The 133,974-nt window shown below is 40.0% G+C and overlaps 3 protein-coding genes across 3 annotated transcripts; 2 read left to right on the forward strand and 1 right to left on the reverse strand.

Annotated features, from left to right (window-relative positions):
• Window positions 1–24,030: 24,030 nt before the first annotated feature.
• PGF (placental growth factor) lies at window positions 24,031–44,003 on the forward strand. The gene is made up of 7 exons (XM_003756223.4): window positions 24,031–24,744; window positions 26,382–26,424; window positions 35,684–35,880; window positions 36,735–36,811; window positions 41,354–41,383; window positions 41,493–41,555; window positions 42,334–44,003. Exons 1-7 carry the CDS (start codon window positions 24,670–24,672, stop codon window positions 42,359–42,361), a joined length of 513 nt encoding a protein of 170 aa, XP_003756271.1. The 5' UTR covers window positions 24,031–24,669; the 3' UTR covers window positions 42,362–44,003.
• A 15,162-nt stretch (window positions 44,004–59,165) lies between these two features.
• Window positions 59,166–94,496, forward strand: RPS6KL1 (ribosomal protein S6 kinase like 1; the record flags this gene model as incomplete). Its single annotated transcript, XM_003756245.4, has 10 exons — window positions 59,166–59,427; window positions 62,356–62,480; window positions 65,919–66,011; window positions 86,001–86,048; window positions 86,825–86,957; window positions 88,640–89,494; window positions 90,980–91,069; window positions 91,453–91,535; window positions 93,178–93,273; window positions 94,125–94,496. Coding segments are annotated over 10 exons (1,896 nt in total), but the record flags the coding sequence as incomplete, so codon positions are not given.
• A 1,229-nt stretch (window positions 94,497–95,725) lies between these two features.
• On the reverse strand, window positions 95,726–120,872 carry DLST (dihydrolipoamide S-succinyltransferase). Its single transcript, XM_031952513.1, has 15 exons — window positions 120,742–120,872; window positions 119,666–119,699; window positions 115,538–115,586; window positions 113,738–113,790; window positions 113,540–113,614; window positions 112,778–112,833; window positions 111,585–111,696; window positions 109,161–109,319; window positions 108,645–108,721; window positions 106,771–106,868; window positions 103,468–103,598; window positions 100,934–101,007; window positions 100,391–100,474; window positions 99,745–99,912; window positions 95,726–98,944 (listed from the first exon to the last, which is right to left on the reverse strand). Exons 1-15 carry the CDS (start codon window positions 120,802–120,804, stop codon window positions 98,810–98,812), a joined length of 1,368 nt encoding a protein of 455 aa, XP_031808373.1. The 5' UTR covers window positions 120,805–120,872; the 3' UTR covers window positions 95,726–98,809.
• Between the last annotated feature and the right edge of the window lie 13,102 nt (window positions 120,873–133,974).

A 133,974-nucleotide genomic window follows, 5' to 3' on the forward strand; every position in this document is an offset into this window, starting at 1 on the left:
GGTGGGGTTATGGGAAGATAGGCACACTAATGCATTGTTGGTAAAACTATAAATCAGTGTAACCATTTTGGGAAAAAAATTGGAATTATATATAAAAGTAACTAAAATGTTCATACTCTTTGACCCAGAAATTCCACTAGTAGGCTTATACTCTGAGAAAAAAAAAAAAAAAAGAAAGTCTCCACACAGTCTGAAGTATTTATAGCAGCATTTTATGTGTGTGTGATAGCAAAAATCTAGAAACAAAATTGATGTTCATCCATTAGAGAATGACTAAACATATTATACTATATGAATGTAATGAAAATATTATTGTTCTGTAAGAAATGAAATGAATCACATGTGGAAAGATTTATGTGAACTAATGTAAAATAAAGTAAGCAAAGACAAGAAAACAATATATACAGTTATTACAATAATGTAAATTACAATAATGTAAACAGGAAGGACAAACACAAAATAATATAAAGTAAATGTTGAAAAATCATAAACAACAAATATTAATCCAAAGAAGAGATATAAAAAGATATATTGTAGATATGGATATATTGCATATGTTTTCAGATTTTTTTTTGATGTACTGATAAGTTTTTTTTTTTCCTTTAAAATATTGTTATATGATTTGGCTCTCGGGAAGGGAAAGGGAAAAGTATACTGGAGAAAATTTTGCTGGTGTAAAAAAGTTATCAATTAAAAATTTATTTAAAAAAAAAGAATAAATATTAAGACTTCATAAGGGTTAAAAAAATTAAGTTTACAATACAATAATATAATACAATAATGAAGAAGGGAAAGACTGTATGATCATGTCATATGACCATTAATTGAAAGTATATGTTTTAGGTCAAACAAAAACTAAAACATAGGCTCATAGGTGAAGAGGCTGAAAAAGACTTTTTTGTTGTTATTCAGTTTTTCAGTCATATCTGATTCTTCATGACCCTATTTGGAGTTTTCTTAGCAAAAATAGTGGAATGATTTGCCATTTTCTTCTCCAGTTCATTTTACAAATGAGGAAACTAAGGCAAACAGGGTAAAGTGACTTGTCTAGGGTCACACAACTAGTAAATGTCTGAGGATTTGAACATGAACATAAATTTTCCTGAGGCTAGAACCCAATGCTTTTTCTAAAATATTATTTTTTAGTTATTATTTATTTTCTTTTTTGCTTCATTGATTTATTTGTTTGTTTATTTATTTGCTTTTTCCAATGTGCCACCAACTGCCCCAGGAAGGGGCCTTAGAAATCATTTAGATCTCTAGATTTAGAGATTCATTTCACAGTTGTGGATACTGAGACCCAGAGTAATTTAGTGATTTGTCCAAGGTGATAGCATAAGTATTAAGAGTTGGTTAATTCATTTTTTCTGACTCCAAATGCAGTTTACTTTCTACTATGCTCTTCCTGCTGCTTCACAGCTGTGAAATGAATCTCTAAATCTAGAGATCTAAATGGAGGACAGCAGGGACTTGTTTGAGCTCTCCTAAATTCAACCTTCAAACAACATTAAAATAATGCCTCAAAACAAATTCTGTAGTGGTAGACCCAACAAAAGGATGGTGTGAAACAATTTTCCAGTTCAAGACAATTTAGAAGGTCAGCAGGAAAGGTCTGTCTCATTGGTGTAAGAGTGGAGTGCAATCTAGCATAAACCACATCCCATTAAGTGAGCAGCCTTGGTGGCAGCTAAATTTGTGGAAGCAGATTCTGGAGCTTTCACCCAATAGATAATAAAGGAGTCAGACAACAGGTCAGAGGAGATGATGGGGTATTCTTCGCTGTCATTGGCCCTGCTGCGTTGCCCATACAATTCTGAGTTGAAGTGCAAGGAAAAGGAGGAATACTAGCAGGAACAGGACCTTAGTCACAATTCCAGAGTAGAAAAGAGTGCTTGTGATTGCTCATAGACCAGAGCACAGGCCAGAAGAGCAATGGTCATAATTCTCCTTAGATAATACTTCCTTGGAATAAGTGAAAGATTAGAGGCCCCCCAAGAACTAGCTTTGAAAACAGCAGTACAAAAAAACTTGAAGTTTGGGACAGTGTTCTCTGGGAACAAAGACCCAGGAATAGGGTTAAAAGTCAAGGAATAGGCAGGAATAAATGAGCCAAAAACAACAACAAAAAGAATCCAACTCTAGAAAGTTACTATAGTGACAGGGAAGATCAAAACACAAACTCAGGAAAACACAATCATGTCATAACAACTACATGCAAACCCTCGGAGAAATATGTAAATTGGTCTCAGGTCCAAAAAGAATTCCTAGAAGAGTTCAAAAAGGATTTTTAAAAACAAATGAAACATAAAGGGAAAATTGGGAAATAAATGAAAGAAAATCATGAAAAAAATCAAGAGTTTGGTAAATGCCTTCTGGTAAAGAAGGCACAAAAAATACTGTAGAAAATAATGCCTTAAAAAACAGAATAGATCAACTGGTTAAAATAAATAAATAAAAAATCCACTGACAAGAAGAACTCAATAAACATCAGAATTGGCCAAATGGAAAAGGAAGCACAAAAGCTCACTGAAGAGAATAATTCCTTGGAAATTAGAATTGAACAAGAACAAATTAATGACTCCACGAGACATCAAAAAACAACAAAACAAATTCAAAAGAATGAAAAAATAAAAGAAACTATGAAATATCTTCTTGGAAAAATAATTGACCTGGAAATGGATTCAGGAGAGACAATATAAGAGTTATTGGACTAACTGAAAGCCATGATAAAGAAAAAAAAAAGCCCTAAACATAATATTTCAAGAAATTATCAAGGAACACTACCCCAAATATCCTAAAATCAGAAGATAAGATAGAAATTGAAATAATTCACTGATCACTTCCTGAAAGAGATCTCAAAATTAAAAACTCCCAAGAATATCATAGCTAAATTCCAGAGCTCCAACATCAAGGAGAAATTTTTGCAAGAAATGACAGAAAAAAACAATTCAAATATCATGGAACCAATTAGGATAATACAAAATGTAGTTATTGCTAAAATAAAGGATTAAAGGGCTTCAATATGATGTGCCAGAAAGCAAAAGATCTGATATTACAACCAAGAATCAAAAAATACCCAGCAAAATAATAACAATCCTTCTGGGGAAAAAATAAATGTTTAATTGACTAGAGGACTTTCAAATGTTCCTGATGAAAAGACCAAAGTTGAATAGAAAATTTGACTTTCAAACAGAAGACTCTAATGAAGCATAAAAATGGAAGCAAGAAAAGGAAATCATAAGGGATTCAATAAAATTAAACTAGTTATATTGCTACATGGGAAGATGATATTTGTAACTCCTAAGAACTTTATTTTTATTAGAGCAATTATTAGTTATATAGGAGTATAGTCTATATGTTAGATAGAGGGCATGAATAGAGTTGACTGTGATGGAATGATATCCAAAAAGAAAAATTAAGGTGAGAAAGTGGAATGCATGGGAGGAAAAGGAGGGAGAAGTAGAATGGGGTAAATTATCTCACATAAAGGGGGTGCAAAAGAATTTTTACAGAGGAAGAAAGGATGGATATGTGTATGTATGAATGAATGTATGAATCTTACTCTCATCAGAATTGACTCAAAGAAGGAATAACATACATAGTCAGTTGTGAATAGAAATCTATTTTACCCTATAGGGAAGTAGAAGAAAAAGAAGAAAAGAGAAAAGGAGGAAGTAGGTGGATTTGGGGAGGCCATGGTCAAAGACAAAACACTTTTGAGGAAGTACAGGGTAAAAGGGGAGAGAGAGGATAAATGGGGTAGAGAGGAAAGTAAAATAAAGAAAAATATACAACAATCATAACCAAATGACCATTATGAGATATAAAATGGATAATTTTGATTATGTTATATTTAAAGGGTTTGCACAAATGTGAGTTCCAAATTTTTCTCTTTCCCTCCCTTTCCTCCCTTCTTCCTAAAAAGGTTAGCAATTTGATTATACGCTATATATGTCCAATCATGTAAAACATATTTCCATATTAGTCATAGTTGTGAAGAAAGTAATAGATCAAAAGGAAAAAACAAAAAACAAAATGAAAATAGTATATAAATAAAATATATAATAGTATATAATATATAAAATATATAATAGTATACAAATAAAATAAATATAAAATAAGAAACAATTTTTGTCAAATAACTAGAAAATAAACCCACAAAAATCAATAGCATTTTTATGTATCATTAACAAAACTATGTAAGAAAAGACAGTAAAAGATATTTCACTTAAAATAACCATAGACAATACAAAATACCTAGGAATATAACCACCAAGACAAATCCAGGAACTATATAAACATAATTATAATTAACAATTAAAAGAGATTTAAATAATTGGAGAAATATTCATTGTTTTGGGGGAAGGAGGAAGTATGGCACCAAACCAATAAAATAAAAATGACAATTCTATCTAATCTACTTAGTGCCATTACAATCAAATTATAAAAAATTATTTTGTTGAGCCAGAAAAAAATAATAAAACATTTCATTTGGAAGAACAAAAGGTCAAAAATGTCAAAGAAATTAATGAAAACAAATGTAAAGGAAGGAAGTTTAGCAGTACCAGCTTTTAAACTGCATTATAAGAAGGTATTTAACAAAACTGTCTGATACAGGCTAAGAAATAGAATGGTAGCTCAGTAGAATATAGTAGATATGTAATACACAGTAGTAAATTATTACAGTAGCCTTTTATTTGAAAAATGTAAGATTTTAGTTTTGGAGATAAGAATTCATTATTTGGTTAAAAAAAAATTATTGGGAAAGCTGGAAAGCAGTTTGGCAGAAATTAGCTATAGACCGATATATCATTTACCAAGTTAAAATTAATATGAATATATGACCTTGACATTGAGATATCATAAGTAAATTAGACAAACATGGAACATATTACCTATTAGACTTGTGGATTGGAGAAGAATTTAGGAATAAATAAGAAATTGAAAGCATTTATGAAATGCAAAAGTGATAATTTTCATCACATTAAATTTTAAAGTTTTTGTACAAATAAAATCAATGCAGCTAAGATTAGAGGGAAAGCAGGAAATTGGGAAGGAAATTTTTATTGACAGTTTCAAAGATGAAGGCCTCATCTCAAATATATTGAAAATTTTGGAAAATTTATAAGAATATGAGTCATTCCCCAAATGATAGTCAAAGGATATGAACAAACAGAAATCAAAGCCATATATATTCATATGGAAAAAAAATGTTCTAAATCATTTATGATTAGAGAAACTTAAATTTAAACATCTTTGTGATTCCATCTCACATCTATCAAATTGGCTAAAGTGATAGAAGGAGAAAATGACAAATGTTAGAGATGTAGAAAATTTGGGACACTGTTGGTAGAACCGATTCAACCATTTTGGAGAACAATCTATATAAAGAGTTATAAAACTTTGTCCTTTGACCCAGCAATACCATTATTAGTTAAGGTGATTAGGGCAAAAGGAATAGAACATATATATTCTAAAATATTTAAGTAGCTCTTTTTGTAGTGGCAAAGGACTGGAAATTGAGGGAATGCCCAAGTGGAGAATGGCTAATTAAGTTGTAATTATATGATTGTGATGGAATACTACCATGCAGTAAAAAATGATGAGCAGGTTCACTTTAGAAAAACGTGGAAAGATTTGTATGAAACAGTGGGGAGTGAAACAAGTAGAACTAAGATAATGTTGTATATAGTATGACAATAGTGTTTGAAGAATAATTGTACAAAGTACTAAGTTATTCTGAGTAATATGAATATTCAAATCAACTACAAAGAACTTATGGAGGAACTGAGAAAGTACTGAGATATGGATGTGTAGAAGAGTTTCATATATATGAATAAATATTTATACGTATGCACGTATGTGTGTGTGAAATGGTGATCACTCCCAGTAGCTTGAATTTAAGTGGTCTCATTCAGCTGGAGATCTCCACCAGATATTTCTATTGAGTGGATTAGCCCAGGACCTCTCCCAGTAGCTCAAACTCCCAGTAAATGAATGGCTTGAAACTCCCAAACTAAGTATTCTTTTTTCAACTGGAAATCTAGGCCTAGGGACTTCTCATAAAAAGATAATTTTAATCTCCAAATCTTTGCAGAAGTCCAAAGCAGGATTATGCTTTGCCAAGGAACCTATTGGCACAGCTGCTTGCCAGGACTTTTGCCTGAGAAGGCAAGAGTCTTGTGCTGAGAAGATACCCTCTTCTCAGTGATAATCTTTATTTCCCTAACAGCAAAGCTGGCTTCTCAGTGCCAATAAAAATCCCTTTCCTTGCCACATTGATTTAGGGTTTGTGAATTCTTTCACATTGGACCTGCGTAGACCAAAGGAAATTCTTACACCCTAGTTCTCACATCTCTAGAGACCACTAGCACCACATCAAAGGGATACAATAGACACCAGGAATGATAAATATGAAACAGAGTGGGAGAGCATATGAAGACAAGTTCTTCAGTGGAACCCACAATTACCCAGTACAAAGGGAACATCCCATGAGGTTGGGGCAAAGCTAAGGGCCATAAGTAGTTTTATAGGAAAAATTTAGTCTCAGGGTCTTGACATAACTTGGATTTTTGACTGGATTACCTTTAGAGGCTGGGACCAAGGAACTAACCAGATTTCCAATCAGAGCCTTCTTTCTGCTTGTCTAAGGGATTACTTTTTATCAATTCCTCTGCTAACCACACCTAACACTGAAGACCTCATCTGTGAGAGGGAGAACTCAGAACTCAAAATGTAATAAATAAATTTTTTAAAAAATTAATAACTGAGAGGTTAAGTGATTTGTCTAGCATCGCATAGTCATTATGTGTCAATCAATAAATATTTATGAAGTGTCTTCTATATGCCAGGCATTTTGCTAAGATACAAAGAAAGACAAAAGGCCATTCCTGCCCTCAAGGAGTTTACAATCTAATGAGAGAAATAACATACAAATTATTATGTACAAATAAAAAGTTTGCAGAAAGAGATAATCAATAGAGGGAAGGCATAAGAATTAAGGGGAAAAAGCTTCCTGCAGAATTGGATTTTAGCTGGGATTTGAAGGAAGCCAGAAGACAGAGATGAAGAGGTAGAGTATTTCCAGCATGGGATGTCATGTGTCAAAGGTAAGACTCAAAACCAGGTCTCACTGACTAAGCACTAGGTTCTTCTGTTTCTAACACATCCCTTGTAACTGAGTTTAAAATGAACAACAACAAAAAGGCAATTCCTCAAAACAAATCATTCACTGACTCTGTCTGACAGAGAATGCAATATCTCACACTTCTAATCCCACCCTCTATAAAGAAGGGTGGGAGATTTACTTTCTTAACTCTTTTCTGGGACCAAGCCTGGTCAATAGATTTGCACAATGTTGTGTTGTTTTTATTTTTCTTTCCCAACTATAATCTTAAAATAACAATGGATATAGTAAAAAGGGTGATCAACAATCTACATACACCCTCTCATTCAAAAGAACAAAATTTAGTCAGCTGGTCTCCCTCCATTGATGGAAGTTCAGCACCTGTGGAATGAGCTTTGTAGGAATCTCCATCTGCCCATCAGGAACCCCTTCAAAGACAATGAAAATGAAAAACACACCTGTTCTGAAACATTTGTTAGTGACAAGTCTTTTCCTGGGGAGATACAGTCAGTCTGCTAAGTCCCATAAATGGTATGACTAACAGTATTGTTTTTTGTGTATATTCACTAACAAGATCTGCAGGTACAGCTGTTGAGTTGTGGAGTCAGAGGAAGGAACTAGGATTATTTCGTCAGCATGGGGAACTCTTGTACCAGTGAGAAACCATGCAGCCAGTCTATGACATAATAATCCAAACCTGAGGACTTTTTAGAGATATAGAAAGACTTGAGAATGACCACTGGTTTAAGATATTAAGTATCAGAGGAGGTATTCTAGTCTAGGTCTTCCTAACTTCAAGTTGTAGAACTCTATCCATTATATATTCTTCAATATCACACTATCTTCTATTGATCTACAACTGTAAATGACTAATATTAAATATGAATAGCTAAGTGGCATAGTGAACTGGGCTTGAAATAAAAGAAATTCATTTTCCTTGTTCCTAAGTTGAAATCTGGCCTCAGATATTTATTAGCTATGTGATCCTGAGCAAGTCATTTAACCTTATTTGCCTCAATTTCTTGTTCTGTAGAATGAACTGGAGAAGGAATTGGCAAAATGCTCCAGTAACTTTACCAAGAAACCCCCAAATAGGGTCATGAACTGTCAGATATGATTGAAAAACCACTGAACAAAAATATTTAATTTTTTTTTTATTTTTGTTTACCGAAATCAAAACAAATCTGTGAGTTCTAGTGTACTTGAAGCTCAGTGTGCAGGGGGACATGTGGACAGCCAAAGAATTCATACTATTTTAACCTGCATTAAAATCTAAGTATAGTGGGAAGGATGAGGGAGATAGAAATTGCTCTAATATCTATATATCCTGGTTATACCTCATCTGGAGAATAGTGTCATGTAGATATCTCATTTAAGGAAGGACAATGACAACCTGAGCACCTTCAGGGTGACCAAGTGATGAAGAAGGTGAAGAGAGTGGAAAATGGGCCACAGTAATCTTATTTGTTAAGGACATTACAATGGGGGGTTGTGCTTCAGTAAAAGGATTTGCATTAGATAACCTGTAAAATTCTTTCCAGTGGTGGGACTCTATAATGCTAAGTTTCTAAGAATTCTAAAATTCTAAGTAGGACCCAACACTCAGAAAGAGGTTGGGATGACTCAGAATTAGTCCTAGAAAAGGACAAAAATCTAGAGAGCTAAGGTTCTAGTCTCTTCCCTGTTATTGTCTAGCAATGTGAGCTTGTTGTTCAGTACTTTTTCAGTTATGTTCAATGCTTCATGACCCCAATAGGGGTTTTCTTTGCAAAGATATTGGAGTGGTTTGCCATTTCCTTCTGCAGCTCATTTTACAGATGAGGAAACTGAGGTAAACCGGATTAAGTAACTTGCCCAGGGTCACACAGCTAGAAAGAGTCTGAGTCTAAATTTGAACTCAGGTCCTTCTGACTCCAGGCTCAGAACTGTATCCACTGCACCACTGAGCTGCCTCAGCTTAGGCAAGCCATAATTATAGATCATTAGAGGATGCTTGAAAATCCCTTCCTCTCAGAGCTTCAGTACGCTCATCAGCAAAAAGAAAATGTTGGACTAGAAAATTTCTACAGTGCTTTTCAGCTAAAACATATAGTTTTAAGACATGTTGGGGCTGCTGTCAAGAAGAGTGGATTCAACACTAGGATGAACTACATATAGTCTGTGGCGTCTGTCTCATAAGTGTTATTGTTCTTCTAGTACCCATGTTCTGGTTTCCTAATAAACCGATCACAATGTATTGAGTTCTCCTATACTCAAGAACTATACCAGGCATTAGAGGGGATATAGAAGATATCAGACATGGTGCATTTCTTGAAGGGACTCTTTTTCTTCCTCCTCTTCCTTTTATCCTCCTCCTCCTCCTCCTCCTCCTCCTCTTCTTCCTCCTTCTCTTCTCAATGTCCTATTCTTTGCCATCAAAAAAAGAACTACAAACATTTTTGCACATATGGATCCTTTCCCCTCTTTTACATTCTCTTTGGAATACAGACCCAATAGTGATACTCCTGGATCAAAGGCCATGCACAGTTTTATAGTCCTTTGGGCATAACAACTCAAAATGTTAAAATAAAAATGAATGTTAAAATTGTTTCTATATGTAATTGGGGAAAAACAAAATGGTAAATAAATATAATTTTTTAAAGGGGAAAAAAGAATTCCTGTTTAAAAAAAAAATAGACAGTAATCTTCTGAGTGGTTCAGTTATTCACCTGCCTGAAGGCAGGAGGCTAGAACAGATGCTTTCTTAATGTTCTTTCCAAAGGACAAATCACTACTTTAAAAAAGCAGTTCCTTTAAAAAAAAAAAAATCCCATACTAATTAATCAATGCTGCTGCAAGTCATGAAACCATCATTTTCCCTGCATCTGTGCTCAGGAACAATAAATGCATGACAATATTACTGATTCATCCCAGGCCATGAACATGTGGAACTAGCAGCCCCTCAGCAGGCCGAGTTCCAAAGAGTGACGTGAGAAGAGGATGCAGAAATCAGCAAGGATCATCAAGCTTCAGGTTGCTCTAGTTACAAGATGTTTAGTCTATACACTCTCTCATCTCTCATCACAGTTCATAACAAAGCAATGTAACTGCTAAAGGAAATTGATGACTCCCTGGGACCTCAGACTCAGAAGTGAGATGATGTCCAGCCATTCCCCAATTGTACTTCCTGCCTGAACCACCCAGCTGAGTTAGGATTTGGGCTCCTTCATCTACACTTGTTGATTTTAAGTTTCTTAAAGCAAAGATCTGTTTTGTTGGAGTAGAATGGGCAAATTCCTATGACTGAACCACAGCTCAGTGGTAACAACACTGAATGTTACTTGGCCAAGTCACTTAACCGCTACATAATTGCTCAATGAGCCTTAATTTCCTTATCCATAAAATGGTAATAGTACATACACTATCTACTACCACAAGGTTATGAGAAACGTACTTTGTAATCTTTTTAAATGTATCTATAATTCCTTTCATTTTCGAGGGGGTAAAGATGAGGAAGAAGGTGGAAAATCTACAATTTCATTGGTTTAATAAATTCCCAGTATGGAACTCTCTTCACTGATACATTTTGTATCTTGTTTGTAACTTAAGAGTTTTAGAAAATTGCTTGGGAGGTTAAGTGATTTTCTCATAGGTCATAAAGCTAGCTCTACCTTTCAGTGTGAAAAATCTCTTCACTGAGACTTATTGGAACTCCTCTATAATTTATAACTTTAGAGATTGCCTGGGGAACTGAAAGGCTAAAAAAATAACATGCCTGTAATCACACATCTAAAACGTGTCAGAGATAGGATCTGAACCCAGTCTTGATTCTTGGACTCTGTCCATTGTGATATGCTATCTTTCACACATGGCAAATATTAAATGTTTGTAAGAGTGAAAAGTAAGCTATATTTGCTTTTGGAAAAGGAGGCTACTTTTGTCTTTCAGAGATGTGTTAAAAATATAAATTGCTTTTTTCTCTACCTCATTCCCCTCACCTGTACAAATTCCTAGGCAAATAAGTGTTCATATGCTCAGAAAAACAGACCAATCTTTTCTATGTACATTTTTTTAAGTACATATATGTACAAGGCACCATGCTAGGGGTGGTGGAGAATCTAAATGGAGATGAGGTTTACAGTATCTGCCTTCAAAGAGCTAATACTTTAGTTGGATAAATATAATGCAAAATAATAAATATTGGGGATTTGATTAGAGGGTTTCCTCTCCAATCAATTGACTTCTGATGAGATTATAGGACTTGAGGGAAATTTTTCAAGTCAGCAAAAATTTATTAAGCATAAACTATATGCTTGGCACTGCGCTAAATACTGATGTGCTAACACCTTAAGGAGTTAAAAGAAGTATAAAGAAATATTTATATCTCACTGATCTTCAGGAGGCATAAAGAAAGTCTTCCAACAATGTGATGGAATTATACAGCTGCTACTTACTGGCTGGCTGAAGATTATAAAGAATGTATTATCCATTTGGTAATTAAGGGCAAGCACAGTGAGGGAACCTTCACTGATTTTTACAGTTTTTAATTCAAATTCTCATTCATGACTTGTTCATATAATGAAAAATACATTTAAAAGACCCAAGTATAATAAGAATTCTTGAGCAAATGATATCCACATAGATGTTCCCTACTTAGCACAATACCACCAATACAATAAGGTAAAATACAAATGACATAAAAGGTAATATTTTTCAGTTAGGTGCTTCAGTAGAAAGAAGACTGCGTTTGGAATCAGGAAGATTCATTTTCATGAGTTCAGATCTAGTCCCAGATATTAGTTGTGTGACCCTGAGCAAGTCAACCCTGATTGCCTCAGTTTTCTTATCTGTAATATGAGCTGGAAAAGGAAATGGCAAACCACTCTGTAACTTTGCCAAGAAAACCCCAACTGAGGTCATAAAGAGTTGAACACAACTGAAATGACTGAACAACAACAAAGTAGTATTTTCAGGGAAACAGGAGTTAAGTTCTTTATGTTTCTTCCAAGTCAGGGGTCCTCAAACTACGGCCTGCGGGCCAGATGGCAGCAGCTGAGGACATTTATCCCCCTCACCCAGGGCTATGAAGTTTCTTTATTTAAAGGCCCACAAAAAAAAGTTTTTGTTTTTACTATAATACGGTCCTCCAACAGTCTGAGGGACAGTGAACTGGCCCCCTATTTAAAAAGTTTGAGGCAATATATCATCATTTTTCCTAAATAGAACTAAGAATGGTTCCAAATTTAAGAGGGAGTCCAATCAAAACATCTTGCTCATCACTTGATATATATGGATGACATCAATTAGGGTTCCACCAACATTACTAATATACATTAATGGGCCCCTTTATCAATAAGAAATCTATAAATATTTATTATGTATCTAATAGGCACAAGGAAGTCTGCTAGATCTGGGAATACAAACACAAAAAATTAAAATAAAACAATCCCTACTTTCAAGGATTTCATATTCTATTAGGAGAAGTAATATGTACAGACACAAATAAGAAAAATGAGAATGGATTGTGCCACAGATAGAATCAAATTAGAAGGAAAAAAAGATTTTGGGGAAAGATGATAAGCTTAATTTTGGGTTGCTGAGTTTATTCAATCTTTCTTCAATGATATAAAAATGTTATTTAGCCTCAGTAAATGCCATTGTTTAATGTATATAGAAGAGAGACATAAACTAAAGCTTTCAAGCTGATCTGGAGGTCACATTAAAGAAAATGTATAAAAGTGATACCTACAGATATCTTCTTCTCCTCTGGGCAAAACATAACAACAAAGAGAAGATTGTAGATAAATATGTTAAGAGATTTATAAGCAACCTGAAATCAAACTTGAAAAGGAAGAATATATTTAAATTAATTAATAGCAATGCATTGTTTGTTTTAATGCATATTTTTAGGGCTATAAAATAGGCCACAACTGATTTTGAAAGTATCCTGACAAAAACCTACATAGTTAGACAACAGATGGACAAGAGTCTATCACTGATAATACAATTATACAAAGAGCCAGACTTCCTCATTGGAAAAGAGGAAAAAGCTTGTTTGGCATTTTTAGAGCCCATGGCAAATGAATCAAAAACCTGCAGAAATACTTTTGAAAGAAGTACATATCATTTCACTAAGCAATAGTAAAGGTTGACACTGGAATTGTCAAATGTAATCAAAAGTAATTTTCTTCTGGGTAGAGGATATGAAATGGCTAACATCCAAAAATGGTATTAAAAGGCCCTCCATAGAATATATCTACATAAACTAAGTCAACAATATGTCAACAAAGAAGTGAACAAATGTCTTAGTCGTGCATATTTGTTTGTGGAAATAGGGATTATGATGGCAATTTACAGTAGGCCATTGCTATCAGAAATTATAAAAGGGTTTTCTTTAAGGAGCCTGTTAGCAATTATGTCAAAATCAGATTATTCGTGCGAAATTGTAGATACTGTCCAACATGTTATATTCTTTGGATGATAAATTTTTAAAATGTAGAATACCTAGAAAAACATGACTTGGTGGCTACAATTAGAAAGAATTGTATCTTATACAGACTGACAGATGACAAATTGTCATATAACAAAGATCTTAAAATTTCTTTGGGAATTCCCCCAAACTGGTCTTGAACTATTATTATAAATCTAATTATTTCCTACAACTTCCTAGGCTTCATATTAATCCATCCTTAGTGAATGTTATCATACCACATACTCAGTTTCCAAGCTTTATGGTCAATAAAAATTTTTTAAGCACTTAACTATGTGTTAAGTTTAGTGGAACAGTGGATAGAGTATCTCCATAAGAGTTCTTCGACAAGAAAACACCTAGACATGAAAAAACATCAGACGTGACTAAAAACAGCAATTTTCCTAGGACAGTTAGGTGGCACAGTGGATAGAGTACTGGACCTAAAGTCAGTCATTTTCCTGAGTTCAGATCTGATCTCTGACACTTACTAGCTGTGTGATGAGCAAGTCACTTAACCCTGTTTGCCTCAGTTTCCTCACCTGTAAAATTAGTTGGGGAAGAAAATGGCAAACCTTTCCAGTATATTTGGTCAAAAAAAAAAAAAAAAACTCAAATGGGGTTACAAAGAATTGAGAAAGTCTGATTGATTCAATGGCAAACTATTCCAGCATACCTGGCAAGAAAATCTCAAATGAGGAAACAAAGAGTTGAGGAAGACTAAAAACAATTGAATAACAACAATGTGCTAACAACTAGAAATACAAATATAAGCAGAAAGACAGTCACTCTCCAAAAGGAGCTTACATTTTAATGGAGGAAGGTAACTTATAAAGGGAAGCTGAAGGGGAGTTGGTTGGAAGCTGAAGAGGAAGCCATGGTAGAGAAAATCTGGAGTATAGCCTGGAGGAGAATAAAAATATAGTTGATCTAGCCATCCTTTTTAATGGAAGTTCAAAGAGAAGTCATACAACCAGATGGAGGATCCCCAGGGGCAGAAGATGTTGAGGAGGTATGAATCCAAGAGCTGTGGTGACCTTTCAAAATAAAGTGGTTCTTTGGGTATGATGGAGAAGTCTGGAGGAGCACAAAGACCCTGTGAGATATATAATGCAAATATCAATGGCCCTTTTATAAATTAGGAAACTAAAGCTCAAGAGGTTGTGACTTGCTCATCATCATTTAGCTGTAAGGAGAACCAAGAGTAGAGACAAGGTTTTCTAACTCCAATATAAAATAGTCAATAGAACCCCAAAATAGAATAGTCAGTAGAATAGGATCAAATGAATACTCCCAGCACTTAGGCAGTCAAGCAAAGTTTTACATAAGAAATGTCATTTGACTTGGGTTTTGGGCAAATTGCTTAATATTTTGGGGTCTCAGTTTCTTCATCTGTAAAATGATTGGATAGGACGGACTTCCAATTTTCTTCTAAATTTTTATTTGTGATCATATAAAAGATCAATAGATCTTAGATAAGCAAGGAGGATAATAAGGCATTCCAACCGGAGGAGAATGCTTAAGTAAAAACAAGGGGTAAGAATTCATATAATAATTTGGGAAGGTAGTGAATGGATCGATTTTGCTGGAATGGATAGTTTCTGCAGTGAGAGATATGCAGGTAGTTGTGAGACACATGGCAAATGCTTGTTCTCTTTGTAGGTAGCCTTTGGGTGAATGGCAGGAAGAGAAGCCCACTTATCCTTTGCAAAGGACATAAGAAAATTCAAATGGAGTTTTCCCCAAGGAAAGTTTGCTAGGATCAGAGGTCTATTTCCAAGTTCTCAAACCTTATATTACCTTACAAACCTACACACACACACACACACACACACACACACACACACTGCTTTCAGAGTATTTCTTTTTCCATCTGAGATGCCATCAAGGCAGAACATTTGGACAGGCCCAGTTGGAACCTTCCACATACCTTTACGGCACTCCAACATCAGGGAGGAATTATCAATCTATAAATTCTCTGTCTGGTCTAATATGTGTGTGTGTGTGTGTGTGTGTGTGTGTGTGTGTGTGTGTAGAAAGAGATAGAGAGACAGGGACTGAGACAGAGACAGAGAATTCATTTAGCTCAACCTTCCTTTTCCTTCTCAACTTCCCTAATGGAACTCTCTTTAGTTGGTCTTTTTCCATCTCATGGCTTTCCCAGGAAGTAAGGAGAAAGGGGGAACAAGTAGTGATTGGTAATGGAGAGCCATCCATCCAATGGAGGAGACAGCCTCAAGCTATCTGCCTGTTTCTCCAATTAGCAGGATGGTGGTGGGGTGGATTGTAAGGGGGGCTATGTTGAGTAGTCACAGCCAATTAGTTACAAATATAGTTTCCTCCTCTAATGTATCAGTTACACAGCAAAGAGAATGGGATGATTGTTCTGAAGAAAAAGAAACCTTTCCCTGCTCTCTTCCCTCACCCCCTCCCTCTCCTACCCACAGCAGCTTCGATAGAGATACAACAGGGAGGGAGCTCTGGAGCTCTCAGAGGGAGAGAGATAGAGATGGGGGTGGAGGAATCACATTGGATGAAGGAAAAAAATAAATACAGGACAGAATGGAAAGGGGGAGGGAAGAATGAAGGATCAAAGGAGATATTAAATGAAAAGAGAATATATTGGAAGATCAGACCCATGGGATAGGAGAACCTGTATTGGGACTATAAGGGGAGATACTGGGGACAGAGAATTCAAAGAAAGGGAGATGTGAAATGAGCAGGCAATGAAAGAGAGCAAGGGGGGTGGGGGAGCTTAAGGGATCAGGGTGGGAGAGGAGATCTGCACAAACAGCCCCAATTCCTTAAGCAAGACCTTCCAGATGGCCCACAGCTGGGCTGGGATTGCCAGGCTATCGGGTAGCAGAAACACAGCAGGTGCTGTGCCTGTGTACTTCACAGAGGCCCTCTGGATACCTTGCTGACCCAAGTCACCACCCTCCCTCACGGCAACTATAATCAGCTTCTCCCAGCTTTCCCTGCACCACACAGATCCTGAAAAAAAAAATGACACACACAACCCAGAATCCTCAAGTTTTGGGGTTAAGTTGGGATATCCTAGAAGGTCCATGCACTAAAAGGATCCACTGCTCATTTTACAAATGAAGAACCTAAGTGTCAGAAAAGTGACTCAAACACATCTTTTAATTCCATTTCAGGCTTCCTTCCCAGTAAGGAGGCAGGGACAGAGGTTTGGAAGAGAAGCTAGAGCCTTTGGTTGGTATCAACCCTGCTTTAAGGGGTAACCTCTATCGAGTGGGAGATGGAGGACAGACCCAGAGAGCTGTGGACGGTCAGTAGCCCTGAAGTGTCTCAGTAAGGGAATGGGCATGTTGCACACAACAGAAACATACACATAGCCACATTCACCTTGGTCTATCTAACCGAGCCTTAAAAGCCCCAGCAAGTCAGAATTGGTGGAAATTGTTGAACTCTGAGGGATCAGGGATTCAGAACTCAGCCCCCAAACTAGACCTATTACAAAGCCCCGCTCAGCAGGCACTGTTCACTACGGGGCCCTCCCTCACAGGAAACAGAGCCAAGGGGAGACCAACGCTCTAGCAATGACTTCCTAATCACCCTGAGCTGCTCTTTAACTTCTATACAGCCTCTTATCCAGCATATGGAGGGGCTTCCCCTCCCCCATTCCAACCAAGACACAAGAGCCTTTATTCCCCTTTGCCACCTTAATGCATTTTCAGGAACTTCAAGTAGGTAATTCTTAGAAAAGTCAGAGTTAGTAAGATCTGTTTATATTGCCTATACATGAGTGTTTATCTTGCCTTATCCATTACAACATAAACTCCTCATATTTCTCCATCCATTCTTTAATCACAGAATAAATGTTTACTAACTACATTCTATGTTCAAGGTCTTAAGCACTGAGGATAGATACAGAAATAGATAAAATATTGCTTCTGTTTCTCAAGAAGCTTATAGTCTAATAGGAGAGATGAGATGTACACAGATAACTACAACATGACCTATGTACTAAGGAAAGATACAAATAATGAAATTTCCTAAGAAGGAAAGAATATTTCTGACTAGAGGAAACATGGAAGATGCTGTGAAGGAAAGGGCTGTTGAGTTAGAACTGAAAAGATAGGATACAATTTTCAGGAATAAAAGGACATCTCAGATAGAAATAGGTGTGGTCAAAGGCATATACAAGTAGGAAAATACAAGTAGTCCAGTGTGACTAGAACATAGAATAATGAGGAAGATAAAGAATGTGAAATAAGACCAAATAGGAAGATGAGAGTCAGAGGTTCTGAGCTAGTGTTCTTTGACTAAAGCTGTGAATGTGGATGGGGCCATTTTCTTGACCTATGTCTTGCCACTAGACTTTGGTATCTGTGGAAAAGAGGATGAGATTGATGATTCTGCACAAGTTCTGCCTCACTTAGGTCTAATTCACTTGCAAGTCAAGACATCCCTCCAGTGGGATCAGGGGAGAACGCTGGCAGGTATATAGTTGTAGAGGAAAGAGGGGACAGATAAGACAGATACTTATATCCTTTGTTTTTATCAAGCAATCAAACAAGTATTCAACCAGGTCATCATTCATTTACCTTGCCAGGTGTTATGCCTTCTAAGGGACACAAAAGAAACATGAAATATGTCCTGTCCTCAGGGAGCTTCAACTCTGGCTGGAGAGACAAGATGAGTAGAAAATATGAAGAAGCATGGAATAAAATACTAAATTGTGTAGCGCTACATTAATAGGTGAGCCATCTTAATTCTGCAAGTCCTCCATTACAATCAATCTTCACTAAATGCTGTTGCCTGACTATACTGTGGCAGCAATAATGACATAGCCCAATTTATGTTCACAAAGCTCCTTCCTGGCTTTTTTGCTGCTCTCTGCACAGGAGCCTTTCTTTGGTTGCCATGCTTTTTCACCGGTTGTCTGGAATGCTCTATATCCTTATCCTCACCTCTTGGTTTCCTCCAAGACCCAACTCAAACCCCACATTCGGCAAGAAAGCCTTTCTAGGTTTCCCTCCCGCAAACATATCACCCCTCCCCCTCTAAACAGTGCTTTTACTTTGAGTTTACCTTCCATTTTGCCTTTTATTATATTTATTTACCTTTTATTTTTTGTTTGTACATAGTTATTTGTATGTTTTTTCTCCCATTAAATTGTAAGCTTCTTAAGGTCAGGGATGATTTTTCTTTTGTTTCTTTTTATCTTCAGTGCTTAGCACAGTGCCTGTTTGGCATATAGTAAGTGCTTAATTAATGTTTACTACTTGTTTCTTGACAATTCTTTGAGAAAAGCAGCAAAATAATACTATTATGTCCATTTTATAGATGAAGAGAGGCCCAGAGAAATTAAGGGACTAATAATTGCAGCCAGCAGGACTCAAACTCTTGACTCAAGGACTAGTCCTCTTTCTACTTCACAGTGAATCCTCCCAAGATATCTTGGGGTTTACTGGCTAGATTTCTTTCCTAAAGATCAGGTCTTAAACCAAAACCAATCTGATTCTCATTGGCCACCAATAGGTCCTGGGTCAAGCCCCATTAATCATTGTTTGAGTCTCAAATGACTCAGATTGAATGTAAATAACAGTCATTTCTGCCATGGCCAGAAATCCTGAAGGTCCTCGAGAACCAGATTTATTTAGTTTATTTCCCCCACTTTTTTGGGACTGGGTGAAAGGGAAGATACTTTGCTTCAATGTGGCCTCAAACCTGTTGAAGACCTTAACTTAAAAAGGCCAGTCTCATCCTGGGCCATCTCCAGGCATCCTGATCTGTATCTGGTCACTGGTCCCAGAGGGCTCTGGAGGGGAAGTTGAGCAGGTGATCTTGCCCAGCCCTCCCTCATCTCAAAGTCGTTCCCTTGTGTGTCATAGCATCCCCTCCCTGATGTCAGCGTCCTGTTCCAGAACGAAGGACAAACAACAACAGTGGAGGTTGGACCGTCCATCTCTGACAAAATAATGACTCCTTCCTACCATTCTTAAGCTTCTTCTTCAGCCCAAACCTACCTACATTCTAAGGAATGTGAGAAGGGCTGGGGAAATGCACTGTGAGTAACAAGGGTCAGGCCAGGTTAAGGCCGAGCCCAGGAGACGGTACATACCTACATCCACCATCAGGGGCCATACCTTTGCAATAACACTGGGGTCCAAAGCGTGTTAACCCTTAATAAATTAACATGGCTGCTCTACTCAGGCAAGAGGAGGTTAAAAAACTGTGAGGGAATGAAGGGGACCTAATAAGGAAGACATTGGTTCTGGTCCAATTTCAACCTTCACAACCCAGGAAACAAAGCACTAGCAGGGGTCCTCAAACTACAGCCTGTGGGTCAGATGCGGCAGCTGAGGACGATTATCCTCCTCACCCAGGGCTTTGAAGTTTCTTTATTTAAAGGCCCACAAAACAAAGTTTTTGTTTTTACTATAGTCCGGCCCTCCAACAGTCTGAGGGACAGTGAACTGCCCCCCTATTTAAAAAGTTTGAGGACCTCTGCACTAGGGGGTAACCTCTATCGAGTGGGAGATTGAGGACAGACCCAGAGAGCTGTGGACGGTCAGCAGCCCTGAGGTGTCTCAGTAAGGGAATGGGCATGTTGCACACACAACGGAAACATATACATAGCTACATTCACCCTGGTCTATCTAACCGAGCCCTAAAAGCTCCAGCAAGTCAGAACTTGGATTAAAACTCTCTTGCCCCCACTTAGCCGGTCACTGGCCGGGCTCCTCCTGCCTATGAGCTCCTCTCCTCGCTCACTTCAGGGTCTAACGTGTGGAGTGCCTTTGGAAGCCTCAGGGTGGGTGGGCAGGCGAGCAGGACACAGAGGTCACCAAGGTTAGGGTCAGGCCAGGCCCTGCCTGTCCTCCCACAGGAATGTGTGCCTGTAGACCCTGTATTCCAGGGCCCTCCCCCAGCTGCGGTCCGGCCCTGTGACCTACAGCCCACCAACACATGGCTGGAAGATGACACGGGGGAGCAGGGGAGAGGAGAGAACAAGGCAACAGGGCTGTGAAATGGCCCCAGGAGAGCAGAAATACACACACCCACTGCATACCCACACTGTACATATACACTGGACACACACACTGGACACACACTGCACACACCCACTGCATACACTGCACACACTACACACACTACACACACACAGCACACACACTGCACACATACTGCACACACCGCATACCCACTGCATACACTGCACACACTGCACACACAGCACACACTATACACATACTGCACACACTGCATACACACTGCATACACTGCACACACAGCACACACTATACACATACTGCACACACCGCATACACACTGCATACACTACACACACAGCACACACTATACACATACTGCACACACCGCATACACACTGCATACACTGCACACACTGGACATACTGCATACACACTGCACACACACTGCACACACACAACTGCACATACAGCATACACACTGCAAACACTACACATACTGCGCACACTGCACACAAAGCATACACTGTACATACTGTACATATACACTGGACATGCTGCACACACTGAATATACACTGTACATATACACTGGACACACTGCACATATACACATACTGCACACATGCACACCCACTGCACACATTGCATACACACATTGTGCAATACTGCACACTGTACATATACATTGGACTACACATACTGCACACACGCTGCACAAACTGCATACACATTGCACACATGCGCACATACTGCATATACTGCATACACACACTGCACACATTGCACATACCCACTGCACACATACTGCATACACACTGCATACACAAACTGCATACACACTGCACACACTGCACACTGCATACACACTCCACACACTGCACACACACTGTGCACACACTGCGCACACTGCATACACACTACACACATACTGCACATGCTGCACACACACTGTATACACTGCATACACACTGCACACACCCACTGCACGCTGTACACACACTGTACACACAGAGCACACACTGCATACACAGTGCATATGCACTGCACGCACTGCATGCACACTGCACACACACTGCATATACACTACACACACTGCACACGCTGCATACACCCACTGCACACACACTGCATACACAATGTACACACACAGAGCACACACACTGCATACATACAGTGCACACACACTGCACACATACATTGGATATACACACTGCACACAGAGCACATGCTTCTATGCAGAGCATACATATGTGCACACATACACATTCACACCAGATTCTGCTAAGCTCTCCCTTGTGCACACACACACACATGTTCACACTGATCTTGAGAATAAAGCAGCATCTCCTAATGTACATGCCAGAGGATTTCCTTCTGTGGATGAGGAGGAAATGCCTCATTAGGGCTGCTCACCTCCACACATGTGTTATCCCAGGCAGGAAGAGCTAGGGAGACAACCCATTTCCGAAAGGAGGAAAATAGAAGCCTAACTGCCAGGCCCAGATGCCCTGAGGTGTTTCTAGTCACCCAGAACCAGAGCTAAAGTGAGTATTCTTCCTAGAGCTTGTCTTCTGGTTTTTCACTCTTCTTTAGAATTCCGAACTCTTTTCAGGGATAAAGATCTTACATGGATGGGAAAACTGAGGCAAGGCCATGATCTAGTCGGAAGGAAATAAGCCCCAGAACTGTCCTCCAATTTCTGTGGTTCACCCCTCTAGAAGTAACAGTAATGGGGGGGGGTCTCACTGTCCCCTAAGATTTTACCTGAGGTGATCATTCCAACCCAGAGGTCAATGAAGTCTTGTTTCAATGGTCTGACTGATCAAATGCATTCACTTCTCTCCCATTTCTAGTTCTGGGCAAGGAAGCAGCCATGGAAAAAGGCCTTGAAAAACCTTCCTTACAGGGAAAGGGACATGTATGTGCAAGAATGTTTGTGGCAGCCTTCTTTGTAATGGCCAGAAACTGGAAACTGAGTGGATGCCCATCAATTGGAGAATGGCTGAATAAATTGTGGTATATGAATGTTATTGTTCAGTAAGAAGCGATCAGCAGGATGATTTCAGAAAGGCCTGGAGAGACTTACATGAATTGATACTAAGTGAAATGAGCAGAACCAGGAGATAATTATAATTATACATAGCAACAGCAATTCTATATGATGATCAATTCTGATGGATATGACTCCTTCCAACAATAAGATGATTCAAACCAGTTCCAATTGTTCAGTGATGAAGAGAATCAACTGTACCCAGAGAGAGAACTGTGGGAACTGAGTGCGGACCATAACATAGTGTTTTCACTCTTTAGAAAAAAAAGAACATGAACTCCTTGAGGGAGTGTTTTTCCCCCGTTGTGTTTCCAGAGCTGAACACAATGTCTGGCATATATTAAATACTTAATAAATGTTTTTTTAAAAAAAGAAAAGAAAAACCCTCCTTACCAGTTTAGTATCACAGGCATTTTGCTAATCCCAATCCATGGAAACAGAATCACAGATTTGGAGTTATTGGAAGGAATCTTAAGTCATCTAGTTCACCCCCATTCATTAAGAAATTTATCCAAGGTCACATAGGTTTTTAAAATTAAATTTTATTTTTTGTTATTAACAAGTTTCTTATTTTCCCTCCCATTCCCCTTCTGTGGGGAGGAGAAGAAGAAAAGTAAACCAACTCCTGTGACAGACAGTCAATAGAAATTGAAATTTTTCTATTGTCCAAATCCAAAAAAAGTGTGCCTCATTCTGAATATTGAGTCTACCTCTTTTGGAGAAGTGGGGGGGGGGGGTCATATGGAGAATCAAGCTGTGGAGTCAGAATTTGAATACAGGATCCTCTGACTTCCAAATTTAGATTTCTTTTCACTATACCAAATTTGATCCTGCTTGGGATTATGTTTTGGGAACTGCATTTGCCTGGCATCTCAGAAGCCACAGCATTCTGCTCGCTCCTTCCTGTCACATATATTCATGGACATATTCTGTCTATCCCCCACCCTTTCTGACCAGTCCTCAAGCTTTACTCCAGGCGGTGTGAAGTTCCCTGGAATAAGGAGTGTCCCCCTTCCCCCAGCTCTGGACAAAGACCAGGGCCAGCCCTAGCCTGGGGTGCCCCCAAATCTGAGATACTCATCTGGGTGTTCTGGGGACACTGATGTCCTCAGACATGGGGGGGGGGGACTGAGGGGTGATAGAAGGCTTGGAAGAGAGAGGGAGTGAGGGGGCCAGGGGGCAGTACTGAGCAGGGCAAAGAGAGAACCCTGGAAAAGTTCAGTCTGCTCCTTCCCCGCCAGCCCCGGGCAGGCCAGGTGCGGGCCACACCTGAGTCACCTGCGCGTTGCTCTGGATCAGCCATGACGGTTTGTGCCAGGGTGGCCCACCTCTACAGCAGGCCAGGAGGCCCCGAATGAGGACTTCTTTGGAAGGGGACCACCCCGGAGAACACCGGAGTAGAGGGTCCCTTTCCTTCTCCACATCCCCTCCTCACCTACCTCGGCTGTCTCCCTTGGTTCCTGGGGCTCCCGAGGGGCTCCCGGTCCGGCTCCTGTCGCTGGAAGCCCCCATGCGCCAGGGCTCCGGGCGAGGCGGGCAGGCCTGAGTCTTGCCTCACCACAGAGGCAGCAGGCAGAGGGGAGGGACTTGGAGGAGGAGCTCCACCCTCGGGCAGTTCCCAGCCCATGAAACAGAGTAGCAGTCAGCAGCCGCTCTCAGATGGGAGCCGCTCTCGGAGGCAGCAGGGACCCCGCGGGAGCCCGGGACTGAGCCCGCAGCCCCTCACTGGCTCGGACATCTGGGCAGGAAGGCACCGGCCTGCACCCAGGCACCCCAAAACTTCCCGCCAGCTCTCTTCTTAAAGAGCCTCTCTCTACGCTCACTCACCTGCCGGCTCCTGGAGTTTCCCAGAACCCGCTTCAAGATGCTCAGGTTGTGGGTGCTGGTCCCTCTGCCTCACAGACCGAAGTGAAGTGGACTTTCCAGGCCTCTTCTCCCACGCCCGCCCACCAAGGGAAAGCTTTCCTTGGTATCTCCTCCCCTCCTCCCCCCTCCTCCCCCTACCTGGGGGTCCTCCTTGGGCTCTAGCATGTTGATTTTCCTTTGGATCTCAAGCCCCATGCCCCAGGACTTCTGAGTCGATGTCAGCCATGCGGCTGTTCACGTGTGTCCTGCAGCTCTTGGCTGGTCTGTCCCTGCCCGCTGCATCTCCCCAGGTAAGGATTCTCCCTTCCCTAACTCCAGCTCCTTCTCCCTCCCCATGCCCAACATCTGGCTGGGAGTGGGAGAAGACCAGGAAGAGGCTGTGGGCAGAAAGGAAAGGGCACTTCCATGGACAGACACCCCCTCCCCACCCCTAAGAGCTTAGGATAACCAGGGGCTTCAGGTACTTCCTAGAAGCCGGGACCCTCCTCACCTCCAGAATGCAAAACTCATGTTAAGCCAGCCCCCTGGAGAAAGACCCAACCCAGCTAAGCTTTCTACCCAGGAAGGGGGTGGAGGGGGTGGGGGGGAGACTATAGGGAAACCACAGCAAAGGAGGGAGGCTTCCTGTCTGGCCCCAGGGCCTTGGCGGTTTTGCTAAAAGCATCCCAGTTAATCCCAGGGCTGGGCTCTGGCCTTGTGGTCAGGGTCGAGGCCCTGGTGACTAGCCCAATGCTTTTGGGACCTCTGACCCAGCCAGGCTCTGGGGAAACCAAGAGATTTGAGGGGGCAGGGTCACCAGGGAGGTAGGCCCCCGGGATGGTTGGTAATATACCAGACCCATGCCCAATTGCTCCAATTAGGGCCGAGTTTGAGGGGCCCATCTGGATAACAGGGACCTGGGGAAAAGGGGGCCACTGAAGTGCCCATGCCATGGCTCAGGCTCAGTGTTTCAGGTAGTTTAAGGGGACAGTACGCTCTCTTCTTGGGTCTGAGCTCAGTCGTCCAGGGTCAGCCCACCCCCAATGTCCCCATGTGCTGGCAGCTGACCTGGAGGTCCTGAGTCCCTGGGCCAAGAGAAGCTCCCGGGTTCTTTTCCCAGGAGCTAGGGCATGTGGCTAAGGCCTTGGCCCAGGTCCAGCCTGGGTAATGACGTCCTGCCAAAGGCAATAATGTCCCTTCCCACCGAGGAGGGAAGTCCTCTCTCCCACCCGGGTCCTTAATGCGGAAAGCAAGGGTGTTGGGGGGGGGGGATGGGGAGGGGAGAAGAGTGGGACGTGGTCCAGAAGTAAGGTATCACTTCCCAAGCAGAGGAGGAATGACCTGTATTTCCCTGGACCGTCCTAAGGGAGCCAGGCTGCTGAGTGGCCTTGTTGCAGCATTTCTGCAGCTACCAGCCCCAGTGGCCCCCTGCTCCCACCAGCTGATCTCCCTCCCCACAGGGCTCTGGCACCCAGCCAAGCTGGGACATTAAAGGGGCCAAGGGGCTCATGTGGGAGAGCACAGGAAGGGGGATGGGTGGACGGAGGCCGAGCACAAGCAGAGGGGAGAGCAATTACAGCCTGGAGAATGCTTCAGCTGGAAGGGGCCACTGAGATCTAGTCTCAGCGCCTTTTTTTTTTTTTTTTTTTTTTTTTTTTTACAGGTAAGGAAACCGAGGCCCAGTGGGTTGAAATATCTTACCCAAGGTCTCTTAGCAGACCATGGCCAAGGCTTGAAAGATGGGGGGGGGGGGAAGGGGGAAGATAGTTAAGATGAGGCAAGGTACAAGTAAAGGGAGTGGGGAGGAAGGAGAGATTCACAGGTGTCTGGATCCCTGAGAAGACTTTATAAAGAAATTGACTTCTCATCTGCCAAAGCAACCAAACCCCAGAATTTTTCAGTGGGTCTGACTCTAACTTTCCCTTATTCACATTTATTCTTTTCTTAGCAGTGGGACACACCTCCTGAGAACAGCACAGCAGAAGTAGAAGGTAAGCTGGCCACGGGGACAAAGAAAATTAATCTTTTCCTCTTTGAACTTGTGTTCGCTAGAACTCATATTCTGACTTCCCCCTAAATCTCTAAATGCTTATGAATGCGAAAAATGGGGGTAAAAGAACCAGAATGGGTTTGGCAAAACAGGATTAAAAAAAGAGAGAAAAACTGTCTGGGACCCCTAAAATCTGGGAATCATAAAGCTGGAAACACTGATTTACTCCATCCCCCTCATTTTTACAGAGGAGGAAACTGAGGTTTAGAATGGTAGGTGGATTGTTCAAGGTCACATAGCTAGTTGGTAACAGAGTGGGATCTGGAGCTTAGTTTTCCCAAATTCTTATCTAGAGCTTTTCCCACGACTACTACACGGGGTCAGGGATGAGGGTAGGAAGCTGCCAAATTATCAATAAGACAAAAGATGAGGAGCAGGAGGGGACGGGTGTTCCCACTTCAACACTCCCTCCTGGCCATGCTTTGAGAATCTGACCAGAACTTCTCATTGATTACAAACAGACAAAACCTTAGTAACACCCTCCCTCACTTAAGCGGAGAGGGAATCTTCAAAGCGCATGCAGACGTTTGCCAAACAGACATACGTGCAGAAAGCAGACTGTGCAATGCCAGGCTCTCCACAGAAACGTGCCGAGTGTCCACACGCCGCTGCCTTAACCCCTGCCAGTCACTTCCTCCTCCCACCCCCAAAATGAGCCATTTCTGTGGGTGAGGAAGCATGTATAAACAGGCTCACGAACACGCGTGCTGTTCCCCTCCAGAATAATATCCTGTCTCAAATCCGGAAACACCTTCTGCCTGCCGGCATCATCACCCCCTCCCTTCCTTCCCTTCCCTCCCTCCCCAGACAGACTTACCTGCTCTGTGTTCTGTGACCCTCCTGAAGCCAGCCAGGTGAGAGAAGCAGCCGAGCAAATCCTCTGAGCTAATGAGTGCTTCAGTGTGCCCATAGGGAACCATCACTGACTCGGGCACTGTGGGGTATGGAGAGGTGGCCAGTAATCCTGCTCTTGAAATACAATCCGATTCAGGACTTACCTAGGGAAAAGCTTTCCTTTAAAAGAAAATATAGGAATTTCTGCACACATTATAAAGAAGCAAAGTCTGCTTTTTTTCCAATCAGGGTTTTGTGGTAGGAAGGACTCCAAGGGTTTGCGTTCAGATTTAGCTTCTGATAGAGAATATTCCTGTCATCATAGACAAGCCAGAAGTTTCCTCGGCCCCATCTGTAAATGGTGAGATTTGGGACAACTTCTGAAGTGCCGGGTCTATGGTCTTGTGACCGACACTAATTGTCCCAGTCAACCCAGATTCCAGCCATTCCCTGTACATCATGCTTTAAGCTTGACCTTACTTCCTCCTCTTGCCGAACCATGAAAAGAGAGAGTCAGAGGAATATGATGTTATCAATGAAGAAAAGTTCCCCAGTCAAAAGAGGAGATTTTGCAGGAAGATTTTCCAACTATATTCACTCTTGTGGGAGGCTCTCTCCATGTCAGGCTGGGTTGGTACATCTCTTCACGGGGACACCTGCTGTGCTCTAGGCCAGGAGCCAGCAGCCCCGCCCGGCCCCTCTCCCTTCCCGCCCGGCAGGCAACAAGCATGAAAAGTTTTCTTTCAGGCACTGAACATTTCCCTTCTTGGGTCTCCGCCCAGCAGGGATGGGAAACTGGAGCCAGATGGGTTCAGCAGGAGACTTTCGTGTAAAGGGGGAGAGAGAGAGAGAGAGAGAAACCCTCTGGTAATACCAAGAAAATCCCTCTCAGGGGGCTCCCTGCTCATCCCAAACCAGCCAGACACCAAGCAGGGCTGCCTGGCGCTGTCTGTTCCCCTACCTCCAAGCATGGCCAGCTGTCTGCCTGTGGGGAAGAGGCTAGGGGTGAGTTGGGACAAGCTTTAAGGAACATTAAAATGGAGAGAGAGAGTAGGAAAGGAAAACATTGTACAGAGCTGCTTCCCCAATGAGTAAAGACAATGTATGCAGGACATGTAATGTATAACTGGGAACTATTATTAATAGTATAGATCAAAAATTCTTAAATTGGATTTTTGTTTATTTGTTTTTTGTTTGTTTTAGGTGGGTTTTTTTTTTTAACTGTGCACCCCTCTGGCAGTCTGAAGAAGACTTCTCAGAATAATGTTTTTAAGGGTGTGAAACAAAATATATAATGTTACAAGGGAAAAAATTATATTGAATTGCAGTTTTCACAATTAAAAAAAAAAAAAAAGCAAAAACCCAAGTTCACAGTTAAGAAGCTCTCATAGAGAAAGTATATAGCATCCATAGATCCTTAGATAGACAGCCAGTCTTAAAGCCAGAAAGCCCTGAGTTCAAGGGCTACCCTTGACACATGCTGGCTGTGTGAGCTAGTAGGTAAGCCATTTAATTTTCTAGTATTCCAATCTCTGAAACCGTATGTTGCAGAGAAGGTACATTAGTAAATGGAGTTTTTTCCACTTGGATATAACCACCACCAATTAAACCATAAGCCCTGAACCTATCCTTATTACTACTACTACTATTACTATTACTACTATCACTACTACTACTACTATAACTACAACTACCACTACCACTTCTACTACTACTATTATACTATTACTACTACTACTACTACTATCACCACTAACACTACTATCACTACCACTACCATTACTACTACTACTACTACTACTACTATTATTACTATTACTACTACCACTACTACTACTACTGTTATTATTATTACTACTATCACTACCACTATCATTACTACTACTATTACTACTACTACTACAATCACTACTACTACATTACTACTACTAGTAGTATTACTATTACTACTACTACTATTATTACTATAAATACTACCTCCACTACTACTACTATCACTACTACCACTACTACTATTACTATTACTACTACTACCACTATCATTACTACTACTAGTATTACTATTATTACCACCACCACTACTACTACAACTATCACTATCACTACTAGTACTACTATTACTATAACTACTACTCCTACCACTACTATCTCTACCACTACCACTACTAGTACTACTACTACTATCACTACCACCACTACTATTACAACTACAACAATTACTATTACTAGTACTATCACTACCACCACTACTATTACAACTACAACCATTACTACTACTAGTACTATCACTACCACTACTACCACTACTACTACTACTACTATTACTACCACTATTACTACTACTACTATTACTATTACTACCACTATTACTACTACTATAACAACTACTACTACTATCACAACTACCACTACTACTACAACTACAACTGCTACTATTACTACCACCACTATTACTACTATTACTATTACTACTACCAGTACTATCACTACCACTACCACTACTACTACTAGTATTTCTATTACTACTACTACTAGTACTATCACTACCACTACCACTACTATTACTACTACAGCCACTAGTAATTATTATTATTTGGGAAGGCTGGAGCAGATCAGTGATATCTGTGTTTCTTCCACTCCCCTGTCATCCTTGCTTTCTAAAATACACCTCAGGGTTTTGAGGGAAGAATTTCCCCATTTCTCCCAGTTTTTCATGGTAAAGTAGAGAATTGAGCACGCCTCTTCCCCACCTCTGCCCTCTGAAGCTTCCTGGCCTCTCACCTGGGGAGATCAGGCCTTACAGGAGCTGCTGAAACTGCGTTTACACAGAAAGAGAGAGGAAAAGGGAAATCATTGTCTCTTTCTGCTGCCAAGACACTCAGTTTTGCTTAACCCGGCTGCTGCCCTCTGACCTAGGCTGGATAAAAAGCTGTCTCTAGCTCATTATGAACTGGAGGAAGGGATTGCGCCACTTTTAGGAGAAAATCTGCCGGAGGACAACAGGCAGTGTCGTCTATCATGCCTTAGCAACTGTATCTTTTAAAATTTTATTTATGTTTTCAGTTCAATGAGATTAAATGCTCAGAATAACATCAGTGTATCATAAGGGCTTCAGACTAAACATGTAGTTTATAAAGTTAAAATGTTAAGTGCTGTTCCCTGTCTCTGTGCCTCAAAAACAGCCTCCAGCCTGCCCTCTCTCTCTCTTCCAAGGCTCTTATGGGTTTGGAGATATGTCAGGGGCCCCCAGCTCCATTCCCATTCCCAGAGAGGATCCTTGCCTCCCCCCACTCTAATTCCCGCTTTCCTTTCCACTGTTCTAAAGCTGAGAGCCTTGAGCCTTTGGAAAGGTGTGGAGAGGCTCCCAGAAGGCAGAGTCAGGGATAGTTGGTCTACCCTCTCTCTCTGACCCTCAGCTCAGCCCTGGAGTGTGACTGTCACCCAGATAAGCATCAGTGTATTGGCTCTGCAGAGGCTGTCTAGGCCACGTGGACAGCTACCTTCTGGGTATTTTCCACGGACTATCATCCTTTCCCAATGGCCTCTGCTTGGACTAAGGTTTATTTTTCCTCAGGGATTACCCCAAGACCATGCCATCATCTGCTCAGTGGAGTGGACTCTGGCCCCTTCCATTGTCTCAGAATAGCAAGCAAGCAAAGGGGAGGTGTTGACTGGGTGGGGGGCAGGGGCAGAGGAAAGGAGGCTTCTGGGAAGTGACACAGCAGCCCAGGGGATAGTCTCATAGCATATCACAGAATTTAGGGAGCTGAAAGGGACCTTAAGGTCATCTAATCCAGAGGCTTTTAATCTTTTGTGTGTCATGGACCCTTTTAGCAATGTGGTGAAGACAGATTTTGTTTTTTTATCAGAATTGTATTTTGTTGCCTACATTTATAATTTTTTTGGGGGGGGAGGCAATGTTGAGTTCAGGGTCACATAACTAGTAAATATTTGAGGACAGATTTGAACTCAGGTCCTCTTGGCTCCAGGGCTGGCACTCTATCCATTATACCACCTAGATGACCTGTCTACACTTATAATTGAAGGAAATGCTAAATTTTAGTTAGAGATTAATGGAAATAAGAGGGGGGGGGGTTGAGAAAGACGGGGAGGGAGAGAGGAAGTGAAGGAGAAAGAGAGAGAAAGAGAGAGAGAGAGAGAGAGAGAGAGAGAGAGAGAGAGAGAGAGAGAGAGAGAGAAATTAGATAGATAGATAGATAATTAGATAGATATTTTTCCATCCAAGTTCAGATATTCTCTGAAATTTATTCATAGGTTTTTTGGGAGCTTTGTGGATTGCAGAGTAAGAGCTCCTAATCTAGGTCAATTCCTTCATTTTAAAGTGAAAAAAAGTCAGACCTAGAAAGATCCAATGATTTGTCCATTTGGGTAATGACAAAACAGTCATCTACTGCTTCTCAATTCCACTCTACCATATTGAATCATTTTGTTATCTGGTTGGCTCTAGGTTTCCCCAACAGGGAAGAATTCCTTTTTGAGGGTGTTGTTATAAATGATTTTAGAGGCTATTTGGTGGTTTTTGGATCACAAGAGATTTTCAATGGTTCTTCACTAGGAAGTGTATTAGCCTGGAGATCCCAAGGTTGAGTTTAAAAATATGGAAGAGGATATAGAAGAAATGTAAAATTTTATTCTAATTCTCAAATTGCTTACAAAGTAAAAAAATTACAATTGTAGGGTAGAAAGAGGGTTTAGAGGTTGGTCCAATCTCCTTGTACTGATGAAAAGTGAGACTGAGATAGCTGGGATATGAACTGTATACCCAATAAAGGACAAAATATGTACCTATGTGGCTAGTCAACATAAAGATATTCTTCCCTGTAAGGAGCCAGCATGATACAAGGGGAAAATAGCAGCTCTGAAGACTGAGGAGCTGTATTCCAATTCTGCTTCTGACATTTGCTACCTTTATGACAAGTCACATAACTTCCTCTTGCCTCAGTTTCCCCATCTGTAAGATGAGAGAGTTGAACTCAGTGGCCTCTGAGGTCCCTTTCAGCTCCAGATCTAATAGAGAGTTAAGAATCTGGCCAAAATACAACTTGTTTAGGGCCCGACCTATTCTTCCCTACTCATAGAAGATATAATTTGCCCTTCTTCACTCAAGTAGTAAACAGAACTGATCCAGCAAACTTTAAACTATACCATCATCCGTATCCTAAAGATGATGACATGTACAATCTTAGAATGTTCACTATTGTTTCATGTATATGAGTGCCATTTTCTCCATAGACTGTAAATATTTTGAAAACCGATAGGAGAGTTCCCACTCATGCAAAGAAATGTTCAGGGAAGGCTTAATGGAAGAGAGGGAAACTGAGCTGGATTTTGGAAGATGGTGAGATTTGCAATGATGAAAAAAACTACATAAGAGAGAACAGGATGATGTTTGTTTGACAGCAAGGAGAATAACCTGGATAAACTCGAGTCTATACTGGATAGGAAGGATGGGGCCAGACCCTGAAGGGCCTTGAAAGACAGACACAGAAAGGAAATAACTCTTGAAGGTCTTTGAGCTCGGGAGTGATATGATGTTTGTCATTTAGCTCCCACCATTCCCAAGGAGAGCTGAGATCTACCTTCTCAAGTTCCTCAGGACCAGGGAGTCCAATAGACTTTTATTAATGAATAGACTTTTATTAATGAACCCTACAAGGTTTATATCAGACCAGATTGAGATTTTTAAAAATCCTCAATTTATTACCCATTATTTTAAAACATAAATTTTATTGATGCTTTTTGTTTTTATGACAGTGGGCTTTTTATATATGCACACTCCTGGTAAATAAACTCTTACTTGTAATAAAGTAAACATTTAAACAAAACCAACCCATACGGTAACTACATTTAACAGTTAATGCTACATTCTGTGCGTCTAGTCACCTATCTCTCTGCCAAAAGGAGGAAGATGTTTACTTATCTCTTCTTCGGAGCCAGTGTTAGTCACTGCAGCAATTAAGCATTCAAATTCATTTTGGTATTCTTTTTGTTTACATTATGAAAGCTGTGGTGTGTGTTGTTCTCCTAGATCTGCTTCTCTTGACTTTCTCTACATTATTGCCTACAATGTAGTGGGTGTGTTCTGGTGAGGATTTTCTTTCTATGGATCATAGATTTAGAACTGGAAGAGACATTATCTTAGTATGAGGAAACTAAAATTTAGATAAGTTGAGTGATTTGGCCAGGGTCACACGGTAAATTTGATCTTGTCTTTCTGACTCTAACAGCAGCACTTCATCCTGTATACCAGAGGTCTCAAACTCACTGTCAAATGGGGACTGGAATCTCAATTAAAAATTAGGAAATGTTTCACAAAATAAATAAAAATATAATATGTCATAGTTAATGTTAATTTGTGGTTTTCTGAGTCAATATAGGGCCTGCAGGGATCCATTTCTATTTCAGTTTGACACTGTTGCTTCATACAATCCTACCTCTCTTGAGTTGGCTTAAATGGCCTCTAAAATCCTTTCCAATTCTGAAATGCCAAGACTCTGTGAAGTCTTCCCTTGTTCTCAGAATTACTCATTGTCATCATTTCTTGCAGCATAGTAATATTCCATTACATGCATTTGCCACAGTTTGTTTTAACTCTTCCCCAATCAACGGATACTCATTTTGTTTCTAGTTTTTTGCTACCACACCAAAAAAAAAAAAAAAAAAAAAAAAAAAAAAGTTCAGCAGTCATTTGCCTTGCACTTTTGAGAGACTATGTGGGGAAATGAACTTGGGACCACAAACTTAAGATCGGAGTTTGAATTCTATTTGCTCACTTAATAGGTATGTGATCTCTAGGCAAGTCACAACTTCCTTAATTTAAAATTGGAGTAGTAAATAGTTGTAGCTTAAAGGGTTATTATGAGGATCAAATGTGATAATTCGTAAATATATTTGTTTTGTGTTTATCATTTTAAGGTTTGCAATTATTATGATGAGTTCTACATAGGTGGCAAGGGGACAAGCTTATGCATTTGGCACAATATCCGAAGAGAGGAAGGGTTAAAAGTGAAGGTCTTGGAACCTCACACTCAATCTAGAAGAGCCTAATGGAACTCAGGGTGGATAACAATTCAGTAACTCAGTTCAATAGATAAACTTTTTGGGAATCAGCATGTGCCCAACAGGTGCTGCTGGGATTATGGAAGAAGACATAGTTTCTCCATTCTAATATAAGGTCTAAGGACATTTAAATAACATAGCAAAATAAATGACAAAAAAAGAGTCCTTTATAAACCCAGATATATACCCGCTCCTTTGGTTTGTACTATACAACAAGGTAGTGGACATATATAGGACACAGCTGTGGTGTGACCAGGGATCACAATGGAATAAGCATGTGTATAGGGAACATGTGTGGCTAGAAAGGCAATTCATGCTTCTGATGCTGTGGAGCCCCCAGGGCGCTTGCTTTCACTTTCTGTCTCTGTCTCTGTCTCTGTCTCTGTCTCTGTTTCTCTCTCTCTCTCTCTCTCTCTCTCTCTCTCTCTCTCTCTCTCTCTCTCTCTCTCCCCTTCTCCTTCTCTCCCCCTCTCAGTTCTCCTAGCCATGTTGCTTTCTGCTAGGCTCTAATATTATCTTCTAGTTCTTCCCCACTATGCAATTTCTTTCCTCAGGGAAAAGTATGTCTCAGATCCTCAATTTGATAGTTCCAGGGGCCACCTTTTGCTCTTTTATGATACAAATCCTAGACAGCCAAAGAAAAAGATCCTTAAGTATTTTTGTTTGTCTCTTGAAGTCCTACAATTCTGCTACTGGTGTTTGGGATGAGTCAGTCTAACCCTCATCTGAGTCAGGGTCTGAAATTCCTTTTAACTCTTATTATATCCCTTTGGCAGGAAATTGGGTACCCTCGAAATCATCTCTACTCAGCAAAACTGTCAATCAACTAGGATGAGGAAATTCCTTCCAAGCCCCTTTAATGCCCCTGCCTTCCATGCATGTTGAATCAAGTGGAGCTGGTGACTTATTCCCTCATTTTTACCAGTAGCCAAAATTGCCATTCTCCCTCCATATGTTTATCTCAAGGTCAATGTGGATCTAGTCATCAGGGAAGATTTCAAGGAAGAAATGTCAAGTGAATTGGGTCTCAGGATTCAATAGACATTTCGATTCGACAAATACTTTTTAAGCATCTGCCAAGTACAAGGTATTATGTACGGATAAGTAGGGGAATAAAATCCAGGTGAATAGGAAGTAATATATTTAAAGAGCCCATGAAGAAAACAAATAAGGCCTGAGTATGTCAAACCTACGGTGTCTTCGACTTTGGTGCTTGTGAAAGAGGGAGTTTCCCCACATTTCCTCTTCCCTAGATCTCAGACTCTAAACTTTTTTGCTTCTTACAGTGTTGCCCTTCCAGGAGGTGTGGGGCCGAAGTTTCTGCCGCTCACTGGAGAAGCTGGTGGATGTTTCCACAGAGTACCCAGGAGAAGTGGAGCACATGTTCAGTCCGTCGTGTGTCTCACTGAAGCGATGCACTGGCTGCTGTGGGGATGAGAATCTCCATTGTGTTCCTGTGGAGACAACCAATGTCACTATGCAGGTAACCCCACCACCCAACTTCTGGACCCTCTCCCAGCCCAGAATGTTCCCTTCCTGAGGTTCCACGCTTTTCCCTTCATTAGAACTTATCCAGTTTTTTACCCTTCATTGCTTGACCCACACTAAGCCTATATTTCAAAACATTAATTCAATAGGCATTTTATTAAGTATTTACCATCAAAAAAAACCCCTGCAAGTTCTAGGGCTAGCGATTTCTATTTTATCACTCTTCCATATCCCTACATTTTGCATAAGGTAGTAATTGATAATACTTTTAGTTGGGGGCAGGTGGATTCCCTCAGGCTGGTTCTGGTTTTCTCTATAATGGGATCAGCTGAAAGAAATGTCTGGGATTGATGAGACAGTTTGATTCTTTGGTGTGGGTCTGCCACTGAGATACTGCTGGTGTCTGCCACCTGGTGAGCTTCTTGTCTGGCACGCAGCAGGGTATATAGTGCAAAGGATTCAGGAAACAGACTGTTGCTGGAGGAAAGGCAATGGGGAGAAGTTCTGTGTTGGGGGAGAAGAGACTACTTTCTTCCAGAGTAAGGATCTTTGACTTTTTTTTTTTTGGTGCCACAGGCCCCTTTGGCAGTATGGTGAAGACTATGGATGCCTTCACATCATAATTTTTGTTGCCTCCATAAAGGAGGAAGCGAAAAGCAAAATTTCAGTTAAAAGTCAGTGGAAATAAGTTTTATTATTTTTCTCCCTTTCCAAGTTTAGAGAATCCCCTGAAATTTGTTCACAGACTCATGGTTAAATATCTACTATTCTAGAGGAGAGATAGATGGAAATTTTAGGTTTTACCTTGCCCTTCAAACCTTATAACTAGCTTCTTTTTCACCTTTCCAGCTTCTGAAGATCAAGTCTGGGGAACAGCCATCCTACATGGAATTAGCATTCACTGAGCATGTGCAGTGTGAGTGCAGGTATGGGATCCCTGCCTCTCACCACCGACATGGCACAGGCTGTGACCAGGGCCCTAGGCACTCCCGGGCCTGTCGTGGAGGGTACTAATAATCCTACTGTCCTGCCCACCCCCAGCAGGAGATGGGAGATGGGATAGTAGAGTCACAGAATTCATATCTTGGTTCTGTTCTTACTTCTCTATATGATCTTGGGCAAATCACTTACCTTGATGAACCTCATTTTCCTCATCTGTAAAAAAAAAAAAAAAAAAAAAAAGTAGGGTGGGGGTGGACTAAGCAGTCCCTATAAGGTCCTTTCCAAGCCTGGCTCTAAGATCCAGTTAGGCGCTTGTGATTCTGGGACACATGGCATTCACTATTCTAGTGGGCCATTATTCAGAGCCACATCATGTGGCTCCACAGCCCAGACTGCTGTCTTGTATGAAAACTTGTCTCTAAGTTCCTAGACTCCCCTTTCTTGGAAACCAAGGCCCTTTGCTTAAAGTGTAGTGATCTTTGTGAGCTCTTGATCAGCAAATCAGTGGCTGAGGCAGACGGGTGGTCAGGTCTCCGCTGAAGCCTTCTGCATTTTGTTTCCTGGATTTTTGGAGACAGGGAAATAATTAACTCACCAAGAGGCACTCTGGCTACAGCTGCATTTAATTTCCTACTCCTTTATCCATCTCTCCCCCCACCCCCAATCCCCATCCTCCTAGCCTTTGCCTGGAGAGGTAGAACCAACAGCTGGTTTACAGCTGTGTGGCAGAATGAGGACTCCTGAGTCCCATCCAAAAAGCAGGAAAGAGAAGTTTGAATAACTGCTAATCATGCAGGACTTTACAAGTGCTGGGGTGCTCAGTCCTAGGAGGAAGCTGTAGGCCTGGGAACCCTAGCAACCAAGCACAAACTGCAGCCACTCTCTGGGGACCTGATGGAGCTTGAAAGTTTTGGAGCCTGATCTTTGCTCGGGGCAATTATGCTTGGAAAATTGGAGCAGGTTCTATAGACTCTTGATAGAATAAAAGGACAAGTCCATCTGAGTGCAGCCTGCCCTGGGAAGGGACTCTTTGTTAGGTCAAAGGGAAACACATGTGGTTTCTTTAAAGTTCCAGGCCATGGCCAAAACCTCCCCTGAATCATAGGGCCCCTGGAACTCCCGCCCCAGCTCAAGAGGCATAGAAAGAATGGCTCATTGTCCCTTTGGCCCAGAGGGTAGACCAGCAGACCTTATTGCTAGTACAAGAGGTCAGGAAGACTTGACATCTTCAGGAATCAGGAGATCCTAAGAGCAAGAGAGGGTGCTATTCCTTGTGTCCTCGGGCTCTAGACTAGCAATAACCAAATCCAATAACTCGGGGAAACCCTAAATCATCTGGCTATGGTTCTGGGCCCCAACTAATTCTGGGCCCTTTGTCTTCCCTCCCCTGTTTACACATCTGTTCACGTGCCAACTCAGAGCCACATAGAACCAGGCTTTGCCTCAGCTTTGACTAGAATGGGTGGTGAATACTTTCTCCTGACCTTATGGACATAGTCATTCTTCCAGGTGTCAGGCATATCAGAGTTTGAATCCTGCCTTAGACACTTCCTGGTTGTGCAAATGAGTGCAAGTCAATTAGTTTTTCTCAACCTCAGTTTCTTGCCATTGTAAAAGGGCTGATAATAAAACTTATCTCACAGAGGAACAAATGAGAATAGATGGACTTTGCAAATCTTAAAGTACTATAGCTTAGCTATTATTATTAGATTAGCTCTTAACCCATCTTCTGGTGTTACAACTCAAGATTTTGGGATAGGGAGGCAGTTTAGATCAAAGTTTCATTTGTTGGTGGAGAGAACCTCCTAGTCAGGAAATTTTTTCTATCAATGTGAATAAGGAGCTCTTCTATAGCTTTTTAGAAGATTTCCTGGGGGCACCATGAGATTAAGTGATTTGTCCAGGATTGCATACGGTTATATAGTCAGCAGGTATCAGAATTAAGACTTGAACCCAACCTGATTCCAAGGCCACCTCTTATTAATTTTTGTGGTGGTAGTGGTGGGGTGAGGCAGTTGGAGCTTATGAGGGAAGTGACTTGTCCAGAGTCACACAGCTAGAAAGTGTTAAGTGTCTGAGGCTATGTTTGAACTCAGGTCTTCCTGACTTCAGGACTAGTGCTCTACCCACTGCCCCCCAAGGCACTTCTTTATCCACTATACCATGACTCCTTTCAACCAGATGATCTGGTCTTAATAATTTTATCTGATATCTATATAGCCCTTTATCAATTTCAAGACTTCCAAAGACATTAGTTCATTTTATCCTTACTACAGCCCTATAACAGGGTGTTGTTAGTGTGGGAAGTTTTGGAGGGGAGAGGAAGGTAGGGTTTGAAGTATTATGATACCTATTCTAAAAAGAAACTTAAGGAATTAAGTGACCTGTCCAAGAATCTCAGATCTTAATGAAATGGGTATTCCCCTCCATTATGCAGATAGCAACCTGATCATTATCTGTGATTTTTGCTCAATCTGGCCACACAGTGAGGTAAACAAAATGCTTTCCTCAAGCCACCATAAGAGGTAGATGATGTTATTTATATTCCCATTTTACAGATGAGGAAATAGAGGTTTAGCAAGGCTGATCAATTTGCCAGTCATCAAAAAGCTAGTTTGTTGGAAGGACAGAGCTTCAGTTTCTGACTCCCATATCAATTTCCTTTTCCTTGAACCCCAATGGACTGTCCCCCCAAAATAAAACAATACCACATGGAGCTTCAATATCATTTGCAACTCACGGTGATCTTCAGAGATCCACCTCCTGAGGATTTAATACCAGGGCAGATTCATTCCCTGGGAGACTTACCTTTGAAGCATCTACTCAAGTATGCTCCCTGAAGCATCTACTGGAGCAGTAAAGAAGATCCTACAAACTGAACACCAGACTGATGTCGGCACATCCCCCTGATCCTCACTGGCCTCTCCTCCTCTTAACCAGACAGAAGAGGAGATACGACTAGAGTGCTTTGTTTTCCAGTTGAACAGCCACAGTTGCGGGGAGACAGAATCACCTGAGGGATGAAGGTTCTTTGGGTTACAACTGATTCTTCACTCCTTATTTTACACACTCCCTGACAATTGCTGGTTTTCTGGCCTCCAGTCTCCATATCCCTATATATCTCTCTGAGGGGTTTCATGTCTTCAGAAGGCCATCTCTAGAAAAGGGAGAGCTGGATCTGGCCCCTAAATATTGCTGGTGTAGGACAGGAGCTAATATTCGAAACCAGCTAATATTACTGACGATCTACTGTGAATTAGCTATTCTAAAGAGTCTCTGTTCTCCCTCTCCTTTCAAGAAGAGAACTGAGACCCAGATATCCAATCTTTTACGAATCCTTTTTATAAAAAGCAAAGGATTAGAAATAGAAGATGAGAAAGGTACCAAAGGGAAGGGAGAGTGAGGTGTGAAGTCATTGACTTTGAACCAACAGAAATATTGGAACTCCCAGAATTTAACTTTGAAAATATTTTATATTGATTTATTTTTTTTTCACATAACTGTCATTTCTTATATTCTTTTCTCTAGTAGAACTTTCTCTCTACTCTTCCTTTTTCTCTTTTTGGTATGGATCTATGATTTCATTGATGGAGGGAACTTCTGGTATAGAATATGGAAATGCCCTCTACAATTGCAAAAATCTTAATTGACTGGAGGCATTGAGAGGTAACTTATTCAAGATCGTGTGTTTGTGTGTGTGTGTGTGTGTGTGTGTGTGTGTGTGTGTGTGTGTGTCTAGGGGAGAACCTGAATTTAGGTCTTCCTGACTGCAAGGTCATTTCCATTGAGTAATGCTACCTTCAAGAGCCCTGCCTCTCTTGTAAACAAAGTTTAGTAAAAAGAAACAAACTGGCATTCTCTCTTGTTCTTGGTGCCTTAGGGAAAGCTACTTTGGTAAGGTAATCAATTATTGATTGATTGCTGGTTTGGGGGGCATTCTGCACTTTGCAGGGGCTGGGGGAGCTGAGGAGAAGAATAGCATTTCCTCCTGAACTCCCTTTCTGGGTTTCCTACTTTTAAAAAGTGTAGGATTTGGGAAGAGACTGAATTTGGATTTCCACTCTGCTACTCACTAGTTAGCTATGAAAGCCTGGTGGTCCCCTTCCCTGCTGTGAGCTTGAGTTTCCTCATCTGTAAAGTGAGACTAATGATTCTTGTACAGCCTACCTCACAGGGTTGTTGTGAGGAAAGCGCTTTGTAAACCTTAAAGCACCATATAAATGTGAGTTCTAATCATAATGATTGTTATCATGATCTCCATCTGCAATCCCACTGGACTATTCAGGGTAGAACTGGTCATTCCCCTTAAACCATCTGTTGCCATTCCAACTTTAGATCCGTGTTAGATGTGGGCTGTCTCTCTACCCCTGACTCCAACTAAGCTCTGGGAATTAGGGTTCTCCCAGGCTACTTCAGTCCCCTCTCCCTAGAGGCCCCCATTAAATTGGTCAGTGCCAATTACTGGCCCCGAGAATATGATCTCTCCCAACTCACCTTCATCTCCTTCCCTTCTCTTCTCTACCCAGGCCTCGGAAAGAGAAGATGAAACCAGAAAGGTGAGTCTGGGGTGCAAGTGAGCTGGGATCCAGCTCAGGACAGCCCTTCCCCTTTCCCCCCAGCCCATCCAAAGCCAACTCGTCCTGACCCTTTTGGTTTCTTACACAGGAGGAGATTCAAGGGTAGAGGGAAGCGGAAGAGAGACAAGCAAAGAACCAAAGACTGTCATCAGTGAGTGTGGAATGGGAAGGGGAAGATAAGGAGGCTGGGGTTCTGGGGCTGGTAAGGGTGGGAGAGAGGAGTCAGACTCTAGGGTAGAGAGAACCCTTTGGTGATGGAAAGAAGAGTATCTGGGCAGCAGGACTTCCACCTAGATATCCTACTGCCCATATACTGAAAGTCTGCCAAATTACTAAGGAAATTAGCTGACCTTGATCTTTATACCCTGTAGCACTTATTTTTCCCTTCTGTTCTCCTAACAGAGTCCTCCTTCAGAGGAAGTTTCTCTCTATCCCTTTCTCCCTTTTTTGTATGGATCTATGATTTCCATAATCTCTTCTTATTGACTTCCTTCAGACTCAGAAGAGGTAGAAGTCAGTGTGAAGGGAAAGATTCCATGACCTTTACTCCCTCATCCATTCACTCATGGTGAAATGGAAAGATCCCTGGATTTGAAGTGGGAGGGTCTACTGCTTACATCCTCCTTGGGCCTCAGTCTCCATATCTGTAAAATGAGTAGGTTGCCCTTGATGGCAAGTCTGTGATCCTCTGACCTCACAGTCACAATTTATTCTTAGAAACATGGAAACAGGGAGAAGAAGTAACACAATCAATGGCAGCCAGGGCCTGGACTTAGAGCTGAAAGTCCTAGTTTGTGCAAAGGGCCCCTTTATTCTTTTCATGATCCAAACAAGGCACTAAAATGTAAGCGCTTGGCTATGCCTTTCAGACCCCTTCACAAGAGCACACCCCCAGATTTCACTCTGGTTCTGCATTTTGTTTTGGGCAGGTGTGAAGATGCTGTTCCCCAAAGGTAACCCAGTGGACGCTGGAGAGAGCAGCCTCTGCTCAGCTTATATTTATTGTCCTTTTCACAATCTCAATTACCTCCCCAACCACAGCCCCTCTATTTATTAGCCAAATGTAACCCCTGCTGAATGTCTACTTCTCCCTCGACGGGGAGACTGACCCTCAGGACTTTGGTGCCTTAAGAAGAAAAAGAGGAAACCTACAAGAGGATCCAGAGTCGAAATCATGTGGAATGTACCTAACACTAAACACTTAACTATGACTCAGGAGAGTGGAGGGGAGGCAGGGTTTTCCTCCTCATCCCAGGAACCTGGGACGCAGAGGGGAGGAAGCAGTGCATGAATTCTCTCCCTCTCCCATTCTTGCTTCGGAATGAAACAGGGACTTCTGGGCCCTCCAAGGGGAACGTATATATCCCTTGTCTGAGGTCTGAGTAATGTTCTTTTGATGGAAAGGAAACAGCCACTTATGACCCATGTGGAAAGAGTAAGCTAGGGAAGTTTAGCCTAGCCTGTTCTTCACAATGGAAGAGAGTTAGGTGAAAAAAAAAACCTGGGAAGTGGAACCTGAACAGGGGTGTCTGGGAGAGGACGGTCACCTTTGCTTAGTAGAAGAAGAGAAAATGATGGCTAAGGTCTCAGGAGAAAATTTGCTGGAGCAATTAAGACTTTTCTTAGCAAATGCCCTCCCACCCTGGCAGCCATGCAGAATCTCAGAGGGCCAAACCTGGCACAGTTGTGAAGAATGGTGGATACCATGGTGTGGAGGAGACCTCCTCTAGTCTCCTATTTCTCCCAGGACCTTGCAACCCTTTCCCACAACTTGACTGCAGGAATTTATCTCCTGGCTTGGGATGCTAATCCCAAAGAATCATCCAGTGCCACTTCGACCCACTGGAAGTACCAATGAGTACAAATGCCAAAAGGATGTAGGCAGACAGCCCTTAGCCCTGGGCATGATGGTTAAGGTATAGGAAAAATACCTGAAGACGCCAAGGAAGATCCCTCTACTCTGTTGCCATGTTCTCTGAACAAGGCATCCAGCCCATTGAGGAGCACTGTTGTACACCCAGGTCTTCTGTGAAATGGGTTCATTAGGTTCCTTTTCGAGGAGGCTGGGAACTTTCTAAAAGGGTAACACCAGTACTTCCTGACCACCATGTTCAGTAGGCACAGGGAAACCAAAGAAAAGTCAGATTCTCTTAAATAAAGTATTTTAATCCTTTTTTTTTTTTTTTTGCCTGGGAAAATGTAATTGCTTGCCAGGAAAGTATGATCTCCTTAGTTAAGACTGGACAAAAGCCTATGAATCTGGATTAAAAGGGCATGCAATACTATCCCCATTTGAAAGCTGAGAAACAGAAGCACAGGATAAAGTAACATTCATCCAGCTGGAGACAGAATGCTGATTCTTATTTATTTATTTTTTTTATCTATGATGGACCTGTCTCCTCATACAGGTAACTCATAAAAGCAGAGGTTATTAACTAGGTTCCACAAATAGATTTAAAGGAATTCAAAAGTTGGACAGAAAAAGTTATATCTTTATTTTCACGAATCTCTAACTGAAATTTAGCAATTCCTTCAATTATGAATGTAAGCAAAAAACAAAGTCTTTGCCTTTACCAAATTAAAACAAGGCTCTCTAGAACAGCTAGTCCTTTTATGTCTTACTATGAAAGTACTTGGGGTATCTTACCAGTTGCTTCCTATATAGTTCTGGATTCTGCCCCAGAATCAAGAAATGAAGTTGGAACTTCCCGTGACCTAAGATATTCTCAAGTCTTGAGGGATAAGACTATTGTTTTTAGGGGTCCTCTGACTAACTTTCACCCCAGTCATCACTCAATATGTTATCCCACCAAATTCAACAACACCCTTCTATTCCCATCCAGTAATTGGCTTTACCCTCAGCCCGAGTGGAGATGGGCTGATCACTGCTCCTCAGAGCCAACACAGATCTTCATAGTCCACCTGGGAAATCTGCCAGGTTAGAGAGGATCCCCCCTTTTTGGGGCCCCCCTGAGGGATTTGGAAGAGATGTCTCCATCATACTCTGGCTGGAATGTAGAAGAACATCTGTTTGGAAGGGGACAAGAGCAGTCAGGGAGCTTAACTGCTAGACTCCTCCTTTCCTGCCTTCTCCCCACCCCAAAATCTTGCTTTATCATATTCCCTCCTGCTTAATCCTTTCTGCCTCTGGCCTCAGAAGGGACTCCCCACCTCTCTCTCTTAACTTCAGGGAGGCTCCCATTGGAATGTTACTGTAACTTCCTGCCCAACCTTTTAAAAAGAGGCAATGTAGCAAAAAGGGCCCAGAATTTGTAGCTGAAGGATTGAGCTATGAATCCCAATCCCAATCCTTTGGGCAAATCATTTAATCTTATGAGTTTCAGTTTTTTGAGTTGTAAAGTGAAGGGTATTGGCTGAGATGGCCCCTAAGGTCCGTTCTAGTTCCAATCCCTATGATGGTTCTTCCTATCCTCTGCTCTAGTTTTTTTTTTTTTTTTCCAATCTAGTCCATTTAAAACAAAGACTTCATTGGGACTGGGAAGAGACACATCTTAAAGATGGAACAGGAACATGTGGCTGAGACTGTCTCAGCCTGAGGTGACCCAGTTTGATGGTCCAACTGGGAAGAAGCGAATAAGGGTGGGAAAAGGTCATTCTTAGGCCTGCTGGAGTGAGTCAGCTACCATGGGCGTAACATCTGCAGTGATTCAGGGGACCTGAAAGGGGACTTTAGGACAAGAAGTGTTCCTGACTTAACATCACAAAGGGAGATTCTATGCCCAGATCCCTAAAGACAATCACTTCCAAAAAGGGAATTGGTTACTCTTCATTTAATTGCTTGGACCCAGAGCTCTGAGCTGCAGAACTTGGTGTGGGGCTGTTCTGAATAGGAAATGATTCCATTTGACTTTTTAAAAGATCTGGGAAGAACTCATCCTTACTTAGTTTAACATTCATTTGGCCAGAACAACTGAATTATCACTGGGAATTCCAGCCCAACCTTCCATAGCAATGGTTTTCAAACTTATTGCCATCAAGACACCCCCCCCCCTCTTTTTTTTTCAGTAATTTTTTCAATTATGTCCAACTTTCCATGATCCCATTTGGGATTTTCTTTGGCAAGGATATAGGAGTAGTTTGCCATTTCCTTCTCCAGCTCATTTTACAGAAGAGGAAGCTGAGGCAAACAAGGTTAAGTGACTTGCCAGGATCATACACCCAGGAAGTAGCTGAGGCTGGAAGATGGGTTTTCTTGCCTCCAGGTCTGGCACTTTATTATCTATATAACCTAGCTGCCCAAGACCCCTTTTCACCCTTAAATGAAGTCCTTCTATTTCTCCCTATCCTCCCCCCACACACTCCAGAGAGATCTTTCTGTGGATTATACCATTTTATTTGCTGTATTATGAATTAAAACTTCTTAGTATTATGAAAATAGTTTTGACCTTGTAAACTCCCTGAATGAATCTTAGGGACCCCAAGGGTCACAGGACCATACTTTGAGAGCTGCTTTTTAAAAGTATTCCTGACTCTTCCTCAATTCACACAAATGTTTTCCACAGATGCTAGTGACCACTTGGATAGAAAGAAGGAGAACATTAGGAAAGAATCTTCAAGGGACCCAGAAAAATAATCTGCTCTTTGCAGATTGTGTCCAGATTACTACAAAGCAGAGTGACGTGAAGTATATTTTTTAGTTCGTTTATTTTGTATACAGATTAAAAATGGATAATTCAAAGGATATTTTCAGCCAACTAAGCAAATCGACTGGGTTGTTTTCCCTAATAACAGAATGTTAGCAATAAAAAGAACCTTAGAATCACTTATCCAACTCTCTCATTATACAAGTGAGGAAACAAAGACCCAGGAAGTGAAGTGATTTCCAAAAGCTCATAAACCTTAAAAGAGAAGTAGAGTAGAAAGCTGGGAGACAGGAGATCTTGGGTTCAAATTTTGGCTTCAGCACTGAAATTGAAGCATGAGAATAAGTTATTGAACCTCTCTTGAGTCTCAATCCCCTGTAAAATAGGACTTGTACTATCTACTTCATAAGATTATTGTGAAGAATTTTTTTTTTTTTTTTTTTTTTTTTTTTTTTTTTTTTTTTTTTTTTTTTAATGAACAGGATCTGCTTCAGATATCTTGGGAAGGCATTTTGACCAAGTTCTTTATTTCTTTTTAATTTCTATTCATAAAGGGCGGGCGAAGAGAGGGATCGGGGAAACATTCCTTCACAAAGTTAGCCAGCATTCCCCTTAACTAATACCCACCAGCCAGCCATCTGGTTGGTACTAAGGAAAACGCCCTTAGTATATATACTACACCAATTGGGCAGTTGGGTGGCACAATTAATAAAGTACCAGGCTTGAAGTCAAGAAAACTCATCTTCTTGATTTCAAATCTGGCCTCAGATATTTCCTCGCTGTGTGACCCTGGGAAAATCATTTAAGCCTGTTTGCCTCAGTTTCCTCATTTGTAAAATGAAGGAGAAGGAAATGGCAAACCATTCCTGTGTCTCTGCCAAGAAAACCCCAAATGGGGTCACAGAGAGTCAGACAGGACTGACACTATTAACCATCAAAAACATACTAGAGCAATGGATAGGATGTCCCAAGAGGGTCTGTATCTGAAACAGTGTCTCCAGTAGGCAAAGACAATATTCAAAACCCAATGTTCCCTTTCCCCATTCTGCTCCCAGCTCAATTCCTGCCACCTTGCTAAGTGGCAATAGAAATAGTCATATCTTCCATGAATAGTCACAGAATCATAGATTATAGAGTTAAAAGGTTTTTCAGTGATCATCTATTCCAACTCATACTTGAAAGAAATTCTGCTCTAACCCCTGAAAAGTCAACACTTAGCCTCTGTTTCAAGATTTTCAGTGAGGGGACCCCACTACATGCACACTTCTAGCGTCCCTCATTCTATTTCTTCACTGCTTTCATTGTCAGAATATTCTTTCTAAGATCAAACCCCATTCATCTCTGCAGAACTTCTACCCATTGTTCCTGATTCTCTCTGGGGCCAAACAGAAGCAATCAAATCATTTCTCAGTCTTACCCCAGTTTTTTCCACTGTTTCCTCCTACATGACAAGGACTTGAGATCTGATTGTCCTTCTTTGGGCATTTTCCAGTTTATCAGTGTCTTAAAATTGTGATTCCCAAAATGGAACATAACCCAGAAGTAATTCAACCAAGACAGAGTACAAAGGAACTATTATTTTTTTCTTCCTTTTGGAAGCTGGTCTTCCTGAACACAGTCTAAACTTGCATTGATTTCTGTGTCTGCCACATCACATCTCTGACTCACACTGAACTTGTAGTCCACTTGAATCCCTAGATCCTTTCCCCCCTGGGGCAAACTGCAATCTGATATGTCTCATCCATTCTGTACTTATGTTGTTGCTTTTTGTATGTTTGTTTTTTAGTTTGTTTTTTAAATCAAGTGCAGGACTTTTATCCTTATTCAATTTCATCTTAAGAGTTCAGCCCATTTTGAACATTGACTACCATCATCCGGACTAGTTATCCCTCCTAACTCAGTGCTATTTGCACTGTAATAAGTATGTTTTTAGGTAATTGATTTAAAAAATATTAAATGACACAAGGGCAAGAAAGATCTCTTTATTAACTCCTTTTGGATTTTGGTAGGCTTCCTACCAAGTTGACAGTGAATCATTCATGACTACTCTGGATCTGACCAATCTGCCAAGTCCAAATTTGGTTCTCTTCTCTAACTCCACTAAAAGGAAAATCGGAGCATAAGAGAAAAATATCAGAGACAAGAGTGGGTAGAGCAATGAAGTGTGTATGAAAGGGATATGGCAGGTGGAGGATAGGCACAGAAGCAGAGTTCTAACTAGGGTGGAGCAAGTGGAACTTTGCCCCAGAGTGCTGAAACTAAGATGGTAATGATAACAATTGTAGTTCTTCAGCTGTGAAGAAACAATTGAGTTTAGCACTAAGACAGTAAAAAATAGCAAGAATGGGGCAGCTAGGTGGTACAATGGTACACAGAGCACCAGCCCTGGAGTCAGGAGGACCTAAACTCAAATCCCACCTCAGACACTTAACACTTGCTAATTGTGTTATCCTGGGCAAGTCATTTAACTCAGATTGTCTCATTAAAATAAATAAATAGTTGAAATAGAAAGTTAACAGATGACATCTCTGGTTACATCCTATGTAAGTTCCTTTCTAGAATTGTTCCTCCCACTCCCATGGCCTCTTTACCATTGCCCCCAGGTACTGGGCAGTTTTTCAACCATAATTTTTTTTTTGGGGGGCGGGGGGGAAGCAAGGCAATTGAGATTAAGTAACATGCCTGGGGTCACACAGCTAGTAAATGTCAAGTGTCTGAGGCAGGATTTTGAATTCAGGTCTTATTGTTTACAAGGCTGGGCTCTATCCATTACCTCACCTAGCTGCCTCCATTTTCAACTATTGTCTCTTCTAAGGGACTGAGGAAATTAGGAACAAGTAATCCCACACCCAGTGAATACACACTCAATGGCATTTGGTTTGAGAAATGTGTCAGGCAGTATTTTTGCAATCTTTGCCTTTCCAAGTATGCTTCCAAGTATAATAAAATTATATTCCATTCCTTAAACATCTAGGTACTGGCTGGTACCAGAGGGACCTAGATGGCCCAGTGGCTAAAGCACCAGTCTTGAAGTCAGAAAGACCTGAGTTTAAATCCAACCTCAGACTCTTAGTAGTTGTGAGACCCTGAGCAAGTCACTTAGTTCTGTTTGCCTCAGTTTCCTCATCTATAAAATGAGCTGGAAAATGAAATAGCAAAGCTCTCCATTATCTTTGTCAAAAACAAAACCAACCCCAACCCCAATGGGGTCACAGAGAGTTAGACATGACTGAAATGACGTAGCCACACAATATTGACCAGTTGAGGAGGGAACCTCCTGGATGACAGGGAGAGTTCAATTGATCTTGACAGGCTGAAGCACTGGGCTGAAACTCTTAAGGTAAAATTGAATTGGGATAAAAGTCCTACACTTGGTTTAAAAAACAAACAAATCATATTCAAGAACTAGTTTTGTCTCAGATTCTGGAGAGGGTCCCAAGCACTCTCAAAACAAAGGCATAGCTCTCAAGCTGCAATTTAGAACCTTTGAAGGCCTTCCTCACCTTTACTTAACCTCGGTATGAAAAAGGCTCATTGTCACTCCTGTGTCCTCTAGCAGAAACAAACTACATCAACATGGACCTTCCTGCCTTCTGGCATGGTCTTACATGCACTATCTAATTAAATCCACATGGTCTTCCTGCCAAGAGGTAGACATCATTGTATTTTGCATTTTATGGATGAGGAAACTGAGATACAGAATAGTTGTGATTTGCCCAAGCTCACCAAAAGATACCATCCTTCCATGGTAGCTATTGAGAATTGGAATCCAGGCTTTCTGATTGCTAATCTACTGCTCTTACCCAAGACTATGTTTCCTTTACTTTTGTCTCTCCCTAAATGGAAAAGGATCTGATGAGATTTCATCCACTTCAGGAGCTGGCTGGCTGATTTCTGTCCATCTTTTAAGATGGCCATCAGCTAGGAGAAGAGAGTGGCTACTTTGGACCCTAGAGAGAGATCGGGGAGGATGATAGATATTGGAGATGGAAGAAAGAATGAGTTCCACACATTCTTAGGGATGCCTAAGACCCAGACAGGACAGGTTAAGTGTCTCAATGTGAATAGATGGTAGTCTACACATCTTAGGAGAAACAGGCACTTTCCTAGGTGAGTTTACAGTATTCTCCCTTCTCCAAACATCTGTTTCATAAACAAATAGGCCCCTTATTCTGATCATGACTCTACCTAGGAGGATGGCTCGGGTGTCTTCCAAGAGGAGGATGTGTTCCTGGTCTATGGAAACAGTTCAGTTAGCATGGAAACAATCAAGAAGAAGACGTGACACCTCTTCTTCATTCACTGTTCTTCTCAGAGACTCCGAGATTCTCAGAGATTTTATAATAAAGTAAAATAAAGATTAAAAACCAAGCATTTTGGGTTAGGCTAATATTGTAAAAATACTGCATGACGCATTTTCAAAACTAAATATCATTGAGTATGTGATTATTTGCTGGGTGTGGGATTACTTGTTCCTATATTCCTCAGTCCATGTTGTACTAGAAGAGAGCCTTAACCTTAATAATAATAACTAACATTTATTTATCATTTACAATTTGCTAGACACAATGCTAGAGGCTTCACAATTATTATCTCATTTGATCCTCCTGCCTGGAAGGTAGTTGCCATTATACCAATTTTACAGATGAGGAAACTGAAGAAAACCATTAAGTGGCTTGCTCAAGATCACACAGCTAGCAAATGTATGAATCATATTTGAACTCAGGTCTTCCTGCCTGTATGTTATGTTCTATTCACTGAGCTACCTAGCTGCCTCAAATCCTATTCCAATTCCCCTTTTCAGTAAGACTTTACTAAAGGCTGAAATGAAGGGTTTCTCCTTAACTGATTCATAGTCTCCACACAATATCTTCCCCAAAGACTAGCAGTTAAGCTCGGAGAAGGTTGGCGTTCTCTCTTTTTTTACTCTATCCTGTGTCTTTCCCTTCGCACTTTCCCCCAGACTCTTTCCTTCTTCCTTTTCCTTCCCTCTTTCTTTCTCTACCATCTGTCTTGCTCCCCTTTCCTTTTTTTTTTACTCTCCCTTTCTTTTCTCTCCTTTTTTCTCCACCTTTTCTTTCCCTCCCCCTTCCCTCTCTCCCCCAGATTCTCCATCTTCCTTCTCCCTCCCCCTTCTCAATCTCCTAACTCTCCTCTCTTCCTTTCCCCCCCTCTTTCTCCACCTCCCCTCCTTCCTCCACCCCTCTCTCCCCCACACACGCCATCTGCTCAGACCACCCATGTGCCTCTGTGAAGGCACCACAGTAACATGAGCTGTTATGCTGACAGCTTTGGGCAGACTTTCAGTGATAGCTATAGCCAGGCATATACCCACTGTCTCCTCCAGACTGCTCCTAATTGCTTGAAGTAATAATAATAATGCCTTTGACTCAGACAGTACTTTAGACTTTTTAAAAGTGCTTTCGTACAGATGATCTCATTTGATCCTCTCAACAACCCTATATGGGAAACAGAGAAGGTCTTATATTATTCCCATTTGACAGATGAGGAAACCCAAGAACCTGGAGGAAAAGTGATTTGTAATCATGACAAAGTGTTTTTAAGATTTACAGCTTCTGATAAACATTCATTATCTTATTAGATCAACCCAACAACCCCATGTGTTATTATTATTCCCAGTTTACAAATGAGGAAACTGAGACTCAGAGAGATAAATTATCCTAGAGATCTGTGCTGCTTAACATTTTTATCAATGACTTGATAAAGACTGAGATGGTGCTATTTATCATAGTTGCAGATGGCCTACAGCTGGAAGGGATAACTAACATACCAGATGATAACTAAGATTTAAAAAATCTTGACAGGATAGAATGTTAGACTAAATCTAATAAAATAAAAATCAACGATGATTAAAAATAACTTGTAAAGTGATCCAAAATACATCACAAATACACCATTAATTAAAATGATTAATCAATTAATAATTAATAAGAATAGCTAGCATTTAAACAGTGCTTTAAGGTCTGCCAAGGGCTGTATATATGCTATCTCATTTGATCCTCACAACTGCCCTGTGAGATGCATAAGAAAACAGTTCAATTAGCATTATTTTTATTACATTATTATTATATTATCATTATTATATAAGGTTATTAAATGTCTGAAGCTCAGGCCTTCCTGATTCCTAGCTCCACATTCTTAATCAATGCAACTGGATGGTATGACAAGACAATAATACATCTGAAAAATATATAGAACTTTCAGTGGATTATATAAATTAAGTTGAGTCTAAATTTTTGATATGGTAAAAGAAAATGTCTGATGAGCTCTTAGCTAGGTGATATAGAGTATAGAATACTGGCCTTGGAGGACAGAAGACCTGAGTTGGAATTCTATCTCAGACACTTACTGTGTCACTTAGCTCCTCTGTCTCAGTTTCCTCACTGATAAAAATAGAGATAATGAAAAATTATAGCACTTACTCTCCACTTAGTAGTATTTTATTTTTTTTCCAATTGTATGTAAAGATAAGGGGTCAATATAATTTTTTTGTAAGATTTTGTGTTCCAAACTTTTTTGTTCCTCTCTTTTCTCTCTTCTCCCCGAGAGAGCAAACAATCGGATATGTTACACATAGTACTTAGCTTCCAAGGGCAGCTAGGTGCACACCAGGCCTGGAGTCAGGAAGACTCATCTTTCTGAGTACAAATCCAGCCTCAGACACTTAGTAGCTGTATGACCCTGGAAATGTCACTTACTATTTGCCTCGGTTTCCTTATCTGTAAAATGACCTGGAGAAGGAAATAGAAAACCACTCCAATATCTTAGCCAAGAAAATCCCAAATGAGATCATGAAAGGTAGAATATAACTGAAAAACAACCGACTAGCAACAATCTTCCAGGGTTGTTGTGATGATTAAATGAGAGAACATATTTAAAGTGCTATACATAAATGCTATTAATATGATTAATAAAGAGAAGCATAGCATTCAGGAATAAGGAAGTGGCTGTCTACTGGCCAGACTTCCAAAGTATTATGTTTGGTATTAAGCATCACAGTTTAGGAAGAACAAGAATGTAGTCCTTGGGGCATCTCCAGCAACTCATAGGGCAGATTCCCCAGAGAAAGGCTACCTCAGGATCAAGGTACCCTTGGGTATAGATGCTCTAAAAACCATAGTAGTATTCAGCCAGAAGGGGTAATTAGTTCAAAACAAAGGGGGGAGGGGAAATAATCCATTCATTAAGTATTCCCTACATAGCAGAATGTTTACAAATATTAACTTGTTTAACCCTGATACCAATCCAAGGGAGTAGATGCTGTTATTATCCCCAATTTTACAGATGAGGAAACTGAGGCAGATGAGATAAATGACTTGGCTCACAAAGCTATTAAGCATCTGTAGTAGGATATGAACTCAATTTTTCCTGACTACAGGCTCTATCCATACCATTTTACTGCCTATAAAACCATTTAATAAATTGGCTTAATGAGAAAAGTTTCAAAAATTATAATTTGCAAGACAACTTTTATCACCCAAAGCTGGGACACACTCTCCAACAAATACAACAGACATTGTCTGCCATTAATGAACAGATACAGGGAATATATGTGTGGAGAAGCAGTCACATAGGAAATACATTTGGCTAGAGTACCTAGATTTGGGAGGACAAATAATTCCTTGGATATTGTAGTAGATATTATTGATGCCTGCTCTCTCTGTCTCTCTGTCTCTCTCTCTCTCTGTCTCTCTGTCTCTCTCTCTCTCTGTCTGTCTCTCTCTCTGTCTGTCTCTCTCTCTGTCTGTCTCTCTCTCTCTCTTTTTCTCTCTGTCTCTCTATCTCTGTCTCTCCTCTCTCCACTTAAATAGCGCAACTTTATTGAGATAAACAAGAGAACATTCTGAGAGCCCTAGATGGTGAAGGCCCTTGGAGGCATGTTTTATGAGAATCAGTTGATGGAAATGGGGCCATGTCTCCTGGAGAAGAGCTTTATGGGAGGCATGATAGATGTTTTCAAGTATTTGAGTGGCTGCCATAAAGATGAAGAATTAATCATGTTTTTCTTGGCCTCAGATGACAAGAATGAGGAGCAACAAGTGGAAGTTATAAAAAGTGAATTGGGGCCACCTCTTAAGGTAGTGTGTTCCTCTGCACTGGAGATCTCCAAACAAAGGCTGGATGGCCAATTGTTGTATGTTCTAGACTAGCTTCCTGTTCAGATACAATTGGATTAAATAGGCAAGCAGATTCTGTCCAGCTCTGAGATTCTTTAATTCCAACATTTGCCCATTTAAGGAATTGGCTTAATGAGAAAAGTTGCACCAAAGCACAATTTGCAAGGTATCTATGTATCCCCTGAAAAGCTGTACACTCTCCAACAAGCTCATACAACAGGCAACATCCATGGAAAGAGTGGAAAGAGAAAGGTAACATACTACTGGTAAGTCATAGCAGCAGGATTCAATCCCAGACTGTTCCTGACTTCAAGCCCAGTGCTCCTTTACCCCTTAATTTGTACAAGGTTATACAGGTAGAAAAGAAAACAAAACTAGAACCTGAACCTCTGACTCCTAATCTAATTCAATTTCCACTGCATTAGGGCACAACCAGGTAACATTGTTCTGAACCCAATGATGTGAGAACACTCAGGTCTAGAGAATGTTCTTCCTGACCTGCATTCAAATCCTATCTCAAATTAGCTATATGATTCACGTGGGTGAGTCACGTAACCTATCTATACCTCAATTTCCTCATCTTAAAATGAGAATAAAAATAATACATATTTCCCAGTATTGCTGTGAGGATCAAATAAGTTAATGTATGCAAAGTGTTTTTGCAAGCCTTAAAACTGTAACCAAATGCTAGGTATCATTGCTATTATTCCTCCTTCCTGCCTCCGTAGTGTCTTTGCTACCTCCAGCTTGTCTTTCAGGTGGTTTTTGTTTGTTTATTTTTTCAGGCAATTGCTGTTGTGACTTGCCCAGATTCACACAGCTAATAAGTGTCTCCTTTCAAATTTGAACTCAGTTCTCCTGATCTGAGGGCCAGTGCTCTATCTATTGGGCTGCCTAATGGCTTTCCTGATTCAGTCATAACCCAGTCAGCTCACTTCACCTTGGGATGCGATTCTCATTTATCCACTTGGTTTTTAGAGTTGAATGAATGAATGAATGAGCATTTATTATGTACCAGGCACTGAGCTCTCCTCACATAAAAAGCCCTCCCACTCTTCTCTGCTTTCTGTGATCCTCTGCTTTCCATTTCTTTCTGTAACAACCCATCTACCCACCACAGGATAGCAGCCAAGACTGAATCGGTTACTGTTTTCTATCTCCCTCCCACCTTCTTTTTCCTTTATTGAGGGTCAATGAGGCACCAGGCACTGTTCTAGGTATTGGGAGTAATGAGATAGATAGCAAATAGTCTTTGACCTCCAGACACTTGCATTATATTGGGGGAGTTAACAAACACCTGCAAAATAAATATTAAATAATTTTTTTGGTATTCATTTGAAGGGTAGGGAGACCATAGCTGAAGAGATCAGGAAAGGCTTCCCATAAGTTGAGTTTCAGTCAGTTCTGCTTCAGGGGCCATCTGCCCCAGCTTCTTCAGTGACATGAAGAATGATAGTCTCCTGATTGTTTTCCTGGATCTCCTAGGCTGATAGCTGAGTGGGGCTGCCTGGATGCAGATGTTGAGCCTATTTGTGTGGTGGAACCCTAGGGATTACTTCCATCCAAGCTGCTGCCTGAGAAGCAAGACTAACTGGGGTTCACTTCAATAACAGGTTTCACACCATTAGCAAAATGGGGGCCTAGAAAGGACCCCAGCCCCCTCCTCTTCCCCTTGAAAAAATATCATATACAGGTCACTAGATCTGACCCAACCTCAAGGGGCCATAGTCAAGCCCAGGAGATGCTCTAAATATGAAACTGTGGGCACTGTAGGGTCCCATCTCTTGAGAGGTAAATTTGAAACAAAAGGCAAGAGGAGAAGAACATGGCTATCTCTCTCGAACCCTTCCAGTCTTCAAATCTATACAAGTTTGTAATGATTTAGATCATTCTTTAGGAACTAGTGCTGACCTTTTGACCTATGCAGAAAAACTCCAGTGTAACAGCCACAGAATAGGTTATATCACTGAAAATTTTCTTGAAATGTGACACTATCATCCCAGACTAATGAAGCAATTCTCCCACATGCTCTTTCCTGCTCCTCTCTGCCCCCATTCCCTGATCCATTCTCTCTTTTTCTTCCCCCCCCCCATTCCCCACTCCCTTCCCTATTTTCCCATTTGGTGCTTTTTCCTTCACTGACCTTATTCTCCTCCCCTTCCTTTTCTCCCCCATTCCCTGTCCCATGCCTCTCTCTCCTCCCTACTTCCCCCTGTTCTATTGCCTCCTCCTCTCTCTTCCTTCCTCTCCTCCACACCTTCCTCCTTCCCTTCATTCTCTGTTCCCTCTCTCTCCCTCCAATCTTCTTCCCTCTATTTTCTTTCTTTCTTTGCATTATAGATCTTTGCAGAAAATTGAATGGATTCCCTCTATTTTCTTCCCCTCCTTCCCCCATTCCATTTCCTTCCTCCCTCCCCTCCCCTTTTTCCATCCCTGATTCCCTGGGGCACCTCATCCCCCTCCAGATCCTCACTGCCTTCCCATCCCTGGCCAAGCCCCCAAGCATTCGGGTACCCACTGACACTGCATCTTTAAGAGGCAGCTGAAAGTCAGCTTCCTGATCATTGGTTGCTTTATTCTAGCCAAAAGAGGATGAGATCATTTGCAGCCAATCATGGAGTCGTTGCACCCCAGCTAAAGGCGTACACCTGCTGGAGAGTCAAGGCAGAGATGCTCGGGTGGGATTCAGGGTCACGCCGCTTAGAAGGGAAGCGGCAGCCGATGACTTCAGCCACATGAACTAAACTAAGCTTATGGTCTGAGCAGGTACAGTGCTTGCTTTACGTTCTTTCTTCTGCATGTGGGGTGGGGCCGAAGTGCTCTCCACTGTGACTGGGCCATGTACATTCCCAAGCCTCCCAGCCACCTTGCTTTCACCCTATGCACCCTTCCTGGGAAGGGGGGCTTCAAGAGAGGTACTGCCCCTGGCAGACCCTGGCTCAATGGTGGAACCTGCTGGCTTAGTCTCCTCAGAGACCCCACTTATCACTATCTTCCATCCAAATGCTGAGGATGGTTTTTCCACAGGAATGGAAAAAGGATGTGCAGGGAATTTGCAGCCCATTGGGTGCTAGTTGGGATGTCAGTGTCATCATTAGGCCTAATTAAATGCTACAGACAGATTTCCCAGAGAGGGCTTAGCCTTGCTTTGCTTGGCAAGGCATCTTCCCTCATCCTCTCCCATAATCATTTGGTCCACTGGGCTCTGATGACATCCAGAACATTGAAACATGAAAGCCTGTTAAGTCCACTTGACCCTACAGTAGCAGCAGCTGATTCAGAAAGCTGGAAGTGGGGCTTCCCAGCAAGGCTGCATTGCAACCCAGTAACCAAAGTCTAGCCAGGATCTCTTTCCCAGAAAAAAGCTAAAGCTGGGCTTAACAGCCAGATGTAGTTGCATTTTCCTCTCAGCCAGGGCTTTGGGATAAAGGATATGCCCTCCCTTCCTCCAGACTTTAGGGTCATTGGGATCTCTCTACTCACAATGCTAAGGGTTCAACTCACAGCTGCCTGATCTGTGGGTGATTTCCACTTCTTCACCCTTGCTTGGCACAAATCCATCTTTCTCACTTCCTCTTGGCTAGGAGACTAGGGAAAAGCAGAAGTGGCTTAAAGGTTTGATGTGGCTTCCCAGAATCTGACAAGATTCAGAGCTGGGAGGGACCTCAGAGGCTGTGCTAAAAACAAAAATAAGGGCTCACATTTGTACAGCACTTTAAGGTCTGCACAATGCTTTTTGTCATTTGAGTCTTATAAGAGCACTCATTGTTGACATCATTATTATTCCTGTTGTACAGTTGAGGAAACCAAAAATAAGAAAGGTTATGTGGGTTGCCTAGGATCATACAGGTGGTTAGTGTCTGAGGCAGCAGGAACTCAGTTCTTCCTGAATTCAAATCCAGCACTCCACCCCTGTACCACTTCATCCAACCTGAAGCTCTCATCTCTCTACCCCAACCCAGGGCCAGGCTTCTGAAAAATTATAAATTTAAGTTATTCAACAAATGTTTATTGGAAATAGAGTATTTAGCATCGTTTAAATTAACACCCTCAATTATAGGTGAAATGACAGGTTCAGAAATGTTGAGACATAAGTGACTTGCCCCCATGCAGATAATAAATACCAGAGCTGCAGTTTGAGCCTAGATCCTCTGACCCAAAATCCACTGTGCTTTCCATTATATTCCTCAAGGGATCACCAGATAGTTAGATAGATAGATAGATGGATAATTGGATGGATAGATGAATGGATAATTGGATGGATGGATGGATGGATGGATGGATGGATTTGGTTTTGGTGGAATTTGTCCAAGGCAGCCCCACTCTTCCATTTTCTTTCCCACAACTTCTCCTGAAATTTCAGGATTTCAGTAGTCTTTATTCTTCCCCTCTATCAAAACCAGGAAAACCAGGAAAGGATGATCTGATAGTCATTCACAACTTTGTATAAATTCCAGTCTATTTGTACTTTCAGAAGCATCCATACTGTGCGTCTTCTTTCTAGTTGTGGAATGCAAGACTATCTACCATTAAAGGCATTTCAGGAATCACCCACAAGGCAAGGAAGTTTTTTAGGAAACCTCAGAAATTATACAGTATAATGGCTAAACTTTAGGGTTGAACCTTCTTTAAGTATTGGTTAGCACACTGTCCCCACCAAACTTCAGTTTATCCAGCGATCCTATATCTGGAACTATACCTTTCCCAGCAAGCCATGCCTGATGCTCTCCTTCATCCCTTTCTTCTGAAGTTTCCCCACCCACCCCTTGTATACAAAAGCCACAGCAAAATTAATAATAAACCATTGGTCAGGTTCTTTTATGAAAGATCCTCTGCTGAAAGTCAGTTCTAATTTAAAAAGGAACAGAAATATAGGAAAGGAAGAAGAAATGGGAAGGGAGAACCCTCAGCAGGAAGATAGTGGAGGAAAGGGACGTCAAGCCTAGGAGGCTCTAGCTACTTGTCTGTGTCCATTCTAAGCTGCAATGGGGGTTAAGAATACTCTACAGGTGATGGAACCATGAGTCCAATGTCTCTGCAGCCCACAGCAGGCTAGGAAACCGAGTCCTGCCCACGAGCACTATCCCAGCATATCTGGAGCAGATTCAGAATCACATGTCTCCAGAGAGCCCTGATGTTTATGGGATGGGCAAACGTGATTACCTGGTGGATGCCGCCAAACAGATCCACCTGGCACTTGAGCGGGACGTGAGTGAAGACTATGAGGCAGCCTTCAACCATTATAAAAATGGGGTCGATGTACTACTCAATGGAGTACAAGGTACCGGGGCTGGGTGTGGGGAGTTGGAGACTATGGGAGTGGGGCAAGGGGCAACTTGAGACAGAAAAAAGAACTCTGTGAATTGTCTAGTAAAAGGGAATATGTTTTACATTTAATTTACATGTATATGTAAATCTAATTTACGTTGTTAATTATTATAAATAATTATAAATGGATATGAAACTATTTCATGGTTACAAAGTACTTTCCGATAAAAAGCAGCATTATCTTAAAACACCATTTAATTTGCTTTTTAAAACTTCATAAGTATCTATTTTCTTTACTGGCTTTTTTCTCCTTCAACTGAAATGAAAAACCAAATGCATTCCTTGTAACAAATATGCATAATCAAACAAAATGAACTCCTGCATTGGCCTTTCCCAAAACTACAAATCTCATTTTGCATCTCTAGTTCATCCATCTAGAAGTAAATATCTTGCTTCTTCATTTTTCTTCGGAACTGTTGTTGGCCATTGCATTGGTTATAATTTTTAACCAAAGTTATCTTCACACATACATATACACACATGTATATGTACATTCATACACATGATTCTTGTGACAACATATGTGTATGTGCACACATGTGTTGTGTATATGGACACACCAGCATATAAAAATGTGTGTGCACGTGTGTACATGAGTGCACACACATGTGTGTGTTTTCCTCCCAGTTCTGCTCATTTTACTCGTATCACTTCATACAAATATTCCTAGGTTTCTCTGAAATCAACCCTTTCATCATTTTCTATGGCATAAAAGCATGCTATTTCATTTTGTCACTAGACAAAAATTTGTCGTCATTCCCCAATTGATTGGCATCTCTTTAATTTCTGTTTCTTTGCCACTACAAAAGGAGTGCCATGAATATTTTTGTACCTATGGATCCTTTTCTCTTAGTAGCATCACTAAGTCAAAGAATACACAACATTTTAGTGATTTAGGGAGCAAAAGTGCTTTCCAGAATGGCTATACTAATTTGCAGTTCCACCAATAGTAAGTATATTAATGTTCAAAACAGGTATTAGTATCTTCTTTTTATAGATGAGAAATTTGAGAGTTAGAGGAGATAAGTCACTAGCTCAAGCCACTCATCCATTCACTAATGGCAGAACCAGGAAAGACTTCAATCCAGGTTTATTGACTTCTAGTTTCCTCATTCCACTACAAAGTGGTGTTTGAAGGGAACAAGATTAAAGGTTAACTGAACAAATTCATTTCTGGGAGAAAGCAACCTTCTGACCATTCTCAATAGAAAACTGACATGAAGGCAAAGTTTTCTTTTCCCCCCTTTGCATAAGAGCTATTTGAAAAGAAGAACTTAGAAATACTTTGAGTTAATTTTCTTTATTAGAGTAACCTTTAGCCCAGCACTCCAAGTTCTGGGCTTATATAGACTGGGTTTAATCCTCAACCTCCCAAATCTTTCTGGTTCATTTTGCTTTCACTCAGAGCTGCTTCTGGGAAATCTTGTATAGTTTATGTCTAAGTCTTAGATGTGGATAAAAGAATCCCTAGTTCTGTCCAAACACTCAAAGTAACAATGTATATTCTCCAGACTCATAGCATACCTTATAATTTGGATTCCCCTGGGAAAAGGCATGAAATTAGATTTTTCCAAGAAAAATTCCATTGACATTTCAATGAGTTCCACTTTCACTCTACAGTTCCAAATAAATAATCGGCTTTAAGATCCTATCCTGAGGAAAATATACTTAGGCTCCCTAAATGCATAACCCCTGACACTTGAATGAATCTCACTCTTACTCCCAAAGATCCATATAAATATACCCTACAGACTCCAAAGAAGAAAAACAAACTTGGTTTTGCTAAAGAAGATAAGTCACTTGCCCTGTCATTTTTATCTACTAAATGGTAAAACCAGGAAAGACTTTAAGCCAAGTTTTCTGATTCCTAGTTTCCTCATTCCATTATGGAATGGTGTTTGAAGGGGAATGAGATTCCCTTCCCATTAGTTTTATTGTCAAATAATTCAGTATCATAAGGGAAAACAAGTGCAGATTTTTTTAACTTTCTCATATTGGGATCCAGGTACACAGAAGCCAGGGTCTTAAGGCTTAGAAACTCTTGATAGTCTCCTACTACCCAAGTTAATGCTCTCTTTGGAGCTGAGCTTTGGTTGGAGAATAAGGAATGGGGATTAGGCAGAGTACATTGGTAAATATTAAACAACTGACTCTCCAAAAAAAAAAAAAAAGTATGCCTGATGTATTTTAAAGTTTAATTTACATTACTGACATTTTCTTTATTACTTTCTTAAGTCTAGACAATCAGCAAAACCTATATCTGTACCATTTCCCTGATTTCCACGGTATAAATGATCACATTGAACATTTAATAATCTGTTCTAATGAAACCCTGATCAAGCTGAATCTAGCACTCTCAGATCTCTAGTCTCAGAAAATGGGCCAATTCTGTCATGAAGATTTCTTTTTATAGGTTTAGAACAAAGGGGTTTCTCTATTCACCAAATGAAATATAATTAAAATCCCAAACAAAGATGCACTTCTCCATAAACTCATCAAATTAATCAGAGGACTCAACTAATCATTCTTTCCCACACTTCTCTCTACTCTCCAATTAATTGCTTTAGTTACATTTTTTTCCCTTTCTTGCTGGTGAGTGTCCCTCACCCTTCCCAGCTTTTCTAATGACGAGGAGTTTAGAAGCCAGCATGTAGAATTAATTTCTCCCCATCTTCAGTATAAATCTTTTAGATCCTAGATGTGAAATATGGAGAGCAGTGACAACAATGAAGTCAAGACATCGTAGAATGTCCCACAGTATCCTTCCTCCCCATCCTCCCCAGTTCCCTGGTGTTTTAGAGTTCAGGCCTGGTTGGGGGGGGGGGGTAATTTCCATCCTGAGGGTTGAGCATCCAGGGGATAATCCATGGCTTTCTGTCAGTTGATCCCAACAAAGAGCGGCGAGAGGCTGTGAAAAGGAAGATCACCAAGTACTTGAGGAGGGCTGAAGAGATCTTCAATTGCCACCTACAAAGGACGCTGGGAAATGGGACCAGCCCTGGTACGGTAAGGAAATGAGCTGTCTCTTTAAACAATGACCTTATGTTGCATGAAACGGCAATAACAGTTTGCAAAGTACGTTCCATATATTATATCATTTGATCCTTACAGCAACCCTGAGATATGTTCTAGTGTTATTCTCATTTTACAGATAAGTACACATAGCTACTAAGTATCATGAATAAGATGGGAACTGAACTCTTTCAATCTCTAAGCATCATAAGTACAGATAAGTACACATAGTTACTAAGTATCATGAGTAAAATTCAGCTCTTTCCGACTAAGTATCATAAATATAAGTATACATACTTACTATGTGTCACGAGTAAGATTAGAATTCAGCTTTCAGACTCCAAGTATCATAAGTACAAATAAGTATACATAGCTACTAAGTATCATGAGTAACATTAGAACTCAGCTCTTTCAGACTCTATCATAAGTACAGATAAATATTTATAACTACTAAGTATCATAAGTAAGATTAGAATTTAGCTTTTCTAGACTAAGTATCATAACTTATTGGTTATATTGGATGTATATATAGTGGGTCCCAGTAAACAATGACAAAATTCTCATAGTTGCTTAGAAGAATTAAAAATCAAACCAGAGACCTTCACATTGGCAATGATAGCATCGTATATTGGTTAGAGTCCTGGCTCTGGAGTCAGGGGGACTTGAATTCAAATCAGAAGTACACGTAACTACTAAGTATCATGAGTAACATTAGAACTCAGCTCTTTTAGACTATAATAAATATAACTACACATAGCTACTAAATGTCATGAGTAACATTAGAACTCAGCTCCTTTAGACTAATGTTACTCATGATATTTAGTTCCAATATAACCCAATAATGTCAAAGTCATGACATTAAAACCAATTGTCCATTTTGGGGGTTTCACTTAACTTCTCTTTACTCAAAACTCATATCCCAGGAATCCAGGAAAATGTATGTATAGTGGGTCCCAGTAAACAATGATAAAATTCTCATAGTTGCTTAGAAGAATGTTTGATTAAAAATAAAACCAGAGACCTTCACGTAGGCAATGATAGCATTGTATAATGGATAGAGTCCTGGCTCTGGAGTCAGGGAGACTTGAATTCAAATCAGGCCTCAGATACTTCCTAACTGTGTGACCCTGGGCAAGTCACTTAATCCTGTTTGCCTCAGTTTCCTAATCTATAAAATGAGCTAGAGAAGGAAAAAGCAAACCCCTCCAGTATTTTTGACAAAAAAACCCCAAATGAGATCATGAAGAGTCAGCCAGAACTGAAAGGATTGAAAAACATGAGTAAATTCCTAAAGGTGCTTGTAGATCTGAAAGTAAGGGCTCCTTTGATGGAAGTTGAAAGAGCTTGGGATCTGGAGGTCAAAGGACCTTTCTCTGTTACATGTTTGATCTTGCTCTGGGCTTGTTTCCCACTTATAAAATGTAAAATTCTGTGGTCTGTGGTCCTCTGCTAGTTGGAAGAGTGAAGGTTGAAGTTCTCTCCAGCTTTTTCCTCTTCTTTATTGTGCTTCCCCAATGAATCTTTTAGACTAAGAGCTGGAGGAAACCTCAAAGATCCTCTATTCTAAAAACCCTGTCCCCAATTAATACATGTCAGAAAACTACATCTTAGTTTCATTTTTTTTTTCAGGCAAAGTAAGAACAAACTTCAGCAATTAGCCAATATTTTGGTGTCATTTTCCCTGGTGAAATGCGAAGATTTCTTCCTTCCTTGGGATCCCCATGTTTTTTTTTTTTTTTTCCTATTTCCACCCCAACTCATTTCAAGCATTGCCTCTAGAGCATGTCATTCATTTTCTACAGTATCTCACTGACAAAGGGAGAGAGACATAGCCACATCAACACACTACCACCTAAGGGCCTGACCAGCTTTAAAAACTGGAAGCCTGCTAATAGCAAAGAGGCAAGAAAGCATTTTGAGTCAAGACACACCCCACCCCTCCTTTCTCCATCTCAGCAAAATGAAGGGCTCAGAGACTTAAGAGAGACAGATATATGGACATTAGGCAGACATGCAGTCTCTGCTCTGTTGGCTTCCTTTAAAGTCTCAGCTAAAATTCTGCTTTGCATGCAAGAGGCCTTGCCAGAGTCTTCCTAATGCCAGTGCTTTTCCTCTGGCCTCCAATTTACCCCATATATTGCTTGTGTATACACATAGCATGTGGTCTCTTTCATTAGACTATGGTCTCCTTGAGGGCAGGGACTATTTTTGCTTTCTTTGTGTCCCCAAGGCTCAGCAGAGAGTCAAGTGAATAATAAGCGCTTATGGATGGACTGACTGATGCTCTTATATGGTAATTCCTATATGAGTATTTCAGTTGGAAGCTTTCAGTTCTCAGGCTAAGGGACCTCAAAAGCCACCTGCTCCATATTCTTCCTTTTAGAGCTGAGAAAACTGAGGCCTAGTGAAGTTAAATTACTTGTCCAAGGTTACCCAAATCCATCTAATTCCAGATCCAATATTCTTTCCATTGTGCCATTCAGCCTCTAGGACCAACCCACCAGGTAACGAAACAAATGCCTTATTTTTTTCCATCCATTATATATTTATTGCGTTCCTACTAAGTGCAAAATACTATGCTAGACTCTGAAACAGCTCCCAGAGTAGGTGTGTATGGGTGGGGAGCCGTACTTCAAAAACAATCTTTGAAATCTTTAATATCCCTCTGTCTCTAATTTAAATTCAATTAAAGGCATTTATTAAGTACCTGCTATATACAAGGCACATGCTGGGCTCTGAAACAGTCTCCAGAGTAAGTGGGCTTAGATGGGAAGTCATACTTCCCTGATATGACAGTCTCTGAAGTCTCTTATCCCCCTCAGCCTCCAACTTTTATTAAGTTAATAGTAACACTCAATATTTATTAAGTGCCTACTACATGCAAGACACTGTGCTGGACACTGTGTATACAAAGAACTTATGATGTCTTCCTGGAAGGATGGCACATATGCTCAGAAATAAATGCAAAGGAATTTGAAGGTGAGTGGGTAGAAAGGTCTGACAAATGGGGAAAGTGGGTAGGTCCTCACGTAGGAAGTGGAATCTGAGTTCATCCTGGAAGGGAAGAAAGGATTCCAAAAGGCAGAGGCGAGAAATGAAGGGCATTCCAGGCATGGGAGACAGTCTGAACAAAGGCCCAGAAGTGGGAGATGGATATCATAAATGGGCAACAACAAGAAAGCTAGCTGACTGGTGAGGGCGAGTAACACAGAAAATGTCTGAAAAGATGGGCTGGAGACAAACAGAAGAATCTGTAGTTTGTAAGGCAATGTGGAGATACCAAAGCATCTTGAGCAGAGGAGCAACCACACATGATGGAGAAGGATCACTACATGGAACTAGATCATGGGAAGCTCCCTGAGGATACAGAAGTATTACTGTTACGTAGGTTCAGGGTCTCATGTCTTCCCCATATCTCATTTTTCCACATAGGGCTTCAGCAGCCTGAGGCTCCGGCCCATCCGTACTTTGAGCTCCGCAGTGGAGAACCTGAGGTCTTGTAAGGTAGTGGGAGTCATTGAAAAGGTAAGTGAAGGTGGGGAAGGGGCAATGGAAAGAAGATGATTCTTTGGTTAAAAGCAGTTTCTCATCCCTAGGGGGAGACCAGATTATGGTCACCCTAAGAAGAGAGAATAGATGGAAGCTAGACTTCCTTTCAGACCTTCCAGGAGGTCCTATCTCAAAGAGACACTTTTTTTTTCAGACTCTCATATAATTCAAAGAAGGAAGAACATTAGAGTAGCCAACAGTCAGACAATGGCAGCTCCACAGCCCTTGGTTTCAGATACACAGAGCAACGTGCTCCCACTGAGAAGTCAAGCAGAAACTAGAGAAAATTCTGTTTATACCTAGGAAATGCTGCCAATTTTCACTTCAGTGAGCTTCAGGCTGGCTTCCTCTCGCTTCCCACAGTCACCCATCACCTCCCCCAGGGGCTTGGCTGAGAAGTCCTAGCCAAGAAGAAGGCAGGAGGTTGTATGGCCTGAGGATGCTCTCCCCTCTGGAGAGAACAGAGTTGGTTCCCCACTACCTAGCTGTGGATTGTTCGGATCCTTAGCTGTTCTCTACCTCTCCTCTCCCACTGCCCACCTTTTGACCATTTTCTCTCTAGGGATTGGGCAGGGAGAGAGCAGGAGATGGAATTCCAAACACTCCCTTTGGCTACTTGTTAGAATTGGTTGGGGAGGAGGAAGATAAAACTCCCAGTTCAGAGGAAATTGTTGGATCATCCATAAATTAAATTCCTCCATGTTTTTTTTCCCTGTATCCTGATACCATGGATAAGTAGAGACTTAGCTATCCTATCAAAAGTCCAAAGTACAGTGTAGACTTCCAAGCAGAGGAACACAGCGTACTATCCTTTATATATAACCATTGGAACACAGTGTTCCTTTACATACAAGATGTCCTAGGGAAAACAACTTGGTATAGTAGAAAGAAGACTAGATGATGGGAAAGAGGGGAAAGGAGTTAGGAAACTTGGAATACAACCCTGGCTCTGTCATTAACAAGCTTTGTGACCTTGAAGAAATCATCTCATTCTTCTGGTCTTGGTTTTAGCGGACTGTAGGCTTGACGTGAGTCAGAAGTATATAATGGTAGCCAAAAAAAAAAAATCAAATGTGAACTTGGGCTACATTGAGAGGATTCCAAAGATTAGGAAATGATGGTCCCATTGTATTCTGTCATAGTCATAGCACATTTGGAATATCATGTTTTGTTCTGGACACTACAGTTTATGAAGGATATTGATAAAGCTGGAGAGCATCCAGAGGAAGACAACCAGGATAGTGAAAGGGCTTGAGTTCATGCCAGATGAGGATTGGTTAAAACAATGGAGCATGTTTCGACTAGAAAAGAGAAGACAAGGAACATGACAGCTATGTTTAAGTATGTTAGGAGGAAGAGGGATTAGATTTGTTCTGTTTTGGTCCCAGAGGGCAAAACCAGGAGAAAGGGGTGAAAATTGAGGGCAGATTTAAGCTTGACTTCAGGAAGAACTTCCTAGCAATTAGAGCTGTCTCAATGTGGAATAAGTTGCTTCCAGAGATGGGATTCTTCTCCTTGAAAATCTCCAGGCAAAAACTGGATTAACTGCCTATGAAATATGTTACATGTAGATTCCTTTCAGGTTGAACCAGATGACTGCTGAAATCCTTTTTCACCTTTAAAATCTATGATTCTGTGACTCAATTCTTCCATCTGTCTAATGAAGGGATTGGCTTAGTTAATGGATTTCTGAGATTACTTCCAGTTCTAACAGTTTACAATTCTCTACAAACTCACCATCAGTAAAAATGTTTTTGCTTTTTGTAGTTGTTATGTTGTTTTGTTTTGCTTTTTTTTTTTCGACAAGGTTACTAGATCAGGAAAATGATATACACATGATATGCTAGAATTTAGTATTTGATTTCTTGTGAGATACTTGTTGACAAGATGGAAACATTTGGATTAAATAATAGTTCAAGTAAGTGGAGTTAGAACTGATGGAATGACCATGTCCAAAGAATCATTAATGAACTGATGTCAAGTAGAATGGTGGTCTTCAGGGCAGTGTTCCTGGGATCTGACCTTAGCCTTGGTCCATTCAACATTTTAATTAATAATTTATGTGGAAGCCTATGCTCATCACATTTGCAAATGACAACTAAGAGGTTAACGCAAAGACAATGTGACCACCTTTGGAACAATGGAAGACTGCCTGGTGATGCTCACAAAGGCTGGGAATACCTCAAGGTTACTGCTGATCAAGGCAGGTAGTTTGGAATACTCGCTCATGGAAATCCTCACCCACATGTAATCTGGAGGAGGAGGATGGTAGTTGGCAATTTGTGGACCAGAATATCTAGAATTCTTTTATTTGTGTTTCTAGTATTAACCATGTGCCTATGCCATAGTAACTCAATAAGTGCTCTATCTATTCCTCTACCTATCTATCTACTATCTATCTACCTCTCTATATTAACACATCTTTTAAAATATCTACCTATTTACCTATTTTTCTAATTTTCTACCTAGTATTATCTATGATAATGATAAGGGACAGGAAATCATCATCAATGGAAGGAAGGGGGGATTTCTCATGTGAACACCTGTGAAGAATCCAGAAAAGATAAACACAATAATACTCCTCTCTATCCCAGGTCTAAGATGGTTTGGAAATGTATACTACTATTTCTTTGGGTTCTTGATTTACTTTAAGTTACTAATCTCTTTGCTTAAAACTATTTCTACTTATCAACTACAGCTGGCTTAAAACTATTAATAAGATGCTTTAAAGTGTTTATGATTTCCATTTGGAATTTCCACCTCTGCCATCTCCCCAAACCTCATGTTGAGGTGGGCTATGTGGCTACTTTCTACCTGAACTCATACTTTCCTTCAAACCTCACTCTCCAGTGACATCATTAACCACAAAAAGGTTAAAAGGCAAGTTTTCTTTAGGTAAAGAAGGAAATAAACAATAGCAATGAAAGAACAGATAGCATATAGGAAAGGGTAAAGTTTATGAATCCATGTGGACTGCAATGAGTACTATTACTACTTACAGCAGAAATTGCTTTTTATTGATTTAAGATCATTCACCTTGGGGAAGATGGTAAGACAAAAACTTTGGGGAATTGATTAAGTAATGGAAATTGCTTCTTTTCCTGGCTTGGAGTCAAAGAAGAAAACTGTCTCTGAGAGATCGCTTCAATCATATTACTAGCCATAGTTTGCATCAGTCCAGTAATTTATTCATTGGCTACAGCAGAAGCAAAAGAAACAGTGGTCATGGGTCTTAGTCTCCCTCCAGAGAGAAAGAAAAGGGCAGCACAAATCTGGGAATCCAGCCCAGAATTTGACCCTGGAATGACTACATGATCCAAAGATGGAAAACAAACTCCTGAAATCTCACTGTCAACTAAGCTCTCCCACAATTTTTCTTCCAGAAATCTTCAAATAGCTCTTCTTAGAAATCCCACTTCCATAGTTAATGAAGATTTATTAAGCACTTACTATATACTATATAGCAGTTTTCTTACCTAGCCTTAATCACCAAATGGACTGTTGTCTTAATCAAACTGAAACCTGATAAAGACCTTAGCTTAAAAAAAGGCCACCATCTCCAGTTATCTTGATTTATATCTGGCCATCAATGGCTCTGGAGGAGAAAGTGAGGCTAGTGACTGCACAGCCCTCCCTCACTTCAATCCAACTAACTTGTAGGTCATGACATCATCTCCCTGATGTCATGGAACCCTTGGAGAAGAAGGACAAAAAAACAAACAATAACAATTATATACTAGGTACTGTGCTAGGTGCTAGGTAAGTTGACTTACAAAGAAAAGCAAAACATATTTATTATCTTTGAGGAGCCCACAATCTAATCAGGAGACTTGTAAATAACCAGGCATATGTAAGACATATTTTATATATCTTCTTTTTAGAAGATGAAAGATTATTATCTCAACAGTAAGGGAGACAGAGGAAAACTTCCTGAAGAAGGTGGAGTTTAAGCTGAAGGGAAAGCATAAGGTAAAGGTGAGGAGGGAGAGCATTTCAGGCGTGGGGAATAGCCAGTTCAAAAGCATAGAATGTCACCTGTAGGAGGAACAATGAAAAGAAGTCCTGTATGGCTGGGTGAGTGCATGGATATTGGCACTAAGTAGCTAGGCTAGAAGAGTAGGTCAGGTTGTGGAGGCTTTAACAGTCAAATGGAGGATTGTATATTTGATCCTGGAGACATTAGGAGCTGCTGGATTTTATTGAGTAGGAGGTTGTTAGCTGAGTGAAAGATAGATTGGAATAGGGAAAGACATGAGAAAAGCTTCTGTCTAGGTGAGAGATAATGAAGTCCTGCACCAGGATACTAGTTGTGTGACTGGAAGGAAGGCAATATATAAGGGAGGTTATGTGGTGAATATTGTTATTGGTCATGGGGTTATTATAAAGATAGAGCCCCAAAGAATTGACAACAGATTGGATATGTGGGATGAGTGTAAGTGAGGAGTTTAGGATAACAGAGACCATAAACCTGGAAGATTAGAAGATGGTGGTGTCCTCAACAAGAAAAGGGAAATTCAGAAAAGGAAAGTTTAAAAGGTGAAGTAGGGGAGATAATGAGTTCTGTTTTAGATATGTGAAGATATCTATGAACATCCAATTAGAGTTACCCAAAAGGAATTTATTGATGAAAAAGTAATCCTCAGGAGAATAGGCTTGAATATGTAGATTAGGGAATCATCTACATACAGATGATAATTGAACTCATTGGAGGAGATGAGATGATGGAGAAAAGATCAAAGGAGAAAAAAGGGCTTTGTGATAGATACATTCATGATTAGCAAGAGTGACTTGGACTGAAGATCCAGCAAAGAAAATTCAGAAGGAGCACTTATAGAGGTAGAACTAGGAGAGGGCTATTTCTTGAAAACCTAGAAAGGAGAATGTATCCAGTTGAAGAGAGTAATCAACTGTCAAAGGCTACAGAGAGGTCCAGGGAGATCTGACTGAAAAAGACAAAACAAAAAAAATTAGATTTGGCCATTTTAAGAGATCACTGTAAATTTGGAGCCAGCAGTGTGTTGAATGATAAGGTTGAAAGCCAGATTAAAAAGTGAGAGGAGAGGAAGTAAAGGCATCAATTGTAGATAACTTTCTCATGAAGTTAAAATATGAAAGGGAAAAGAGATATCAGACAATAGCTAACAGGGATAGTTGGATCAAATGAGAGTATTTGAAGGATGGGAAATTTTTGGCATATTTGTGGGAAGCAGGGAAGCAACAGTAGATAGGAAGATGTGGAGGAGGAAGCAGGGATAATAGTGAGAAAAATTTTCTAGGGAACATGGGATAGGATAAAAAACAGGATAAATGACAAGTGGAGGGAGAAAAGTCACCAGTCTGAGTACTATGAGACAAGGAATAAGGAACAAGAAAAAACTAAACCTCTGGAAATTGTCTCCATTTTTTCATCAAATTATGAGGCAAAGTCCTCAGCCAAGGGAAAGGGTAGCATGAAAGATTTGAAGATGGATAGATAAAAGGTTTGTGATAGCTGCTTTGGTGAATTACAGAGCAAATAGATTAAGGAGGTGTAAAACGATTGCTTTGCTTCAATAGTAACCCAGTTGAAATTATATAACATAAATTTGTAGTAGACTCAGTCTAGTCTCCATGATTTTTCTCCAGCAGAATATGAATAGGACTGAAGACAGTAGTTGTTGGGAGTAATCTAAGACTGGGATTTGGCAATGATCATCAAGAAGACAAGGGAGTAAGGGATTCACAAAAATAGGATATATAGTTCACCAAGGAGTCAAGACAGGAAAGAGTAAAATGTAATCAAAGTAGGGGGAGATAGTCTGAAAAAGGACATAGGAGTAGAGGGAATGGGGGGGGTCATAATGAGCATGAAAAACAAGGTTAGGGATCATAAGGCAGAGGGAAATATATAATCATAACAAATTTTGATGAGCTGAAGGAACTTCTAAATTCATGACCATGGACACAGAACACTTGTGGGTGATGGCAAGATCCAAGGTATTTTGTGTGTTGATATTTTATATATAAATATATATATGTATATATATATATATATATATACATAAAGAGAGAGAGAGAGAAAGAGAGAGAGAGAGAGAGAGAGACTTGAGAAATTAAGAGGTGTTTGAGGGAGCATCAATATGTGAGCTGAAATCCCCTAGTTTGAGGGCAGGAGATGAAGTGGAGAGACTGTGAAATAGGTCACTGAGGAAGGAAGTGAGGAGGGGGAAATAGCAAGTACCTATAAAAACATGTATAGGATAAATATAGGGTTAATAAACACAAATACCTACAAAGAGGTTAAATTCAAGGTAGTTTGGGGAGGAAGACACTAGAAACTGGGGGAGACGGAATCAAGAAAATTAGGTGGAACATATTTCCAGCCTCTCTCTCAATGCTACTGTATAATATTAAGCCATGAGATGGTCAGGTTTGAGCTCTTTATTGTTTAGTTGTTTGTCTTGTCCAATTCTTTGTGATCCCATTTGGGGTTTTCTTGGCAAAGATACTAGAGTAATCTGCCATTTCCTTCTCCAGCTCATTTCACAGATGAGGAAACTGAGGCAAATTAGATTATGTGACTTATCTAAGGTCACACAGCTAGTAAGTATCTCAGGCTAGATTTGAAGCCAGGAAGATGAATCTCCCTGATTCCAAGGCCAGTTCTCTAACTACTGCATCACCTAGTTGTACAGCAAGGTATCTCAGCTTCTTCCCAAGGGGTTGGTGGCCTGGGAGTAATACCCTACAAGAAGATAAAATCTTTTCAAGCAACTTGTCAATAAGCACAACTTTTTTCTTTTAAAAAATAAGTTTTTATTGATATCTTTTGTTTTTGTACATCACCCCAGTTTTCTCCTCTCCCTCCCCTCTCTCAGAGAGCCATCCCACATAATAAATGAGATTTTTAAGAAAAAATTTAAAAAGAGGGAAAAAATCTTCACAACTGATTAGCACATCAAAATTGCCTGAAAATATGTGCAATGCACCAGACCCATAGGCCTGCCACTTCTGCAAAGAGACAAGTAGGAGGTCTTCTCATAACACTTCTTTCAAACCACACTTTCAACAAGGATTTATTAAATACCCGTCATGTGCCAGGTACTCTATTGGGTGCTGGAGATAGAAAAAAATAAAATAATACACACATATATGTATGTTTATCCATACATGCGTACATATATATGCTATGTGTACCCATGTATATATAATATAAAATATATTATATAAATAACAATATATGTATATGTGTATATACAAAATAAAGAAAAAACTACAGATAAATACAAATTTGGGAGAGAAGTCATTAGGAGTTGGGAAAATGAACAAAGGCTCTTCTATAAAGCATCAGTGTCTTAGGCAGCCATCTTTTCTCTTCTCCCACCACAGGCAGGCAGGCAGGATACAAGCAAACCAGTTGCTTGCCGTCACACAGTTGTCATTTATTTTTTTTCTCCCTCCAAAGAATTCTCTGTTCTGTTTCTTCCCCCACACTTTCATTCTCTTCACTCCTCAAACAGGAGCAACAACAACTTTTTTCCCAAATTAGGAGAGGTACTGAGTGCCATTGTTCTCTTGAGCAACAGGTTGAGAATCTTTGACTGGGAGCCAAGAGGCCTGCCTTCTAACTGTGCAAGTCATTCACATAGAGCTACTACACAGAAACTGAGGTAGAACAAATTCAACCAAAAGGCCTTGTCTTCTGGACAGTAATGACCTCCCATTTATGGAGACTGTAGGCTTTTTTGTCTGCCACAGAGACATTTAAAGCACATCTTTTGAAAGTTCAACCTCAAGACAGCTTTTTTATAAAGGTCTTTGTTTTGACCTTTAGAATGGAGGAGATGGGGACAAGGATAGATAGAGGACTATAGATATACGTGTGTGTGTGTGTGTGTATGTGTAATATGTACTTTGTGTGTATATATGCAGAAATATATGCAGAAAAATAGATATATACCCAATGTTTAAAAAGTTTTAATGGTCTTTTTTAGAATAGAGAAAATTGCTCAAAAGATATAAAAAAGTGTTAATCTGAAATGACAGAGGGATTTTCCGCATCAGGGAGTTACCCACACCAATAAAATTTGAAAATAATAGTAATATTAGCTTTTATGTAATGCTTATTGTGTGCTAGGTGGGCAGCTGGAGAAGGAAATGGCAAACCACTCCAGCATCTCTGCCAAGAAAATCCCAAATGGGATCACGATGAGTCAGATGCAACTGATACCAGTGAACAACAGAACGTGCCAGACATTGTGCTAAGTACTTTCCTAACACTATTTTGGGGGAACAAGGCAACTGAAGTTAAGTAACTTGCCCAGGGTCACACAGTTAGTATTAAGTATTTGGGAATGGATTTGAATTCAGGGCCAGTGTTCTATCTACTGTGCCACATAGCTCACCTATATACATATGTATATAGATAGAACTCTTGAGAAACTTTCTTTCTAAGGCCTTTCTCTCCAGGCCTTTCTAACAATGATCCGGTCTGGACAGGTCTGGTTGCTCTATGTTTATAATTTTAGAAAGTTGCCTGGGGGTCACCAAGATATGTGATTTGCTCAGGGTCTTATGGCCATAGTATGTGAGAGAAAGGACCTGAATCCAGTTGGTTCTCTATCCACTAAGTGGGGCTGCCTCTTGGGTGTTGTGGTGAACCTTCATGGGTAAACAGGCCAGACAGACAGAATTAAGAATTTGCCCATATTTCACAGGAGGACTTTTCTCCTTTAATATAATAAGCCATGAGATAAATAGGACTTAGATAAGGAATGGAACCTTAGAGCTGGTGAACAGAGCTCCATATTGCAGGGAATGTAAGAGCAGGGAATGGCAGGGATAAGAGGAGCGCAACATGAAATATGGACAAGTTAAGGAAGAAACAATTGAATCCCGATTGAATCAGCTTATTGTGAGAAAACAAGGGAAAATGGTACAAGTCAAGTCAAGTATCTGGCACAGTGTTTATGAAGGGAAAGGACACATCAGAGTCTCTTCTAAGACATTTCTGGCTTACTTGGCTTGTTTCCTCAAGTGTTAATATTTGGTTTGGTTTTATTTCTCCAGAGAAAGATGTTACGGTTAACAGCAGTTAACATTTAGGAAGGAAGAAAGGAAACTTATATATTAAGCTCCTATTGTGTATCAGACACTATGTTAAGGATTTATAAATATTATCTCATTTGATTTTTTTCAATAACCTTGGGAAATAGGTGCTATTATTATTCTCACTTTTCAGTTGAGGAAAAGGAGGCAGACAGATTAAATGACTTGCACAGGGTCACAAAGCTCATGTCAGAGGTCAATTAGGAATTCAGGTCTTCTTGACTCCAGGTTTAGCCCTCTATCCACTGGACCAACCTAGCTATCTATTTAATATCTGCTACGTGCCAGACACTGTGTTAAGTTGGGGACACAAAGAAAGGCAAAAAAGTTACTGTCTCCAAACAAGTGAATATTTTTTTTTTAAATAGCTATTTATTTTTACAAAAACATGCAAAGGTAGTTTTCAATATTCACCTTTGCAAAACCTTGTGTTCCAAATTCTTCTTCCTTTCTCCCTTCTATCTCCTCCCATAGACAACAAGCAATCTGATATAGGTTAAATATGTGCAATTCTTCAAAACATATTTCCATATTCATTGTGCTGCTTGAGAAAAATCAGATCAAAAAGTGAAAGGAAAAAAAGCAAACAAACAACAACAAAACTGAAAATACTATGTTTTGATCCACACTCAGTCTCCATAGTTCTCTCTTTGGATGCAGATGGCTCTGGAATCGCCTTATTATTGAAAAGAACCAAGTCCATTACAAGTGATCATCACATAATCTTGTTGCTATGTACAATATTCTCGTGATTCTGCTCACTTCACTTAGCATCAGTTCATGTAAATGTTTCCAGGCTTTCTGAAATCAGCCTGCTTGTCATTTATTACAGAACAATAATATTCCATTACTTTCATATACCAGAACTTATTTAGTCATTCCCCAATTGATGAGCTTCCAGAGTGAATATTTTTAATTTATCACAGCATTTAGATTTAGGATTGTAGGAGATCCCCTAGACCACCTGGCCTAACTTCATTTTACATATGAGAAATCAGAGGCCCCAAGAGGTGGAGTTGACTTGCCTATGATCACACAGTAAGAATCAAAGGCAGAATTTGAACCCAGGACCTCTGACTAGATCCAGTCCTTTGTCCACTTTATCACACTTCAAATATTTAGCTTTGTTACCCCAAAACTCTTCTAGAACTCACTTCTTGTCTAAGAAGATGAAGGGAGAAAGATAAAATGAGAAGACTTTTCTTACCTTTTCCTACCTGTATTAGCAGGAAGCAGTGAGATGGTACAGGAAAAAGAGATGGGCTGAGGGGCCAGGATGTCTGATCTTCACATAATCTTGTTGCTGTGTACAATATTCTCGGGGTTCTGCTCACTTCATTCAGCATCAGTTCATGTAAACTATTACATGCTAATTAATATTAGCTATTAAGCAACCTCTGGATTGCTTCTTGTAAGGTGTAATATGAATGATTTCATTTGATCAGAAAGATAAGCCAGATGATACAGTAGAGAGAGTGCTGGGCCTCTAGTCAGGAAGACTGAGTTCAAATGCAGCCTTGACACTTGCTAATTGTGATAAACTGGGCAAATCACATTATTTCTATTTGCTTCAATTTCCTCAGCTGTAAAATGGGGGTCATAATACCACCTATCTCCCAGGATCAAATGAGCTAATAACTGTAAAAAGCATTTAAGCACAGTGCCTAGTATACAGTAGATACTGTATAAATGTTCATTCTCTTTCTTCCCTTTCCTTGACCCATTGAACTAGGTGTTCTCTAAGGTTCTTTCCAGCATTAATGTCTACATTTTAGGTTCTGCCTCCTTTGACAGAGCAGTATCCCATAAGGGAGGAGATTGTATTCATATTTTGGAATAGACTTTCCAGCTCATTATTTATTTGACTTTGCAAATCAGAACCACCTCTCTTGGGCCAACGTGGTGGGGAATCCCATTTGGCAATAGATGGATGGGAATTATCCTGGGTTTTAGTATTTTTGAGAAACTTTTTTCTCAAGAGACCATCATGGCCCTTTTAAAAAAAAAAAAAAAAAAAAAAAAAACAACATGATACAGATGTGTGCTGAACGAATTGGTCAATGGGGCTAGTTAGAGGGATTTCTATTGTAATTACAAGATAGACACCTAATGGTCAAAGAAGAGTCAACAGCCTCTACAGAATAAATAGTTCAGGAAATGGAATCATGGAATTGGAGAGATAAGGAGGCCACAGAATTTTGAATTGAAAGGGATCTTAGAGATAATTTGATCCAAGGGATTGTTAACTCTTTAATTCAGGGGGTCTACAAATTTGTGTTAAAAAATATATTTATGTATATTTCAATAAAATTGGTCTCCTTTAATCCTATGTATTTTATTTTAAGTATTTAAAAATGTTATTTAAAGAAGGAATCTGTTGGCTGACTAAAGGGTCCATGTTATACTCCCCCTTCCCCTCAAAAAAGTTAAGAAGCCTGCCTCTTTCTTCAGATGAAAAAACTGAGGCCCATGGAAGAGAAATGATTTACTTAAGATCACCAAGATAACAGATCAGGATTTTAAGTTGTCTGGTTCTCTGATTCCAAATCTAGGACACTTCAAAGGTCATAGGAGACCACGGAAACTAAGTTCAACTTCTTCATTTTATAGATGAAAATACTATGGAATAAAAGTGAATGCCTGCCTTGCTCAGGGTGAGACAACTGATCAGTGTCTGAGACAGGATATCTAAGTCTCTGTCCACTCTATCACCCAGACTAATACCTGGACCAACCCAGATCTTAAGGAACAATCCCATCTATAATATCCCTAACAATCAACCATGCAATCACTGCTTGAAGACCTAAAGAGGCAGCTACCAACCCACTGAGGTACCCACTGCACTTTCGAACTTCAATAGTTACAAAGTCTTCCTTATATTGAACTAAAAGTTGACTCCAATACTTCATTGGTCCCAATTCCAATTTCAGAGCCAAGCCAAACAGATCTAAGCCCTCTTCCATAGACCAACCCTTCATATACATAGGATCATAGCTTTTAGGACTAGAAAGAAACTTAGGATCCAATGCCCTAATTTTTATAGATGAAGAAAATAATTTTCATTCAATAAATATTTATTAATTGTCTACTATGTGCCAGGCACTATACTAAGCTCCGGGGATACAAAATGAGGCAAAAGACGTTTGCTGTTCTCAAGGAGTTTACAATCTAGTAGAAGAGACAATATATTGGTCGATAAATATATACAAAGCAAGAATAAATATATGTATTTATGTATATACACATATATAGCATAATAAAATAAGTAGGATCAATAGAAAGTAATTAACAGAGGAAAGGCACAGTTAGTAAGTAATGATAGCATTGCAAAATTTCAGACTCTACTCTTCTGACTTCAAAGTTAATATTCCCTTCAATTCTCCATTCTGGCACTCATGCCCACATAAATCTCTCCTTCAGGTTCCCATAATAAGAATAGCATTTCCAGGTCCAGGGTGGGACTAACTTATCCAGAGAATAGGAAGGTATTTGCTTGGTAGCATGAGTAGGGATTCTCTTATACTATTTGTACTTTTCATGGGTCTAGGAAAAACACGTTGCCCTGAATCCCTCAGGGATTGCCAGCATCCTGATATGACTGGGATTTCCCCAGCATTTCATAAAGACCTTTTCTTTCCCAATATAATTAACTATGAAGTGACCTGCAGTAGAAAATGGACCTTAGAGGCTTTAGTTCCAGCTGTCTGTCTTGAAATAGCTTCTGTGAAAATGTGACAATAGTTGAAAAAAGGTTTTGGAGAAATGAGTTCTGTTGACAGTTATTATTAGGAGGATCACTGGGACATGATAGGGCTTCTTATGGTGGAGTTGGCTTAAAGAGTATTAAAGTTGCTCCCAGATGATGCTGGTTAAGGAAAAGCAATATGACTATATGTTCTTGGACTTACTGGCTTCCCCAAGGCTCATTTCTGGGAGTGGAGATAGAATGCTGAATTTGAATTTTCTCTTCTTACCCTCCCAAACCTTACCCAAACCAAACCTACCTAGGGCTTATTACATTCTGCTTCTTCCTAAAAGCTGCCCCTCCGGACCATTCCACTACCTATTTCTTTGATATCCCCCTTCAGGTTGCCTGGGAGCCAGGGATGCCCTGCCCTACAACTATGGGTCACATATATCCCAACATCTGGACCCTCCAAAATCATGTCAAAATAGCTTGAACCCAAACAGGATGCTGAGTGATGGACAAATTCTGTCTAGTGTGATGCAGTGGGGAAAATGCTGGATTTGGAATGACAGGACTCAAGTTTGAATTCTGATTCTGTCACTTGCCTGTGCCACATTGGGAAAGTCACCTAACTTCCTAAGCCTATAGATGAGCTCTCTCATCTATAAAATGAGGGAGATTGGACTACATGGTTTCTAAGGGCCCCTGTAGGTCTTTATCTATGAGCCTAAAAACCACTGCACTATAGAAAAGGATTTTAACTTTTTTTTTTGCTTGTAAAATAACTTTTTTTCTTATTTTTTTTTTAAAGGCCATGGGGTGTAGAGGCACACGCCTATTATCCTTCCTATATTCCCAGGCAGTTAAGTGGTACCATAATACCCAGAGCGCTGGGCCTGAAGTCTGACCTCAAATCTAACCTCAAATACTGACTGTGTGACCCAATGAAAAATCATTTAACCAATGACAGTCTTAGAATTCTCACCCACATAATGGGACTAATTAATAGCAGCTATTTCTCAGGGTTGTTGCCCGGATCAAATGAGAAAACTTTTGTAAAGCACATAACGCAGTTCCTGGAAATTCAGTGAACATTAAGTACTTATCATGTGCTATGTAGCATGCGCATGAAATAAATGTTTACTTCTGTCTTTCTGGGAGGCTGAGGCTAATGGATTGCTTGAGCTTAAAAGTTCTGAGCTTTTGTAAATTGATTGTCCACATAGTCGAAAAGCATGGTGAACCCTTAGAACTGATCAGTTAGTGGAAGTGGACCTAGGAGTGAGTGGCTGTTGTACTTCATGAAATTCTATGATTCCCAGGCCTTTCTTGACCTCTCCACAAACCGTGGAAAGCAGAATCCCCCACAATGCTATCACACTGAACAACTCTAAATGTGAACTCAAATCCATTTGTTTCCTGGGAGAAAAAAATGGTCAAGACAGGGATGGACTAGAGGTGCCTTTAAGAACCTGGTTAAGCTTGTATAAAATGAAAGACTCCCAAAGAGAAATCCTTTGATGTGAATGTTTCCATATTATTCAGCTGCTCAAGCTCCATCAATTAATAAAGTGAATGAGTTATCTGTAGATATCATGAGTTATTCTGTAGATACAGAAACAGCACAAGACATTCCCTGCCTCAGTGAACATAGGATCTAATAAGGTAGGCAAGTATAAGACAGAAAATACTTAGAAAACAGGACAAGGTAATGTATTCACTGCTAAATCAATCAAGGCCATGCTTTTTCTACAGATCTGAATCGTATAAAACCTGTATGCAGCCTAAAATTAATGTTATTTTCCAATCTATTGCCACTTTTTTTTTCTTTTCAAGATTTCATTTGAGGATATAGATGGTTTTTATTGGATCAATATAGTAAATACTAAATTATATGCAATTTACACACATTTGAGCCAACTGGGTAGCAAAGTGAATACAGTAAGGGGGCCTAGAGTCTTGAAGACTCATCTTCCTGAGTTCAAATCTGGTCTCAGACACTTCCTAGCAATCAGTTTCCTCATTTGTAAAATGAGCTGGAGAAGGATGGCAAATCTCTCCAGTATCTTTGCCAAGAAAATCCCAAATGGGATCACAAAAAGCCAGATGCAACTAAAATGACTAAACAACAACAATAAAGTGCATGCTGTTAAGAGATGGGATGGGGGGGGGGGGGCATTTGGGAGAAAGGAACAGACAGTAAGGTTAGAGTGGATTGAAGATGAGCATTGAGAAGATGAGCAATGAGAAAAAGATGAGAAATAGAAATCCCAGTTTGGAAAAAACAAACAAACAAACAAGCATTTAACCTACTATATGCTGGGTACTGAACTAAGTGTTTTATAAATATGATTTTATTTGATTCTCACAACTATCTTGGGAAGTAGCTGTTTTTCCATTTTACAGTTGAAGAAATTGGGACAGGCAGAGGGTAAATGACTTGTGCAAGGCCATTTAGCTATTGTCTGAAGTTGGATTTGAGGTTTCTGATTTCAGGCCCATTGTTTTAACCTGTTTTGAGTTTCAGTTTCCTCATTTGTAAAAGAATGGCATGGATCCAGGTGACCTTTAAAATTCTTTCTAGCTCTAAGTCTATGCTCTCTATGATCATCAAGAACCTACCTCAGACCCCCCACTACAACAATGTTTCTCATATTATAAAAAAGTATGGCACAGTTGGGGAAAAGTACTGGATTTGGAGTCACGGGCTGTTTTTGTTATTCATTCGGGTCTAACTCTTCAATTAGCCCATTTAAAATTTTCTTGACAAGGATACTAGATGAGTTTGCCATTTCCTTCTCTAACTCATTTTACAGATGAGGAAACTGAGACAAATGGGGGCAAGTGATTTACTTGCCCAGGGTCACATAGCTAGTGTCTGAGGCCAGATTTGAACTTTGGCAGTTATCTTCCTAATGCCAAGCCCAATACTCTATCCCCTATACTACCTAACCACCCTTTGGATAGGGTCTGAGTTCAAATTCTGACTCTACCACATTCTGTGTCCTGGTTAAACCACAGTCTTTCCAGGTTCTGGTAGACAGGATGGTTGAACTTGATAGATGGCTTCTGAGATCTTTTCTTGATTCTAGATCGAGGATTCTATGGTCTGCAGTGCTGACCACAGGTAGGGTTGGAACTCCCCCCCCCCCCAAAGTCATATATCCAATGACCCGAGTGCTGGGTAATTTTCTCTGTGGATGTTTTCCATCAGGTAGGAAGCAGAAGCGACCTTTTCCTCTGGAAGACTGGCCTGCTCAGAGGGAAGCAGGGGTTCTTTGTTTTTCAGGGGAGGGGGGACCAATAGTAGTTATATGTTAATATACACTAGTTCTTCGAACTACAGGAAAAGAGCAGCTCACAGAACGGGGACAGAGAGGATATGGAGGGGAATAATAGAAATCCCATTGGAAAACTGAGTTGGCGCCAGATTGCAGCAGGCCCTCAACGCCAGGCATTTTGTCTGCAGTAGACACAAGGCTGGCCTTGTTGTTGGGAAGATCTGGATTCATATACTGCTTCTGGCACACAGGTCATACATACTGGGTCTCACCCGGGCTCTTTGGTGGTGAGATTAATGTGCCTTCCTAATAGCTTATAGAAAGGGAGCAATTCACTGCTTAGTTAAGTATAGCATACAGACTGTCCACCAGATGGCACTCTACTCAAACCACCCGCACCCGTTTGTGAGATGCTCTCGGGAGGGAACATCCCAGGGCACTGGGCCGCAGCCTAAGCTGCTTCTGTTAACCCTTTCTTGCTGGCCTGGTCTCCATCTCACCTCTGGGATAAAATAAAACACTGTTCCAAATTAATATGAAATCAGCCACCTGTCTCTGACTGAGCGCCCACCCTATGAAATATTTTATTCCCAAAAATCACATTCTAACACATTCAGAGATTCAAACATTTTGGCCATACTGCATTCATAGCGGTTTTTAATAATGTGGAAATAAATACAAAAGACTTATATAAACTCACTTTGTTGCACCCTTCACCTCCCAATTCCTCTGCATGGATAGGAAACGTTCACAAGCTTGAGATCCTTTTCTTTTTTTCCAAGAATGGGATTAAGATTTGAGTACCAAGGTCTTGCCCCCAGAGGGAGGAAGAGTTGGCAGCCTGTCCTCTGGAGCCCATAAACTGTGGCCCAATCCTTTTCTGCCACATGTACCCCATTGGAGCAATTTGCCACATTATTGGACTTTGTTGTCATTTTTAAAAAAGTGAATGGATTCCCCAAATAGCACTTTCCTAGGGATGAGCATACCCCAAGCAAACCTGGGGTGGTACTGTGGAGGCAGCACTCTTAAACCTGCTTTTCTGGGGAACTGAATGGATGCCTGTGCACAGATCCAATTGGCTATTCCTTTTACCCTGGCATTTGAAGGTAGTAACTAATAAATTCAAAATTAGAAATCAAGTTAGTTCTGGATTTGAGTCATTCCTTTTCTGGTGGATAAATATGACTGGATAAATTACACCAGAGAGGCAGTGAAGAGAACAGCAGAATGGTTAGATACCACTAGCAGAATGGCATGGAAAAATAGGTTATTGGCAGGAAGAGGAGGAATGCATCTTGAAATTAGAGGTAATTTTATTCCTAGTACAACTCTGTCAGAAGAATCAGCAGAGAATTCAGGGAATATCCACCCTGTGTAAGGAAATCTGTGCAGTGATTAATAGACTTATAAAGTGGGATGTAAAAAGTATTAGCCAGATTTAAGGGCTTAGAAAAGGATGTGGAAACCAAATTATTTAAAAAAAAATAAAAAAGGAAGAAATTGTGAGAAATTGATGGGCATTTTATTTGGTTTCCAGAGTTATGAAGATTAAATTGGAGAAATGAAACAAATTAGAAAACTGAAACTCCCAAAGATATCAAAGAATAATCAAGGGTAGAGGTTAGGTTATCTTCCTCCAAAAGAATGTAAGCTCCTTGGAGACAGGAACTGACTTTCATAATGAGAGGTGATGGCCTGAGATTTTTTTTTTTTTTATTATAGTAACTTTTTATTGACAGAATCCATGCCAGGGTAATTTTTTTTACAACATTATCCCTTGCACTCACTTCTGTTCCGATTTTTCCCTCCCACCCTTCACCCCCTCCCCTAGATGGCAAGCAGTCCTATATGTGTTGAATATGTCCTAGTATATCCTAGATACAATGTATGTGTGCAGAACCAAACAGTTCTCTTGTTGCACAGGGAGAATTGGATTCAGAAGATAAAAATAACCCGGGAAGAAAAACAAAAATGCAAACAGTTTACATTCATTTCCCAGTGTTTTTTCTTTGGGTGTAGCTGCTTCTGTCCATCATTGATCAATTGAAACTGAATTAGGTCTCTTTGTCAAAGAAATCCACTTCCATCAGATTGCATCTTCATATAGTATCGCTGTTGACGTATATATATAATGATCTCTTGGTTCTGCTCATTTCACTTAGCATCAGTTCATGTAAGTCTCTCCAAGCCTCTCTGTATTCATCCTGCTAGTCATTTCTTATAGAAAAATAATATTCCATAACATTCATATATCACAATTTACCCAACCATTCTCCAATTGATGGGCATCCACTCAGTTTCCAGCTTCTAGCCACTACAAACAGTGCTGCCACAAACATTCGTGCACATACAGGTCCCTTTCCCTTCTTTAGTATCTCTTTAGGATATAAGCCCAGTAGAAACACTGCTGGATCAAAGGGTATGCACAGTTTGATAACTTTTTGGGCATAATTCCAGATTGCTCTCCAGCATGGTTGGATTCATTCACAGCTCCACCAACAATGTATCAGTGTCCCAGTTTTCCCACATCCCCTTCAACAATCATCATTATTTTTTCCTGTCATCTTAGCCAATCTGACAGGTGTGTAGTGATATCTCAGAGTTGTCTTAATTTGCATTTCACTGATTAATAATGATTTGGAACACTCTTTCATATGAGTGGTAATAATTTCAATTTCATCATCTGAAAATTGTCTGTTCATATCCTTTGACCATTTATTAATTGGAGAATGGCTTGGTTTCTTATAAATTAGAGTCAGTTCTCAATATATTTTGGAAATGAGGCCTTTATCAGAACCTTTAACTGTGAAGATGTTTTCCCAGTTTGTTGCTTCCCTTCTAATCTTGTTTACATTAGTTTTGTTTGTACAGAAGCTTTTTAATTTGATGTAATCAAATTTTTCTATTTTGTGATCAATAATGGTCTCTAGTTCATCTTTAGTCACAAATTTCTTCCTCCTCCACAAGTCTGAGAGGTAAACTATCCTATGTTCCTCCAATTTGTTTATAATCTCGTTCTTTGTGTTTAAATCATGGACCCATTTTGATCTTATCTTGGTATACGGTGTTAAGTGTGGGTCCATATGGCCTGAGATTTGAAAACAATCTTTTTGTTCTCTGCCCTTAGTCCTCCTCTGTTACAACATTCCCTCTTCTAGAATGGAAGATCCTTGAGGGTAGGGACTGGTTATGTAATGAGGTGGAGATTCATGTCATGGAACATCCAATTAATGGGGAATCAGAGGAGGAACTTGTGTCTCAGAATAGGAAATAAAATGCTGCCTTTGGAGTTTCAAATGTATGTCTACTAATCTAGGCACCCATTCTTGTAAGAATGTAAAATAAATCTTTCTTGCAAAATGTTTGAGGCTAGATTTGAACTTAGGTTTTCCTACTCCAGACCCAGAATTCCATCCACTGTACTAGCTGGTTGCCAAAAGTCCTTTCCATTTCACTTAGGGAATTACTAAGAGAATGGTACTGAATCTGGAGCTAGATAAAGCCGAATCTTGGCCCTAAGGATTACCATGGCTTAATTTTAACATTTCTTCATTTGTAAAATCCAGGTAGTAATACTTGCATTACCTACTCCAGAGGATATTTGTGAGGAAAGAGCTTTATAAATCATAAAACATTGCATGCACTTGAATTCTTCCTACTCCCATTTCTACCACTAATTTGATATGTGACTTTGGGTAGGTCTTTTTTTTTTTTTTTTTTTTTTTTTTTTTACTTTTCTAGAAAAATCTAGATCTGCTCTCTGGAGGTTTCCTTTGGCTCTGACATCCTTTGATTCTAATAGAAAGAATCTGGGAGGGCATGGCATTTCAGAACTGGAAGGCCAGGTCCTGGATTCCCTAAGAACCTAGTGTTAGCCCATCTGACCTTTTTTCCCATCATTTATAGGTTCAGCTGGTCCAGGACCCTGCCACTGGGGGGACATTTGTAGTTAAGGTAAGTGTAGCTGAATAGCCTAATTCTGTCTCTTGGATCAACCCCCGCCCCCTCACTCCTGTTCTTCAGTATTTGACTCCATCACATAGAGTATTAGAGTATTTAGGACTCAGTGAGACCAACCAATCTTCTCATTCATTCCTAGGACACTCCCACCCCTTACCTTCAGGATACCCCACAGACAAAAAGTCAGTCAGTTAACAAATCTTTATTAAACATGCATTATATGCTAGGTGCTCTGCTAAATTATGGGAATCCAAAGAAAAGCTAAGTACTAATCAATGGAGGTTCTACTCAAGACCTCCATTTTCTGGAGACCATACACAGAAGGTAGACCTTTCTGTGGCCAAACTGTTCTACAGGTCAGGACCCAGGTGAAGGAACCTTACTTGGCAAATGAGGCATGAAATCCAACAGGGACAGTTTCCCAACATCTTAACTTGCTAACCTGCACCTGCTTGCTATAGGCAGTTGGCTGTTGAGGGGTAGATAGATCAACATCAGATGCCAGAAGCAGGAAAGTCTGGCTTCAGGCTGTTGTGGGTGAGGCAGATTAATGAGAACATATCCCAACTGTTCTGCATTTGATTCTAATCTTACTTCATTACATACTTACATATTCATGTTTTCTTGGTCCCAGCTCCTTTGTCAGCCTCCTCTCCCATTATCATCCTTCTGGGATGACCCCATTGGCAGAGAACCCCCTGCCTTCCGGGTGGAGTGATATTCTTTGAGCTCTGTCTCTCCTTGTTTGAGTTGGCTTCCCTTCTCCCCAGAGCCTCCCCAAGTGCCATGGAGAGACCTGGGACCGTCCAACCATCATCCCCAATGGTGTTCCTTATATGGCCAAGCTTCTTCGCTACACTGTGAGTGAGGACTCCATCTTCTTGCACTTGGAGCATGTGCAGGGTAAGTGGGAGCCCTAGATCCAGAGCTGTCTACCAGGCTTCCTTCCACCAACCCAGAATCCTTCTCAGTGGCCTCTGAATTCCTTCCCTTGTCCCGCCTCTTCATTCCTGCTTTCTTACCCTTTCCTTTAGGTATGTCCAAAACAGCAGTTCTCAAATTTTGTATTCTCAGGACCCTTTTATTCTCTTAAAAATTAAGTTCCTCCTTAAAGAGCTTTTGTTGATTGAGGTTATATCTATTCATATTTACCATATTAGAAATTCAAACATCTTAGTATGATTATGAAAAGAATTTTGATTTAATGAATAATGTGAAATGGTCTCAGGAACCTTCAGGGATCCCTTGACCTTACTTGGAAAATTGCCTACCTAAATGATCCTGGCTCACCAAAAATACCTCTTCCTGGAGAACTGTCAAAGCCTGATATTTTGTTTAAGTATTCATACCTTTGGGCAAAGGTATTATAACATTTTAAAATTTTAAAACAGTTTAAAATATTGAGGAGGCCTCAGTATGTTATAGGAGGAAAGAGAGGAGAGTAGAAAAGCATTTTTATAAGGGGAAGGAAGGGAACCCAGTGAAAAGAAGAAAGGGAGGAGGGAAGGGGAGGGAAGGGGGAGGGAAGAAGGGAGAAAGGGAAGGAAGAAGGGAAGCAGAGAGGGAGGGAATGAAGAAAAGACTTATTAATCACTTAGCATGTTCTAAGCATAGGACCAACTATACAAATATACAAAAGAGCTTGCAAACCTAATCCAATTTATCTAGCTGTCCTAAAGGACTATATAAACACTAGCTATTTTTATTTTTCTAAGTGCTTAGGGTTATAAATACAAAAAAGTAATAAAGTGGCTATCCTCAAGGATTTTCTATTCTAAAAATACTCTTAGGCCTGTAGTTGGATGTTTCTTTTTTCCATTCCTACTCTTTGAAGAGGCAGTCACCTCATGGCTGCCTATGACTTGTCTTCACTAGGACCAACGGGATCAAGGGCTGTCTTACTGTCTACTCATCTTGGGCTTTGCTGCCTCTTTCAACCAATCAGCTAGTTTCTAATAAGCTTTTGTAAAGTACTTTAAGGAGTGTTTTTCATGCAAAGAGCAAGATCTGGTTTCAGCTGACAAAAAGTCTCCAGATCAGCTGAGGATACAAGACAAAATATACATGAAGAGCTGAAATATGTTACACTAAAGTGCCAAACTAATATATGAACTATTGAAAAAAATGTATTAAACACTATGTGCTTGAAAGACAAAGATTAGAAAAAAGATGACTCTTACCCTCAATAGGTTTACATTCTAATAGGACTAAGGTCTCCTGCCGGAAGTACGTAGCTCCCCAAGGGGTCTGTGAATAAATTTCACAAGAGTTTATGATCTTTGGGGGGGGGGGGGGAGAGAAGAACAATAATCTTTATTTACACTAACTCCTAACTGAAATTTAGCATTTCTTTCAAATATGAAAGAATATCATGACAGAATATATCACAGGCCCAAAAACATCATTCTGAGAAAGGGAGTATGAGAAGATAAAGCCAGAAGGCAGTCCAAAAGATCTACACTGCTGAGGAAGGGATTTGGGGGGCAAGAGTGGGGCTGGAGAGCCAGCGGGGAATAGCCAGGACCTTCTTCTCCTCTACTCCACCTTTCCCACCATTCTTTCTTTGTTCCTTCTGCTTGGTTCAGGAGGAACCCTCTGGTCCCATCTCCTCTCTCAGCCTAGACCCAAGAGGCGAGAGGCCTGCAGCAATTTAACTCAGCAGAAACCCAGCTCTACCCAGGGTGACCACCGAGAAAAAGGGAAAGCTGGCCCTGGTCCCCCTGAGATTCGTCTCAGTCTCCTGACCCCGGTTCTACTTTCCCAGAACAACACCCAACAGCTCAGCATTGCCTCTGAGGCATCAGCCCAACCCTCTGACATTTCATCAGGGCTTCAAGGCAGAGTATCTGACCATCAGAAAGGGCTGAAGAATTTGGAGGATTCTGATCTGAGCTCTGGAAGAAAGGTATCCAGTCAATCCAGGGAAATCCAAGTGTTCATGTCCCATGGAGCATCATCCTGTGAAGATGCTTTTGGAAGACACAAATTCAGGACAGATGATCCTTCCTCTAAACAGGACCCTCTGACCTCAGAAGACACTACCTCACCTTCTGGCCTCGTTTCCAAGGCCCTAAGAAAGGATGGGGCAATGACTAGCAGCCCAGGCCGGGGCAGAGGTCGGTCCTATCACCAAGCCAGGCGGAGTACTATGTGGAGTACCAACAAAGGGCCCCTGGGAGGTCTCTCCTGGATCCGGGAGGGGGCAGGACGGGTACTAGAGGGCTATGGTCATGGGAGTGACCAGCCCAAAGAGCTTTCAGGTCAGGATTGTCCACATGCTAACCGGACCTGTCCAGGCCACAGGGGCGGAGCCTGGTGTGTGAAGGAAGAACAAGTCAAGCAGTGGGCAGCGGAGACTCTGGTGGCCCTTGAGGGTCTACATCAGCAGGGTGTGCTATGCCGAGACCTCAACCCCAGGAACCTGCTGCTGGATAACACTGGTAGGCACTCCTTGGTCTGAGAGGGAGAGAGGTCAGGGAGCGCAATTGCCCTATTCAGTGGCTGAACCCCTACCACCGTCCTAGGTGGCTACTCAGATGGGAGAGTAGTTATCCTTCAACTCAAAATCCTATGACAAGGAAGCAGTAGCTCCCAGGGTGAAGGGTACTCCAAGAGGGCGGCCAGTCCACCCCTCCCCTATACTCTTTTCCCAAGCATCCATCTTAGCATCTGTATTGCTAGCTCATTTGCCCAAGGATATCTTGTAAGAAATTTTTCCTCTGCATCTCACCAGAAAGCTTTTGGGGGATGCAAGGGAATCCTCAAATTTTTGCGAATCACTGCTTGGGAATAATGAAGGATCACTTTTAGGCTAGGAAATACCAAAGGAATCTTTTTGACTTGACCTTCACAGGGCAGGAATAATAGGTAATGATAATAACATTTCTATGTCACTTAAAAGGTTTGCAGATATATTTATGTTATCTCATATGATCCTTAAAACAACTCTGGAAGGCAGGTACTATTATTATTATCCTCATTTTATAGATGAGAAAACAGAGTCTGAGAAAGCTTAAATGACTTGCCCAGTCATATAGCTAGTAAGTGTATGAGGGAGGATGTGAATTCAGGTCTTCTATACTCCAAACCTAATATTCGATGCACTGTGTCTTTTACTGGCTTGCTCAGGAATGCCTAACAGGTCACAAACTCACAAATTTAGAGCCAGAAGAGAACTCAGAGGTGCTTTGCTCCAATTCCCTCATTTAAAGATAAGGAGACTGTCCTAGAGAAGCTAATGACTGAGATTAGAACTCAAGTCTTTTGACTTGGATCTTTCTAATGTACCACACTGCCCAACTGTCCCCGCTTTCCTTATTGAAAAAAAAGTCAAAGATGAAGACCTCCTTGACCCCTGCTGGAGATAAGTGCTCACTGTAATTCACATTTATATATGATTTACAAAGTGCTCTCTGGCCTCTTCTCAAGAACCCTGAAAAGGAGATAGTTTTAAAGGTTCCTCTCCCCATTTTGCAGATGCAGAAATGCAAGTGCAGACAGATTAAGATATTTGTCCATCCTTACAAGACAAGATAGAAATGTTCTCTCCAGGTCTCTTCACTCCAATTTTAGTAATTTCCCCCACTATATCATGCTTCAATTCCCAATAATCTTAACTGGTCTCTCTCCTTCTTCTTCCCTTCCTCCTTTCATTCTTTCTTTTCCTCCCTCTGTTCCTTCTTTACTTTTTTCTTCCATCTTCCCTTCCTTTTCCTCTCTTCCTCTTTCTGCCTTCCTACTTCCCTCCCTCTCCTTTTCCTCCTTCCTTCCTTCCTCTCTCTCCATTTCTTCTTTCTTCCCTCCATTCCTTCCTTTTCCTTCTTCCCTCTCTTCCCTTCTTTCTTATTCCCTCTGAACCCCACCTCTCCACCTTCTCAATTACCAACCTTTCCACCTTCTATTTTGCTTCAATGCTGGGAATAAAGGTCACATCCGTCTCACCTACTTTGGCCAGTGGACAGAGGTGGAACCCCGGTGCTGCAGTGAAGCCTTGGAAAACCTGTACAGCGCCCCAGGCAAGGAGACAGACTGGACAATTTTACCAGGCTCCTCTGAATTAGAGTGGGAAGAGAGGGCCTAGGAGAGGGAATCGAGTTTCTATAAAAGGCAGATTACCCTGTTATGCAAATTACTCTGTCATGCCTCTCCAAAAGCTCCATGGAACAATAATCCCTCCACCAAGGCATAACTTTTATCCAAACATCTCTCTCTCTCTCTCTCTCTGGACTTTCGGCAAGGCCGAGGAGACCGGGCACCCAGGAGTGACAGGAAGGATGGGAAAGAGGCTGGGATAGGGGTGAGGGTGGCAGAGGGGATGAGTACTAATAGGTGAGCTAATTGAGCTATGAAACATAGACCTTGAAACCCCCGGTGTAAAGGCATTCTCTTGTCCCTGCAGAAGTGGGTGGGATTTCTGAACTGACAGAAGCCTGTGATTGGTGGAGTTTTGGATCTCTGCTATATGAACTTCTAACTGGAATGGTAAGTTCAGGTCTTTATAAAAAGAGCATTGGGAGGATGATAGTGAGAAGAGGTGGGATTGGAGGCTGGGAGGGCACATTAAGCCCAAAATGAATTTCATTATTTTTGTGGAGATCAGGGTCTTCGAAGCCTGAGAATGCTAATAGGATCATATGTTTAAAACTGGAAGAGACCTTTGAAATAATTTGCTCTCACCTGCAACCTCATTTACTGGTTTTTTTGAATTAGTTACTAGATTGATATATCAAGGGAATACTGTAGCTATAATTTAATTCAATGTCTTATGCTATCCTTGTGGAAAAGATGAAAAAATGTAAACTAGACAAGAGCATGGTCTGATTTCACAGAGCCATACCCTTCTGAAGAAAGAGATCCAAAGAGTGTAACCTCAAATGAAGCAATGTCAATGGGTCAGTTAGATGATACAATGGATAGAATAAAGGATTTGAAGTCAGTAAGACCAAGTACTTAACCTCTCTCTGCCTTAGTTTCATCATCTGAAAAATGAGGACAATAGCACCAACCTCTCAGGGCTGTTATGAAGATCAAATAAGTTACCATATGTAAAGTATTTTGCGAACTTTATAAAGTTATCTAAATGTTATTATTACTAGAAAAGGGAACCAGAATTTATGAATTTATTTATATGTGCCAGGCACTCTGCTAAGGACCTTTGCGATCCCTTCTAATGCCTGAGATTCTGTGATTCTATACACTGCATTATTATTAGTAGTTTGCTTTTTCTTTTTTGGAGGCAATTGGGATTAAAGGACTTGTCCAAGATCACACAGCTAGTAATTGTCTAGGTAGGACTTGAACTCAGATCTTCTTGAGTCTATCCACTGCACTACTTAGCTGCTCCTTTCAAGCTATTCCCTATTTTCTTGCCTTTTCTGTTCCCTTTAACCCTGCAATTTCTAAGAATGGTATAAAGGAACCAATGCTGAGGGGAATGCTTCAAAATCACAGAACCTTTTTTTCCCCCCTTTTCTTTTTTTCTAGCAACTGGGATTACCCCGGTCACACGTCTAGTAAGTGTCTAAGGTCAGATATGAACTCGGGTTCTCAAGACTTCAGGACCAATGCTCTATGTACTGTACTTCCTCACTGTCCCTAGAACCCAAGTTCTAATTCTGTCTTCGTTATTTGTAACTTGTAGATTCTGGCCAAGTCATTTATCTTCTAAGGCAAATAAGTTTATTGATTTGTGGAGGCAAAGGAGTGGGCTAGCTGATCTCTAAGGTCTCTTCCAGCACTAGTCCTGCAATTATCTCCCATCACATCCCTGCCATCTTGGGCAAGGCTCTCTGTCCCATGCCTTTCTATTATGTCCATCAATTATGACATTAACATTTCTCAAGACCAATTTAAGAAAAAATTAAAGATAATTTTGTTTGTAGTGAAATCCACAAGCCCATAGTCCCCAAAAATTGAATGGAGGAGGATTCTTTCCTCCATCTATGAGATTTTTTTTTCTTGATTTGCTGGACTGACATTAATCCAACCATTCCCATGAAAAAAGATCTGCCTCTACAGTTTGAGGAAAATAATCCTTAGAAAAAATCTTAGTCCCAAAGGATTTTAGGACTTGATTGCTATCCACTTTCTTTTAAAGCCCCCTATCCCCCTTCTCTCTCTTCAGTCACTGTCCCAGAACCACCCATCAGGAATCCATGTGCACACCAGGCTCCATCTGCCCGAGTGGCTCAGCCGATCAGCTACATCTCTGCTCACTGAGGTATGGGCCATCTTAATCAAGGAGTACTAGTAGGCATGGACAGAGGGAGAAGGGAAGAGACTTCTCTAGACAAGCTGGATCTTGAGGCTTATTATCCCCAATGGGCAGCTAGGTGGCATAGTGTCAACAGTGTGACCTGGTGTCTGAACCTGTCTCAAACACTTTCTAAGTGACCCTGGGGAAATCACTCAAGCTCTCCCAGTTAGTTTCCTCATTCATAAAATAGGAATAAATAGTGTCAACCTCACAGTATTGTTGAAAGGATCAAATGAGATAATACATGTAAAGCAACGTGCCAAACTGTGCTATATAAATGTTGTTCCTAGTACCACCACCACTATAATCACTAATACAACTACCACCATCACTGCTACCACCACTGCTAGGCGGTGAGGTGTGAAGAGTAGATCTGGCATCTTTCAGGGAGATTCCAGATGTTCCTAGAATCTGGATGACAGGATAAACTTGTAATTTTGTTGGCCAAATAACTTGGTAACTCGAACAAAACCAATGTAATAGGAAAAGGCTATTTGCTTCAGCAAGAAATTAGGAGAAAATACAACGTGATCTGATTTTTCATCCTGTTTCCTGGGAGATGTTTACTAGATCAAAGCAGAAATTCAGGCAGAGTACCCAAAAGCTCTATAAAGGAAGGGGAAGAGGGACCTTATATTCTTTGTCCCCAGAGCCTAAGGAGCACTTGAGGTTTCCACAAGTTCTCACAGGATACACTCAGAGGGGAGGTGAAAGCAGATGAGACTGATGAAGAGATGATAAAGGCAAGCTTCAGGACACTGGAGAGGGTGAGCACTGGGGCTCTGCACATCTGACTCCTGCCTTTTCCTTTTCAGCTGTTGCAATTTGATCCCTGCCGGCGCCTAGGTGCTGGAGGAGGAGGTGTCAACAAGCTCAAATCCCACCCATTTTTTAGCACCATCCAGTGGAATAAACTGGTGGGGTAGGATCAAAAGCGGGAAGACCAAGAAAGCTTCCTGGAAAGACCCAGCTTGGCTTTCTGGGCTGGCAGAGTCCATAAGAGAACTCTAATCCAATGGGTTCAAGGCCCAGCCTAGGATGTCAAGATTTCTTAAACTACCAAGTAGTCAACCATTGGTGGTGATGAATCCTGTATTCTGCATCCTAGAGAGATACAGGGTTAGGTCTCTCTTTCAAGCTTTTCATTCCCCCTTCCCCGTGAGTTTGTTCCACTTAGGGTCTTGGAAATGTGTTCCATGGCTGCTCATTTCCCACTCTTCACTTCTACCCACAAATGAACCCAGTAACAATGACAGGGACCTACAGGGAACCCTGAAGTTAGAAAGTATTGTTACTGGTCTAACTTCTGTCGCTTACTGGATGTGACATCAGGTAATTCATCATACCTCTCTTGAGCCTCTTTCCTCATCTGTAAAACAGCTATCCACCTTGCCTACCTCATAGGGTTCAAAGGAGAGTTGTAGGAAAGTGTTTTGTAACTTACATCATTACATAAATGTAAGAGATGAAGATAATACACAAAATGACTATTTCCAATTAGCCAAAGCAGAGGGAGAGGCAGTGGGGAGTTAGGTATCCCGAGGAGTCAACTCTAGATTTCTATGCTTAAACTTCAGACCTAGAAGGTGCCTTTCTCTGGATGAGTTAGTTAGCTCTGTGCATTGGAGCTCTGAGCTTTTGAAAAACTGTTACTATTGTGTACAACTAGTGACATACCAAGTTGTCATCTTCAGTTGAGATGTAACTCACCAAATGACCTACCATATTTCACAGGTGTACAAGGAAGCCTAAAGGTGGGCCCATCCTCATCCAAGAATTTCTTGGGACCCCTTCTTCCCCCAAGATATTTATCCAGTGGCACGGGACCATCTTAGCCAAAATGAAACCTCTAACCCTGTTAGCCATAAATTGAGTACAACTCACTGGTCAGTTTTCCAAAATTGGGCAGTGATAGCAAACTGGAAAAATGAGTGTTTGAAGGGCTTGGTAAATGAAAAAAAGCTTTCAAATGATTCTTTTCCTTCTACTCCAACCTCCCAGTACTGGCTCCCAATGTTCTGGTTCAGGTTTTGCAGTCTTGGAACAAATAGGAGAGGGGAAGAAAAGGGAGGTCAGGAGGAAGGATTGAGAATAAGCCCGAAGGCCCTGTTGAAAATGTGAAACTAAAAATGCTGACTTAGGCCAGTAACCTCCCTTAACCCTCTCCCCATCCCCGGCCCTAGGTCTCCACCCACCCAAGGCAGATGAAGAGGCAGGTTGAGTAGAAGAGCTTCCTGGCAAAGTGTGTCCAAGGTCCAAGAGGATTTGTTTCTTTGGGGAGGATTCCTTTGGTTTACTGATTCAGATGAGTTTCCCAAATGACAGGAATTACCACCTAGTTTGGGAGTAGTTAGATAATGGACTTGAGTCTGAATATTGGCTCTGCCATTTGGCCCTCCGTTTTTTTCTCTAAAGAAAAGAGAGGCCTCCAAGTCTCTGAGCTGCTTATTTGTCCTTCCCATGAGATTCTGAGGTCTTGAGATTTAAGCCTGTTTTAGCCAAGGTTAGGAGAGGATGGAAGTCTCTGAGGTCTAGAAATAAGAGGGAGAACCTCAAACACCTTTTCTGCCTCAAGGGTATTCACTCAGACAACTTGTCTGTACTTGATTTTTAGTGTGGTGTGAACAGCCATAATCTCTTAATATGTAACAGATAATAGTTATCTAGAATTATTACCTAGGCAGTCTCCAGGGCATAGGACAGCTGATTGTGGCCTATACCTCTACTTCCCCAACATGACTGCCATCCTTCCCCTCCAAATGTACAACATCCCAAATAAAATTTGTAGTTCTACAAGTGTACTATTTATGCAATAATCCTATTAGGCTAGAATAGGAAAGAACCCCCAGAATCAAACTCCATGAGAAGGGGAAAAGTTTCTTCACACCAAGGGGAATGTTTTACACTCCTTAGGGCCAAGAACATGGTAATTCAGGAGAACTAGGATGTGCAAAAACATCTTTCCCATTTGCCTGATGTGCTTTAGCATATTAATGGGCTATTTCATTCCAGATTTGAGCCCCAAACAAGGAGGAAACATGGTCTAAGTACCAAAAGTCTCCAATTTGGAGTCAAACAATCTTGGCTCACTATGTGTGATCACTGAGACCTTCTTTTTTCTCACTTTATACTTGACAATATGACATCTAGTTTCTCTCTGGCTCCAATTCCCTGAGATCCCCTCAAACCCATGAGGTAAAATTGAGTGAAGAGGTCTGGGGGATATTTTGATTCTCCCGAATCAATGGCCCTAGAAATAACCATAACCATAGCAGCTAACCCAAGAGTTTACAGAATATCTGGCGTTTTCCCCTTTGAGGATGAGTTAATTTGGGGGCTTTCATGAGTAGCAACTGGGGAGACCTACTTAGACAAAATGAATATGGTTGAATACTACTTTATGTGGAACCACCAAGTATTAATTGCCAAGTAATCTTGTCACCAGCAACCCTCTTTTCATATTTGTGTCTAAGGTTGCCCTCTGGGATACTATTTGAAAGCTGCAGTAAACTCCCACTTTGTTATACTGTGCTTTTGGTACAGCAGACCTCTGGTGTGACAGAAAGCACACTAAGTCTAACAGACATTTTTACTTTCCACCATTCAAAAGTCTCTAAGCCTCTGTGAATGGCAATCAGCTGTGGCTGAACACATAATTAAAGAGTCATATGTGGACCACTATGCTAGCTGCTACTCCACACTCCAATCTAATTTAGGAAAAGAGTGACTAAGGAAAAGCAGCAAATGCCTTTTTGAAAAGTAAATAGAAATGAGGCAGTGGAGAGGAAGCTCTGACACAAAAGGGAGACATTGATAATTCAAGTCTCTCCTGTGAGCAGTCAGTAGAACAGATCTTTCTCCCGGCCAATCTGAATATCGTGGCCAACTTAACCCAAAGGTATCAGGAAATAAGTGAAAAAAAGAATAGGCTAATAGTTTTTTTAAAAAACTATTAAGTTTGTCCTTTATCTTTAGATAGTAGGCCAGAAGCCAAGACACAGTTTGAGAACATTTCCCCTTTAATTTCATTTAAAACTTGGGTTTCTTTAAATATTTTAATTACAAGTTCTGTATATTGAAGAGTAGTAGACACTGCAGGCACTCAGTACTGGATTCCACCCTCCTCACCCCTCTCATGCTGGGCCCTAATAAATGGCCCCCATGGTTCCAGCAGCCTCAGAACTGGGTATATTTGGATACATATTGATGGATTTCCAGTAGCCCTCACAATAAAAGTATATACTGAAACATTTCCCAAGGGACCCCAATGATTTTGCCCACCAACATCAGGCAGTATATTAAAGATGACTCCAGTTATACTAACAAGTCACAGCTTGCTTCTCACTAAGATAGAGAACTTCCAGAAGTGTACTTTCCTTATTCTGGTCCTGCTGCAGGAAGGAGTCCATATTGCTTCCTCTCTTCTGCCAGCCCACACCATAATTGGTAATGCTTAGTGCCCTTATCTGTCCACATAGGGCAGAAAGACCAATTTGAACTTCAAATTTAAGTCTAAAAAAACAATAGGCAGCATTTTACTAGAGACTTTCCATCCCTCTCAACCAAATTCTACATCCGCTGACTCCAAGGACCAACTGTTCAACTTCCACCCAAAAATGAAGATGGTTCTAATGCAAACCCCTTTGCTGGTATGATTGCTAGGAACTTATAGAGAAAGGCAGGTGAGCACAGCAGCACTGTGCATGGTTGTGCAGAGATGGGCCTTTCTGGGCATAAGACCCATAGTCTTAAGTGCAAAACTGATGCACTCTCACCTCTGGAGATAAGAGTATCTCAAGTTGAAGTCTTCTGAGCCAGTTCACCCTCTTGAACCCTCTTTCTCCCCACCCTCCTCCGCCCTCCCCTCCCCTCCCTCTAATCTCAGGATACAGGGCTGTGCTTCCCAAAGAGGTAGAAGAGGCATTTTAAAGCCAATCAAGGCTACCTAAGCAAGAAGGTGCCCTTTAATAAACAAAGCAGCACCTCTTCCTCTGTATTTGAGTAAAGAAACTTTGCACAGGGCCCAGAATTGGAAAGATCAGAGCCAGGGCTATAGCTTCATAATGATAGGGGCCAGGATCTTCCTCCTGTACCGCTGAGGATGTTGGGTTTTTGAAAAGTGGGCAGGTGTAAGAAGATTTACAATATTCCTAGTGGTTTCTCTATTATACGCTGCCATAGGGAAAAAGCAAAATCATTTCTGGGGAGGATGCATGGGAGAAAGGCTAGGATATTAACGAGGCTCCATCAATACTCTCTCTCCCCCACCTTGAGCATAATGAGAAGTAAGAGTATTCGTGTTAAGACAAAGGCAGTGGAGAGAGGGACAGGAATGCCCTAAAAGGAGCTGTAGCTGCTGGTTACCTAGTGCTCTGCTTCTCTTAAGCCAGCAGCATGTGGGGCTGTCTCCCACCCAGCTGACCCAGGTACACATGAGGGGGATAGGGGAAGACTGGTTTTCAGTCTCTGTGAGTTGGAGCTTTAGGGAGTGTGACTTTCCCTAAAGGTCAAGTAGCAGGACACGAGGATCCTCCACTGCTGCCTTGATTTTTCGAAGGAAAGTCACTGCCTCTCTGCCATCAATCAGTCGGTGGTCATAAGTCAGTGCTACATACATCATGGGCCGCACTTCCACCTATAGAGAAGAGACAGAGGGACAATCTTTTCTGTACTGTATGGGGGAATGAGGAAGAACTAGATCACAAGACTTAGTTCAACAGTATTTCCTCCAGAATTTTCTTTTCTATGCACTGAAGTTTCTTCCTACATCAAATCTAACCCCTAAAATGGAAAACCCCAATTGATGTCAGTGTTCACTGACAAAGAACATTAAATTTTCACATACTCCTCCCTCTCCAAGGACCTCTACTGCAGGCCAGAGATCCTTCTGCAGCTAGGAAATCCTGCCTTTCTTAAGATGATCATTTCTTGTATCCTCGAACATCCTTAAGACTCCCTCTTTCTCTTCCACCTAACTAAATGCCACCCACAAGATATGATCTGCCTCCTCCATAATGCTTTTCCCAATCTATAATAGTACTCAATCATCTCACAATTTTATCAAATTATTTTGGCTTTTACAGGTTCTTATTTCTCAACTAGACTGTAAGTCCTTGTGAGAGGGGATTCTGTGTTCACACCACCACAATGCCTAGCACATTACTAAGTACAAAGTAAAATTCAAATACCTTTTGGATGATCTTGGATGAAGGAGCATAATCTCCCATAGTTTCAGGAACTATGAAGGAGAAGTGCTTCCTGGGGTGGTGGTCAAATTGCTACAAAACTCTTATCAGTAGAAATAGAACTAAACCAGACAAAGGCTGGAATTCCTTCTAAATTAGATGGTTCTACCCAACATGTTATACCCTGCAACTAATCTTTATGGTACAGGACAAGCATTATCACCATAAAACCTCACATAGCAGTTCCTACCTTGCCTCCAATAGCAACAGGCCTATCAAAAATGGCATGCATGCCCAGGATGGCTGACTGAGGGGGGTTGATGATGGGAGTCCCAAAGAGAGAGCCAAAGACTCCTCCATTACTGATTGTGAAAGTGCCACCATCCATATCTTCAATGGCAAGCTCATTCTTTCGGGCCTAAAAAAAAGAAATTTCAAAATTTATTCAGATCATATCTAAACTGAATAAAAAAAACCTGGGTTATTTTACTCGGGGATTCAAACATGTTCTAATAAGATCTGGGATTCAATTTTAAAGTTCAACTGAGATTTAATTTAAGCTTTCCTTAAAAAGAGAAGTAAACAAACATTTATATGGTGCCACTATGCACCAGCCACTATGCTAAAAACTTTACAAATATAATTTCATTTGATCCAACAACCCTGTGAGGATGGATGCTGTCATTATCCTCATTTTATAGGTGAAGAGGTTTTAGTACCACACCTCCCTCCCTTTTTACTCTATCTTCAGGTCACCTGGAAGACCAGCTTTTAACTCCTGATCAATCAAGCAAAGGCTGGTGTTGGGGGGAAGGGGGGGGAGGTCTTCAACTTTTGCTGCCCTCCCTCTTAACTGTCCCAGTAATCTGTGTTTTTATTTTGTCACTGAATTTTACCTTCTCTCCCAGCTCATTTATGGTTCGTTCGATGTCTGCAAAATTCATAGTTTCCACATTCCTAATAACTGGTACCACAAGCCCCTATAGGAAATAAAGCATTGGTTTACAGAGTAGAAAAAAAAAAAAAGTATTCTTTGTACTTATTGACACCTTTCCTCTAAGGAGCTGGAGGTATTTTCTATCTCTAAAAGATAGGAAAATAAGATGCCATAGTTGAGAGGATTTGTCTGTATGAGTGAGGGACCAGAATTCTCAACCAAGTTCCACTAATTCCAAAGGGGCCAACACCTTCCCTTAAATGATGTACTGTTTCACTATCATCCACAACATACAGAAATTCAGAGGTGCAGGGAGATTAGGCGTGATAGAAAGAGGCAGAATCTAAATAAGATCAGTATAGGCTTCTCATATATATCAGGTCTCTTCAACCTTTCCAACCCCACCCCCCAAAGAAAAAGAAAATAAGTTTTCCAAAACAAATGTCTTCTAATCTCATAGGCAATGCCATGGCCTCTAACATAGTAAATGCAATTTACATACCCGTGGAGTGGCCACAGCAACACTGATGTCGATATAATCCCTATACACAATCTCTTTGGTTGTGTCATCAATCACTGTGAGGCAAAAAAGCAAAGGTTATTTATACATTCTCACCAGAGCAAGGGGTAGAGTGGGGATAAGAAGATGTTTGTAAGGCAAACCTGATTTTTATACCTTTCCTACTCCAGTCAACGTTGCATCATTATTTAATTTCTTAGGTCTCACACTTTCTTTTTTGTATCTTCCAACATTCCCTTAACACATGATACCTAGCACACAGTAGTACCAACAAATTTTATTGTATGATTCTTCACTTTAGCAGGAGTAAGAGCAGTATCCCTTAGTTTAAAGAAAAAAATATGCCCTTCTTCCCAAAGTGAACAAGAACAGTACAGCCTCTTCACATTTCAAAATTAAAACGTTACCCACTGAAAGCCACATCTACCATGTTTTTGGTTTACGAGCAGTAAGAAGTCAATTGAATGTATATATAATGATGGGTCGGGAGTCAGGAACTTATCTTCAAAGTTAAAATCTGGCCTCAGATATTTATCAACTGTGTAACCCTAGGCAAGTCACTTTACCCTGTCTGCTTCAGTTTCCTCATCTGTAAAATGAGCTAGAGAAGGAAATGGCAAACCACTCCCATATTTTTGCTAAGAAAACTCCAAATGAGGTCACAAAACGTCAGACACGACCAAAACATGACAGCAGAAAATGGGGACTTACATGGGTGGAAGAATTGAAAGGGCAAGCTCTTGGAGAGAAGAGACTATTTTTCAATTGTCTTTGAAATCTCTGGTGCCTAACCCAGTGTGGGAATGTAGGGATACCCATCATGGCTGAAGAAGAGAATAGAGTAGTAAACAAACACTTATATGGTGCCACTATGCACCAGGCACTATGCTAAAAACTTTACAAATATAATTTCATTTGATCCAACAACTCTTGAGGGTGGGTGCTGTCATTATCCTCATTTTATAGGTGAGCAAATTGAAGCAGATAAAGATTTAATGATCTGTCCAAAAGGAAAGAATCATGCAAAAAATATGTATAAGAATATTTCCTCAATTGGTGAAGGAATAGAAATGTCTCTGAGGCTAGATTTGAACTTAAATCTTTCTTCTGACTCCAGGGCTCTATCCACGGTACTACCTTGCTACCTGAACAAATTATAGTATAGCAATATAATAGGATATTATTTCATCATCAAAAATGATGGAGAGACCAGAAACAAGACAGACATTCTCAGATATGGTCAAAACATAGATTTATTTTGCTTGATTGTGACTATTTGTTACAAAGAAGGGCTTTTTTTCTTTTACTGAGAGAGAGGAAGAGTAAAAGCTCTCACTCAAAGAAAAGAGAAGATGGCCAAAAATGAATATAAGAGAAGTTCAAAAGGAGATACAAACTAGGCAACATTGAAACAAGCTGATTTATTATGTTTTTTTTTTTAAGTGAATTGTTTATAAGAGAGATTTGCAGTTTTACATACAATTCTCTTTTCTGTTAATTGTATATAGAAATGTTCATGTTAATTTGTTTGTCAGGTTCAGAGTAATAAAAAGTAAAATTTAAAAATGTTTTCATTAAAAAAAAATTGCCCAGACTATTCCTCTCAAGGCTGTCTATAATTCTTTGGGGCCCTTGGCTTGACAGATGGGTAGTTAAAGGATCTTTGATTCAACTCCATCTACTGGAAGAAGAAAGGTATCTAAATGAGAGGGAAAAAATGAGACTATCTTATTAAATCAAGATTTCTAAGGTGAAAATAAAAACAATATTTGATTCTACTAAAGATCTGATGAAGGATCAAGTCCAAAAGCCAAAAGCAGCACAAAAACTCCTCCCAGTAAATTCATTCCCAAGAGATCAAAGGTTGGCATGGAATATGCGTCATGTACAGAGGTCAATTTCTTAGATAACATTGAGGGTGTGTGAAGGATGCCCTATGAGCTTCCTACTTGAATGAGACTAATTACCTGGGTATGAACAAGGCCTCCAAAGAGGCAACTAGTAGAGCAGTAGATAAAGCACTATGTCTAGAGTCAGGAAAACTGAGTTCAAATTTGCACTCAGAGACAATTAATAGCTGTGTAACTCTGAGCAAGTCATTTAACCTTTGTTTGCTTCAGTTTTCTCAACTGTAAAATGGGGATAATAGTACCTATCTTGCAGAGTTGTGAGGATCAAAAGAAGATAATTGTAGAAGTGCTTAGCACAATACCTGAAACACAGAAGGTACCATATAAATGTTAATTCCTTACGCCAACCCCCTAAAATGCTTGCTGCCAGAGCAACTCTGAAGTTTTGCTTTGAAAATGAAAAACGTTTTCTGACTAATGGGAAAACTGACACGTAGGCTGAAATACATCATGTCTTTGGTTTTAAGAAGGTAAAAATGAATGATAAAGAGGAAACTTTTACATAAAACATTTATTTTTCTATGCCAATAAAGAAAGACTTTTTAGTTTGGGGATAGCCATCACAGGTATGTATGTGTGTGTACATCCTGGCCCAAGTGGACTCACCTGCATTCACTGCTGGCTGTTCCTGTAAGGCAAAGGCAGAGGCCTTCACAAATGCTGACATGAAGCCTAGTTTCAGGTTGTGTTTTTTCAGAAAACTCTCTTTGTGTCGGGCCCGCATCTCCTGTATATTACTGCAAAAACACATTGTAAATATAAGGGAAGCACATGGGTTGATTTTTTCTAAACTCATGCATAGAATAAAATCTACTAAAGCCCTACTCCAGTGACTGACTTTGGGAATCTAGGGATTAGCCTCATACCCTAGAGTCCCAAAGTCAGGCTATTCAAGTGGAGTAAAGGATAGAAAAGTTCTGGGTATAGGCCTCGGAACTATCACTACCACCACCGAAAAGCCAGCCTAACTAAAATCAGAGAGGCTTATCACCAGAAATTTGGCCATGAGATTATTTTTCCCAGCCACAAATACTCATGTAATCATCTACTAAAGCATGGAGGGCTTATGCGCTTCATTGATGAAGGCATCCCCACCAAGAAGGGTCACAGATTTTTCCTGAAGTAAAAACGGATTAGGCAAGCATTTTACTATAATTCCTAATTTCTTTAGGTTGTTTCCTTTGAACAAATTGTGAAATGGTTCACTGAAGGTTATCATGATTAATGTGTTCTAGTACAAGGAGAGATAAGAAGGAATCAATGCCAATCTACTTCTAATATACTGCAGACCCTTTGAAGGTCTTCCATCATTTTTTTTCTTTCTTTTTTTTTTTAAATGTCCCTTTTTAAAAAATATATATTTTAATTACCAGATGTTTTCCACCTTCCTTCCTTCCTTCCCTCCCAACACTACATTAAAGGCCAACATTTGACACAAATACATGTGTGTGTGTGTGTGTGTGTGTGTGAAATTAAGCAACACATAATTCCTCATATCAGTTCTTTCTCTCCCATCATTTTTTTCAAATATTACTATATAGCTTTTCATTGGTAGAGAACATGAACTACAACAACAAAAAAAATCATGTTGTTTGTGTGCTAAGAACCTAGATAGAAAAAGAAGCAGTTTTGTTAGAAAATTATTTTTCAAGGACCCAAAAATTAAGGCATGTTTTGCACCTATTATATTCCTTGTTCCTTTTTTGGCTATGGCATTAACTCACCATGTTGACAGCATGAGCACATAGGCCCCCGAATAAGCAAATTAACTCTTCATTCAAAACCATGATAAAGCTTGAGATGGCTATTAAATAAAGTGATCTAGGTATCATATTGTTCCCCACCTTTTCAGGTTCACTGCTACCAAGTAAGTTTCATGATATTTAAAAAATGAAGTCTGGTCTCATACAAAGCTTGAGACTTTAAACTTCACTCTTTCCCTTATACTGGGGAAAAGCAAGATTTTCTAAGAAGCCTTCAGAAAGCTATAGGACTCTGTTCACCTGCTTCTTCCTCTCTCAGAAGCACTTTAGAGTCTGAAAAAGTTTTCCCCATAATTTTATCACTGAGATATCTGTACTTATCGGAATAGATTCATATGATGAAAATTGAATTTAGGTCTGTCTCAGTCCCAATGCTTAGTCCTCCCTATGTAATAGCTTTAATATAATATTAAAGTGAAAGATAAGACATGACACAACTTTAACTATCCATTCCAGACCTTTTTGGCTTCAAAAAAGGAAGTTTTCCTAGGGGGGTTGATTGGGTTTACAATGTTTTCCTGAGTCTAACCTTATTTACTGCTAGGATTACCACCCTAAAGACATTACTGGTTCCCAAGACACAAGAGCCGCAGAAGAGGGAAAGAGAAGTGATAAACATCTTTGCTCTCAAACCTACCCAAATTCTATTGCCTTGGTCATTAAGGAGTTTCTATTTCTGAGTTCTGACCCTTAGTAACAGAGGCCGTGGCAACTAGGGAAAGGAGCTGGTCCTCAGAGAAGCCCCTTTTGAATGAGACAATGGCATAAACACTAAAGGCAATCAAACCAAACCAGATTACTAGATGTACTGAGACCCTAGGTCACTGTAAAATGACACCTTGATTAGCTACTGAAAAGAGGTTGAGATACTGCATTTCCCTTTCTGTTTTGTCAACTCTATCTTTGACAGCCACAAATATTTACATGTGTTGTCTTAAGAAACTGGGTAGGATTTCAAAGTACAATTCAATTTATGTACAATTTAGCTTTAATGCAATGTAATACAAGCTGTTTTGCTTTCTAATCCATTACCACAAGCTCCTTCCCTGCATCAAATATTCAGAACATTCTTGCAGCTTCTAAGAAGGAAAAAGCTCTCAAGCTCTGCCTCAACTTCTCCTGGTAATTATAACAAGAAAATATGTGCACTAGAAATCTTAGTACTGAAAGTACTTGATGCTCCAAAATTGGATAGATATTTGGATATGGATATTTATCCATAAACTCCCTTCTTTTACTCAAAATTATATTCCTTTTTTGAAAAGCTGGATATCTCAACCTCCCCCAAAATATTGACAAAAGGAAATCAAAATTTTATTAAGAGTGAGGAAGCAGTGCAGGAAAGAGTCATGCTTTCTAACCAGTTTTAACCACAGTTACTATTAATCTAGGCAAAGAAATAATGAACCAACCACTTAACTTGAAAAGGAAGCAGAATATTGGTTCTGTGCCATTTTTACTAAATCATTTCACAGAATGACAGGATGTTAGACATGAAGAAATTGTTTGGTATCAACAGTGGTGATACAGGGAATGCTGGTGACATTTTAATAGGAATGGACTGAAGATCCAGAAGAACAAAAATAATAATATTAATACATTCTGCTTTGAAAGAAAAGTAGCTTTTGCAGCAGTTGATCATCTATTCCAGGCTCCCAATTTTACACACAAAGAAAAAAATTCCTGAAGAGGTGACATGAAAATGAGCTGGAGAAGGAAATGGCAAACCACTCTAATATCTCTGCTAATAAAACCCCAAATGGTGTCAAAAAGAATCAAACCACAACCGAACAGCAACAATAAAAGCCTTAGGAGTCCCAATTTAGTGTTCTTTTTACTTAGTAATATGACCTCAGTGAAGCAATGGAATAAAGCTAGTAACTTGGCCTCTTTCTCTCTATTCAAATATACCTGCCACTATGAATATATTTAAAGATTTGTTGCATTTTTATCTTCAGACCTGAAGAATCTAAGAGGCATACATAAGTTTGGAGAATCAATCAGAAAAAGAAACAATCATTCCACTGTTGGCTAAAAGAAACCTATTTTTCCTAATATCAATACTGGAAATTTCTCTCTAAGTATAGGACAATGACCATTGTTTCTACATTTTCCAAATACATAGAGATAGGGTTACAGTTCCCACCTCATATCAATCTCGTTGAAAGTGGTCAGCATTGCACATGTATTTTGGGCCTCCTTTAGGCGCTGAGCAATACGTTGTCGCATCCTGTTCATTTTCACCTAAAATAGAAAAGAGGGTGAGAGTCTAGAAAACTGGATTCTTGAGATCAAGTCTGATCCCAGTTAAGCTCAAAGCAGTATCAGCATTGGAAGGCATGGGATTAAGAAACAAGTAGGATGGTGTGATTCCATACAACAGGACCTGTACTCTGCCCTTTTCTGTAGTGATATTTTTAAAAGGTAAGGAAATCTTACTTGCTTAAATTCACCTTAAAGTTTTTTCCGGCACTGGCGCCCAGGAAATGGTTTGCTTTTAAAATCAAACTCGAGTCATGCACAAGACCAACTACTTGTGGCAAAAAGATATGCAAAGGAAATCGGACATTAGTACTTCTGAAGTGGCAATTTTTCTAGATGCCGCTGCCTTGTCAGGCAAGAAAACCCACACTCTTGCCCACACTCGAGGTTTTTGTCCTAGCTGACAGAAGCAGCAACAATTTATTGAATAATGTGTTGGGCACCCCTGCTTAGGAAAAACATTCCCTGAATCATCTCTCAAGAGTCCAAGTCAATATTTCTACAGGCCTTGCAAATGATCACTCACAAAGGCATGCCTTAGTTAATTTTAACTTACTACTTGTAAAATATTTAGCATCAGGCCTGGCATATAGTAGGACTGTGTGTCAGCTATTACTATTTACCACTAACATGATAAGTAGGCCATAGGTCTGTGATTTCATTCAGACAGGGAACCTCTGAGAGAAGAAACTCATACCAATGCACAGATTTTTTTCTGTCACACATAATCTTGAGAGCTGCGTAAGGCAGCAGTATCTAACTCAAATAGAAAAGGGGTCACATTAGAAAACCACATACTAGTACTGTCTCTTTTCTACTGCATTTCTACTTTGTTATATATTTCCTAATTACATTTTAATCAGGTTCTGCTAGGGATGTTGTACAGTGTTTGACACCTCTGGCCAAGAGCATTGAGAGTTTATGTAATTTAGAGACCAGACTGGATTCCAAGAGCTCAGTCTTCTTGGCTTTGAGATCAACTCTTTATCTGTTAAATTAGGCTTCTGCACAATATATTAACAGTAGCTTTTCTAGCGCTTTACAATTTAAAGGGCATTTTTCTCATAACATGTATGTAATATAAATCTTGTTATAATTTTTATAGATAACAAAGTAGATTCAAATAGAGTGACTTGCCCCAAATCATCTTTAATAAATATTACAAATAAAGTTAGAATTCAGAACCCTTCTGTTTCCAAATTCAATTTTTTTTTTCTGCCCTACACACTACCTCTTAAGGGACTGATTGTGGGCCAAGGCTGGACTGGGGGAGTATTTAGTGAGATATTTTATAAAACAGACAATTTTACTGGCTACAAGGCTGATCATTCCTATTTGATAACAGTATTCGCCAGCCATTGTTTACAATTCTACATGCCTCCCCTTTGGTTTCCCCATCCCTAGGAAGTTGGTAGAAAGCATTTCTTAAGGCTCTTGAGAAATGGTGAAAACTGAACATATTCTCTGTCAGTTTCTCATTGAATTACCAATCTTTAGTCTAGGAATTTTAACTATTTTGTCCAAATTCAAAGTATATTTTGACATCAGGGAGGACTTATGAGCTCTAGAAATATAAGCAAAGCCTACGTAAACATAAGTCCAGCTTCCAGGAAGTCACAACCAAGGAGACAAATTCCTGAGACAGGTTGTTGATTTGCTTATAGTAATCTGGGAACTGTCACTGTCCTGCTATGCCCCCCTCCTTAGTAGTGCCCTTATCACCCTAAAACTGGCATTCATTATTCCTCAGCAGCTTACCCTATGTTCTGAGCGCACACCTTTGCCAGCTCCTGGCTCTGCTGCTGATACAGCATCAGAGGGTTTTACTGCAGACACTGGAAATGGAGAAAATGTACAAATATATCAGGAAGGGAAATGATTTTTACTATTACCTCTTCCATCTTCCCCCCTTCCCAAGGAAAATGGGGTTAAGTGACTTGCTCAGGGTCACACAGCCAGAGACTAAAACCAGATTTGAACTCAGATCCTCCTGACTTCAGGGCTGGTGTTCTACTCAATGCGCCATCTAGCTGCCCTGCCTCTTGCATCCTTTACAACATCAAGTAGACTATAGATGCTTAGTTAAAAATACACAAAGAATTCAGCCAAAAACTGCAGTGAAGGATCCAATTAGGCCTGACATGAAAACTATTCAGAAGGAAGGAATCCTTGCAGACTTGTAATAAACAGTTACAAAAAGGGACACATGGAACTTGATGAACCACCCCGCTTCTATTTCCATGGGAAATTCCATGGGAATAAGGTGTTGCTTACCAGGTTTGGTATCAACAGGTTGTGATGACACAGGAGGAACTGGGGGCATCTGAGTAGGTATAGATGCAACAGGTTGGGGAGGGGGAGGAGCTGCCACAGATTCTGGTTTAGGGGCTGCAGCAGGGGGAGCTTCAGCTGGTTTGGCTTTAGGAGGAGCAGCTTAAAAAAAAAAAAAAAAACATACTATAAAACTAAATAGCACAGGCCTAAAAAGTAAAGCTACAAAGAAAACCTGCTGTTCTAAATTCTATTTCAACCAATCAATTTATTGAATGATTCTAGGTATCAGATACATAATAGGTGGAAACATAAAGAGGTACTAGATATTTCCTTACCCTCAACAATTCCTATAGGTGGTTCTAAACCAGATTGTAGTCCTATGTATTCTCAGTTCTTACCTGGGAAAATATAGTTTAAAAATAATATTTGTAATGTACTTGGTATAGAGCCTTGCATGTAGCAGGTACTCTTTAAATGCTTATTCTCTTCTTCTTCCCTTCATAATATTTATAGCCAAAAAGGGGATTCAAGTTAAAACAATTTAAATAAAATATAAACTATGTTATTGCTTTCTCTAAGAAGAGAATGTACTATGTTGATTTTATTTGGCAAGTATCTCTTTAAAGTATAGTAAGACTTACAAATTCAAAGTATTTCATAGACCTTCCCCCCCCCTTCCCTTATTTTCACAACAATAAGGAAAAAAAATTTTAAATAAGACCCTATACTTTACATTAGACAGTAAGACAAACTCTTACCCATTTGGAAACCTGTTTTGTTTTTTTCCCTTTTTTACTACAGAATGTAAAAGGTCAAAATCTAAAATTTCTCAAAAGGTTTCTTTTTAATCCTTCTACTGTATTCCTATCACTTTCCACCTTTGGTTTAATAATGATCCCCAACTTTAATTGGTTTCAATTCTCCATTCTTCCCAATGGTTCTTACAGTCTTAGGCCTTGAATGGTCAAGAAAGCAACATGGATTTAATGGACATAGAACTGAAACAGATGTTTCTATGTAATTTATTTACTAGGCACACAGCCTTATTGCAATTCCACACCTAAAGTATATGAAACACCAAATTACTTCTCCTTTTAACCAGAAGTAAATTCGAGATATAACAGTTCTAGATTTAAAAAGATATCAGCTCATTAAAAGGCTTGCTTCTATCACTTTGGGCACAATCCTTGAGGTCACCCCTTCTTCTCCAAGAATATGGTGGGCTTCTTGTGCAGCTTCCAGGACTCCTATACAAAGACTGCTATATCCCTTGGAGGAGGAAGACACTCTTCTTTCTAGAATCAGAGATTTCTCCCCAAGGCCTAATGCTACCCTGCACTGATTTAGCAGTTTACTCCTTCACTCTTCCTCAAAGTCACTAAATATGTGGTCTTCTTGTCAGGAAATCCTATCTAGACTGACCCATTTCTTTTACTCTTTTTTCATCTTTCTGAAATACACATAACTAGCCAGTTGAGGAGTTTGGCTCTCTGCCTTAATGAAAGATGCCTTTCACTTTCTACTAAGCTAGCAGAGCAGCAAGGTATCTCAGCTACAAAATTTCAATACCCAGTGCCTGTCTACTATTATGGCCTGAATCAGACTTTTATAAACAAGTTTTTAAAAAGATTTATAGGACTAAAAAGAATCTTAAAGAGGTCATCTAGGGCAATCATCATCTTAGTGATGAGAAAACTGAAGCCCAAATAAGTTAAGTGATTTGCTCATGGTCACAAAAGTAGCGACAGAACTAGGATTTTACCAAGGTCTTTTGGCTCCAAAGTGTCAAACTTGTTAGTGAATGAAGTTCCTACATAATCCAAGTGACATTCAAATTTTTCACATTTACAGAGCAGAAATGACTGGCATACCCAGAGTCTGTTTTAGCCACTTCCCAGGGTCTCAGATATCCCCGAGTGATTTTCCATAACTCTATCTTTAACAATTCATAATTTCAAAGCTAGTTTATCTTGTTACCAGAAGTGTCATGTCCACCAAAATTAAGAGGAGAAGCACTTTTTCACATCCTCTATCTTCAAAATATAACAATTCCCATATAACATAGGCTGGACTAAAAAATAAATGATATCATGCTCTGAATTCTTGGATATACACTATACAAAGTGCAACTCCCTCCCTCTGGACTATTGTCCTTACTCTCTTGAAAATATATAAAGTACAGAATGAGAAATGTGCGCAGGTAAAGAGAGGGCACTTTGATATGTTCTACATCCTTACTACTCCTTATTTATCAGTCACTTCAAGTTCATACTAAACAAATATTGCCACTCTTACTCCCTCACCTAAGATGGCTGGAATGCCAAGGAGAGTTCTTATGAGGTGGGAGGGAATCAGTACTTTATTTTCAGTCCCATCTCCAAGGTGGTGTGTTGGAGACCATGACAACAGGAGCTCCTTCCTTACCGCCAGTTTTCCTGAGAGTGAACAGAGGGGTTCCTCCTTCCACTTTCCCTCCGTCAGGTACCAACAGGGCTTCAATCACTCCATTTGCCGGTGATGGAACCTGCACAGATGTCTAGAAAAGGGAAATGGGATGGGGGAAGAGTCAGTTTTTATTCAGTACTAGAATCAAGTTAATCAGAGACAACAGCAAGCACAAAACATAAAAGAAGTAAAAGACATCCATTTTTCCTTACAAAGCAATAACAAATTCAGAGTGTATTTAACAGAAGAAGACAATGAAGGAATTAGCATTTTCAACTCTTATCACTGTGCCAATACTGTAGATAGAGGAATAAAAGCCAAATTTCTCCTACCTTTTCAAGGAGCTTACATCCGTTAGAATGGGAAGACAACAAAATGCAAATACCAAAAACAATACTAAAAGTTTCATTACAATTAAGAAGGATCAAGAGAGCATTTATAGAAAGTTCAGAATTCTAAATGTGCAGATGAGCAGGGTATTCATTCTATCTAGCTTTGAGGGGAAAACTGCAATGCTATTGCAAGAGAAACAGGAATCCCCTATATAGGGAACACCCAAGTAGACCAGTTTGGCTGGTAAATGAGAGTGCTTAAAAGACAGTTCTGTATAAAAATGTAAAAATGTGAACTGAAGCTAGAAGGGAAGGTCTTTAAAAGTATTTCGCCTACAGGAATAGGAAGTTGCTGAGGGCTTTCAAAACAGAGAAAGGCTTTAAGAAGATTAATTTGGAAGCTGGCCAGGTCTATGGGGGGAGGAGGGAAGCTGTAAAACCATAGTCAAGATACTCCTATTAAGAACACCTGACAGACAAGAGAACTATACAATTCTGCACACATATATTGTATCTAAGATATACTTTAACAAGTTTAACATGTATGAGACTGCCTGCCATCTAGGGGAGGGGGTGGAAGGAGGGAAGGGAAAAATTGGAACAAAATACATACGTTCTGTCAATAAAAGGCTATTAAAAAAAATAAAAGAACACCTGACAGGCACATGATAAAAGTCAAAACAAGCCTTTAAAGATTTCCATGACCTGTTACAGTTTGGAAAAACCCCAAACATACTCACAAACTTAACTATTCCATTAATAGTTCCTTGGCTATTTTTCGTCTCTTTTGCAGCCTAAGGAACCAAGGGAAAGGCACTAAGCACAATATACTAAACTTACCTTGTCGGTTTCAATTTCACAAACCACTTCATCTTCTGAAACTGTGTCTCCAACCGCTGAAAAACAAGTGCTTGTCTGTCAGACAGAAAACTCTTAACAGAAGGAAATTTTTAAAAGCATACATTTGACAAGGCCATTCTTTGAAAAAGCCTGAAGAAAATGCAGGCGATATAGGATTCTACTAATCAAGACACATTTATAGTTGCTTAATTTACTTATAACCTGGAGAAATATTTGCTACATGATATTTATGCACATGGAATAAAAAGAAGAGTATTCAGCTAGGCAGGGCCAGCCAGCTCTACACACTCCTTATCAGTCAGAAGCAGCACCAGAAGATGAGACCTTCAGATCTTTGCCCCAAATGAATTCGGGTCCCAATTGCTTGAGGACAGAATGATGTAGTGCAATTCCTAGGGAGGACAAAGCAATAGGGCCACGAGGCCTTGGGAATGTTGTAGTTCCATAAACAATGCTGGCTGTCAGATAACAATCAGTAATAACAAGGTTTCTTAGACAATGTAAGCCACAGAATTTGATACTAAGACCACTCCTCAATTCTACCTCTAAGCCACAAAATTAGCATATTAGTGACTTGAAGCCCCTGATCTGCCTTTTTCTTATAAATTTATCTTCTTGCTTCTGGTTCTTTGATAAATTTTTTTGGAACTTAGCCTACTTCAACTGACATTACAATTACAATGAACTTTGCCCCTAGACTTGGAATAAATAAAAATAAAAAGAGAAAGTATGAAATCTTACCTTTCTCCCACCTGACATCACCCTCTGTGACAGACTCTGCAAATGCTGGTGTCTTGACTGTAATAACATCATTCTCTAAATAAAGGGGGAAAAAGTCCCATGAATAAGTAACTCTTTTACCACTATTTAGTTTTATCTTTTCACTCATATTCCTCTCACAACAGGGCAAAAACCTCAGTTTAACTCACAAATACTTACTGCACACTGCTGTAGTTCTGAAGAAGCGAACATTCAAGACAGAGTCATCTAAACTACAGAAAAAAAAAATCCACATAAAATAATTAACTCCTGTTAAGTGATATGCTTCACATAAAATCCTTTTTTGTTTTCATTTTTTAAATAAAAGCACATGCTCTCCTTCACAATCAAAATTCTATTCCAAAAGAATTGTTTTATATGCTTATAACAGTACTCAATATGTATCACACCCTTAATAAATATAATTCACATAGCATATAAAGAAACAAGATTGGTCTTATTCTTTCAAATGCGAGTCTGGACAATTCAATCTCCCAAGGCCTCACCAAAAGAATCAAGTTCTTTATTTTTTCATTTTAGTTTTCTCTTCTTTCCAATTAACTAAATTCAAGTAGTATTTGTTACATGTCCACATATGGCAGTATACCAAATATTACGGAATTCCTACCTTAAAGCTTACAAATTAAGATCAGATAAGGTAGGTAACATTAAATTTGCAAATTTGTAAATGATAATATAGAGACTCTAAATACTACACTATATACCCTATATCTACATTCCAGCAATATGAACTACTAAAAGAGACCATGGAATTTTTTTTTTTTTGACATGACAATACCTCTCTATAGTTTCATATTTTATTTCAAATATCAGCACCCTGTGATTCAACAGTAGCAGACTGATTAGTGCTTCAACACTCATGATGATCTTTAATGTAGTTAATATATCATCTTCCTTAGAAAACTGTGAAAGCCACTATAATAGTTGCTTGCCAACCTCTTACCAGCATCCTCAAAGAGCTTCAATACAAAGGGGATAGGGGAGAGCACCATTATTTATAACTAAGGGTTAATACAAAAACGATCTGGTTAGCGTTTCTTCAGGCTCTGCATAAGTGAACATGATAGGTAATAATCTCTGATTAATTCAGAATTCTGGAGCGCCAAAAATTAGTACAAAACTTAGTTTTGCATTATATATTCTATAGATACATTTATGATTAAAGAAACCAGATAGATTTTCTTGTTTTTTTTTTTTTTTTTTTTTTTTTAAGAAACACACTGGACAACTTAGTGCTAGGAGGCTTTACTGAAGCTTTTTTCTTTTTTAAAATAATTTATTATCATATCACTTTATCTTTAAGGGAAGAACCCTTCTCAGAAATGTCACTGTTGGTGGTTGGGATATTATGGAAAACATTTAACTTATGTATCCTTGTGTTAAGGATGTTGGTACAATGTATTCAAATCAAAATGGACATTATTAAATTGAATTTGAATTTTTTAATTGACTTCGCTATCCAAAAGGCAGGGCGCTCCTAAAAATTTTAGTAGAACATGAACAAAACCAGGATTCAACTGAGAATATCTTCTTTGGAATACACACTCCTAAAAGCAGCCAAACAACTTTATTCCAAAAAGGTAAGCTATATTAAAATGTAAGCTCTCTGAGGATAGGGGCTGTCCTCTTCGCTTTTATTTGTATGCCCAGTGCCTAACATGGTGCCTATCACATAATGAGCATTTAATAAATCCGTGTTGCTGGTCTGCTTGCCTTTATAAATTGGAATGAATTTCCATCTAATCTTGTAGAATCTCCAGTTTCCTAAACACATAGTACACATACTCTTCACATTCTTTTAACACTTCAAAGTATTAGTTAAAACCAGGCTGTCATCAAAAATAATTCTAAACCCTCAAAACACAAGTTATGATTTCTGCGCCTAGAGGCCAAAAATAAAAGCCCTCCTAGATATAGATATCCTGGGAAGGATGACCACACTTCCCACATAACACTTACACAATCTTTTTACTGTAAAGGTAAGCCGGTCCCTGGCATAGGGAGATACCTGCAAGGCAAATGACAAAATAATAAATAACAACCACCACCATTAAAAGCCTCAGTTTTTGCTCTTATCACCTACTGAAAAATACTGGGCTTTCTTTTGGTTCCTCTCTAATCCCTAAAACAGGGTAGAGGATAAACTTGAATCAGTAATACATAACATTTTAAAACTACATAGGGACCCTGGGTTTCTATTCCCTTGGGAATAAGCAATTTTTTTCCACTTATCAGATTCAAACCTCATTATTCTTTTTTCTACCACTTTTTAGCTTAGTTGATCTTAATCAAGGCAATAACATCTCTTTCTGGAAGAAATCTAAGCTATCAACAAACTTAGGAAAATATGCTCCAAATCACTAATAATTAGAGAAATACAAATTAAAGCAGCTCTGAATTACCACCTCACACCTCTCAGATGGAGTCAGATGACCAAAAAAGGGATAATGACTAATGTTGGAGGGGCTTTGGGAAAATGTGCACATTAATATACAAGTTAATAGAACTGTGAATTGGTCCAGCCTTTTTGGAAAACCTAGAGTTATGGCCAAAATGTCATTAAACTGTGTATACCTTTTGACTCAATGATATCATTATCACTATAACCCAGGGAGAAGAAGAAAAAACAAAACAAAACATGTGTACAAATTTATTTAAGCTCTTTTTGTAGGAGCAAACAACTGGAAACTAAGAAGGTTCCTATCTAAGGGGGAATGACTAAACACATAGAGTATATGGATATAATGGAATATCAACGTTTAAGAAACAATAAAAAGGACAGTTTCAGAGAAATCTGAGATGTATAAAGGCAGACAGAAATAAGAATAATGAGAACAATTTATCTAGTAACAACAACAATGTAAAGACAGACAGCTTTGAAACATTTAAGAACTCTGATTAATGTAAAGACTAGCTACAACTCTAGAAAAATAATGATGAAGCATTACTTAGCAAAGTGATGAATTCAAGATGCAAAATAAGATACACATTTGCAGACATAGCCAATGGAGGAATTCAACTATAAATACTTGTTACAAGAGCTTCTCCTACCTCTTCACACCCACAATGGGAAGGAGTAGCAATGTGAGGAGGGACAGGGACAGGGTGGAAAAAAAGGAAAAAGTGGAGCACTGAGGTATCTTTTTTTTTTTTTTAAAATGCAATGAAGAAAAGACAGGGAGGGAAAAAACACAAAGAAACAGGACAATTTTGAAAGCTACAAGTTGAAATTACATGTTAAATAACTTGCAAATTTATATAACTTAAATAAGTATAAATTTTTCAAAAAGCAAACTACATAATATAAATCTTCAGTTTTATGTATAACATTTTTCTGTACAACATATGTGAAAATACTCATCTTATTTGGTGTTACTATTCATAATATAAAGAAAACAAAAACAAAAGAATTTTTCTCCATCCTCAAATTGTTCTACAATTAACCATTTTTGCCACTGATAACTCTCCGTTATAATGACATGTCAACAAACTATTAGCAAGCAACCAGTTGAAAATTTGTTCAAAATTACTAGTAATCAGAGAAATGACAATTAAAATAACTCTTAAGCTACCATATTACATCCATCAAACAGTAAAGATTTAATGAAAAAACTCAAGGTGGGTGATAGAGAAATCTAACTCAAACTGTCACAATGTTGAAGGACTGTGAATTAATATGACTATGCAAAAAAGCGATAAAGAATTATGTAATAAAAGTCACAAAATATTCATCCCCTTTGACCTAGAAACTTAACTATAGATTTATGTCCTAAGGAGGTCAGCAAAAGAAAGGATTCATCTTCTGGGAGATGATTATGAACCATTACATAGAATTCCCAACCCCAATATTTTTGTCCGCCTGCATTTTTGATTTCCTTCACAGGCTAATAGTACACTATTTCAAAGTCTGATTCTTTTTGTACAGCAAAATAACTGTTAGGACGTGTATGTTTATATTATATTTAATTTATACTTTAACATACTTAACATGTATTGGTCAACCTGCCATGGGGGTGTGGGGGGAAGGGAGAGGATGGGGGGAAAGAGGGGAAAAATTGGAACAAAAGATTTGACAATTGTCAATGCTGTAAAATTACCCATGCATCTAACTTGTAAATAAAAAGCTATAATAAAAAAAAAAGGACTCATCTATATAAAAATATTCATAGCAGCATTTTTTCTTTTCTTCAAGAAATTTTGAACTTAACACCAAAAGGAAAAAATAAAGTAGTATTTCCACATACAAAGTAGAAAGAGAATTGTGTATACAGATGCACGTACAACAAAGAACATGTTTTTCTTTTTAAGTCTAATAAATTCAACATGTTATTTTCAAAGTTGTCCTGCTTATGTGCTGCCTACTCACAGAAGATCAGCTATGCTCACTTTTATAATGTTCTGATGACCTATTTTTCTTTTTTTTTTTTTTAAATCTGGTATAACCTCTCTACTCCCCCCCTCACCAAATGAAAGAAGAAAATCTCTGCTTCAGATATACACAGACAAGCAAAATAAATTCCTGCATACATCACATTTGAAATTGGACCTTTGAGTTCATCACCCATCAGAAGTTAGGTAATGTATTTCAGCAGCATTTTAAAATTTTATTTTCAGTTCCAAATTCTCTCCACTCACTGAGAAGATGGGAAAACATAAGTCACAAAAATGGATAGTCATGTAAAACAAATTCCAGAGTTAGCCATGGCCAAAAAGAAGAAATGTTTTGAGCTGCACTCTTGAATCCAGTTTTCTACATGAAAGTAGTTAGGGTTCATTATAAGTCCCTCAGTTTTTCAAAATGGATCATCTTTCCAATATTGTTATTGCATAAAGTATTCTACTTGTTCAGCTTACTTCCATTTGTATCATGATTTTCATACAAATATTCCCAGGTTTTTCTAAAACCATCCTCCTGAGAGAACTTATAACTACTGTTGGGTCAAAGCCCATACCCAATTTAATAGCTTTTGGGGAATAATTCCAAACTAATTTCCAGAAGGGTTGGCGTAGTTCACAGCTCCACCAACAGTGCTTTAGTACATGTGTTTTCTGCATAGTTGCTCTAGCATGTCCTTTTCCTTTTCTTAGTCAATATGATACCTTCAAGGTGGTGCGTGCCTCAGAGTCACTTTAATTTGCATTTCACTAATTATAAGTGAATACTGATAGACTGAATTCCTTTCTTTGAAACTGCCTATTCATCTCCTTTAACCTTTTACCAATTGGGAAATGGTTCTTTTTCTTGTAAATTTGATTCAGTTTCTTATATATCTTAGATCTTTTTCAGAGACTCATCAAGTGAGGCAGAACGAAAAAAGCAGAACCAATAGAACAGTATATGCTGACCAACTAAATTAAGGTTAGATAATAGCACACAGAACCAATAATGTTGCCTTGCACAAATGACTATACATGGGTCTTCATTTCTTTTATCAAATCAGCAAATAATAGAAAGATGGAGCCATCAATCCCAATCATTTTCTTATGTTTATGTAACTTGGACTTGTGCTATCTGTTTTTCTTTGCTCTTTGTTTTATTCTAGGATTGTTGTTGGGGGGAGTGGGAGGGATTTTTTTTTTTTTTTTTTTTTAAGGAGAAATAGTCTATTCTAAAGCTGTTTTTCCATACCTACATACAAGAAAAAAGACCCTAAAAATGGGAAGTCTCCAACGTATATTCCCTCTACAAATTCTACTGGGGGAATGAAAATGAAGTAACTCAACTATCCTTATGGATATAAAGATTCTGTTAGGACTACATTCTTTATAGTAACACATCCTAGACTAACTTGAATGATTGAAGAAGCATGAAATGTGGAAAATATGTTGGATTTATATATGATCCTAAAGTCATCCCTGTCTTTGAAACTTTCTGGATTTAACCATTGAGAATCTAGTGGATCTACGATGCATTTCCAATCCATTCCAAAACAAGTCTTTTCACTTCAATATTTCATTTTCCATCCTACAAGAGGGAATGTTTACTGACAATTTTCAGTAAGCTCATGTGAAAAAACTGCTCACGTATCCTTAAACCTAATATGTAAAAACACCCTGAATGTTGTTAAGAGTCAGGGCAAAACTTACCAGGCAAGGAACGCCTCCCTAAAGGGCAGTTCCCCTGTAGAGAGAAAGCATTACCAGAATTTTTCAAGAGATATGACAAAAAAATTCCCACCACCACCACCACCACCAAAACACACCCTCCCTTCCCCTAATTATCGCAGTGCTGATTTAAAAAAAAAAGAAGAAAGAAAAGAAACAGGAGATTTAAATGGTCCGCTGCGTGAAGAGTTTTAAAATGGAAAGGACGAAGACTAGGACTATGATTTCAATAGTACAGGAAACTCCCTTACAAAAAGTCAAGTTTGCACCTTCTCTGCAAGGTACAAGAGCCCAGGGTTACCAGGGCCAGCACAAGTCCTATCTAGCCACTAAGACACACTGCCCTTTTTTTGAAAAGTGGCCTTTTCCAAAACTTAAAAAAAAAAATCTTCACTCTTCGAAACTAGAACAGACACGATAAGAGGCGTCAACCGAGGGAACTGGCGTCAGCCTGACCCTTGCTGCCCTGCCTCCCCCACACCTCACGCTCGCTTGCCCTCCTGCCCCCCGAGACCTCGGCCTTTCACTTCTGGGCCTGCGGCAGGGACGGACCCCGCGGGGCGGACAGCGTCACGGGACGCCCGCCCAGTCCCAGGGGCATTAAGAATAGCTCCAGGCAGAGCCGGGCGCGGACCTTCGGCCCCTCCAGCCGGGGGGAGGAGGCGGTTGTCCTAGTAAAGGTCACGAGCAGGAAGAGCAGCCTGCGCTCCGCACCGCTACTCCGCCCCGCGGGGCCTCCGGCCCGGAGCACCGCCGCGGCAGCAGCGGGGCGCGGAGCGAGCCCGGGGGTCGGGGCGCCACAGAGACCCGCGGCCGGCGCGGGGCTGGGCTGGGGGTCCCGGGCGGAGACAGGAAGCGGGATGGAACGCAGGAGCCCGCGCCTCCGCGGGCCCCGGGCCCAGGCGGCTCCGAGCCGCGGCCCCGGGCTCTCCGCGGCCTCCTCGTCCCGGTGCCCTTGGTGCCCGAGCCAGCCCCGCCCCGCCCTGCCCTCCAGCCGTCGTGGGGTCTGCACGGGCCCCTGCCGCGCGGCCTCGGCCCGCACCCGGCCCGGCCCCTACCTTCTGGAAGGCGAAAAGCGAACGGCTGAACGCCCGGGACAAGCAACGTGAACGGGACAGCATCGCGATCCAGGTAGTCGAGCCTAGGGCGGGCGGACACCGGATATAGGGCCCGGCAACAGCCGGAAGCGCGGCGGACGCTGCTACGTGAGCGGGGAGGAGGGGAGAGAGGGTTATACCATTGTACCTCTTTGGGGAAGGTTGTCGAGGGATGGAGGCCGAACCTGGGCCCTTGGGCAAGCTGAAGGGCCTCTTTTTATCTGCAGTTATAGAGGGCGGACACCGTCCCTTATTTACTTCTTAACTTCCCTAGATACTGAGCCCAGTGTGCCGTAAATAGTAGGCGCTTAATAAATGTCTTATGGATAACTAATGATAATGGTTCTAGACATGTATTGGTCAACCTGCCATGGGGGGGGGATTTAACATATTTAACATGTATTGGTCAACTGGGATGGGGGGAAAGAGGGGAAAAATTGGAACAAAAGGTTTGGCAATTGTCAATGCTGTAAAATTACCCATGCATCTAACTTGTAAATAAAAAGCTATAATAAAAAAAAAAAAGGACTCATAACTTTCCTTCCTGCATAACTGCCCGAATAAATCACTTTCTCCTTCATCTCCTGCTTTTCCCAGTCACAAATCCTCAAGGCTGTCTTGTCTATGTCCTTTGTTTTGACTTTTGAAGCATTTGACCATCCACCCTTTCAATTCACTCACTCATTTACCAAGCGACCCATCCATCCCCTTCTCTTGAAAAGCTTCTCTCCATTGGCCTCTCTACTGTGCCTCTTATATTCTGGTTTTCTTCTCTGGACACCACTTCTGTCTTCTTCACTACTTTGTCTCCCTACCCCTAAAAATGAATGCTCATCATTTCTTTCTTCCTTAGCTATCTCCTCTGTAAGAAAGACACCCAAATCTATACTGTCAGCCCTAACTTTTCTCTTAATCTTCAGTTTTACAACTAGTTCTGGATATCCTACTATGGATAAAGTTGAAGGAAGGAAGGTATTGTGAAATTGGAGAAGGAGGAGGGACTATGTCAACGTAAACATTCAACTTTAATTTTACCTGGACCAGCTGATCTCCTCTCCCTGAAAAGGGGGAGGGGAAAAAACTTTTTTCTGCCAAGGAACATTGGATATTTATAACAACATTCATGGGTCATACAAAATTATCAACTTATAGAACTCAAGCAGTGAGAGCTTATTATAATTAACTTTCAGCTCATCATTGTTTGCCGTTGCCTTGGCAAAAGATTTTGCTGGACCTACCACAGTTGCCAGACATTTCCCACCCCTGGCTTATGTCATCCTTCCATCATTCAAATTCAAAATTTTGACCTTCTCTCATCTCATCTCTCCACTTTCATGTCTTCTACTCACATCCATTCAGTTCAAAAATTTTGCTCATTCTCAATAACATCTCTCACATATCCTTCTTTATTCACACTACCCTCACTCATTAGAACTATCACAACAGTTGCCTTTCTAGTTTCCCTACCACCAGGATTTTTTAAATTTTTGTTTTGTTTTGTTTAGGCTTTTTGTTTAGTTTAGTTTAGTTTTTTTTGATCAGCCAACCAGTCAACCATCATTTATGAAGCACTTGCTAAGTACCAAGCACTGGGTTTAGAACTAGAGTTGTAATTTCTTTGATATGGTGAATTTCCTTACAATTCAACATGTGTATCTGATAAACCTATTGTCTAGATAGTTGCTGGGGTACTAAAAGTGACCTTCTCATATTTTGGCACCTAGTATGGGGCAGGGGCTGGATGTGAAATCAGGTCTTCCTGATACCCAAGCTTGGTTGACTGGCTACTACTGTACTCTCTATCATATACAATCCTGCCAGATTAATATTTCTTATGGGATTCATTGGTTCCCCAATGTTGATCAAATTCTGTCATTCAAAGCTTTTCACTTCTACAATCTTACAATCTGTCCTTCCTTTCTATTTGCACTTCAATCACTTTCATAGGCTATCACTGCCTCTTAGCTGAACCAGTTAAATCATTTAACAAGTGTTTTTACTTCTCTTTTGCTCTTCCAACTAGTCCATGCTTTGTAATGCCAACAGAATAACCTTCCTTATTAAGAGGCCTGGTCGTGTCATGTCATTTACACAAAGAGCGTAAAAATCATCAGCGGCAAAATACTGCTTAATAAGCAAAGTTCAAACTCCATTTTCCTAGTATTGCAGGCCCTTTACAATCAGCATTCTACCTTTCTAGCCTTGTTTATATTTTTTTCAATGTACTTTGCACTGAAATAAAGCTGAACTACCCTCTGTCCCCCATCCCCCAAACTTCCATCTGGCCTTTGCTCATACCATTTCCCATTCCTGGAATGCTCCTCTTTTCACTCTATGTTTAAGTAATTCCTGAACTTTTCAAGGCTCAACTCAAATCCATTTTTCCTACCAACTACCAACCAGCTACTCCAGGGCTTTTCTGAAGTTCTTTAGCACCTTTTAAGTCCATGTCAGCCACCAATTAGAAGACACAACAAATATCAACTAAAAATCATTTATATGTCAGGCTTCATGCTAAACACTGGGGATACAAAGAAAATGCATTGCACTGAGGCAGGATACTTCAGGATGAGAGCTGGTTAACAGCTGAAAATTCAGTTTGTCTGGAATACAGAAAATGTGGAAGTAGTAGAGCAAAATATCATATATGCTACTTTGAACTTAATGTTCCCCAAAGCAATAGCTAGCATATGCCTTGGACATGGTGGGTACTTGAATATTTGGTAAATGAACATCAGATTGAATGAGCTAGATTGCATGTCTTTTTGAGAATAGCAATGAATCGTTTTTCTTCCTGGGTTATTTTTACTTTCTGAATCCAATTCTTCCTGTGCAACAAGAGAACTGTTTGGTTCTGCACACATATATTGTATGTAGGATATACTGTGACATATTTAACATGTATAGGACTGCTTGCCATCTGGGGGAGGGGGTGGAGGGAGGGAGGGGAAAAGTCAGAACAGAAGTGAGTACAAGGGATAATGTAAAAAAATTACCCAGGCATGGGCTCTGTCAACAAAAAGTTATAATTATTTAAAGAGAGAGAGAGAGAATAGCAATGAATTAGTTATGCTTTTTAATAAACTGAGTATCTAGTACAGCATTGCACTCTAGAAATGTTTACTAGTGATGAAGATAAGGATGGAGAAGAATAGATGAGTGAGCTTAGAAGTATATTTATAATTCATAATCAACTCTTGTTTTCAACCTAGCCTTACTCAAAAGTCAAAAGTGTACCCATCTTATACAGAAAGCCATGTCATTGTCAACATATCAATCAACATTTATTGAATTCTGTTTATGTTCATGGTATTGTGCTAGATGGAGGAAAATATGACATTTTTATCTCATGGCCCTTAGAATCCAGTTGGGGAAATAAGAAGAAACAATAGATAATACACAGAGTGATGATACAGACAAGAATTGTTCAGGCAAGAAAAGGATATTAATAATTATGATCAAGCTTGAGGTAAATAATGGAACTTCACAAAGGCAGTGAAGTTTGAATTGAGCATTGAAAGATGGAGTTAAGTAGACAGGAAGAGATAAGGTACTTTGAATGAGGGAAACTAAGAAAAGGCACAGAGCAGGCAATGTTCAATGTGTAGAAGAGAAATAATCAGTAGACCAATTTGATTAGAAGAGGCAACTGGATAGCTCAGTGAATAGAGCTCTGAGCCTAGAATCAAGAAGACCTGAGTTCAAAGATAACATCAGACACGTATTAGCTGTATGACCTTGGGCAAGTCACTTAACCCTGTTTGCCTCAGTTCCCTCATCTAATATGAGCTAGAAAAGGAAATGGCAAATCACTCTTTATGTTTGTGAAGAACACCTCTCAGACAGGATGGAGCAGGGAATCACAGAGTTGGACATGACTGAACAACAATAATGGGGGTTCCTGAATGCCATTAAAAGAAGTCAAGCCTTTATTCTAAAGACCATGGAAAACTATTCAAGGTTTTTGAGCAAGATCAAAGTGATATTTTAAAAAGATTAACCTAGTAGGGGGGAATGAACTGGAGTAGAAAGAAACCAGAAGCAGAGAGATCAGCTATTCTTCAACATTTATTAAGGGCTGACTATGTGTGAGGCCCTGTGCTTGGCACTTTGGATACAAAGATAATTAATGAGGTGACTGCAAGAGATAGAAGGTAATAGAGGACCTGATCCAGAATGGTGGCATTGGGAATGGGAAGGAAGAGACAAACCTAATAAATATGGCAAAGATAGAATCAATAATGTTGGACTGAGGGAAGTTTTTGAAATTGGGTGACTAGAAAAATAGTAGTTACTACCAAAAGAAAGTCTGAAAGGTAAAACAAGTTTTTTGTTTTCTTTTGTTGAAGGAAGAAAGGAAGGAAGGAAGGAAGGGACACTATCTATCTATTGGGTGATCAGGAATAAGCTGCAAAGAGCCAGAAGACAGGTTCTGCTATAATTAATCAATAAGGGTCATCCCAAATGGGATTTATATTACTTAAATTGTGCCTAAGGAATTAAGGGGAAGATGAGGGCTATTCACAGAAAAGATATTTACAATCCTTCATTAAACCATTTCTGTTAACATAGGCATGTAAGCACTACATTTTCAATTTCATACTTGCCTTTTCTTCTTCACAGAGCATCCTGTCCACCACCTTGGGGCAGCAAGGTGGTACAGTGGATACAGTACTGGCCCTTAAGTTAGGAGAACCTAAGTTCAAATCTGATCTCAGACCTTTGACACATTCTAACTCTGGGCATGTCACATAACCCTGATTGCACCACAAAAACAAGAGAAAAAAATGTGTTCCTTTGGATCCCCTCAAGGTATTTAATAAATCTTATTGGATGACCAAATGTTTATTGAATTAATGAAGGAATGGTTTGTTGACTAAAAACACCGACTTTTTGACAAGCTCTATCATTTGGTAACCTAGTTGGTGTGATTCATCACACAGTGTCTGGCATAGAATGGGTGCTTAATAAATGCAAGATCAGTTGATTCATTGACTGTCTAGTCTTCCAGATCTTTACCTTGATTGCAATTTCCTGAAATCACAAGGCTACTAATGATTTTGTGGGAATGAGTAGAATGGCTCTAGAGCTAGTAAGAAAACAATGCATAAATACCAACCATATTTGCATTCTTGCCACAGTACCAGACATATTTGAAGGCCCCAAAACCACTAATTAGGAATCAAAATAATCTAAATTGCACTCATAGAATGTTAGGAATAGAAGAGATGCAAGAGATGAGTTATAATCCTCCTACCTCATGACTAGTGGTGTCAAGCCTAAGACATTAATTGATTTTTACAAGATCACATGGTCACTGGAGCTGAGATTAGAAGTTAGGGCTCCCTTCTCTTTTCCTATTCTCTTTCCAAGGAACTATCCCCCCTCCCCCTCATTTATTGCTGTTAACATCAATTTGGGCTGCTAAGGGGTGCCATGTGCACAGAATTCTTATCTTGCTGAGTTCAAATTTAGGCTCAGATGCTTACCTGCTGTATGACTCTGGGCAAGTCACTTAATTCTATTTGCCTCAGTATCCTCATTTGTAAAATGAACTGGAGAAGGAAAGGATAAATCATGCCAGTATCTTTGCCAAGAAAAAAAAAATGGGATCAGGAAGTCATACACAACTGAAAGCAACTGAACAAAAATGAAATATTGGTTTGACATCTACTTAATTTCTCAAGAGGTTTTTGCACTTTTTCCCCCCGAGAATTTTGATCATAAGCATAAAATAAGTGAGCTTGTGATGTGGCAAATTTGGCCTGTGGACACATTAGTATCTATACAAATACACACATCTACACGAACTTTCTAGAAATACAAATAGGCTCCACACTCCATGGCTCCCATTCAGTTATGAAGTTTCTGTCCTCACAAACACACAATCTGCTGTGAGAAAGGAATTCGTGATGACTGTTGTACCACAGCTACCTAAAGTTAATTTTCCTTTCTTCTTTTACATGGTTCAACTGGGCGTGTGTGTGTGTGTGTGTGTGTGTGTGTGTGTGTATGTGTGTGTGTGTGTGAAGATATCAAGGCCTGGCAAATCATTTTCTTTGCTTGTATCAAGAACTGAGGCAATCAGGGAGCCTCTAGTCAATAGATAATGTTCCCCTGGAAGATTCAATGGCAGATACATTTTTCAATGCCAATTATTCATTCTAATTTTTAAGTCACAGAGGGAGAAGACAGTAAAGCTGAGGAAACTTTTGGGATAAATATTACAAAAGACTTTTCCCTAATTCTGTCTCCCCCCCACCCCAATTCCTGGTGGTTCTTTTTTGCTCATTCCTGTGCTCAGCTGGTGTCTCTATCCTCTTCCATTCAGAAAGCTGGATTCTGGAAATCATAGCATCTGGTCCTTTCCATAAAGTTGAAATGGAGTATTTTGCTGAGGGCTAGGTTTCTGAAGGGAAAGAGAGGAGCACTGAAGGGAAGAGAAGAGGGGCATTCATTTTGGAGGGGATTTGCCTAGGTCTTCTGAAGTCAGGGCCCAGAGCTCCACATGATGGCATCAATCAATCTATCAGCAAGCATTTATTAAGCCGCTACTATGTGCTGGACCCCATGCTAGGTTCTGAGAATTAAAAGACACAAATGAAATAGCCCACCCACATCTTCAAAGAACGTACATTCTATTCATTGAATCAATAGCAAGGGCTTGTCTACATTTCTCTCAGATGGCATAGTCTAGTGCAATTTGGAATCAGAGAACCTCCTTCCAAATCCCAGTCCCATTACTTCATACCTGGGTGACCAGGGACAAACCATTTAACTTTCTTGGTCCTTAGTTTTTCATCCATAAAATGAGTGGATTGGACTAGATAACCACAGAAGTCCCTTTCTGTTCTAAAGAGGCCCCTGTAGGTTTTGGGAAAGAAGAAAAAGACACTTTTTTCAGGCTGTTTTACTGAACTGAGTTAAGCTAAGCTTTGTAGGCACCTGAGCAGCATAGCCACATGCTGGGAAAAAGCTCAACTTGCACTTGGCTTACTTAATTTGCATATTCATAAGCCCCCCACAGCTGGTTGGCTGCTTGGCCTTCAGTAAAAGCTTTTCAGTGCCAGAGGGAGAGCTCCAGCACCGTATAAATGGGCCCTGCCCTTTTGTCCACTTGCCACACCCTGGGAGCCACTAACAGAAGCATCCCAATTCATCTTAGCCACATCGGAAAAAACTTTACGGAGAGAGGAGCAGAAGAGAGGACAGTGATTGATCAAGTTTATTTTTCCACAAATGTTGGTGGACATTGTAGCCGCAAGACATCTCTCTCCCCATCCACACTCGAGAGAAAATGTCCCCCTGACACAAAGTTACCAGGAACCAGATTGGATGTAATTCTTCTTGGGTAAGTAATAATTATCTCTTACTCTTAGCACTTTTGCATCCTCACAATAACACTCTGAGGTACTTAAAATGAGGAGTTTGGGCTGACATGATTATGAGTATGGGCAAATAGTAATATTCCCATTTTATAATTGAGGAGACTAAGGTTAGAACTTTTGATTCCATAGAAGGGTTAAAAAATAGTGTGGTATAGTGGATAGAACATTGGACTTGGAGTCAAGATTTCAAATTCCATCTTAAACACTTACTAGCTGTGTTAACCTGAACATGTTTCTTGACTTTTCTGTCTCAGATTCTGCATCTATAAAATGAGGATGTTAGACATGACCTCTAAGTTCTTTTCTGACTAAATATAAATTCTATGATCCTATAAAAAGGCTTTAAAGCAACTCATCTCGGACATGTTTGAGGAAGCCAAATAGTTCCTGATTGTTGATGTACCAATGAAATGAACAAAATTATATAACAGGCAGACTACACACTGCATAACTTCTGAATAGGGACTAAAAGGGAAAAGACTGGGAATCTTGACTGCTCTAGGAACTTCTAATCCTACCATAAACTAACTTAGTTATCTCTAAATAGCAATGATACAGTGGGGTTTCTTTTCTATCATCATTGGTTTTAAATATGAAAGTGAAATGGCCCACGCCATCTGGTGAGTATACATTCAACTGACTAAATCAATAGAAGGGGCAAGCTACTTGGAAGGAAGGTCTGGAATCTGATTTCTCTCCTTCAGGAGACATTATCTTTTGTCTGTTTATTTATGGAATGTTGACCCTGGATAGTATTAAAGAGCAAAGTGGGGAGTATCCCTGTGCTCCAAACAATTGGGACCTGTTACACGTAGAGCATCTTAGTCACTTCATCATTGAAAATGAAATAGAATCTTAATGTTAGCAAGAAATATACTGATACAAATATATATATATATATGTGTGTACGTCTATATCTATATATTTATATAGATATATATATATATGAGTATGTATACACACAGAAAAAAAAAGGGTCACACTTTTAGTTATCCTATTAGTAGTAAAAGCAGAAATGGAAGACTAGTCTGGCCATAGGGAAAATTGTGTAATTGGCCAAATTAACAATCACAGACAGAAAATCAAAGGGTGGATAGGGTCTTAAAAATAATCTAGTATAAGCTATTAATTTTATAAAGGAAATCTAGAAAATTTCAAAAATCATATAGCTAATGATTGGCAATCAAGACTTAAGTTTCCTAACTCTCACTCCTGTGTTCATTCACCATCCCCTGGCATGTTATAATTCCCTACTAACCTGAAAGTAAAGCAAGACTACTTGCTTTAGTCACCTTGGTGGTAATAATTCAATGAAATTAACTCTGAAACTTACTTTTCCCAAGAGTATTTGCATTTTAAGACATCAGAATGCTTAAACCATTAAATGTCTAATAGTGAAATTTCTAATGGTTGTTCATTCATTGTGGCATCCATGGGAAAGGGAGAAAACTTTGGGATAAGGCAGTTATCTTACACATCACCCCACTCAGATAAGTTCATAACAGGATTTAACAATAATAATGATGCATTAAGATTTGTTCGCAACAATCCAGGGAGGTAGGTGCTATTATTATCCCCACTTTATAGGTGAGGAAACAGAAACAGATACAAGATAAAGGACTTTCCTAGGAACACATATCTAATAAATATCGGAAGCTGAATTTGAACTCAGGTCTTCTTGACTCCAAGGGTAACTTGACAGAGTGGATAGAGTGCTAGACTTGAAAGTCAAAAGACTCCGTTTCCCAAGTTCAAATCTGGCCTCAGACACTTATTGGCTGTATGGCCCTGGGCAAGTCACTTAAGCCTGTTTGCTTCAGTTTTCTCATCTGGAAAATGAGCTGGAGGAGAAAATGGCAAACATTCCAGCCAAGGAAACCCTAAATGGGGTTATGAATAGTCAGTATGACTGAAAAGCAACTGAAAATGTTTGCCTCTCAATTCCTGCATTTTATTCACTACCCCATTTACTTGCTGGGACCAAAGTCTCTTTGGGGAGACTAACATAAGAACTCACTGAATTAAATATGTCCAAAAGAGCTAAGGCTTTGCTGATGAAAATACAGAAGGAATTGCACTAAACCAAAATTCCTGAATCTTCTATGATTAAGGCTGATCTTTAAATAATAGCAATGATATCAGTGATTAGACAGACTCAGCACAAGGCCAGTGCATAATAAGTACTTAAGAATTATCTGCTAAATGATTATGATAACAAAAATAGCAATAGATGGTATCTTTTATCCAAACACTTCAAAGTATCTTGTCTTTTTTTGTTTGTTTGTTTCTAATTTAATCCAGAAGAATCCTCTCTGTTTTTTAAAACCAACACATTCAAAAACACAAGTATCTTCCAGTCACTAAAGGTATCACAATTCTCCAGATCCTGGCTTTCTCTTTTGGAACCACTTTGGCAGCTGTTCCATAGTATTCTTATAGCAGTAGACTACTTAGTTACACATTTAAAGGGAAGTGGCTTGTTGGGAGTTCTTTCTTGATAATGCTACTGTAGCATTATCTACCACAGTCTAAACTTCTATAGGCCCCAGTTTGTGTGGTTTGATATCTTTATCCTCAGTCAGACAAAAGGAGATTGCCAATTTAAGTGTCTTGCTCATTCCGTGTGTGTCTGTCATTCCATTTCATCTGTGTTTTGCATCTGTTGTCAAGGGAAGCCCAGTGCTGACTTGTGGCTTGTTCATGAGTCCCAACCATTCTTTACTAGTGGTTGAAATGTGGTTTTTGAGGATGCTATCTTCACATTGTGCAGGGAATCAATCCAGTTCAACAAACATTGGTGAAAGGAAATGGTTTTTGTATCTTCTGTTTCAAATATTCAAAGATGAAGGTTTTACTGATAATGGCAAGTGTCATATATTCTAAGCTCTATATGTACTGGAGAAGAAGTATAATTTGTCCTTGCATACTGATGTTCAGACATTTTGTGTCAGAAAATTATGTTTTCTGTCCAATAGTCACACAGATGACTGGTTTCCATGATGCATTTCCCCCCCATCTCTTAGGAATAAAAAGATCCAAACTTTTCTGAGATATTGTGGGTACCATACCATTTGTGGTGTCTGATGAATGCCCATCTTTTCAAGGATTTCCTTTCAGTTTAACAAATATGAAATACCTATTATGTCTAATGCATGGTGCTAGGGATGTGAAGATAAATAAATCATGGTCCTTGTCTTTAATGGATCTTTTTACATTCATTATTTCTACTTCCTCTAGAGAAATAAGAAATTCTCAGTTTGGCTTCTGGTCTTATCTCTCAACTAAAACTACTTTCTCCAAAGAAAAGACAATTTTGTTATTCATTCATTTCTGACTCTTTATGACCTCATTTGGAGTTTTCTTGACAAAGCACTGGTTAGATAAACATGAGAAAATATTCTAAGCATATGGAGTAGTAAGATTAAAAGGTGCAAAGACAAGAAATTGTGTCATGCATAAGAGAGGTTGATCAATGTAGTATCCTAATCACTTTGATGAATTACCACAATCAACTGGATAAGATTACAGGACACTGACCTTTGTCTAAAAAGCACCTCTCAAGGGAACAGACATGCACTCTAATATTTTGCTTAGAACAGTGGTTTACAGATGTTTTTACATCTGTATATATGTATCTGTATGTATTACATCTGTAATGTAATTACAGATTACATTCTGTATACAGAATCAATACAGTTTGATTGTATTGGAAGAGAAAATGGCAAACATTCCAGCCAAGAAAACCCTAAATGGGGGTTACAATCAATAAATTGTTTTTTTTCTAATAAGTATGCTGAAGATGAGGTGTTATTCTTTTAATGCCTGCTGCATAAGTGTTGTGGTGAGTGTTAAATTGTAATTATCCTAAAGGGCTGATGCCCAACTCAGAAGCTGGGAAAGTTGAGAATTTGCACAGCTTTAGAGGGGGTGGAATGGGGAAAGTTTATGAGTAGCTGTGATTCTGGTGAAGACCAGACCAGTAATTGGCTTCCATGGTGAGAATGAGATGTAAACCATGCTTCTAACCAATTAATGAGATGGAATCAAGCCATTGCTCTTTGTTGGGGGATGGGGGAGGAGAGAGGAAGGATGATGGTACTTTTCCCTCATTCATCTCTCCCAGAGACTTAAAGGGCATAGGAGAAGCTGCCTCCAAGATATTTGGTAGTATCACTGGATAGAACTATATGGAGTAAAATCTAAGAGGCCTGGAAAGGTAGGAGGGGGCCAAGATAATGAAAGGCTTTAAATATCAGAGAGCTTTATATTTGTTCTTGGAGGTAATGGGGAGCCACTAGAACTTACTGAATATGAGATGACATATTTTGATGGTGTAAAGGGGAGGGGCAAGAGGGACACTGAACTCTTACAAGGTGAGCTGCTCTCACTCTGTAGTTTATAAAATAAGCTGTGAAATGGCTTGACCCTTTTCCTAGCACATTCTCTCCCTACTTGCTATAGTAAGGGGAGAAGGGGAATTTCTTTTTTGTACCCCAAATTGGAAATAAAGGTGACTTCTAGGAGAAACATATAATAAGTTTAAGAATTCCATTTCCTGTCTACCTTCTTCTCCTTCTTTCTTTTTCTAGAGTTCCACCCCATATTTAATGTTACGGGTAATTCTAAATCCAAGAGTCCTTAAGGACACTGGGACTTCCTAGAGGAGATTTCCTCAACAGTGTGCTCCTTGAAAAAGAAGGAAGATTGCCAATGTAGCTTCCACATCTGGAGGACTGAAGTCATCTTGAGGACTGGGGGGAGGAGATCTGAACCTTGCCATTTTCTTGATATTACCATGAGTTTTTAGGCTAATAAATATCTGATGAATGGGAATTATTTGTTTAGAGTCCCCAAAATGTCTTTACTTTCTGAGAGGAATCTAATGAGCCATTTGAGTAATCTGTGCTTCTGTATTTATTGTTAACTTCTGTAAATTCTTTTCATTTTATGCATCTTCTATAGGGGACAAAATAAAAGCAACTGTATATACAATACTCTATTGTATATCATGTGCCAGTGTGGACCTACTGGCATATTGAGACTACATATAAACTATGTCATGAACATTCATTTTCCTGGAGTGCTCCAAGTTGTAGTATGAGCCAAAGAGAATGATCTTTTGAGTAAAAAATTGTCCCACCACGATTAGATAGGTCATACGCACTATGAGTGCTAAAATGATATAATACTACTGGCCTCAGATATCAATACATAAATGTGAAGGGTTTTGAGCACTGAAGTAGTAGGTACTTAAATGCTTATTGAATGGTGTTAATATAAGGAGGTAAATTTGACCTTACAGGTATCAATGACTTGGTGGAATGACTGGAATACTGCAATGGAAAGATGATATGCCTTACTCAAAAGGAGCACATTAGATAAGAGGTGGTTGTTCATTTTATTTCTGACAAAAACAAAATAGCTGATATTACATAATCCTTCCTAAATTTTTCTCTTAGTGTTGAGGGTGCCACCATTCTCTCAAGTCACCCAAATTCACAACTAGGTGTTATCCTCAATTCCTCAATCTCCTCTAAATCCAATTTGTTGACAACTATCAATTTTATTGTAACTTGAGCTCCAAAGTCTATTGGTATGGGACACTTTCCTCATTGGTGGAGATCAATGCCTTGAGTTTCCATGAGGAATGGGGTAGAGTTGGCAAGAGCAGGGTAAAGAGGAGTGCTTTCCTCAAGTTTTTGGATCTGCTTGGAATCTCTCTAGTCCCTTTGGTTTTGGGTGCTTTTGACTTTCAGCTTCAAAAAAGATGGATGACGCCAGCCCCATTTTGGCTTGCTGATGACAA

This window comes from Sarcophilus harrisii, chromosome 2 (assembly GCF_902635505.1).
Source record: "Sarcophilus harrisii chromosome 2, mSarHar1.11, whole genome shotgun sequence".
Taxonomy (NCBI): Eukaryota; Metazoa; Chordata; class Mammalia; order Dasyuromorphia; family Dasyuridae; genus Sarcophilus; species Sarcophilus harrisii.

Bases quoted from the DNA above. Each gene is read 5' to 3' on its own strand.
- PGF (XM_003756223.4), top strand. From the start codon at position 24,670: ATGTCAGCCATGCGGCTGTTCACGTGTGTCCTGCAGCTCTTGGCTGGT. The intron at 26,425-35,683 runs GTAAGCTGGCCA...TGCTTCTTACAG, and splicing joins CAGCACAGCAGAAGTAGAAG to TGTTGCCCTTCCAGGAGGTG. The intron at 36,812-41,353 runs GTATGGGATCCC...TTCTCTACCCAG, and splicing joins CATGTGCAGTGTGAGTGCAG to GCCTCGGAAAGAGAAGATGA.
- DLST (XM_031952513.1), bottom strand. From the start codon at position 120,804: ATGCTGTCCCGTTCACGTTGCTTGTCCCGGGCGTTCAGCCGTTCGCTT. The intron at 119,700-120,741 runs GTAGGGGCCGGG...TTCTCTCTACAG, and splicing joins CGCTTTTCGCCTTCCAGAAG to GGGAACTGCCCTTTAGGGAG. The intron at 108,722-109,160 runs GTAAGCAACACC...CTCCATTTCCAG, and splicing joins ACCTGTTGATACCAAACCTG to TGTCTGCAGTAAAACCCTCT.